The sequence below is a fragment of the Equus caballus genome, chromosome 10 (assembly GCF_041296265.1).
Source record: "Equus caballus isolate H_3958 breed thoroughbred chromosome 10, TB-T2T, whole genome shotgun sequence".
Lineage (NCBI taxonomy): Eukaryota > Metazoa > Chordata > Mammalia > Perissodactyla > Equidae > Equus > Equus caballus.
The window spans coordinates 7,694,897-7,815,955 of record NC_091693.1 but is presented as its reverse complement, the minus strand read 5'-3'; the positions used below and the strand labels follow the sequence as shown (position 1 = coordinate 7,815,955).

Below are 121,059 nucleotides of genomic sequence, written 5' to 3'. Positions count from 1 at the left end.
TTGGAACATGTTAGGAAGATTGGAGAGAACGGAGCTCAAGGAAACAAACTCATAAAGTTGTGTGAACTGGAGTCACCCCCAAGATGTGCATTTGTGGGACTAACCTCAAATAGCATATCAAAGCCTTGAGAACTGAAATATGGGGTAGACCACTGCCCAGGTTTCAGACTGGCCATCGTGTGGCACAAATATGGAACTGTTCTGAAGAGAACTGCAACGGCCTTGAAAACTGAACTGATATTGAAACCACAGAACACGGAAGGTGAGTAGGAGCTTGTGGTCTGAACTCTACTGGGTCAATTGTCTGCTAATCCAAAAAATAATTTAAACACTATCCAGAGAAATATAACAGTAAAATGTCCAAGATGCAGTCCAACATTAGCTGGATGTAGAAAGAACCAGGAAAACCATGTCATCTCTCAGGGATAGAGATAATAAAAAGACACCAATCCTGAGATGACACAGGTGTTGGAATTATCAGATAATGACTTTAAAGTAGCTATTATAACCAAGCTCCTTATAGCTATTATAAGGGCAAATACACTTGGAATAAATGGAAAAATAGAAAGTGCAGAGAAATGAAAGATATAAAAAATACACAAATGGAAATATTAGAACCAAAAAATACAACATCTCAAATAAAAAGTTCACCATAGGACTCACTATCAGAATGAAGATGATAGAGGAAACATTAAGTGAACTTGAAGATTGATTAACGGAAATATTCTAATCTGTGAGACAGAAAAAAAAAAGACTGAAAAAAATGACCACAAACTGCTGGTTTCAGCACTGACATGCAAAATGCTTGGAAGTCATCACTCCCATCCTCACAACAAGAAAAAGCTGGACAAATTAAAAATCAATAACTTTTCTTAGACACATGAGAAAACAGGTTGCAGAGCAAATCACTTCCCTGAAATCTAGAGAGACAGGCAAACCCAGACACAGTCAAGATCTGTTTACCTGGATCACAGCAGACTTCAGAATAAAGAACATTTTCAGGGATAAAGGGGGCACAGCATAATGATAAAGGAGCAATTTTCCAAGAAGATGTAATAACCGTGAAGGTGTATGCACCTGACAACAGAGCATCAAAATACATGAAGCAAAAAATAATAGAATTGAAAGGAGAAATAGACAAATCCACCAGTGTAGTTGAAGACTTCAACACTCTCCTGTCAGTAATTGATAGATCAAACAGGTAGAAAATTAATGAGGATATAGGTGACCTTAACAGCACTATTAACCCACTTGATTGAACTGACGTGTTTTTTTTGAGTTTTGAGTCATTTTTATTTTTTTCTCAGTTTTATTGAGGTATAATTGGCATACAGCACTGTGTAAGTTTAACGTGTACAACATAACGACTTGGCATACATATATTGTGAAATGATTACCACAATAAGTTTAGTTAACATCCATCACCTCATATGGTTACAGAAAAATATTTTTCCTTGTGATCAGAACTTTTAGGATTTACTCTGTTAGCAACTATATACCATACAGCAGTGTTAACTATGGTCATCATGTTGTACATTACATAGCCAGTACTTATTGATCTTACAACTGCAAATTTGCACCTTTATAGAATACTCCATCCAGCAACAACAGAACACACATTCTTATGCTCCCACTGAACATTTACCAAGTTAGACTACATTATTGGCCATTAGACACACCTTAACAAATTTCAAAGAATAAAAATCATGCAAATACATTCTCAGGCCTCAATAGAATTAAAGTAGAAATTAATAACAGAAAGATAGCTGGAAAAATGTCCAACTGTATGGAAATTAAATAACACGGTTCTTTATAATAAATGGATGAAAGAAGTATCAAGAGAAATTTTTAAAAATATTTTTAACTAAATGAAAATAAAATACAACTGTAGTAAGTTGGAAAAATGGCCCCCCAATGATTCCTAATCCCTAAATCTATGACTGTTACCTTCTTTGGAAAAAAGTGTCTTTGTAGATGTGATTAAGTTACAGATCTTGAAATGGAGAGATTATTATGGCTTATCTCATTGAGTCCTAGGAGGGAGATTTGATGCACAGAGAGGAAAAAGTGATGTGAAGACACAGGCAAAGTATATTTGAAGATGCCAGTGCTAAAGACTGAAGTGAAATGGCTCATGGACTGAAGTGAAATGGCTCAAGGACTGAAGTGAAATGGCTCAAGGACTGAAGTGAAATGGCTCAAAGACTGAAGTGAAATGGCTCAAGGAATTCCAGCAACTGCCAGAAGCTGGGAAAGTCAAGGAATGGATTCTCTCCTGGAGCCCATGGAGGAAACCTGACACATGAACCCTTGATTTCAGCCAAGTTCTACTGATTTCAGACTTCTGGCCTCCAGAACTGTGAGCAAATGATTTCCTGTCGTTTTAAGCCATTGAGTGTGTGGTAATGAGTGAAAGCAGTGGTTAAAGGGAAATGTATAGCATTGAAGAGAGAGATAAACTCAATAACCTGAGCTTTCACTGTAGGAAAGTAGAGAAAGAAGAATAATTTCAGCCTAAAAAAAAAAATTTAGAGCAGAAATCATTGAAATAAAAGACAAGAAAACGATAGAAGAAATCAATGAAAGCAAAAGCTATTGAAAAGATGACTAAGTGAAAAGATGACAAATCTCTAGGCAGAGTAACCAAGAAAAAAGAGAAAAGACACAAATGACCAATATCAGAAATGAAAGCAGGGTCATCAGTACTGATCCCACAGACATTAAAAGAATAACAAGGGAATCCTATGAACAACTCTTTGTCCACAACCTTGATAATTTAGATGAAATGGACCAATTCCCTGAAAACATAAACTACCAAAACTCACACAAGGAGAAATAGACAACTGAATAGCCCTTTATAATGAAGAAATTGAATCAATAATTAATAACACCCTGAAGAAGAAAGACCAGGCACAGATGGTTTCAACAGTGAATGCTACCAAACATGTAAGGAAGAAATGACAACCAATTTCCACAATCTCTTTCAGAAAGTAGAATCATGACAGAACACTAATAGCTCATTCTATGAGGGCAGCATTATCTTAATACCAAAAGCAGATAAAAATATTATAAGAAAACTACAGACCAATATCTCTTATCAACATAGATGAAAAAATTATCACAAAATATTAACAAGTTGAATCCAATAATATATTAAAAGAATTATACACCATGACCAAGTAGGATTTATTCCAGTTATGCAAAGCTGGTTAGCATTCAAAAATCAAATGATATAATCTATCACATCAACAGACTAAAGAATAAAGATCATATGATCGTGTCAATGACACAGAAGAAGATTTTGACAAAATCCAACATCCATTCATGATAAAAAAAAAAATTCCCAGAAAATTAGGAAAAGAGGAAAACTTCCTCAACTTGATCAAGAGTGTCTACAGAAAACCTGCAGCTAAACGTCATCCCTAGTGGGGAGAAACTGGATACTTTCCCCATCAGATCAGGAACAACACAAGAATATCCTCTTTCACCATTCCTATTCAACATCACACTAGAAGCCCTTACTGGTTTAATAAGACAAGAAAATTAAATAAAAGGTATACAGGTTGGAATAGGAACCAAAACTTTTTTTGTTCACAGATGATACAATTGCCTACGTAACCCCAAAGGATCAATAAGAAATTCCTGGAACTAAAATGCAAGTATAACAAGGTCACAGGATACCAGGTTAATATACAAAAGTCAATTGCTTTCCTTTATACCAGTAATGAACAATTGGAATTTGAACTTAAAAATGCCATTTTAAAAAGTGTTGCTTTTAAAAGTACCATTTATATTAGCGTGAAAAAAAAATTAGGTACAAATCTGTTGAGAGTTTAGCTAAGCTACCCATCGTATTGCTGCCTCAGCATCCATTTTGTTCGGCCAAGCAGCCTGCAGGGGACCTTAAACTGACACTAGCCCCCTCATGCAAGTGCACACCCTAAATAACAGCCTGCCGCGTCACAAGCAAACGTAAGCTCCTGATACGACGTCCTCAATAGCCCTTGCGATCCACACTCTCCTCTGCCTCCAGCGCCTTCTTGTGCACCCTCACGTAAGACTCCTGTGGGACCGACCAAAACGCCACTCTTTTGGTTTGAATTGACCAATCCAACCTTAGCCCAGGAAGCCCAAATCACTCCAGCATGGACCCTAATAAAGTGTGTGCCCCGCGTCCTACCTCTCTCTATCCGTGCTCTGCCTTGACCTCCCCTTGTGACCCCTGAGGCATGCCTGCTGATTCCCCCAGGACCTGTGAGTGACAAACTTCTCTATTTCAGTTTCTCTTGTGGTCTGTTGTTGAGCCATGGCTCACTCTCTGGCACCCTGTGCTGCCCTTAACAAGTGTTAATTTGACAGATTCATAACAAAATCTAAGAAAATATGTGCAGGATCTATGCGTGGAAAACTACAAAGTTCTGACGAAAGAAATCAAAGATCTAAATAAATGGAGAGAGAATCTAAGTTCATGAATCGCAATACTCCATATTATGAAGAAGTCAATTGTTCCAGACTTGATGTGTAGATTCAACACAATCTCAACCAAAATGCTAGAAAATTATTTTGTAGATATCAGCAAAGTCATTCTAAAGTTTATATGAAAAACAAAATCCCCAGAATAGCCAACACAGTACTAAAAAGGAAGAACAAATTTGTATGGCTCACATTACACATTTTCAAGACTTACTATAAAGCTACAGTAATCAAGGCCACATGGTATTTGAGAAAGAAAAACACATACATCAATTGAACAGAATAGAGAGCCCAGAAACGGACCCACACAAATGTGGTCAACAGATCTTTGACAAAGTGGCAAAGGCAATTTAACAGAGAAATGATAGTCTCTTCAACAAATGGGGCTGGAACAATTGGATGTACATATTTAAAAAAAGAACCTAGACATGACCTCCCTTATACCTTACAGAAAAATTTAAATAATCATAGATCTAAATGTGAAATTTTAAACTACAACATATCTTGAAGAAAACATAGGAGAAAATGTACATGACCTTGGGTTTGGTGATGAATTTCTAAATACAGTGCCAATAGCAAGATCCATGAAAGGAAATATTAATAAGTTGGACTTTTTATTAAAATTTAAAATGTCTGCTCCATGGAAATATGCAAAGATAATGAAAAGATAAATCACAGGCTTGGAGAAAATGTTTGCAACCACATATCTCATTAAAGATTGTATACAAAAAAGTCTTTTTTTTTTTTTTGAGGAAGATTAGCCCTGAGCTAACATCTGCTGCCAATCTTCCTCTTTTTGCTGAGGAAGACTGGCCCTGAGCTAACATCCGTGCCCATCTTCCTCTACTTTATATGTGGGACGCCTGCCACAGCATAGCTTGCCAAGCAGTGCCATGTCTGCACCTGGGATCCGAACTGGCAAACCCTGGGCCGCCAAAGCAGAATGTGCGCACTTAGCTGCTGCACCACCAGGCCGGCCCCAGAACTCTTAAAACTCAACAAGCAGAAAAATCAAAAACCTATTAAAAAATGGGCAAAAGATCTAAGTTAACATCTCGCTAAGGAAGATATACAGATGCCAAATAAGCATAAAAAGATACTTGACATTGTTTTTTGTCATTAAGGAATTGCAAAGTAAAACAAGATACTGTACACACTTGTTAGAATGGCTAATATCCCCCCAAAACTGACAATACACTAACTGCTGGCAACACTAACGTGAAGAGCAACAGGAACTCTCATTAATTATTGGTAGGAATGAAAAATGACACAGCCAGTTAGGAAGGCAGTTTGGCAATTTCTTACGAAACTAAACATCATCTTACCCTATGATCCAGCAACTGCACTCCTTAATATTTCCCCAACTGAGTTGAAAACTTATGTCCACACAAAACACTGCAGGTGAATATTCATAGCCACTTTATACATAACTTTCAAAAAGCTGGAGGCAACCAGGATGTCCTTCAATAGGTGAACGGACAAGCAAATGTGATGCATCTATGAAAATGAATATTATTTGGCAATAAAAAGAAATTAACTATCAAGCTATGAAAAGACATAGAGGAATTTTAAATGTATATTGCTAAGTCAAAGGAGGCAGTCTGAAAAGTCTACATACTACACCATTTCAATTATATTGGAAGCCAAATATATGACATTCTGGAAAATGCAAAACTGTGGAAATAGTAAATAGGTGAGTGGTTGCCAGGAGTTCAAGGATGGGAGTGGGAGAGGAGAGTTGATAAGTGAAGCAGGGAGATTTTTTTTTTTTTTTTAAAGATTTTTTCCTTTTTCTTCCCAAAGCCCCCGGTACATAGTTGTATATTCTTCGTTGTGGGTCCTTCTAGTTGTGGTATGTGGGACGCTGCCTCAGCGTGGTTTGATGAGCAGTACCATGTCCGCGCCCAGGATTCGAACCAACGAAACACTGGGCCGCCTGCAGCGGAGCGCGTGAACTTAACCACTCGGCCACGGGGCCAGCCCCAGGGAGATACTTTTTTTAAGGTAGTGAAACTGTTCCGTATGATACTGTTAACGGTGAATCAAGACATTAAGCATTTATCAAGCCCACAGAACTCTAAGGCACAAAGAATAAACCTTAATGTATACAAGTTTAAAAATATTTAGGAGATCAGAGAATCCCAAGATGGGCTGCAGAATGTGATAAAATAATCTAAATGTGTTGTTCAGGTTAGCAAGTCCATTATAACAGACGTTATAGTGAGAGTTGTAATCATCATGAAATTGTTCTCTTTGGCATTTGTATTGTTTGAACTGAGTAATTAAGGAATTTTTGTGGTTTTGTTGGCATTCATTACTCCAGTTCTCTCACATTCAAAAACATATTGGGGAGGCTGGCCCAGTGGTGCAGTGGTTAAGTGCGCACATTCTGCTTCGCGGCCTGGGGTTTGCCGGTTCGGATCCCGGGTGCAGACATGGCACCACTTGGCAAGCCATGCTGTAGCAGGCGTCCCACATATAAAGTAGAGGAAGATGAGCACGGATGTTAGCTCAGGGCCAGTCTTCCTCAGCAAAAAGAGGAGGATTGGCAGCACTTAGATCAGGGCTAATCTTAAAAAAAAAACAACATATTGGCTCTCTTTAACAGAAGCAGTTGAGAGAATCCTCAGTTTATTTGAAGCATTAAAGTCACAATTTAATTCTGAAGAAAAGGCCCTCCCAAATTTTTGTGGACTTTTTAAATAATCTACTGAGCGAAACTTACTTGTTAAATAATCTAACAATGAAGCCTACTTCTCTCTTGTTCATAGTTTTTAATATCTCTTTGTGATGGTTAATTTTATGTGTCAGCTTGGCTGGGCCATGGTGTCCAGATATTTGGTCAAACATTATTCTGGATCTGCTGGATCACATGGCCGAAGTGACAGGGCAGCTTGCATGGCAGCCTGTTGCAGAGCTTTCTCTTGTTCTGGGCCCCACTCAAAACTAGCAGCTTTCCATGTCACTCGGCCAATGGGCCAGAATAGCACATCCCAGTGAGGAATATGTTGCCTCCAAAGTCCAAAGAGGCCCACTAGGCACTGCACCCCCTTTTTGGTTCTAGGAGTCGGACGCAACAACATCCCTCACCTTAGGAGGGATATCCTGCAATGCCCCACACCACCGGACCCATGGAAATTTCACTGAGGAAGAAGGCCTCTGAGTGTTTCTCAGATTTATTTCCCACCCTCTGACACACAAATATTTTACCAATAAATCTAGAGTGGTTGCTACTTCTTGCTCACTAGATCCAACCAGCAATAACATCATTTTGTTCATTTTGCTTAGAAGGAGAAAAAGCCAGACGTATGATTATGTACCAGTTCATGGGCGTAGCCAATGGTTCAGCTGGATGGTCAGGGACCTGGAAGGAACATGATTGGAAAATTGATGACAAGGAAGTCTGGGTAAGAGATCTGTGGATAGACCTCTCTGAACAGGCGAAAAATGTGAAGATGTTTGTGTCTCATGTGAATGCTCACCAAAGCATGACCTCAGCAGAGAAGGATTCTAATAATCGAGGGGATAGGAGGACGTGTTCTGTGGATATCAGTCAGTCTCTTTCCCCAGCCAATGGGCTCATGAACAAAGAGGCCATGGTGGCAGGGCTGGAGATTATGCACGGGCTCAGCAACACTCACCAAGACCTACCCGGCTACAACCGCTGCTGGGTGCCCAATCTGCCAGCAGCAGAGACTAACGCAGGTCCTCAATGAGGCATCATTCCCCAGGTTGATCAGACAGCTATCTGGCGGCAGGTTGATTACACTGGACTGCTTCCATCACAGAAGGGGCAGCATTTTGTTCTTAGTGGAATAGATACTCTGAACACGGATTTGCCTTCCTTGCACACAACGCTTCTGTGCAAACTACCACCCATGGACTCACAGAATGTCTTATGCACCATAGTGGTGTCCCAGACAGGATTGCTTCTGATTAAGGAACTCATTTTACAGCAAATGAAGTGCAGCAATGGGCCCATGCTCACGGGATTCTCTGGTTTTATCATGTTCCCCACCATCCTGATGCAGCTGCTGTGATAGAATGGTGGAATGGCCTTTTGAAGACCGAGTTATTGCACTTGCTGGGTGGCAATGCGGGCTCTGAATCAGTGTCCACTATATAGTGCTATTTCTCCAGCAGGATCCACTGGTCCAGGATTCACTGGTCCAGGGGTGGAGAAATGGGAATGGTACCACTGCTATTACCCCTACTGTCACACTAACAAAATTTTTGCTTCCCGTTCCTGCAACCTTATTCTCTGTTGGCCTAGAGGTCTCAGTTCCAAAGGAGGAGTAGGGGGCCGGCCCTATTGCCAAGTGGTTAAAAGTTCACGAACTCCATTTTGGAGGCCTGGGGTTCCCCAGTTTGGATCCTGGGCACGGACCTACACACCACTCATCAGGCCATGCTGTGGCAGCGTCCCACATAGAAGAACTAGAATGACTTGCAACTAGGATATACAACTATGTGCTGGGGCTTTGGGGAGAAAAAAATAAAAAGAGGAAGATTGGCAACAGATGTTAGCTCAGGGCCAAGCTTCCTCACCAAAAAGCATACTTAAAAAATAAAAAATAAATAAAAGGGAGGAATGCTTCCACCGGGGGGCACAACAATTCCATTGAACTGGAAGTTAAAATTGTGATCATTTGGATGTTGAAGGTGAGAAAAAAAATGGCATTCTCACACAATGCTGATGGTAGTTATATTATATCTTCTTGGGAAATTCAGTTGCTTCATATCCCAACATTTTAGATGTACATATAATTTGAACTTCTGATTCCACCTCCTAACATTTAATAGTTTAAAATAAAAAAGTGAAAAAAAAAACGGAAAAAGCATGTGACTGTTTAAATACACTATGATTCATCTGTGCAACAGAATACCACGTGGCTGTTAAAGTAATGAGGCAAATTCATATGTGGTGACACAATGACACTGCACTGATATTTTCTGAGAGCTCTACAAACTTTTAACAGTGGCTGCCTCTGGGATGTGAGATACAGACGGTCTCACGTGCCACAGAGTTTTACATTTGATCATGGACTCTCATTTTCTTTCAAAGTTTTACCATATGCAGGTGTATTTTTTACTTTTTCAAGGAAAAATATTCCTTTTCAAAAGCATTTTTGCGTCTGTTTGAGGATCCATGCAACTAACTATATGCCTAGAGGCAGGATTTCTTTTCCCTTTTATCTCAAGGAAACCAATGCAAAACATGTTTCCTGAAGATGTTCACTTTAAAATTATTTAAATAGTAAAACATTTGAAAATCTAAAATTTTCACTTATAAAATTATGAAAAAATAAAAACTAATTGTGTCCTAGTGGCAATTATTTTGCCACAACACCAGATAAGAAAAAACTAAAATGTCATTGCATAGTGAATTCTACAATGCCTGACACTGATGAACGTGGCCCCAAATCAGAAAGTAACAAAAAGCTGTAGTAGTCAGTTGTGCTATGATTGATTTCTCCCTTTTAATATTCTTTATAACTTTTATATTCTTTTAAAGGACATTCTATTTTGTGGTTGGGAATTAAGGAATAGAAAAAAAAACCTGTTAGGTAAGAGAAACAAATTTTAATTATTTTTTGAGCATAAAGGTAAATTGGCTCATTTTATATTGGTTCTTAACAGCATATACACATATGTGCACTAAGACGAAAAGCCTTTCTCTCCCCATTTACCACTCACACAAATGCAGTGGCCCGGGACTCGACTACCAAATCACAGGGCAGTGCAGCCCTTTCCAAAGAGATGTACTAACATGATTACATCGCAGTATCCCCATCCCGCCCCCAATTCACACATTGCATCTCATTCAGTTTCTTGTTCAGCCTGAAACAACCTATTAATGGCAGAAATATCAGCAAAAGTGGGAAGTAATTAGCTGTTCCCTGTTTTCACCGATTGAACTAAAAACATTTGTTGCAGGTGATCTTAAGGCTTTGATTAAATAAGGAAATGTACAACTTCCTTAGTGTTGAACCCAACTAAGCTTCTCGTCAGTCAGTTCAAAAACTGAACCCTAAAGTTAACCTGTATATCTTTATGCTAATATTTTTCACTGAGCATACGAGTTACATGGCAAAGGAGTGTCAGCGTCCTCCAGCCAAACTCCACCAGGAACATTACTGTAGCCAAGCAAGTTTGGTTTACTGCTCATTGCAGCAAAGAACACACCATTGGGAGCCAAGGGGACCTGTCTGCAAAAAGGTGTTAGAAAAGATTTGGCTTGTGTTTACTAACTTAGAGGTTTAAGAAAGTGGGGCTTTGCTCCATATTGGGATGTTGTCAGGAATCAGGGGTAATTAATAAATCTTACCTCTAGGGAGGGCAGACTAAAGCAAGGCTAAAATTGTAATTGGTAAAGAAATCGCAGTCATTCACATTACCCAGGAGTATGTCTGGCATTCTGTGGCTTGAACGATGTTCATGTTTCATCTGTGTTTAGATATGATTACAGAGTGGTCTTGTTTTTGTCTTGATCCATCAGAGTCACAGAACTGGCTACCTGCTGATGTTCTGTGAATTCATTTACGAGCAACAAGAAGATACCAAGATGTACCAGGCCAGGTCCTGCCCATCAGGGGCTGCTTGTCTCTTTCTCACGTGCATAAAGGGCATAAATCCTAAGTGTACAGCTTGATGTCATTTTATCAACTTTATTGAGGTATAATTTATATACAACAAATTGCACCCATTTTTTCCCGTCATCACAACACAGTTACGAAACTTTGTTCTTGTGATGAGAACTTTTAAGACTTACTCTTTTAGCAACTTTCAAATATACAATACACCCATTTTAAGTGTACAGTTGAGTTTTGAAAAATGACATCCATGTAACCACCACGACAATAAGATGCAGAACATTTCCACTGCTTGAGAAAGTTCCCTCATGGTCCCTTACAGTTAACCTCTCCCTCCACACCGTGTCCCAGACAACCACTGATCTGCTCTCTGTCAATTGTATTAGTTTGAATTTTCCAGAATTTCACAAAAAGGAATCACACAGTGTTTGCTCATTTGCGTATGGCTTCTTTCGCTTAGCATGCTTTGTGCATATGGTTGTATTTCTTTTGGGTAAATTCCTAGGAGTGGAATTTCTCATTTGTTTGTTAAGTTTATTTCTTATTAGAAAATGCTAAACTGCCTTCAAAAGTGGTTGTACCACTTTTTACTCCCACAAACAGAATTTAAGAGTTCCACTTGCTCCATATCCTTGCCAACACTTTGTCAATCTTTTTAATTTTGGCTAATGTTTCAGTTGTGGTGTCTCATTGTGGTTTTAATTTGCATTTCTGTGATAACGAGTGACATTGAGCATCTTTTCACGTGTATATTGGCCATTCCTGTATCTTCTTTTTGAAGTATCTATTAAACAAGACTGAAAGTTTTTGCTGCATGTCAGTACTTTCCTCAAAAGAGCAAATAGGGCCCAGAGGTCTAGGTTCTGAGCGTGCTGGTTATAGCAGAGAAATACTGGGTAATACTCGGACACTAAAGATGTAGAGGTCTGAAGGACTGCACGCTCGAATAATGGAAAGATAGAAGAACTGACTGTTTTAAAAAATATGACCTATAAGCAAGAGTCCTAGACCAGAGAGGGGGACATTTTTCCTTCAGTTGAGATTTGACCTGAAGACTCAATTCAATAGAGAACTAGACAAAAATTTGATAAGAACCAATTAAAAAGAAACCTGAATATGGAGTACTTAATGACCCCAGAAGAGGCACTTCCACATAGTTGGTTTTCACACCCTTCAAATATCTCTTTATCAAATTCTCCTGCTCCTCCCACTTCACATGAGACAGAGGGAAAGAAGATAAACACCAAAATACCCTGGTATGTTGCAGCACAGCAAATAGATAAGTCTGGTTCAAATCACAAATGGGCGCTGAGTAATAGGATGACCAACTTTTTAGAGAGGCAACTGGGGCACAGCCCTATGGAACAAACAAAAAACCTCCCACAGCAATATGATATATAATAAATAATCATACACATATGTATTAATATGAAAAATTAGTTTATTTGAAATTGAATATCATTCTGTATTATTTACTCTCCTGTTACATACAGGCAATCATTTAAACAAAACAACAGGACTAGTTAGTAGCTAACTAGTAATAATTTTTATTACTAATAATTAGTAATAATTATTGGGGCTAATTAAATGTGTAAGAAAATATAACAGTACTTTTATAAAGCTTCTGTTCTCTGATTCAGCAACTTAATTCTACTTGATATTTAAATTTCGTATGGGGCTGGCCCTGTGGCTGAGTGGTTAAGTTCGTGCGCTCCGCTGCAGTGGCCCAGGGTTTCACTGGTTGGGATCCTGGGTGCGGCCATGGCACCACTCATCAGAGCAAGCTGAGGCGGTGTCCCACATGCCACAACTAGAAGGACCTGCAACTATGATATACAACAACGTACCGGGGGCATTTGGGGAGATAAAGCAAAAAAAAAAAAGATAGATTGGCAACAGTTGTTAGATCAGGTGCCAATCTTTAAGAAAAAAAAAGATTAAAAAAAAAACAAAAAAATAAAGAAATTTTGTAGGCCATAGTATTGTGTATTCTTAAGATACATATGTGTAAGACTTTTTAAAAAGAGGACGGAAATATAATAGGACCAATTAAACAGATACTACCTATACATAATAAAAATTAACAATGGCATGTTTCTGTCTATCCCTTGGTGTAGCAGGGTATTTTTACTCGTTTCCTTTTCCAATAACACTTCTTCTGAACTGCCTGCAGCCTTTAAGACATCATTTTATTCTCATACATTGGTAGAATGGAATACAGGCAAACAGAAAATTCACTTTGACTTGCAGCCTTGCTCTTCTCAAGCCCACATTACACTGATCCTGGGTGTCAGGCCAACGTGATGACATCACATTAAATATCCTCTCAACGAAAGCATTTGAGCACGGAACATACAGGATTTTACTTACAGGCAACATGTTTTTAGACTTGCAGGTGATGTATGGGCCCCTGGAACGTCCTGCCTGACAGGAGTGTCTTTGTTTTCTTGGAGGCTTTGAACACTAGAGGTCTGGGGACATGCCCTATCAGTTCTGACTTCTGGAAGAACTGGAGACTAAAGGTATGAGCTCCAACCTTCTGAAGGCGCTGAAGACTAAAGACCAGAATGTGACTGACCCCAATAAAAACTCTGGAGACCAAAAGTCTAAGCAACCTTTCCTGTGCATATTGTCACGTGTCATGGCCAAGAGGAGAAAACGCCATCCCTGACTCCAAAGGGAGGGGACGACTGGAAGCTTGCAGGTGGATCTCTCCCACACTTTGCCCTATGTGTCTCTTCCTTTAGCTGATTCTAATTTGTACCTTTTCACTATAATAAAACTAATCACAGGTGCACTTCTTTCCTGAGTTCTGTTGGTTGTTGTAGTGAATTAGTGAACCTAAGAATGGTCATAGGAACCCCTGAATTTGTCAAGAAGTCTGTATAATTCATCACATAAGGAAATTAAAGGAGAAAAACAAGTTTACCAATGGATGATAAAACAGCTCTGATAAAATTGAGCAGGCATTAAGTAAACTAGGACTGAATGAAACTACTTATATACAGCAAAGACTATTTACTCTAAATCAATAAGCACCACACTAAATGTTTAAATAAAAATGTGATTTCCATTAAATTGGAAAAATGAGGGAAATGTCTACTATCTCCACAAACACTCAAACTTATTCTGAAAATTCCAGCTACTGCAGTAAGAAATGTAAACAAAATAAATAATATAAATATTGAGGAAACATTTCTATTTGCAGATACCATGACCACATGGCAGAAAACATAAAACAAATAAAAAGAAAAAAAAAGAATACAAGTATTTGGTAAGGTTGAAAACAAAGACTGCATCTAAATTTTAAATGTTAGCAAGACAATAAACACCATAACACAATTACAACACAAGCCACCTTGAGAGAAAGTAAATCCAACATTTATAAATGTATAATGCCTGGAATTACCAAAACCTGGATTCAAGAATCCTGAAAAATCAATGAAATAACCAACAAGAAATGGAGAAAACGCATGAATCACAAAGCGCTGTAAGGGAAACGTGATTGGCCAACAAACACACATGAAAAAAAGATGCTCAACTCACTTGTAATCAGGGAAACTAAATATTGAAACCCGTAACCGAGGCAGGGAAATACGGACACATACTCAATAAGTGGAGGGATTCAAAATTGGTGCAATGATGGGGCAACAATCCGGCAACACGTGAAACTGGAAGTCCACACAGCCTACAGCGAACAACTTCACTTCTAGACATGCACCTGGGAGATTCTCGACTCTTTAAAGAAAATACACAAAACGGTATTCAACACTCCATTTTTATTATAACGAAAAATCATTTATGTCCTAATCCCTGTTTAATAGAACACTTAAGCATGTTATATATATCTATTAGCAAGGACCAGGCTGGAATCTTTTCCGCTCCATAGAAAAACAGGGAGCTGCTTTCAGAGCATGATGTGAGCTGCAAAGAAAGGCGCCCTTCCTCAGCCCTTCCCAACGCGCTCGCTCACCGCACTGCCCGAAACAACATCCGTGAAGACATTCATTGTGGGTACGGTAGCAGCTACCGAAGTGGTTCACATTCTAAAGATGTTAAGAGAGACTGGAGTGAGAATTCCACGATGAAGTAAGCTTGAGATACACTGTGTTAAATAAAAATTTCTTTCCTTTTTTTGACAAGCTGATAACGTGTACTTGAATTTCCCTGAAAGTAGATTTTTCATACTTTGCTTCATTTACTCTTTTTCCCAAGAAATCTTTTTTCCAAATATCATCAAGGACTAGCATTCCATGAAACAAACTTGCGCAGACTGTTGGGTTACGGCCTTATGCTGTGTTAACCACAGGTCGTGTGGAGATACCTGCTACCTGGGAAAGGCCACACACGGACCCCCATTAGCAAAGACTGATTTCGTAATACAGTCTAAATATACCTTATTTAGAAATACGAAGAATAGATTTTTCATAAATGAAGCTGGTCTACACTTTGCTTTTTAGGAGCTATCTTCATCTAGTTTTCTATCAGGATTATCTTAGCTGTGTAAAATTAACTAGTAAAATCTTAAGGATTATCTGTTTCTTAAGGCCACAACTATCAGACTTTTTCTTAAACAGGAACTTTATACCCACACACATTTGTTTGTTGGCCTATTTGGGTCATACAACAGTCAACTGCGGTAACATTCTTACAGAAAAAAATGTAATCCTTCTAAATTTTACACGTACTGGAATACCTATAGTACATACATATAGTATTAACTTATGAACAAAATAAAATTTCCTTGGTAATCTGTAGTTATGTCACTTTTATCATCATTAATGCTCTAAATGTATTATCTTTCATTTTTTTCCCCTTGACTAGATTTGCCAAAATATAGTCATTAACATTGGGTTAAGTATACCGTTATCTAGTCCCTTACTTTCTCCTTTTAATTGTACTTTGCTTCTTGTGTTGATTTTATTTTGCTGTTTCTAGTTTCTTGACATAAATGCTTATTCATTCCTTTCACACATTTATCTGTGTGAAAGGTCCAGTGCTGACTGCTGCGACTAAGTGAAGAGGAAGATGAAGATGGCCCCCAAAGTTTCCTTACTGGATTAATGCAGTAAAGGGCACTAATTTCTCACTGAACAGAACTTTGGTGACATCTGACAATTTTAGATATGCAGGCATCTCATTAACAATCATTTCATTTTGATTTTAAATACTTTATTATTGAAACTTTCAAATACATAAAAAAGTACAAATATTAGAACAATGAACCCCCACAAACAAAGCATTCCACTTTAGTAATTATCAACATTTTGCCAATCTACTTTCTGGCTCTGTTTGCCAATTCCTTTTCCTTTGCCGGAGTATGGTAATGCTAATCTGGATAGCTTATCATTTCATAAATATGTAAGTGTCTCTAACACATACGATCCTTTATTTTTTAATAACCACATCGATATTATCATCCCTAACAAAATTAATATTTCTAAATGTCACCTAACACTGAGTGCACGTCCACGTTTCCCCCACTGTCTCCAAAATGTCTTTTTAACATTTTGTTCGAACTAGGTCCGAGTAACGCCTACACGTTGAATTTAGTTGATACGTCTCTTAAGTCTCCTTTAATCTGTTAACAGTTGCCCTTTTCTTTTTCACGCCGTTCATTAGCTGAAGAAATCAGGCCGTTTGTTTTGCAGAATTTTACATATTCTGGATCTGCTCGGCTGTGGTGCAATTAACTTCATTCATCTATTCCCCAAATTCTTGGTTTTAAAGAATTTGATTTAAAGGTTTGAGTCCTTCAGTTCATCATTTTGGCAATAAGGCTTCACAGGCAGTGGCGTGTACTTCCCATTGCATTATAGCTGGAGGTGCATATTGTGGGACAGTCCCACTTTTATAGAGGTTAAAATTGACCAAAGGGTTCAGAGGTGGTCAGCTTGATAAATCCACTATAAAGTTGTCACTATAAAATCTTTCACCTAATAGTTTTAATATCCACTGAAGATCATTTTCTGGATCCATTATTCCATGAGGGAACTAGAAAGTGATGATTTTTCTAATCATATCAATCTTTTTGTATTTACTGGTTTGATTTCTTAAATTAAAAAAAAAACTACACACTTTAATTTGATAAGCTTTTGGTGGTCCTGAAATTTGGTTCACACGGGAAAAGCAAAATAAATGCTTATTTTCCCCCTTATTTATAGATTTCAGAATGATGAGTTGGCCCAAACATCTTCCATAGCTGACCAAATCGGGCAGCCATAACCAAGTAAACTATCAGACTACCACTAGGGTCACACCCGAAGACCCAACTCCCACTGGTTGAAGATGGGGCAATTTGAGCATCAAAAAGTATACTGACTGAAATGGAATGACGTTTCCTTTCTTTTATACAAGCACTTTACACATACACACACATGAACATGTACACACACAATATTAAATTTCCAAGTGGTTAGTTTCCTTTTCACCATCTCTTTGATAGCTTCTAATTAATCTTGAACAGTGGTCAGAAAATAGGGATTATAAAACATTTATATTTCGGAATTTATTATGGGAAAATAATATCCTATTTCTCTTTGATTACTTCAAAAGTCGTACTCTTTACAACCTCACATTCATGAAATTCATAATGTTTCTATTCCACATGAAATTTCTAATGCAACTTAAGTGATGAAGAACTTCTCACATTCAATATAACCTCTAGATTTTATCCAGAATAAATTATCTTAAGTTTAATAAGTGCTGAGCAGTGACAGGAGGCATTTCTACATTTATTACTTCTATAGGGTACTCCTTTCATATGAATTCACTAATACTAATGACAATAACAATTATAGATAATATTTACAGAAAACATGCTATGTGGCTGCTATTTTTCCAAGTATTAACTACTTATTCCTTACAACAATCCTATTACACAATGTGGCAGGCTGACTCTGAACTGGCCCCTAACGGTCCCTGCCTCCTGGTGTTCATACTCTTGTGCAATCCTCTTCCCTTCGGTGTAGGGCAGTTTAACTTGCTTTTAACCAGCAGAAGACAGCATAGGCGATGAAATGTTACTCCAGTGGTTAGATTACACAAGAAGGTAACTTCTATGATGCTAGCAGATCTATTGCTTTCTTGGCTTGCAAGCTTTAATAAAGTAAGCAGCCACGTTGAAGAGACCCACGTGGCAAGGAATGAGATCAGCCTTCAGCCAACAGCCAGCTAGAAACAGGATTCCAGTGCAACAGCCCTCAAGGAAATGAATTCAGCCAACATCCACTTAAGGTTGGAAGTGGACCCCTCTCCCAGTCAAGCCTTCAGATGAGACATAGCCCTGACTGAAACCTTGATTTTAGCCTTTTGAGAGACCCAGAAGCAGAGGACTCAACTAAGTTACACCCAGACTCCTGACCCACAGAAAGTGTCAGATAATAAATGTGTATAACTTTAAGCTACTAAGTTTGTGGTAATTTATTACATAGCAATAAATAATTACCATACATAGGTACTATTATCACCATTTTACAAGTGAGCAAAATGAGGCACAAAAGTTTAAGTACCTTGTCTAACAACATACTGTTAATAAAGAGGTGAAATGGAGATAATGATAGATAAGGCTAAAGATTTTCCTACATTCATTGTATTATTCTCTCACATGAATTTGCTGAAGACAAACAATGTTTGAATGTGATGGAAGGCTTTTAAAGCAACATATTTTTTTAGGTAAATTATATATTTAACTTAGGCTTAGTTGTGAGCATGAAACAAATTTTCTCAAAAATGAATTTTCTGATGTTCTGTAACATAATGTACATTTGAAGGCTTACTTCTATCAAATTCCATTATGAATTTTCTGATGTTGAGTCAGGTGTGAATGTTGTCTAAAGGCCTTCTTACATTCCTTACATTTGTAAGGTTTCTCACCAGTATGAATTCTCTGGTGTTGAGTAAGAAATGAATAAAGTCTAAAAGCCTTACCACATTCCTTACATTCATAAGGTTTCTCACCAGTATGAATACTCTGATGCTGAGTAAGTTGTGAGAGCAGTCTAAAAGGTTTTCTACATTCCTTACATTCATAAGGTTTCTCACCAGTGTGAATACTCTGATGTTGAGTAAGTTGCGAGAGCAGTCTAAAGGCCTTCCCACATTCTTCACATTCATAAGGCCTCTCACCAATATGAATGCTCTGATGTGAAATAAGTTGTGAGTAACTACTAAAGGTCTTCCAACATTCCATACATTCATAGGGTTTCTCACGAGTATGGATTCTCTGATGGCGAACAAGTTGTTGCCTTAATCTAAAAGTCTTCCCACATTCCTTACATTCATAAGGTTTCTCACCAGTGTGAATACTCTGATGGACAGTAAGTTGTTGGCATATTCTAAAAGCCTTTCCACACTCCTTACATTCATAGGGTTTCTCACCAAAATGAATTTTCTGATGTACTCTAAGGTCTGGACCACATACGAAGGCTTTCCCACATTCCTTACATTCATAGAGCTTCTCAGCAGTGTGAAGTCTCTGATGTCGAGTAAGGTGTGTACACTGCCTAAAGGTCTTCCCACATGCCTTACATTCATAGGGTTTCTCACCAGTGTGAATTCTCTGATGTCGAGCAAGTTGCTGATGTACTCTAAAGGCCTTCCCACATTCCTTACATTCATAGGGCTTTTCACCTGTATGAAGTCTCTGATGTTGAGTAAGTTCTTGGAGCACCGTAAAGGCCTTCCCACATTCCTTACATTCATAGGGTTTCTCACCAGTATGAAGTTTGTGATGTCGAATAAGGTGTGCACGCTGTCTAAAGGCCTGCCCACATTCCTTACATTTATAAGGTTTCTCACCAGTATGAATTCTCAGGTGTTGACTAAGTGTTGAGCGACGAATAAAGGTCTTCCTACATTCCTTACATTCATATAACTTTTCTCCATTATGAACTCTCTGATATTCAGCAAGGAAATTATGCTTTTTGTAAGTGGTCATTTTTTCAGAAGTAATTTTCACTTGCCCAAAATATCCCTCTTGTGGTTCCTTTTGCCCCTCAATCTTGCTTTTGCATTCCCAATCATTTCTGAAAATGGAGTCCTGAAGGCTATAGCTTTTAATTCTTTCCATTATCTCCCATTGGAATGAATATATTTCATAAATGTCCTTTTCTGGAGATAATGTATTGGTCCTGTATCTGGACTCCAAATCTGAAAAAAAAAAAAACAAGAAAGCAAACACAGGCTGTTTTCCTGTTTCAGAAGAAAACTTCTATAGAAAAATTAAAGGCACCTATAATAACGCCTGTTACAAGTGGATGGATTAGACATCTCTAGAACATAGGCATTTCTGCCACAATACCACATATGAGTACCTAAAAAACCCTTATCTTCTTCAAAATTACACACCAAAAATTAAGAGTTTATGAGGAAAATAGGGCTAGAGACGACCACTCAAATCTATGCAACTTTATTAGCAGAACACTAACAAATATAATAATTGATATTGAAAGAGATAACCCAAAACGCAGTCAGCATGGCTGAAGGCCACTTCATGAATATTAAAATACACAAAATAAAGTGGAAATGCTGGATTTCAGGTGCTGAGAAATTGCACATGAAAATAAAGTCTCGAGCCACTGAGGCTACCATTAAAGTGAGAACAGGGCGAAGTGTAACTGGTCTTTAGCTGGAGCTATGCAAGGCTGATGGTATATGTCTCTGGGGAAGGAACACTGTGTGCAGGCATTTATTATTAATTTTCTTAATATAGAGGTGAAAGGGCTCCTAAGAATAAAGCATCAAATTGAAGACTTTTGCCTTTCCTGCTGAATGTCATAAATCTACTTCTACTATTTTGTCTCCATTCAACTAGGAAAATTACCTGTGAACCAACTAGTTTCCACATTGACTGATATCATTCCCTGTTTCATATCACTCTTTAGCAAATGTGTATTATGGATTATTAATTGTATTATAGAACAGACTGTATTTTCATACGTTTCAAAGAAAGGCAAAGGAAACACAGAGAATCTAAGGAGAGACCAGGAATGGAGGTGAGGCTGGTGATTAGGGAAATGAGCGACACCACTGGAGGCCGATTCAGGTGTGGGTGAGAGTCACCTGAAGATTTGTTAAAACCATACAGGGGGATTTGTAACTGACTGAATCCAAACCTACGGGACTAGGTCCCGGGCGTGTTTTTGTTTTGTTCTTATTTACGCTCTTCAACAAATGATTCTGATGCTGACCAATGTTTGAGTCTCTCTACTCCAATGTTTTCAATGATCTCTCTTTGCAATTAGAATAAAATACCGTTACCTGAGCAAGGACAATAAGGCTTCTGCTTATCAACTCCTCTCCCATTTACTCACTCTCTTCATGCCACAAAGGCCTTTTTTCAGCTCACAAAATGCACTACAACTGTTCCCATCAAACAGGACTGTCACAGGCGGCTCCTTCTTTGAGAAATCCTCTGACTCGGCATGGTTGGCTTCTTTTCATCCTCAGGTCTCGAATCAAACATCACTTCTTCAGAAAGGCTACTCCAGCTGACCCGATTTAAATCTATGCACTTTATGGTCTCTCTCAGCAACCTGGTGCTCTTCTTTAGAACACTACTGCCAATGTGGGGATAACGTATTTATTATCTTTCTCATTTCTTATTCTGTTAGCGTCTTACCCTAAGTTTCCCCAGTGGCAGAAACAACCTCTATTCATTTACCATTAAATAACCAACCCCAAATCCACAATAGATGTTACTCACAATTAATTCCTATAATTACGTAACCACTAATAAATATGTACATCTGTCTCTAATCTTTTATACTGCCCTACAAGCCATGACTTACCTATCGGCACTAGAGTTTATTCCATTATTTATCAATGCTACATTTACTGCAACATTTGTGCCTTCATATCTTCCCTGGGTGCTCCTCTCCCACCCTACATGGCCAAAACAACTTTTGGACTTCCCAGAAAACAATCTCAAAGATTTTTCAATCATGCTAACATTGACAGGCTTATGAAATCCTGAGCAAAAAGGCATGGGTGGATAGTGAGTATAGCAGAACGACTCCCAAATGTGGAATTGGGATGGGTATCACCTGAGTGCAAGAGAGTAAAAATAAAAGTTATGTTGGATGTGGGCTCAAAGACGGTGATCCAGATGGGGGACTTGCGTGAAGAAAATCTCTATGCAGACTGAAGTAAGCAAAGAGATGGGGAACGATGGCATAGGAGAGAGAGGAAAGTTTTTTCTGTGACTACAATATAAACGTATAAAACTGTCGAAATGACTCAAACAACAGTCTGATCACTATGAAACAAAATGAGAAATAATAAAATCATAAAACCAAGAGATTTTCACTTCCAATTTTAAAAGCTCTCTACTAAATTGCAGAATTTCTAGAATATTGAAAATAACACATTTCACGAATCTATGAAATCTAGCTACAGATCTTAGAAGAAAATTAATTGACATTTAAATTCTTACAGCAATAAAAATAAAGGAAAAAATATATGAGTATCCCATTCAACACTTAGAAAAAGAACAACAAAATATACTGAGGAACCTAGGAGGGAATACATTAAAATAAAAGCAGAACTTCATTAATTAGGTAACAGAAAAAGAATTAATATACAAAAAACCCAGGTTGTTTAAAAAAAATAGTGAAATATATTAACCACTAGCTAAGATAATAAGAAAAAAAAGGAAAGTATTCAAACAAAACAAAAATAGCAACTAGGTACTCAGAGCAATTCACCATTTTTGCCCATCTTGCGAGCAGAAGCACTGACTACCTTTGTTCCGGGCTGTCTTTTCAAGAATGTTTGCAGAACAAACCACCCTGGAAGGCAGAGATAGTGTCTCTCTCTGGATAAATAGGCAGGCTTGCTAACTGCTCAGTATAATAGAGGTATTATCTCCCCCAGAGCTAAAGTCATACATGCTTATTGCCCATTCTGAACCATGTGGTTCTCTAAGCTCAGGGTTCCTCTCCAATAATGCAGCTCACGTGCAATCAGGGGTCTATGGAGACCCATCCGCACCACCCCCACGGGATGTGTAGGCAAAGAGGCACGATGCCAACATGCTGATGCTCATGCTGCTTGCTGTGCCGTGAGCAATAAAACCCTTTCTTTGGCTTAGGACTCTGTGTCTTCTGCCAGCATCCATGACACTGTGGCAGGCTAACTGCAAGTAGGGGAAAATTGCAGACCCTTCACAGTTCTTTATTAAAATTCCTAAAACTGGACACTAAAGAGTGAATTTTGATGCATGTAAACTATATTTTCACCAACAAACCAGATTTTAAAAAGTATTTAAAAAATCTACACACAAAAAAAGACACCACTACCCACTAATTTATAAAAAGAATGCAATCCTCAGGGAGCATATGGAAAATTTCCATACCTTCCACTCAATTTTGCTGTGAACCTAAAAGTGCTCTAAAAATGAAGTCTATTAAAAAAAAAAAAAGAATGTAAAGTGTCTTTTCCCCTAAGGCATTCATATTCTATTTCTTTTTTCTTGTTCTGAAGTATTTAATAATGAACTCAAAGTAGTGTTTCTGTTTGCCCATACTCTCCTCCAAAAATTAATTTGTAATGGTTTTCTTTAGTCAAAAGATTATCACCTAGAATAGAAAAAACCTGTAGGTCAGAGATTTAAGCAGCCTGATGCAATGTAATAATAATTCAATCATGACAGTATTTTGAATTAAGGATCAACACTATTTTACATGAATCTGTGTAACTGGCTTTTTTGTTTGTTTGTTAAGATTTTATTTTTCCTTTTTCTCCCCAAAGCCACCCGGTACATAGTCGTATATTTTTAGTTGTGGGTCCTCCTAGTTGTGGCATGTGGGATGACGCCTCAGCGTGGTCTGATGAGCGGTTGCCCAGGATCTGAACCAGCGAAACCCTGGGCCGCTGAAGCAGAGCCTGAGAACTTAACCAGTCGGCCACAGGGCCGGCCCCTGTAAGTGGCTTTTAAGCATACGTTTTAAAAGGAGTGGGGAGCTATTTTTGTTTGGGGTTTTCTATCACTAATATATAACTACCATTGATAAGCTCGGGTAGCTGATCCCCTAAACCCAGGTCAGCCTACACGAGATTAGACTGCCCAGCCCTTATTTACGAGGGTAACACCAGCCGTCCCCATAACACAGAAGGGCTGGAGGACATCTCAGCAGGACAGCCAAAGAGACCAGGATCCGGCGGCACAGGTGCCGTAACCCGCTGAGCCCTCCGAGAGGAAGCGCTTCCGGCTCTGGCTGAAGCAGCTTCCAGAGGAAACACCACTGAGCAGCTCCTCCCTGAGAGATCCCAAAAGCATAAGAGTGGTGGCCATAAGCTGGCCTGTATTTTTTTTTTTTTTTAAGATTTTATTTTTCCTTTTTCTCCCCAAAGTCCCCTGGTACATAGTTGTGTACTTTTAGTTGTGGGTCCTTCTAGTTGTGGCATGTGGGACGCTGCCCCAGCATGGCCTGAAGAGTGGTGCCAAGTCTGCGCCCAGGACCCCAACCAGCGAAACCCCGGGTCGCCAGAGCAGAGCGCGCGAACGTAACCACTCGGCCCCTGGGGTTGGCCTGTATTTTTAATTGATGCTCTGTGATTCTGTATCTCACTGGAACTCTACTCAACAAGAGGAGAAAGAACATAATTTATTTCTCTAGAATCAGAAAATTAGTCTGTTACCAGAATAATATGCAGGCTAAGGATTGATTTCTTTCTTTAACGCCCTTCGGAAATGCAATTTGCTGTAAGGACCAACAGAAGCCTATTATGCAAACAGAGTGGTGGGACAAAAACAATGCATTCCAAATAGAAAATACCAAAGGATTTATTTCCCCTAGAATTAGACATGTCGATTCAAAAATCCACATAGAAAAATAACCAAGAATAATTTTTAAAAACTGGAAAAGAAGAGTAATGAAAGGTAGTACCCCAAGAGTTATTAAAAGCACACTAAAAAGCTTCAATAATTAAAATAGTATGATGGTGATGACAACTGAATAAAAATACTAAAAATTTTCATAAACATACTGTTGATAACAATATTCTGTTCTTATGCTAAAACTTAAATGTGTGTATGCATGTGTACTTGAATAAAGTAAATTATCAAGCATGTAGATTTCATTAGGACCCATGAACCTTTCTTGAGGAATGCAACAAAAAATAAACTATAGAAGAGCAAGACAGAGCTCAAAAGAAAGAAAAACAAAACTAAATCATAAGGACGAGGAGGAGCACTGAATCTTTTTAACTCTATGACTAGTATTAATACACCGTTAATCATGTAAGGATCACAGTTACAGAACATAATTCACATGTTATTTGATCTAAAATATAGAAATACTCTAACAGAAGATGGGAAAGGCGACTTCTGTTTCTGGCTATCATGCAGAAGCTGCTATCAGGCTAACCTACTAAAAATAACTAAAAAGGTTAAAGTAAAAATTGTTTTATGACACTAATGAACAACCACATAAGCCAGGACTAGACAGCCAAGGTCCTGGGCGAAAGCAAACAGGCTGAATTAAGCCGACACTGCAGGGAACTTCCCCTGAGGCATGTGCTGACTCTTGAGTTGTGCATCTACCCCAGGCGAGAAATTAAACAGAAAGCAGCTTCTAAAAGGCTAAGATCCAAGGAGAGATGTTGGCGGTCTCACAGCGCTAGTGAGAATAACCCTCCTCCTCATTCTAATCGCCCTGGCTGTTCTTCAGGAATCTTCCTGCTGTTCCTCAAACACACGAAGCTCCCGTCCCCCGATCCGAGGCCTCTGCATCTGCTGTTCTATCAGGACTGCTCCTGCTTTTGATATTCCTACGGCTTGAGCTCTTTTCCCATGTCTCCACTCAAATTTCACTCCTCAAAGAGCCCTGACCACCCTAAAACCAACCTGTCTACACCCGCGAATTTCTATTCCCTTACTCTCCTCACTTTTCTTAAAAATACCTGTCACTACCTATACTGTTTATTTATTTGGTTACTTACTGTCCTTACTCCTATTATAATGTAAACAACATGACTGCTGGGACCCCTCACTCTCGCTTACAATTGTTCCACTGGGGTCTAGCACAGTGCTCGGTTCAGACTGAGCACTCAATATAGCTACCACTGGGGGCCGGGCGAGTGGCCGAGTGGTTAAGTTCACACGCTTCCACTTCAGTGGCCCAGGGTTCACCAGTTCGGATCCTGGGCATGGACCTACACACCGCTCATCAAGCCATGCTGTGGCAGCATCTCACATAGAAGAACTAAACCAACTTACACCTAGGATATACAACTATGTACTGGGGCTTTGGGGAGAAGAAAAAAAAACCAGGAGATTGGCAACAGATGTTAGCTCAGGGCCAATCTTCCTCATTAAAATAAATAAATAAACAAATATATATAGCTACCATTGATAGGCTTGGGGAGCTGCCCCCTAAATCCAGGTCAGCCTACATGAGATTAGACTGCCCAGCTGTTAATAAATGAATGCATTTATTTTTAGGCAATGAAAGAAATACATAAACTAATCAAAATAGAAGCTGGAAAGAACCTGGATCCTATATGCTATGGATTGAACTGTGTCCGTCCGAAATTGCACATTGAAGCCCTAAGTGCCAGTGTGACCGTATTTGGAGACAGTGCTTTTAGGAGGTAAAGTTAAATGAAGTCATAAGGGTGGAGTCCTAACCTGATAGGATTGGTGGCCTTGTAAGAGGAAGAGAGAAAGATCTCTCTCCTTCCCCTCTGCCACGTGAGGACAGTGTGAGAAAGGGGCCATCTGCAAGTCAGCAAGAGAGCCCCCACCAGAGCCCCAAAATGCTAATCTCCATTTCCAGCCTTCAGAACTGTGAGAAAACAAATTACTGTTGTTTAAGTCACCCACTCTATGGTATTTTGCTACCGCAGCTCAAGCTAATCCAGATTTGGATATAGACAAATTGTAGTCACTGATCAAGAAAAAGAATACCTGGCCCTTTGTTCAAATATTTCACCCATCAACCCCAACGGGACACTTTTGTTTACTTTTCATTTTGAAATAATTATAGATTCACAGGATGTTGAAATGTAAAATGTAAAAGGAAAGTCTCTTACATAACTACAGTACAATATTCAAATCAAGAAATTAATGTTATTTAGCTTATTTAGACTTCACCCGCTATCCATGCCCTCCTGTGTGTATGTATATACTTTTATACAATTCTATATCACACATCTAGTCTGGCATGACCCCACCACAATCAAGACACTCAACCGTACCACAACCACAAGACTCCCTTGTGCTACTCCTTTACAGCCCTAACCATCCCCTCTCCCCTACACCCCTATCCCCTGGCAACCAGTAATCCATTTTCCATCACCATAATTTTGTTATTTCATTAATATTACATAATTGGAGTCATGCGGTACATAACCTTTTGTTATTGGTTTTTCTTACTCAGCATAACTTCCTTGAGGTTCTCTCAAGACATTGCGTAAATCAATAGTTTATTCCCTTTTGCTGCTGAGTATTATTTCATGGTATGGATGTACCTTTTATCCCTTTTTTTTGAGGGGAGGGCAGGTAAGATTTGCCCTGAGCTAACATCTGTGCCCATCTTCCTCTGTTTTGTATGTGAGACAGCACCACTGCACGGCTTGACGAGCAGTGTGTAGGTCTGTGCCCAGGATCCAAACCCGTGAACCCCAGGCTGCTGGAGCGGAATGTGCAAACTTAACCACTACACTACCAGGCCAGCTCCCCTTTAACCCATTTTTAATTGGGTTGTTTATCATTACAGTCATGTGTCCCATAATGACATTTTGGTCAACAACGGACTGCATTTACGACAGTTCTTTTGCTAGTCCAGGCTTAAAAGCTTTTAATTTGCTTCCCAGGTCTCAGGTCTTTCCTCCACAGGACACGGGTTTTTGAAGAGAGATCCCAATGCCATCTCAAGGCTGTATCTCTACCCTAACAGGCTTGCTATGACCTGTAGTAATGACTTCCCCATGCCTGCTCAGCCCTCACTCACCAGGGCAGTGTCTTCTTGTCCCTTCCCTCACAACCATCCAGGGCTCCTTCCCTTCATCCAATAAGGTAACTGTGTCTGGTTTAGAAATGGAAGGTCCTGCTTAAAAGATAATGTGATATGAAATTATAAGCTCAAAAGTCCTTAGGTTCAGATTTGGTTAAATTTATAATTAACCATGGATCAAAATGGTACTTTATAAAGCCTAAGAGCAAAGCAACATGAGGGAGCTGAAGAACACTCATATTAGGGTAACCTCAGGACCATAAGAATTGGACACCAGATGGTTAAGAACAGGACTTAATACAATTTAAATTCATACAAGCTCCAGTGAGAAGAAGTTTTGTGTAGCGGTTGAGACACAGAACCTGGATCCAGATTGCCTGGGTTCAAATCGTGCCTCTGATGCTGCGTTATCTCAGCAAATTATTAACCACTCGTGCCTAAGTCTTCCCATCTGAACTGAGGATAATAATAGTATGTTTCTCACAGAGTTGTCGTGAGGATTAATTAATAATGTACAATGCTCAGAATAATACCTAAGCACATATACAATTATATGTGTATATATATATATATATACACATATATATATACATAATATGTGTATTAGCTATTAATTTTTATTGTTATCAATTTGCTGAGAGGAGAATAAGAGGCTTCCTGAGACATCCTCAGATCCTTTCTGAGATATTCATTCAATATTAAATGCAGCGGTCTCATATTTTAACTTTCAACCACAAAGCAGGTGGAACTGAATATGTCTGTGACAGGAAACAGAAGGTGTTTACCTGCGTTTTAAATAAACTTTGTGGTTCTATCTCATACTATACAAGTTCTCCAGGCTGCTTCAATTTTTAGAGAGACTCGGAACCCCTGTGTCTAAGTAGTCTCCTTGCAGGCGGATCAGAAAGGCGTGGTAAGCACCTACATCAATTCTGAGCTCAAATACAATGTGAAATCTAGCTTCTCGATTTCTGTTGTAAGCAACCCAGAATTTAAACCCAGCCCCTTGAATACTAAGGAAACAAGGAAATTACAGAGCCTGAAAGGACAAGGCAGATGGGAGGGAAGAAGTGTTAAGTGGAGGGGCCTATTTCTAACCTAACAAAGTGTAAACCATGCCTTTGGAACAGGAAGAAAAAATGTATCCAGTTTCTCAAAACATCGTCCTGAAATTGACAGTAGAGAAAGTGAACATGGTTTGAGACAAGAGCCTTACCCAGCGAGACGAAGTTGCTGTAATTCTCCCACATCACATCCCGATACAGGTCCCTCTGAGCCGAGTCCAGGCACTCCCATTCTTCCTGTGAGAAGTCTATGGCCACGTCCCTGAACGTCACCGAACCCTGCAAAAATAAAACGCATGTACTACTTGTGAAAACAAATGAAATACTTTTAAAATAGAAAGAGAGGAGATTGAGGACTGCATTGCAGACAGGGGGTCACACATCAAGCAAACAGGGTAGGGCTGAAAACTTATGACATCCATAGCAGACAGTAAGAAAATTAGTGTCACTGAAGCAGAGTGCTACATGTCTTCAATAGTCCTGTGGCTACATGTAAGATTAAATTTTTACCTAAAACTATCTGGAAATAAATAATCAAAAAAAGTCCCAATGAAACGCAACAGTGCACACAAGCCTTCTGCAAGCTGTGTCTCCACCACAAACTCTTAAGAAATATGAGGTCTTCCACGTTTTTTTCCATTTAAGGATCATGAAAAAAAAATTGGTAAAAATTTCTCCTGGATGTATTACAAAATCTCTAAGGAAATAGACTCCAGTCCATAAAGTCAGATTTTACTATAAATATTTTCCCTTTTATGACCAATTCTTTTTTTTTTTATTGGGCCATTTTCCAGGATTTATTTTCCAAAGGTAAAGTTTTAATTTAAAACACAATATTACACACTGTCGTCTCTTTCATATTTCAGGAAAGCATGATCTTGTTAAAACAGTTATTAAAGTTGAAGAATACTGCATTGCACTAATTATTTTGAAGCAACAGCAATTTCCAATTTACTTCAATGAAATTTAACTTCCTCATAACATGTTAACATACGTCTATTAAGATATTACAATGTATGACCAATTCTTTAGTAAACATTTAAAAATTTCGACATGGTAATCCACATCTTGAATATTTTAGATTTAATCTTTCTCTGTTTTTTCTATTTAGAGATTTCAAGTCAATATAAACTCAAAAATCTTCCTCAACTACGTGGTCTACACTACCTATTACTTATGCATCTGGGTGACCTTCTTCTCTTTGTCACCCATCATCTCTCACTGAACACCTCTCCTCATTCTCAAGTGAGAGGACACTGAATCGTGAAGACATCCGTCTGGACCAGAGCTTTCCAATGAGGACTGATTTTACTCCCTAGAAGACAAGGGGCCATGTCTCGGGACAATTTTAGTTGCCACAACTGCAGGGAAGGGGTGTGAGTGTTACAGGCACGTGACGGATAGAGGCTGGGATACTGTTAGACACCCTACAATGCAAAGGACACACAAAATAAAAGATTTCTTGGCTCAAAATATTAATAGTTCCAAGGTTGAGAAGCCCTTCTCTAGACCAGCATATCCTGTAAAACGACACAATGGACTCTGCTCCTGGTTTTCTTCTCTCAGGGTTCCCCAGAGATGATTCTTGATCTCTCCATTTGCAGTCCTGTTCTGATCGCCTCCTCTTCACACCATTGGTGGGGAGGGGGGGGTCCCTCGCCCTAAGCTGTATGAGATGGCTGAACACCCGACACCAGAGAGATGAGCCTGACGGCAGTTTATCAGTCAGATACACTTACAGCCGGGGGGAGAAGGACACCACACGTCATGCAGGGCCACACAGGGGTTGCACTCAGGAATACAGTGAACAAGCAGGGTGTGTGGGAGGCAGGCTTTGTCGTAAATAGAGGGTGAGGTGTTCCCTGGTTCCCGCAGGAGGACATGACTGGCTTGTGTGAGTAATTCTGCGGGCTGGCAGGGAGGTGAAACCCATTAGGTTGAGGACCAGGACGAGTTTAGCTGGTGTGGCTGATGGGGGAACTGGCCAGGTAGGGAGTCTTCTCCACTGGCTGAGGGACATATCTGGTGAGAGCAGGGGAACTCATGGGTAGGCCTTTGAGGTCTCGACACAGACATCAAGGCAGCACATGAAATTTTAGGTCTTCAGAGGCCCCAACCACATCCCTACCTAATCCACCCGAACCTAAAAGCATTACAACCATAAGATCTCAACACGTACAGAGACTGAGAGCAGCCTACACTGAACCCCATCTTACGCACTTGGAAAGCTCAGGGCTGTGGAGAAGTTTCGAGTTTTCCCTGTGAGCAGTCAAATAGGGCCAAATTCTCTTTCACCAAATCACAGGTCTTCAAGGAAAAGTCAAAACAGGGATCTCCCACTTAACATCAATAATCCATTCCTGCAAATCAGGCGCTGTCACACTACATTATGAACCAGCTGCCTATTTTCCCACCATATTAAAGCAAAGAATTATAAGGCATTATACATCAATTCTAACCCTCCAACTAGCTTCACATTTCCCCCCGATAAAGAATGACAGTACTGGTGCCAGCCTCATAGCATAGTGAAGTTTGGCACGCTTCACTGTGGTGGCCTTGGTTCATGGATTTGGATCCTACACCACGTGTCAGCCATGTTGTGGTGGCGACCTACACAAAAAGTGGAGGAACGGGGCCAGCCCCATGGCCGAGTGGTTAAGTTCCTGCGCTCCACTTCGGCAGCCCACGGTTTCACTGGTTCAGATCCTGGGCACCGACATGGCACCGCTCATCAGGCCATGCTGAGGCGGCGTCCCACACAGCAGAACCAGAAGGACCTACAACTAGAATATACAACTATGTACTGGGGGGCTTTGGGGAGAAGAGGAAAAAAAAAAAAGAAGATGACTGGCAACAGATGTAAGCTCAGGTGCCAATAAAAAAAAAAGTGGAGGAAGACTGGCACAGATGTTAGCTCAGGGTTAATCTTCCTCAGCAAAAAAAAAAAAGAAGAAGCTAATACACATGGGTCAGTGCACACATTATATCTTTGGCTTTGTATTTTCATTGTCTCTTTTACTGAACTCATTTTTCTCATCTGTTTTGTTTCTTTCTCCACAATTTTCTTCAACACTTTTCCAACTGTTTAGGAACTCATTTTATACTAGACAAAAACAATGGCCATATGTGAGGTGCACTATGAAAATGCACAAAGGCAGGGATGGCTCACACTCACTATCATGCTCGGATGCCTCTTTTATCACCAGCAGCCCCAGATGCACACATCCCCTTTCAAGATACTTGTGTGCATTTCAAAACATCTGCCAATGCTTCTGACAGTCTAGCAATTAAACTTGGAATATGACAAGACTCTTTCTGCACATTGTTTTTTGTTAAAAAATGTTGCATTGAACTATATGATTTCACTTACATAAAGTTCTAAAAATAGGCAAAATTAATATATGGTATTTGAAGTGAGGGCAGAGGTTACATTTGGACTGGGTGGGGAGGGGGTGGCTCAAAGCACAGCATCACAAGTGCGAGTAATATTCTCTTTCTTGACTCGAGTGCTGGCAGCATAGATGCACTCAATTTATGAAAACGCATTCAGCTGTACACTTACAATTTGTGCACTTTTCTCCATGTACATTATATGTCAACGAAAAGTTCAAAAAACTTTAAAAAAAAGGTCAAATTGTGTATTGGGGACATAAATTTTCCTACACACAACTAAACTAAAAATCACTGTACTCAGAGAAATACGCTTTCTCTGAAGTTGAAGTATTAAAAACAAAAGCTATTCTGTTGGAAAATGTTAACAGAGGGGACATCCTGCAGAGAATGCCTACATTTTTCGCAAGCATTTCACTTTTGCTCCCTCATGGCTCTTGACAGATGATTTTGTAGAGAGCAGATGCTCCACATTAGTGGAGAAAAGGGAAGGATGCACGGAGAGGATACTGAGCTATTTGTCCCCAACCCTCACAGGAATGAGAGGAACTAGAACAGGTTCTTAGATGGAGTTCTGCTAAATAGGAAATTTCAAGATAACAAATGAGTATGTAGACACGACCTAGAAATTGACAATATCTCAAAACAGAGAAAGAGGGGCCAGCCCCCTGGCCAACTGGTTAAGTTCACACTTTGGCGACCCAGAGTTTCGCCAGTACGGATCCAGGGCGCGGACCTAGCACCGCTCATCAGGCCATGCTGAGGTGGCGTCCCACATAGCACAACCAGAAGAACCTACAGCTGGAATATACAACTACTTACAGGGGGGCCTTGGGAAGAAGAAGAAGAAGAAGGAAAAAAAGAAGATTGGCAACAGATGTTACCGCAGGTGCCAATTTTTAAAAAAAAAAAAAAAGGAGAAAGAAACATCAGCTTACATGGGCCATGGTTTCGAACTGCAAGAACTGGTCAGTCCTTCTCCAGACTTCTCTGTTGGAGAACAGCAGTGTCCAGAAAAGCCAGATCTGGAGGAAGAAAAGGAATCCATGAAACCAGATGTGCCTCAGAGCTCCCCAAGTGACTTACGTTAACACAGCTTTTTTTCCTCTTCCATTCCTGCTTCTAAACTATTCCCACCACTATACCCACACCAACCCCAGACCCACACAAACTGGGGGAGAGTATAGGGAGTCTGAAGCAATCCAGAGCCTGAAGAAATCCAGATGGACAACGACAGACTTGGGGTAGAAGCCGATACTTCTACAAGAGGATTCTCACCAGTTCTGTTTGGCAATGCGGATCTGGTCCTGACACTAGAGGACTCCAACTTGTCCTGAGCAGCTCTTCCTCCCTCTAGTACAACTTTTCAGGGCTCAGAAAGGGCCACAGCATCCAAATAGAGCCTCCTTTGAGCCCCCAGGATCCTGCCTGAGCTTCCTGAACACAAAGACTGAAAAGCACACGGATTGAGCCTGGCAGCTACAGCCCCTGCAAGGCCGCACTGGCCTTTTCCCCACCAGGACAGCTCACTACTGTTTCCCAAGCAGGACCTCACAGACCATGACATCCTCTGCCAACCCCTCTCTTTCAGGATCCAAGCTGGGTAGGGGGGGATCCATGATGCTGTGGTTAGTCCCCAACGAACAGTCACGGAGAACTTGTGCGTGATGGGCGTTGCTCCTCAGCACTGTTCTGCAACGTAGTGCTTCTCTCCTTCCAACAGCTCAGGAAACTGATGCTCAGGAGCCCGATCATTTGCCCAGATTCAGATAGTAAGTGGCAGAGCTCTGTTCTGCATCCACGTTTCTCTAACTGAAAAGCCACCTTTCAACTTTGGTTTTTGCCTCTGAAGGCTAGCATTTCTACTGCAAGGGCAATTCACCAAAAAACAGAAATCACCTTTCAAAAGATACTGAACCTCATCACTAATTAAGGAGATGTGTGATAAACAATCAAAAAAATATCTTTTCCAGTGACTAGATGGGGAGATCTAAAAGACTAATGATGCCCCGTATCAGCAGGGTCACAGGGAAACGCACACTAGGTTGGTCCAAACTTAGAATGGTGAGAAGCACCATTTAGACCCTGTAGCCCTGAAAACCCTGTGAAGCAGAAACTCCACTTCCGGGACCAAAGGAACTATTTGTACATGTACCTAAAAATGTCTGCAGAGGGATGCTGAAGATGCTGAAAAGAATCTAGTCAGAGAAATGATTAAATAAACTGTAATGCATTTATACCACTGAAAACCATGTAAATATTAAAAAGTGACAATGTTGCCACAATTTTGATGAAATGAGTGAAGCCAGTGTGTTTAAAAAGAAAAAAACAGGAGCCGGCCGGTAGTCTAGTGGTTAAGTTCGTGAGCTCCATTCTGCCGCCCAGCATTCACAGGTTCGGATTCTGGGCACGGATCTAGCACTGCTCGTCAAGCCACACTGTGGTGGCATCCTACATAAAATAGAGGAAGATTGACACAGATGTTAGCTCAGTGACAATCTTCCTCAAGCAAACAGAGGAAGACTGACGACAGATGTTAACTCAGGGACAATTTTCCTCAAAGAAAAAAAACAACCTCAACATATGTGACATTAAACTATTTTGGCAGGAAAAAAAAATCACACATATGCCTAGAAGGACCAGTCAAATGTTTACAGTGACAGCCAGTGACGCTCACCACCATATTAAACATAGCGTGAACCTCAAGTACACAAATACTCCAAAGAAGGAGACTTTCCCAGTTCAAGGGTTTCTTTCGGTCTTCTGCTGAACTGAGAAAAAAGCTGAGGATACTCTAAAAACAGCTGTCGTTTTTCCTGAGTGACTTTTCTACTTCAGCTTCTAATTCACGAACCAACTCTATGATTTAATTTGCCCCTGGATGTTGGAGTACCACCCAGAAGAGAACGGCAAAAAGCCCGTGACGGACGTCCTCAGCAATGATGGCCATCTCACGGCTGCTGCCTTTCACGTCCTTCTGACAAATGACTTTATTTTGCTTCTTAGTCAATCCTTTGGGCTAAGATGCCTATGAAGCCCTCCCCTGGCTGCTGGATCTTCCTGTCCTACTAGTCTCACTTGGCATTGAACATCATTAAAATAAACATTGTAAGGCATAAATCCTACTGTATGAAATCCATTTACCTCCAGACCCCACAGCTTCAGTATGACCGGGACATAACTTGACAGTGCTTGCTGTCATCAGATTAACATCTTCTCTCTCCATCATGATGGATTACTGAGTAAGGTAGGAAGGATTCTTTTTAAAGTATACATAATGAGACTTGGTATACTGTTGTAATTATTAACACAGGCTTTGCTGTCAAACTTCCAGGATACAAATCTCAGCTCTGATAGTTAATAGCTGTGTCATCTTGGACCTGTTACTTAACTTTTCAGCCTTAGTTTCCTTCTATAAAAAATGCTGATAATTATAGATTCCATCTCAAAGGGTTGCTATGAGGATTGAATAAGACAGTATATATAATAAAGCACTAAAGTAGCAAATAAACCTTTACCTGAAGTCAGCTACATCACTGAAGGTGAAGAATATTACCTACTCTTCTTCCCAGAATTAAAGAAAATTCTCTTCTGCTCTTCCTTTTTTCTTCCATAAAAAGTGTGAGTTCTCAGCCCTGCTTTTTCTTATAACACTAACTACTAAATTTCAAAGTTTCATGTTAATAGGTACTTCCTCTTGATTAGCAACAATTTACGAAACGGGGCTACATGGATGGTATGAAGTAAATGGGACAAAATTCTCATAATTTTTGGATCCGAGTGATAAGGAAAAACATGGAATTACAACATAAGCACACCAATTAAATCTGTGGAGCACTTATCACATGGCAAGCATTATCTGAGAACTTTACATATATTAATTCATCTACTCAAAGCAACCCCACACAGAGGTTCTATCATCACCCTCCTTTCACTGATGAAGAAACTGTGACACAAAGAAATAAAATAAATTGCCCCAAATTCACCTAACTCTAAGTGGCAGGTGTAGGATTAGAATCCTGGTAATTCAGCTCCATACCCCATACTACTGCCACTACACTAAACTGCTTCTCATAAGACCACATAAATATGTGGCCTGAAACAAACTCGCTGTTAGAAACTTCAAACCACTTCTCAAATTTCTACTAAGGTCTTCCCTTCCCACCCCTGTCAACACAGATCTCTCTGTTAGAAACCCTACCACATTTTCACTTCTTAAAAGCCTCAAAAGCAGAAGACTCTGTCACCAACCAAACCACCTCCTTAATCTTCTCAACAAATCACGGCCTAAAATAAAGCTCTGCAGGCGGCCTCCCTTCAGGAGGTTTAGGCGGAGACCACCCAAATGATGAGACAGCAGCGGCCCCCAGGAGGGATTCAATGATCAGGCGAACACCCACTGGAGGGGGGCTACCCTCAGCGCCCCCACCGCTCACCGGGAAGGAAGGGCAAAGCACCAGGTCAAGGATAGGGTATTTCCGAGGTTAAAGCCTAACCAGCTCAAGGGCACCTGGAACAAGCCTGCATAGTCCGACAAAGTCAGATTTATTGACTCGAGAGAGAGAGGAAATTCCACAGGAGCGTTTGGAATGCGATGGAGGAGAGGGAGAAGAAAAGCTCTTTTGTAAAAGGCTAAGTTCCAAGAGAAGGATTTTGAGGAGGAGCTCAAAAGGGAAGCGGGGAACAATTCTGGAATAGTTCCTGTTTCTGAGGAGAAACTGGGATTAACTGGAGACAGTGCTATCATGAAGCGAGGATGGTTTAGCAATTGGGTATCCCCAGCACCAAAAACAGCAAAGTGGGTTGGAGCATCACTGGTAAGACAGCTGCTACTCTCAAAGAAGGAGTCGCTATGGCATCTTACAACTGCTGCATGACCTGGGGAGACATAATATTTTCTATTAACTTTGCAGCTGGCTTTGTCTCTTCTCGCCCAGCCTGATTAATAGCAGGGATGCTTTTTAACTGTTCAGTCCTAGCTGATTTTCACGCTTTCACAGGGAAAGCAAATGTTCTCATGCCCCGAAAAATAAAAATTGTATCTCACGGGCCAAAGAGGAAACACAATCTTCCTAAAGACCAGCGAGATTGGGGACGCAGACCGAAATCTCCAGACATGGAGCCTCCCGGGAGCCCAGCTGGCCCGGCTGACTCAGGACACGCCCCCGCTCCCACCGTCCACACACAGAACCCGAAAGGAGCAAGAGGGGGCCTGGGGGGAAGCTGGCCCTTCCCGGGATGAGAGAGAAAGGCCAGAGGACAAAGGCCAGCTCCGGCATCTATCCCCAGGTCCACGGCAGCTCCCTCGCGAGGGCGCTCTGGTGAGGCCGTGCTCCCGAGATCTGCAGCGGTTCTTTCCCACACTGCGTCTTTTTGTTGGGGGCCTTCACAGACATCTAACTCGGAGCCATTCCGGGCCGCGGGGTTTGTGCGGCCCTGAAGCGCGGGGTCAGAGGACGCCTCGGGGCACCCAGTGCCCAGTCACCGTCACAAGCTCCACAGTGCCTGCAAACCGGTTCACTCGGAGGCCCGCACCACCCCCGCGCCGCCCCCGCGCCCATTTCCTCAATGCACGCGACCAACTCACCTCTCGGAGCCGACACCAGCAAGGAAGCCGGAAGGAAACTGGTCCCAGAGGCCTGTGGGAAATGTAGTCTGCAGTAGAGAGGGCCTAGTCAATGCCCCAACGGGCTGCGCGGAGTGCGCAAGCGCGGGAGCTAGGGCTCTGGGCTTGAAGATGATCTGGCGAGGGAGGGGCTCCCGGGACCTGAACAAAGGGCGGTCTGCGAGCGCTGGTATGTGATTGTCGCTGAGGAAGCCCTACCAGAGCTTAGAAAGAACTCTTGGCATCAACAGGCGCCCAATATACGTACTAGGCACACAGCAGGTGTTCAGTATATATATCCAAGTAGAATGTGGGTACTCAATAAACATATGCTCCAAACCCTACGGCACCTGGAGCTGCACTTTAGGCGGCTGGCGCTCTGGCTCTCTCCCTCCCTCCCTCCTTGCGGATTTTTCCTCTTTCCGTCATGCAGTTATGAACGTATTGTTTTATAAAAGTCTATTAGGTTAAGGTGGTTGATAGTGTTACTCAGATGTTCTTTATCCCTACTGATTTTTAAAAATCTAGTTCTGGTAATTACTGAGAGGTGTGTCTATTTCTGTTCTCCGTTTAGTTCTATCAGGTTTTTGCTTCAAGTATTTTCAAGCTCCGTTAAGCACGTGCATTTATAATTGTTTGCCTTCCTAATGAGGAGGATTGGAGAGTGAATATTAGGAAGAATATCTTCAGAAGCCTTTCTCAGAGGAGTGATAATGGGTTTGTCCTGTCCTGGGTTTGTTCAGGAAGGAAACGGGATAAGCCCACTGGGGACTACAGTGCGGCATCTTCTCCATCTCACATTCTATGATATATTATTTAATAGATGGAAGAATTTGTTCTTCTAAGAATATAAAACTTTAGAAGTCATTTGAAAATGGCTGGGCCAATCTTAAGTCTCGTTTTGCAAACAGTAGAATATATGTGAAGTAGGAGTTAGGTGGAAACTACGATTATGGGTTTGTCTATTTCTCCGTTTAGTTTGCTGACTTTTTGCTTCCTGTTTCATATATATATATATGTTGTATACACATTTATGATTGTGTGTCCCCCATGAGTTGACTGTTCTATTATGAAACATTTCTCTATGTCTCTTGTCTTAACATCTGTTTTGTCTAAAATTATAGTCAGTCTAGTTTTCTTATCCTTTCTGTTTGGATGGTTTATTTTTCCATATTTTTTCCTTGAACCTATCTGATTTTATATTTAATATACATTTCTAGTCGATATCTTGTAGTTTGGGTTTCATATTTTTTATCCAATATGACAGTTTTTGGCTTTTCATTAAAATATAAAGTTTGTTTATATTTATGCAATTATTAGTTTGGTTGGATTTATGTTTACTATATTGTTAGTTTCTATTTGCCGCATTTTTTATTAACTATTTCTCCTTTCCTGCTTTTTTTGGGCAGGTTGATCAATTTTTTCTGATGTATTTGAATTCTTCTGTTGGCTCTTCAGCTGTACCTTTATGCATCTTGTTAGAGGTTGCTCTAAGGATTAAAATATGCATCCTTTTTTTTCTTTAAGATTTTATTTTTCCTTTTTCTCCCCAAAGGCCCCCTGGCACATAGTTGTATATTTCTAGTTGTGGGTGCTTCTAGTTGTGGGTGCTTCTAGTTGTGGCATGCAGGACACCGCCCCATCGTGGCCTGACTAGCAGCGCCATGTCCGCACCTGGGATTCGAACCTGCGAAACCCTGAGCCCCCGAAACGAAGTGCGCAAACTCAACCACTCGGCCACAAGGCTGGCCCCTAAAATGTGCATCCTAATTTAACATGGTTCTACTTAGAATTAACACTGTACCGCTCCATGTAAAACATAAGAACTTTGTAACAATATCCTTTCACTTACACTCCTTATTCGTTTTCCTACTGTTGTCATACATTCAGCTACATATATTATAAATCCCACCACACAGTGTTGCATTATTTTGCTTTAAAGTCATATATTTTAATAACATTTATAGAAAACATATTTTATATATACCCACATATTTACCATTTCTGATGCTCTTCCTTTCTTCCTGTTTGTCTGTATTTTCATGTAATGTCAACTCCCTCCAACTGAAGAACGTCCATTAGCACTTTTTATACTGCAATTCTGCTAGTTATGATCTAACTTTTCATTTACCTGAAAATATCTTTATTTCATCTTCAATTTAAAAGGATATTTCTTCTGGAGATAGAATTCTTAGTTGACATTTTTTTATTTAGTGCTTTGAAGATATTATTCCATTGTCTTTTGGCTTCTGTTGTTTCTGAGTAGGAATCATTCATATTTTTGTTTCCCAATATGTTATATGTTGTTTTTCTCTGTCTGATTACAAGATTTTCTTTTTATCAAATTTGAGAGATTTTGGTAGTTTTGGTCATAGTTTTTGTTCTACCACATTCTGTCAATCCTCTCATTCTAGGACTCTATTTAGAAGTACAGGGGCTGGACCCATGGGCAAGTGGTTAAGTTCAGGGGCTCCACTTCGGCGGCCCAGGGTTTTCCAGGTTTGGATCTTGGGCACAGACATGGCACTGCTCATCAAGCCATGCTGAGGTGGCGTCCCACATGCCACAACTAGAAGGACCCACAACTAAAAATATACAACTATGTACCAGGGGGTTTTGGGGAGAAAAAGGGAAAAAACAAAAAAAATTAAAAATATTAGAAGTACAATATGTCACTTAATAGTATTGTTCCTTAAGTACCTTTGCTCTTTTTTTCAATCTTTTTCCTTTTTGTACTTCAGATTGGATAATTATTAGTGATCTATCATGGAGATCACTGACCCTTTCTTTTGATTCCTCTCATCTGCTCTTATGCTCATTCTGTCAAATTTTCATTTCAGTTTTTTAAGTTATAAAACTCTCATTCCCAGTTCTCTTTTATACTTTGCATTTTTCTTCTGAGGTTCCTGTCCACTTATTCATTACGACCATACTTTCCATTAATGTAATAAACATATTTATGTTACCTTCTAATTCCAGTATCTGGGTAATCTCAAGTTCTATTTCCATTGGTTGCTTTTTTCCTGCTTATGGATCACATTTTCCCTCTTTTTAAAATCAATATGAACTCATGTTTAGCTAATATAGTTGCTAACTCATGTTTAGTGTAAAATATATATACACACATATAGATATGTGTGTATATACTTGCGTTAGTATATGCAAATATATTTTCTAGCTGCGTCTGCTGAGAGCTGGGCAGGGAATATACAAGATGAGCTGGGAATATCAGAAAGTAAAGGAAGTGCTCAAGATACAAAATGATAGAGCTATGTCAAAGAGACACAGGAGCCAAATGAAAGAGCTCACAATGGCCAAAGTTGGAAAAGTTTGAGCAAAAGAAAAAAAGGTAACATAGTATTGTGTTATAACCCAAAGTATAAAATAAATATCCATGAGTCTATCCTGACATGAACAAATAAACAAATGGAGGAAAATGAACAAATCTCCCATGTAGGAGAATTCTGGATACTTTGTTTGGATTACCCCTCCTCAAGTAGTTGGAGCTTTACTCCCCACCCTTTAAGTGTGAGCTGTGCGTAGTGACTTCCTTCCCAAGAGTGCAGTATGGGAAGGCAGATAAAGTAAGATTACAGTGGAGAAATCTGGCAAGCACTACCCCAGCTAAGCGTTCGAGGCTAACATCATCAGTGACACTTTATGTTGCTAGCGTGTACCTTTGATATGATGTTGTGAGAGTGGCAATTAATGTGGTCTTCCTCCCCCCATATCCAACCCCCCTGTCTAACTAGGAGAAAAATATTAGTCAATTCCAACTTACGGGACATTCTATAAAATAACTGACCAGTGCTCCTCAAACTGTCAAAGACATCAAACACAAGGAAACTCTGAGAACCTGTCACAGTCTTGATGAACATAAGGAGACAGGATGACTCAATGTAATGTGGTATCCTGGATGGGATTCTGGAACAGAAGAAGGACATTAGATAAAAACAAAGGAAATTTGACTGGAGTATGGGCTTTAGTTAATAATAATGTATCAATATTGGTTTATTATTGTGACAAATCTACTGTAGTAATGTACGATCTTAAAAGGGGAAACTGGGTGCTCATTATTTGGGAACTCAACTATTTTTGCAACTTTTCCGTAAATCTAAAGCCATTCTAAAATAAAAAGTTTATTTAAAACAAAGTATGAGGCTATAGGACAAGATAACAGACACAGGAAACTTTCATTAAACCTTTTTAATTAAGAAGTAACAAGTGAAAAGTGAAATTTATTCTGATGATATTAGAGTGTTTCAAGGATCCCAATGGCAGAAAAGTGGCTCAGAAATATGGAACACAACCCTTAAAACCCAATTAAGCTTCCACATCTCCCACCCTACCTCAATTCCCACCCCCTGAAATATTAGGAAAGAAAGAGTGTGCATAAAACCAGATTAGACTTAAAAAACAAAATAATCTGCTCTCTTGGAGATTAAACACATGAATTAAATAACTCAATTGCTTGGCTGAATAGCAGACTGGAGATAGTGGAGGAGTGACTAAAAGAATAGAAAAATCGATCTTAGAGTTTCTCCCCAAACTCTGCACAAAAGAATAAAGATGGAAAACATGAGAGAAAATGACATGTAAAGGCAGTGCCTGAAATTCTAATGTCTGTCTAATAGGACTTCTAGAAGGAGAAACCAATAATAAGGAAGGAGAGGGAATAGGAAAGGAAAAGAAGACAAAAGAAGAAAATTTCTTGGAGGCAAAAAAAAGACGCAAATTTTCAAAAAATTTAAAAAGCTAAAATTTATAGTGCTCTTTCTATTTGGCAGGCCTAATTTTAAGAATGTTACATGTATTCCTTATATCAACCCCCTTATGTGGGTGCCATTTTGATCCTCATGTGATGGACACAGAGGCACAGTGAGGTGACATAATTTGCCCAACATCACAGAGCAATTAATGGAGGAGGCAGAACGCAAACCTGCTCTTTGTTAATAAAACTTATTATTTTGAAATAATTTCGAACTTACAGAAAAGTTGCAAGTATAGTACAAAGAATTCCTTATAACTTTCATATAGATTCTGCAATTGCTAACATTGATTGCACTTGCTGTATGACTATTTTTTTCTGAACAATTGGAATTTCATTCAGAAAGGTCAGTTGCACCTTTTCCTCTGAATGCTTCAGTGTTATTCATCCTAAAAACAAAGACATTCTCTTCCATAATCACAGTACAATGATGAAAATGAGAAAATTTACACTGATAACAATACTTTTATTTGATCTACAAACCTTATTCAAATTTCACGATTGTTTCAATAAAGCTTTAGAGGAAAAAAAAATTTTCTGGTCCAGGATCATACATTAAATTGTCATGTTTCTTTAGTCTCCTGTATTCTGAAATCATTCCTCAAGCTTTGTATTTCTTGACCTTGACATATTTGCAGGCCAGTTATTTTGTAGAACATTGCTCAATCTGCAGTTTTCTGTGATTTCCTTATGATTAGGTTCTGGTTATGCCCTTTGGCAGGAATATCACAGGAGTTGCTCTGTTCTTCTCAGTGCATTATAACAGGAGGTACAGCATGTCATTTTGTCTCATGCTGGTTATGTTAACTTTGATTACTTGGTTAAGGTGGTGCCTCCAGATTTCTTCACTGCAATGTTACTATTTTTCCCTTTGTGGAGAAACACTTTGATATCAGCATGGGGCTGGCCCTGTGGCCGAGTGGTTAAGTTTGCGCGCTCTGTTTCAGCAGCCCAGGGTTTCCCCGGTTCGAATCCTGGGCGCGGACATAGCACCACACATCAGGTGACACTGAGGTGGCATCCCACATACCACACCTAGAAGGACTCACAACTAAAAATACACAACTATGTACCGGGAGGCTTTGGGGAGAAAAAGGAAAAATAAAATCTTTTAAAAACAAAAATGAACTATAAATCAACACAATAATGATTAAAAAAAGAAGATATCAACATCTGTTTCTTATCAAACTTTTACCCACTAGTTTTAACATCCATTGATGATTCTTACCAGAATCAATTATTACTGTGATGGTTTATCGATGCCGATTTTCTAATTCCACCATTCTTTCTATGTCAATACGTTGGCCTTCTACTATAAAGCATGTTTCATGGATTCTTATTTCAGTCACTGGGTTACTCAATGGTTTTACTCAGTCTGTTACTATCATGACATATTTTGATGCTCAGATTGTCCCAGGTTTGGCAAGTGGGAACTCCTTCAGACTGAAACTGTGACCTTTTGACATATTTCAATCCTTTTTTGAGCACTTCCCTACTTTCTGCCCCCACAAAATGTTCCAACCCCATTTGTGTTTTCTCTACTCAGTGCTGGCATATGCTGTTTTTCCAGGGAGCCCTGTTTCCTTGGATCTGGGTGCTGGAGATTCTCATTGCTACTGAGATGTCATTGCTTCTATGTCCTCTCCACTAGGAAATATATATATGTATTCATATACATATAAATATATATGTATTTGTATATAAGACAAAAATATATATGTATTTGTATATAAGACAAATATATGTATATATGTATACACAGACCTATGCAGTTCTATATTTATATATTTTTTAAAACCATGACTTTTTAGTGATACCTCCAATTGCTATCCAGCACCACACGGTTCATTCTAGCCTCCTCCTTTGCATATTGCAACTTCCTTCTCCAGCAATGATAAACCTGGTTCCCATTATATTTACTCACTCCTACAATGTATTTACTTTTTTGCTTGATTCTAGTAGTTTCAGAATTGTTAATCTATATAACTGTGTAAATCAATCCTACTAACTGGGAGTTTATTTATATACAACTTTTTTTCTTAGACTGAGGGAATATGGTCAAATTGTCTTCAACAGTTGCCTGGGATAGTTCTTTTTTCCCCTTTAGTGTGGGGGAAATATTTGTTTTTGCTTATATTCCAATTTACAGCCTCTCCACTCTTTGTTGATATTTTTAAAATATGTAAAACATTAACATAGTCCCCGTAGTAAAAAATATACAAAAAGGTATTTTCAGAGAACAGTCACTTCCTCTATTCCTTCATGTACTAAATTCTCTGTATATTTGGGTCGATTTATGGACTTTCTGTTCCATTCTACTGGCCTGTTCATGCATGTTCTGTTCATTACATTATTTTGATTATACAGGTTTTTTAGTATTTTTAAATATCTGGGAGGACTAGTATCCCTTTGTAGCTTTTCTTTTTCAGTGTTAGCCTGGCTATTCTTGCAAAAAACCTGTACTGCTACCACTATGGATACCGTACATACTTCAGACGAAACAACCAACTGAATTGTCCCCCTCCAGTAATTCTCCTTCCCGGTACCTTTTCTCTTCACGGCCCTTATCAGTATGAAGTTAGGTACTCACTTGTCTGCTCCCAGAGTTTCTTGGTGATCAGGGATGTTGTCTTTAGCATTCCCAAGTGTACTGTCAAAGGCTAGAGTGCTCTGGGGCACACTGAAGGTACGCATGATGCACAAGCACTTTGTGCACATTTTTTTCATTAGCTATTCTGGTGGGTGTATAGTCCTATCACATTGTGGTTTTAATTTCTCCATTTTCTTGATAATTAATGAACTTGAGCACCTTTTGATATCTTTATTGGCCATTTGGATATCCATTTTATTGAGGTGCTTATTTTTTTCCCCATTTTCTATTTGGTTGTCATTTATTGATCTGTAGTTCTTTATATATTCTGGATGAGTCTTCATGCAAAAATATATATTGTGGATATCCATTTTATTGAAGTGCTTATTTTTTTTCCCCATTTTCTATTTGGTTGTCATTTATGGATCTGTAGGAGTTCTTTACATATTCTGGATGAGTCTTCAGTCAAAAATATATATTGTGGATATATTCTCCCACTCTGTGGCTTGCCCTTTCACTTTTTTTTTTTTTAAGATTTTATTTTTCCTTTCTCTCCCCAAAGCCCCCCAGTACATAGTTGTATATTCTAGTTGTGGCATGTGGGACGCCGTCTCAGCACGGCCTGATGAGCGGTGCCACGTCTGTGCCCAGGGTCCAAAGCGGCGAAACCCTGGGCCGCTGAAGCAGAGCGCGTGAACTTAACCACTTGGCCATGGGTTTCACTCGGCCCCAACCTTTCACTGTCTTAATGGTGTCTTTTGATGAAAATAGATTCTTACACTCAATATAGTAAAATTTACCATGTTTTCTCCATATGGTTAGTGCTTTTTGTGTTCCGTTTAAGAAATCTTTGCTACCTCAAGGCTAGAAAGATATTCTATGTTTTCTTTTAAAGCCTTTATCTTTTACCATTAGATCACTAATGCATCTGGAATTGATTAGTGTGTAGTGTGAGGTAAGAGCCGAGATTAATTTATCAATATGGATATGCAACTGACCCAGAGCTATTTATTGAAAAGACCACCATTTCCCAACCACACTGCAGAGAGGACCCTTTGTCATAAATCAAATGGCCACATATAAGTGTAGGTCTATTTCAGGGCTCCTTATTTTGCTTTATTGGTCTACTTGTTCCTTCTTGCACCGATACCATACTGCCTTAATGACCAAAGTACAACTTATCACAGTAACAAATTCAAGAAGAAAAATATTATATCGATGTGCCCAAATAGCATTTCAGCAGGCATTTCTATTAAAAAAGTTAAACAGAGACTGAAGGAAACAGCTGAGCCACACAAAGTCTGTTTACCTCAAACCCAGAGCAAACATTGCACCAAGGGTTTCCACTGAAGTGGGGAAAACAATTAGATGCCTGCTATCATCACTAATCTTAAACTGTTCTGGAAATTCTTTCTATTACAATAAGAATAATTAATAATCACTATAAATATTCAGAAAAAACCAAAATTATATCTATTTGCAGTTGACATAACTAACTGCCTAGAAAACCAAGGGTCTAGTAAAAAATAAATTAAAAAGATTATTGGGTAATAATGAAAGCTATGATTGCATCCATATTTAAAATTTTAATATGACAATATCACCATAAATACAGACATAAGCCACAATCTGGGAGAAGGTAAGTCCATCATTTACAATACTAAGTAAAGGATTACTATCTAGAAAATTATTTTTAAGAATCGCACAATTCTTACATGAACGTTGTTAAAAAAAGGAATATGGGCAAAAGACATGAATTGGCAAATTACAGTGTTTAGCAATAAACAGATGTGGAAAGACGCTCAACTCACTAATAACCAGAAAAATATTAAAGCACATACCAGAATTGGAGATACAATGAAATACTATTTCACTGGTTGGAGGGATTGTAAATTGGCACAATGGTGTCCTCCACTTTTATGGTAATATCTAGTGAGGTTGAAAGTGAATATAACCTATGACTGAGCAATTCCACTTTTCGATGAATACTTCAGAGAGACTCTTGCTTATGTATAGCAAGAAACACACATATCTATAAGATATTTTTCAGTGAGAAATTGTATATAATCTAAATAGTGACCAATAAAAGGTCTAAATACATATAGTATATTTATATAAAGAATAGGGCTGGGGTTTTCTCTTCTATTGAAAAGCACCATTTTAAATTTTAAAGACAGCCGGTAGCTAACAGTTGGACAGCATGACGTGAGTTGCTTTCCTTGCCACACAACCACACACCTGCCATAATGCAGACATTTCCATCCTTGAAGCCACTCCTTTTGGTTACAGCAAAACTGCCAAAGTGGAATCACATCTGCAGTAGGCATTGGGAATGGGAATTCTAGAGCGAAGTCTGAGAGACACTGGGTTAGATAAAAGGAAATCTTTTTTTTGATCGTCTTTTGATAGGCACTTAATGTGAATAATTTTTTTCCCAAGAAATACAGTATACAGAGCTCCCATGCTTGTTTGACCAGAAAATCATTTTCTTCAAGTACCATTAAGTACTATTGTTTTGTGGAACACAGTTTCAGAAATTTGGAGTTAGGGGCCGGTCGTGGCGTCCCACATATAAAGTAGAGGAAGATGGGCACAGATGTTAGCTCAGGGCCAGGCTTCCTTAGCAAAAAAAAGAGGGGGACTGGCTGTAGTTAGCTCAGGGCTAATCTTCCTCAAAAAAAGAAAAGAAAAGAAAAGAAAAAGAATACTTAAAATCTGAATACCTAATTAAACCACAACAGGTCAGGCCCCCAGATATTCCTGGCAGATCATTTTACATTTTATAATTGTTTTAATAGACTGAGTTCAATTTATAGAACTTTTTTTGGAGTGTTTGCATGTATCTTAAGTAATACTGGTCCAGATTTTCCTTTTTAGGGGCTATCCTCATCTAATTTTATTATTGGGATATTGCCTTATAGAATGATCTGGCAAAAATTTTTAGAGGTTATCTCCTCTTTAAAGCTTTTTATTGCCAGCAAAACTATTGATTCTAGTTTTTAAAAATCAAGATCATAACTACATTTACATTTTTCCTTTGTTTATAGATCTATTCAGGTTTCCTATAGTATGTTGTTTTTTTTTTTAGAGATTGTTACCTGAGCTAACATCTGTTGCCAATCTTTTTTTCTTCTTCTTCTCCCCAAAGCCCCCCAGTACATAGTTGTATATTCTAGTGGTAGGTCCTTCTGGTTGTGCTATGTGGGATGCCGCCTCAGCGTGGCTTGATGGGCGGTGTCATGTCCGCGCCCAGGAACCCAATGGGGGAAACCCTGGGCCACCAAAACGGAGTGGGTGAAGTTGAGCACTTGGCCCTGGGGTCAGCCCCTCTGTAGTATCTTGAGTCAATTTTGATCATTTAGGTTTCTCTAGATAATTCATTCTCTATATTTTTATACATATTGAAATATATGTATATAGTAATACACATATAACTTAAAAAAATGTTTAATCTCCTTAATATATGTAGTGATTTCACCTTTCCCCTACATACAGCTGTAACTGAGGCATCTCTTTTTTCCTCAATAATAACTGCCAATTCTATATTCATGGTCTTTTCAAAGAGAACATCTTTGGATAAAGTCTACTGTTTTATTAACTATTCCATTAATTTCTACTTTTAGCGTATGAATTACTTCCTTCTACTTATTTTTTTTTCTAGCTTAACTTAATGCTTACGTTTTTCAACACATTTATCAATTGCCTGTTATGTGACAGGCACTGTAGGTGTGGGGACTGAGTGGTAAACAAGAGAAACACTAGTTCCTCAATCTAGGTTTTCTAAATGCATTAAGGTGATTAATTTTCTACCAAGTAGAGCTTTGGTGATTTCCTACAAATTTTTATTTGTAGGCATCACTTTATCATTTATCACTAAGTAATCTAAAATTTCCTATTTGATTTTCTACTTAAAAAAACTTTACTATGGAAATTTTAAAATATACGCAAAGGTAGTAAGAATAACACAATGAACCCTGTGTACTCATCATCAACCTTCAACACTTAGCAACATTTTGCCAATCTTTTTTCATCTATCACCCCCACCCTTTGTTTTTCTGAAGTATTATAAAGCAAATCATAGACACGCCATAATTTCACCCTTGAATACTTCAGTATAAGGACTTACACACACATACACACTCCCACACCCATGCCAGCATTGTGCCTAATCAAATGAACAATAATTGCTTTACATAATTTAACTCACTCTAGGTTTACATTTTCACAATAGTCTAAATTTTTTTCATGTATTTGTCCAAATCAGGATTGCATTGACTGTATTTTCTTATTTTCTGTATTCTTGATGGTCTGGCATTTGATGACTTGATCCTGGAAAGATTACCCCTCCGAGGGCTAGCAAATTCCTAGAGATGGCAAATGATACCCGCCTCCCCTGACCATCTCCTTTATCAAACTCATATACCAAGCCAATATTCCTCCTGCCCTAAATCACCCCAGGTACCGGACAACTAGGGCCTATCCCTATGGCTCAAAGCCCACCAAAATTATTCAAACTATCCAATCCTAAACTCACTTAGTGTACCTCCCAGTGTGGCCCATTCCTTCATAGGAAAACTCCAGTAAAGGCTCTGAACGATGCTCTGTCTTCTCCCCTCTTCTGCCTCCCCAAAAAACTAGGTGCTTCCCCATGTGGACCTGTGTGGCATGCGGTGCCTCCTATTTCTAGTGATCTCTGAGTATAAATGTCTTCCTTTATGACAACCATTCGTGTGTCTACGTGTCTAACCATATGTGATTAAAATAAAATCTCACTACATTTTAATGCAAGGATCCCAGTACATTCCATATATTGTGTTTAATTGATATGTCTTAAGTGCCTTTTAATTTGCAAGATTATCTTTTTATTTTATCTTGACATATATTGGTTAGGAAACTAGATCATTTATTATGTGGAATTTCCCACATTCTGGATTTGGTTGGTTGCTTCTTTGTGTCATTAATTTCTTTAATCCCCAAGTTTCTTGTAAACTAATTAGATTTAGAGATTAAATTATACTTCTGGATCAATATTTTGGGCAAGAATACTTCACAGGTGGTGCTGTGTACATCTTTTGCATCATATCAAGAAGCACACAGCCTGGTTGATCCAATTTTAAGATGTTTATAAATATAGATTAGGGTTCATTCTGCTCCATCTATTAAAACCTTCCTATCAATCTTTCACCCAAAGGTCTTCACATCCATTGATATCACCACCAAGATTCATTATTTAATAAATTTAAAACGTGATTTTTCAAATGCTATCATTCCTTTGACCTTTATTAGCTAGAATTCTCTAATAATAAAGAACTGTCCTTCACCAACTTTTGGTTGTCTTGAAATATAGTTCATAAAGGAACAGCAAGATAAATGCTCCATTTTCCCCCTTTATTGATCAATAAATGCCCAAATATGCTCCAGAGCTGACTAATGCATTTGGTCAGAAAAATAAGAAGCTATCAAATGCTACAGCAGTCATGACAAAAAGACACAGGAACCAACTTGAGGAAATTCCCATTGGCCAAGATAGGACAATTTGAGTATAAAAAAAGGCTACAATGGATTTAAAAAAAATTATTGCAGGAATTATAATACAGGTGATTTTAAATTTCCAAATAGTTTCTTTTTGTTACTTTTAAATTAAATTTAGACTGGGGTCAGAGAATGCAGATTGTAGAATACCTACTTTTTTATGAACAATTTTAGAAAGAATTTCTCTCTTTCATTATTTTAACACGAATAAGTTACTGAAATTCAATAAGGATAAGCATTGGTGGAGGGCATTTCTATATTCACTGTGCCCATCGTCTTTAATACGAATTTTCAAAACAGTAATTTTAAAGATGATATAATAAAACAAAATTTAGTGGCTTAAAACAAGAACCATTTTATTATATCTCATGATTTTGTAGGTCAGGAATTTAGGCAGCGGCTCAGTTAGTCGATTCTTCTGTTCTATGTGGTGTCAACTGAGGTCACTCAGTGGCATCCAGCTGGTGGCCAGTGAAACTATTTCACTCAAATGTCTGGTGTATTGGTGGGCATGTCTGGAAGACTGAGCTCAGCAGAGTGCCTCTCCCTCTCTATGTAGTCTCAGGGCCTCTCCATGTGGTCTCTTCAGCAGAGTTGCCAGACTTTTTAACATAAAGTTCAAGGTCTGAACTTGAGAGAGTATTCCAGGAGATGAAGTAAAATCTATCAGTAAAACCTGGGTCTAAAAACCGGCACGGCAGTACTTCTACTATATTCTACTGGTCAAGTCAGTCTGGCCAGATTCAAGGGGAAAGGATGTGGATGCCACCTCTTAATGGGAGGAGTCTCAATGAATGTGCAGCAATTTTTACTCTGCCACAGTATTATAGCACCATTTTATAAATGAATAAATTACAGCACAGAGCAGAGAAGCATCTTCTTCAATATAACACAAGCAGGAAAGTGATGGGATAGAGATGATGATGTGTCTTTCCCACATTCATTATATTAATAGGATTAGTTTTTAGAATGAATGTGAAGTTTACCAGGTTTGAGTGATGGTTTATCAGGTTTGAGTGATGGTGGAAGACATTAAATTAACATATTCTTTTAAGATATAAAATGTCTTATGCCAAGTCAATTACATGTATAAAGCAAAAGGGATTAATTACTATATTCACAGAGTGTTCTACAACACAGAACAGAAGGATATTCTTATATTTTAACATTATGAATTTTCAGATGATGGGTAAGGTGTGAATGTTGTCTAAAGGCCTTCTTACATTCCTTACATTCATAGGGTTTCTCACCAGAATGAATTCTCAGATGTTGAATAAGGGATGAATTAAGTCTAAAGGCCTTCCTACATTCTTTACATTCAAAGGGTTTTTCACCAGTATGAATGCTCTGATGTAGAGTAAGTTTTTGGCGCAATCTAAAGGCTTTCCCGCATTCCTTACATTTATAGGGTTTCTCACCGATATGAATACTCTGATGTTGTGTAAGTTGGGAGAGTAGTCTAAAGGCCTTCCCGCATTCCTTACAGTCATAGGGTTTAACACCAATATGAATACTCTGATGTGAAATAAGTTGTGAGTAACGACTAAAGGCCTTCCAGCATTCCTTACATTCATAAGGTTTCTCACCAGTATGAATTCTGTGATGAAGAATAAGATGATAACCACGACTAAAGGTCTTTCCACATTCCTTACATTCATAGGGTTTCTCACCAGTATGAATTCTCTGGTGGAGTGTTAGTTGTTGCCGAACTCTAAAGGCCTTCCCACATTCCTTACATTCATAGGGTTTCTCACCAGTATGAAGCTTGTGATGTACTCTAAGGCCAGAGCCACACAAAAAGGCCTTCCCACATTCTTTACATTCATAGAGTTTGTCAGCAATATTAAGCTTCTGATGTCGAGTAAGGTGTGCATACTGTCTAAAGGCCTTTCCACATTCTGTACATACATAGGGTTTCTCACCAGTATGAATCCTCTGATGGAGAGTAAGCTGTCCACGCACTCTGAAGGCCTTCCCACATTCTTTACATTCATAGGGCTTCTCACCAATATGAATTTTCTGATGTACTCTGAGGTCTGGGCCACATATGAATGATTCTCTACATTCCTTACATTCATATAGTTTTTCACCAGAATGAAGTCTCTGATGTCGAGTAAGGTGTGCAGTTTGTCTGAAGGCCATCCCACATTCCTTACATTCATAGGGTTTCTCACCAGTATGAATTCTGTGATGAAAAGTAAGTTGTTGGCGTACTCTAAATGCCTTCCCACATTCCTTACATTCATAGGGTTTCTCAACAAAATGAATTCTCTGATGTGGAGTAAGAGATGTGCGTTTCTGGTAAGAGGACACTTTTTGAGATGGAATTTTCATCTGACTGACATATCCTTCTTGTCGTTCAAATTTTCTTTTGGACTCCCAATCATTTTTTAAAATAAGGTCCTTAAGGCCATGGCTTTTAATTCTTTCCATTATCTTCCACTGGGATAAGTTTATTTCATAAATGTCATTTTCTGAAGATAACTTCTTGCTCTCATACCGGGTCTCCAAATCTGAAAGAAAATAAGAAAGCTAACATGTAGTTCCTTTTCCTAAAAGAAACAAAATTTCTACAGTAAAAATAAAAGATAACCAAAGTAACGCCCAATGAAATTCTAAAAGTATTGTTATACAATTTGAAAACAAAAAAACAAACATAAGGGAACACTAGGGAAAATGAAAGTTCACGTAAGAAAGTGAGATTGGTGATTAAGTAAACACTTTATGTCAGTGGTTCTCAAATTGAGATGTGGATCAGAATCACCAGGGAGCTTGTTACAAATACTGAGGTTTAAATATCACCAAAATCATTTGGATCAGATTCTAAAGTCCTGGGCACTCCTATATTTAATATTCTCCACACAATTCTGATGGAGATAAAAAGTGGAGAATTCATGCTTAACTTTTTTCAACAATTTCTCTTTATTCTTAGAATAAAATCAAACTGCCTGTGGTTAAAAGGCCTCTGCTTACCTATAACACGTCTCAAACCACTGTCCTCTTTACTGCTACCTGGAGACCTCTTTTCGGATCTGAGAACACATCCCAACTTACTTCCACCTCTTAGGACTTTTCACAGTCTGCTCTAGCTCCCACAGATCTTCTCACTGAGCTCCTTGCATGGTTGGCTCCTTCTCATCCTGAGGTTAAAGTCACTTCCTTTAAGGCTGACTCTACTGACAGTATCTAAATCTGTGTTGTTATTTATTGTGTTGTTATTATGTATCATCAACATACACTTATGTGGAAATTATATATTTATTAATTTTTCAAATTGCTATTCTGCTTATTTTCTTACCCCTAAACCTCTTCAAGGGCAGAAACAATCTCTACTTTACTTTCTATTAAACAATAAATCCATAGCACACAATACGTTCCACTCCTTTAATTCCCATAGTTATATACTTATTCTGAATATATTTCTCTGCCTCTAATCTCTCACACCTTACTACAATGATTAAATACTGCCTTTATTCATCTAAGTTAGCCCAGCTAAATACATAAACAGAAAAGGGTGGTTGTCTATTACTATATAACCTTCCATTGCTTACACCCTTATCTATGCAGTGTTCTCTGCACTGCCCATTCCCTCCTTCAAATAGCTATGGGTTACTTTTTATTTGTCTCCACATCACAACAAGGTACTGAGGAGTTCTACTTATTTAATCTCCCTTTCAACCTATTCTATTACTCATCCACTTTATGAATGCTCAGCTGGTTTTGTTCCTTCATCCCCTTGCTCAGGTCTTCTCCCTTCCACTCTCTCAGGGGCAAGGCCATTCCTATGTTTCCTAGAAATGTGTACCAGTGACTTTTAGATAGGGAAACTCCTTTATACCTTACTGAAGTTCTTATGAAATCCTTAGTTTAAAAAAAAAAAAAAGGTGTGAAATGTGAAGAACTCACTAATAGGGACAAAGGGACTTGCAGTCATTTGAGTGTGAAGAACTTTGCTAACAAAGGTCATATAGACCAGAGGATGGTAAGCCAGTAGGAGAAATAGCCAGAGGAAAATTTATGTGCTGATGAGTTGTGTCTAAGAGAAAAAAAGGATGATGTTTTCAATTATTATAATATGGTCTGTATAAAAAAGTTAAAATCATATAGACATTTTCTACTAAAACTAGAAATTAATAACAAAGTAAAAAACAAGTAAATCCACTTGAAATTTTAGGAATCTATATAAAATACCTCTTAGATCAACAGGGAAATAAGATCCAAAATAGTCTTTTTGTTTTTTAGAAAACAATGGTAAGAAAAATTTAAAACCCTACAATAATTTAGTATCTATAAAATATAACCATAGTGCTTAGAAGAAAATTCAAAAACTTAAATACTTATAGAATAAAAATGAAAGAAAAAATTAATTAAAAATCTCGCTCAAAAAATTAGAAAAAAAGAACAAAGTAAACTGAAGAAGAGGGAAGAAATTAACTGGTATAAAAGCTTTGGTTTGTTAGAAAACAGAAAAAAAAAACTAATTCATAAAGCAAAAACAGATTCTTTTAAAAAAAAATCAGTAAGATAAACAACTAGTAAATATAATGAAAACGGCCAAGAAAGCAGACATAAAAATAAGAAATGGCAAGGTGAAAATAATCATGAATACAGAAAGATAGCTGAAATAAAGATTACTTTGCCAATAAATTTTAAAACATAGCTAAAATGAATAATTTTCTAGGAAAACATAATTTATCAAAACTGATGACACAAGAGATATACTGTTTCAATAGATTAATTTCCACAGAGCAAATAGAGAATGTGGTCAGATTTACCACCTCTTTCTCCCAGGAAAAAAGCTCTAAAAAGGTTACTAAAATTTTAAAGAACAGGCCATCCAAATTCTATTTAGACTGAGAACTAAGAAAAAGGACTTCCAAACTATTTTCATGAAGTAATATCATGCTAAATAAAGATTGTTCATAAAAAGAAAACTACATACTAGTTTCCTGAAAATTGATGTAAAAACTCTAAACATCTAACAAAATAGCACACTAAAAGACTCAGTGTAGGGGCTGGCCCCGTGGCTGAGTGGTTAAGTTCGCACGCTCCGCTGCAGGCGGCCCAGTGTTTTGTTGGTTCGAATCCTGGGTGCGGACATGGCACTGCTCATCACACCACGCTGAGGCGGCATCCCACATGCCACAACTAGAAGGACCCACAACAAAGAAAATACAACTAGGTCCCGGGGGGCTTTGGGGAGAAAAAGGAAAAAAATGAAATCTTTAAAAAAAAAAAAAAAGATTCAGTGTTGTTTATTTGAAGAATGTTAGAGTGGTCCAATGTGGGAAAATCTATTAAGATAATTTAACATATTAATAGAGCAGAGGAAGGGGAAAAATCACATGAGCAACTCCAAAGATGCTGAAAAGACAAATAAAAAAAGAACCATTATTGATTTTAAAAAAACAGCTCCATAAAACAGGAATGATTCCTTCCCTAAAATGATAAACTATATAATCTTAACATAAAAAGGCAGCTTTGGAGTTATTAGTCAACACACTTAAATAGAAAAAAATTAGAGGTAGAATAATTTAAAAGAAGGAGGTAAAACTATTTCCAGATGATATCAGTGCATAAATGGAAAACTGAAGAGGTTTAAATAATATAAATGGTAACAGAACTAAGTAAGGCAACACGATATAAATTCAAAATACAAAGACTAATAGCCTTTATATATATATATCTTTAACAATAAAATATGATGGACAAAAAAGATACCAGTCTAGATAGTAACAAAAAGAGCAAACTTAAAATAAATATGTAGGGGCCGGCCCCATGGCTGAGTGGTTGGGTTTGCGTGCTCCACTTTGGTGGCCTGGCGTTTCGCTGGTTCGGATCCTGGGCATGGACATGGCACCGCTCATCGGGCCATGGTGAGGCGGCATCCCACATGCCACAGCTGGAGGGACCCACAACTAAAAATATACAACTATGTACGGGGGTCTTTGGGAAACAAAGGGAAAAATTCAAAAAATCTTAAAAAAAAAATATATATATATATATAATATGTATGAGGAAAACTCTAAAACACTCATGAAGCATTTGGCATTAGATTTTCTACAGAAATCATACACCGAATCACAAAAAGGAGAACTCTGCATAAAGTGAAAGTGGCCTACCAGGGGTGTTCATGAAGAGAAATTGAGCAGGTATGGAGACAATAGCTAAGAACAGAGTAAATACCGTGTTCAACATGGCCAGGCATATGGTCCCCATGATGGGCGCTCAGTGAGCCAAGAAGTTGAAAGAAAGATTTCTCGGACTCTGAAGGCCTGGCAGTAGTGCTCTTTTATTCAGAGAATAGCATGGAGTAGCATGGGGACAGGACCCATGGGCAGTGAAGAGCTGCAAACATGGGTTGAGGGTAGGGCTAAATTTAAGGCATAGGTATGTGAGTTATATCTTTACAAGACAAAGGAAAGATTATGTAAAAAAGTCATTAAAATGGTATCAGTGTACGTGGGGTCTGGTTATCAGGTGGTCCTATAACTTTAGATAAGAATCAGATCAGATCAGGTCAGGTCGTCCTATGGTTCCAGGAGGATGCTACAGCTCGGTATGTAGGGCAGGTCATCTTGGGCTTCTCTCCCTGGGGCAGCCTTGATCCTCATCACCCCTGCTGCAGCTCTTCACTGCCCATGGGTCCTGTCCTCAGGCCACGGCTCTTCACTGACCATGGGTCCTGTCCCCATGGTATTCTCTGAATAAAGGAGCACTACTACCAGACCTTGAGAGTCCAGGAAATCTTGCAACTCCTCAGCTCGCCAGGCCCACATCATTAAAAGTGAGACACAATAGAAAGAAAGGCTTGGACACATATCAGAAGTGTTGGCAAACAGACATACATTTTAATTTTGAGAGTTAAAATAATACTTTTATGGTATATACATAAAATATCTAACCCATGTGGGGGACTGGAATTGGCCACCCCAAGATCCGTCTATTTGGCATGAGGATTATTTTGGACTGGTTACTTTTAAAAACTGCAGACATGAGAGAAACTCTGAAAAGTAGAAGCTACCCTTTGTTAAGAGACATTTACTTTTGTAAAGGAAATCTCCATCTGTAAAGGTGTTTCCCTCTCTGTACCAGGAAGAAGGGGGATGACCTGATCTCTAGAAACTCTTACCAATGCAGAGGCAAGGACTTAAACCTGCATAATGACCTTACTCTTGCTTACCGTGCTTTTCTGGTAATCTCCCATAACTCCCAACATCCTCCTTTGCCTTGAGCTGAGGAGTGTATTTAAGACGACAGCCTCTGCTATTTTGGTGAGTTGCTCAGTTTGCCTGAGTCTCTCCCATGTATACATGTTATAAAGCTTTGTTTAATTTTCTCCTGTTATTCTGTCTCATGTCAATTTAATTCCTAGTCCGGCCAGAAGGACCTAGACTGAGCAGAGGAAATGTCTTCCTCCTCTACACCCATTTTTACGAATTAATAGAACAAATACCAAAGGATTCTAGTCTATTAAAGACTGCTGATGAGAATACAGAAAAACATACGCTCTTTCTTTAATCAGCTAAAAATATGTAAACATAAAAACATAAATGTAATTCCCCCTTTACAGAGAACCACTTTAACTGAACGGAAAATGTCACACAAATCACCTAGACTTATTAGTATGTTTGGGCATTTTATTTTTAACCACCTTGCTTTGTTGATACAAGGTCTGGGATACAGAAGATTTGGTTCCAAGGAAGTCCTATTTGCATTTCAACACTGGGGACAGTGTACAAAGATCTGAAAATAATAAAATCTGACATCCAAGGAACTGTACTTCTGAGAACCAATTTTAATCACATCCTGACAAGCCCATACTGAATGCTGATATTGAACAATCTTCACAGTCTATTCATGATCATCTTTCTTATTTCACTGAGAAAATAGCAACAATAGAAGAATATGCTATCCTCTCCACCATGCTGACCAACCTACGTGCATTCATAACTACACTGCTTTCCCTTTTACTCCCTCTTGTTCCCTGGATCCTATCCTCTTCCTCCATCCCCACCTCAAAGGCACTGCTCCCACATTTATGCTCTCTCTCTATTGCATCAATTTCCCCCACCTATAGAATCATTCCCATGAGCACACAAACATGCTCTAATATTTCATATCATAAAATACACTGCTTATAACCCATATCCCCAGGGTTGCTATGAACTCTACTTCCCAGCTTCCCTCCATATATAATTCCTCCAAAGAGTTGTCTTACACTCATTCTCATCACCGTCTCATCTACCCTTTTCTCATTAAGTCGTTCCAATTATGTTTTCACCCTGACTCTACTAAAATCACTCGTGACAAGGTCACCATCTTGCCAGAACCTGGGGTCAATTCTCAGTCCTCGTTCTCTATTCTTCCCATTTGAAACACTTTCTTTTGTTTCTATTTTATATCAGTGGCTGCTCCTTCTCCACCTCCTTTGCTGCTCCCTCTTTCAAAGGTCTAAATGGAGGAGTGCCCCAGAAATCGATCCTCAGGCCACTTCTCCTATCTGCTTTCTTCTATCTGCATGCCTTCCTTAGATGATCACATTCAGACCCATGGATTTAAACTTCAAGTAAAGACACCCAGGTGGACATCAGGCCATAATCTCTCCCTGACTCCAGGGGTACATATTCAGCTGCCTTCTCAACATCTCAAACTGGAAGAATAACAGACATCTCAAACTTAAAATATTCAAAACAGAAACTCTTAATGTCTACTTTCCAACCTGCTCTTCTTATCTTTCCCCCCTCAGTAAACTGTGCTTCCATTCACCCAGCTATTCAAGCTAAAATCCTTATCTCCTCCTTTGATATCACTCTTTCCCACTTACTCCACTTATACTTCCATCAGCATGTTCTTTTTGGCACTACCTTCATACGTATCACAAGTCTAACAGCTTCTTACCATCTCCTACCCTTGCCTTTCTTATCCAAACCACTGTTATTTCTAGTCTGAACGGCTGAAATTGCCTCCGTATCAGTCCTTCCTGCTTTTGTGCTCAACCAGAGGGATCATTTTAGAACACAGAGCAGACTATAGCTTCCAACTTCTCTTAATGATTATATTATCGGGGCCTTGCCTGACTCTGATCTCATCTCTTGTTACTTTCCCCTCCCCTTCCCTGTTCTAGCCATAATGGTCTCCTAGTTATTCCTCAAATATGCAAAGGTAGCTTTTTTCTATCTGCTCATTAAGTCATTCCAATCACGTTTTCTATCTGCTCAGATTGCTCTTCCCCTAGAGAGTTACATGGCTTGAGCCCTTCATGTCTCTCCTTAAATATCACCTCCTCGAAAGTCTTCCCTCATTGGTCTACTTCTCTGTATGCATGCTATACTTCAGTAAAATTTACTTAAAGGAAGAAAGAAACAAAGGAAGAAAAGAAAAAAGACTAATGAATGATCTTGTTTAAGATGTCTAACTTTGGGGCCAGCCCTGTGGCGCAGTGGTTAAGTTCGCATGTTCTGCTTCAGTGGCCCGGGGTTCGCCAGTTTGGATCCCGGGTGCAGACCTAGCACCACTTATCAAGCCACGCTGTGGCAGGCATCCGACATATAAAGTAGAGGAAGATGGGCACGGATGTTAGCTCAGGGCCAGTCTTCCTCAGCAAAAAGAGGAGGATTGGTGGCAGATGTTAGCTCAGGGCTAATGTTCCTCAAAAAAAATAATAAAATTAAATTAAAAAAAGATGTCTAACTTTGAGTCAACAATTATTATGGCCAAATGTTTACTGACTAAACTGATATTATCTTATTCACTTGGAACCTCTGCATTTCATTGTGTTTTTTAGTATTAATGACATTTAGTTGTAAATGTCATTTAATTACCTAAATGTAAATAAGAAAATAAGTTAAGAGAAGAAGGGCATGTTTTTCTTTCCTTTGGTAGAAAATGAGTCAGGAGATAGAACACTATAAACAGTGGGGGCACTAAAATAGCTTATTGTTACAAAATAAGAACTTCTAGCCTAAAATGAGTCTCCTCAGCCAGACCTGAATATACAAAGAGTAAAATACAAAATGATAATGTACGTCTCTATGTAAAGAATTTCAAGGATCTTTTTTCAACAAGAGGTTCAAAGACAGATGAAAATAGCAGAGGGGCAGAAGCTAAACCAAGGGATCATTCTCCCTACAGGTTCTCACAATTCAATACATACATACACACATGGAAAAAAGCAAATAAGAATCCAAGGATCTAAGGATCTATCTTCTAGAGTAAGTCATATGAAACTTTAGTTGTTGATAAAACATATTATTACGTCAAGTATATTTTTTGTAGCCTTTTATTTCCCATTTAAAAATTTATGAGGAAGTTAAAAAAAGATTTCTCTGACCATAACTGAAACAGCATTCCCATCCCACCCCATTCTCTATTCCCTTCCTCTGCTTACTTTTCTTCAGAGCACTCTCTTATTACCTGACATTCTATTTTCCATTGATCTACAGTTACTATGTTTCTCTTATTACAAGGTAAATTCCATGGGGACCAGGACTCTCTTAGTTTTGTTTACCACTCTATCAATAGTGTCTAGCACAGTGCCCAGCTCAGAGGTCAGTCTATCTGTTTGATCTATAAATGCAAAAGAAGAAAGCAACTGAATCAAAATATAGATAGAATGGCTGTCAGGAAGGAACAAAGGGAGAACCTCTCCACCCCATGCCCCCTTCAAAGGGAGAGAAAAGCGGAGAGAACAACAACAAAAAAGAAGAGTGGTAAATGAGATAAAGTAGTTCTGTTAGCATCGCCAACTAAGACCTTAATTGCTCCCCAGGTCTCAGACCTTTTCTCCTTAAACCAGGGACCTTCATAGAGGGCTTTCTAAACAACATCACAAGGGTGCGACTCATGAATAATCAGTCGCATGGTTTCCTCTGTGCCGGGAGCCGCCCACCAGTCCGCTAAGCCTCTACCCAAGGACACGGTCCGGGAGAGAGATGAGGGAACGCACGGCGGACCCTCAGAAGATGGCGGTCGGCCGCTCCTGATCCTACTCATGCTACTAATCTTAGCAATATTGCTCTTGCTGTTCTTTTTCTGTACATGGGGATATGTGGGGAAGATCTCTCCAAGCAAGGGAAAGGAGCTGATGTAACCTGGCCTTCTAGGGAAGGTTCAGGGGAACAACAGCCTGAAGGGAAAAAACCTTCTGACCCCCTCCTGGAAAGGTGGAAAAGGAGCTTGGACAGCCCTCAAGGAGGAAGGCTTCTAATAATCAGCCTCAAAGGAGAACATTCCCTCCTCAGGTCCTTCTAGGAGGTAGATATTATCCTAGGCCTGTTAGGACAGGAGGTAAATGGTGGCACCCACCCAGGAGCAAAGATATGCAAAAGGTACACTCTCCTAAAACAACTCATGATCCTGATAAAGTTGCAGAAAAATATCATAATATATTGACACAGAGGAACTGGGATTATGATGAGGATTGGGAACCCTATAAAATAGTTAACGGTAAAAGAGAAACCCCAAGCACTGTGCCTGCGTGGCTTTCGATCAGACAGAGCTGGGGGCCTATGTGTACTTGGTCCCCTTATACTGTGCGATACTTCTGCTTTCGTTATTACAGGAATAAAGATAGAGGCTTAGGGCCATTCGACCCATAGGGAACTGAATCTAGACGTTACACCCCGTTTTGCAATCAGTCTTAGACATCTAGACGCCTAGTAGATATACAGAAAAGGTCAATACCTATAATTAACAAGGGTTGCTTGCTTCTCATACACATACTGTGCTAATATTATAACAAGATATGCTTATGTACCCATTTTGTTTGTCAAAATTATGTACTGGGATAATTCCATGAAATCATAAATGCGTGATCTGGACCCTATATAAGTGCTTGAATGCTTTGAATAAATGAGACTTGGAAACCTCACTTCCAGTCTCACTGCCTCTCATTCGCCAACACCGTCCATCCCTCAGGAAACCTGGACTCTGCTGGAGCTGGACTCCAGCACCTCTGGTGATGGCTTCCCCCTGCCCAATTGGCCCTCACTCACCTGGATATCGTCTTTTTCCTTTCCTCACAACTTTCCAGGGCTCTTTTCCTTGCTCCAATAAAGAAATTACATCTGGTTTAGAAATGAAGCAACCTGGTTAGAAAAAAGGAAATGTAAGGTGATAAGGAAATAAAAAATAAATTCAAAAGCACTTTGATTCAGTGTTGGTTAAACTTTTAATAAACTATAGGTCAAACGGTAATTGATAAAACCTTTAGAACACAAAACAGAAAGATGGTTAAAAAACATTCACATTAAGGTTACAGAATAAATGGAGAATAGAGAGGGAGGGAAAAAGTCTTATTTTAATTTATATTCATAAAAGTACTCCTTCTTGAGAGGCAATAGTGGCTGAGAACACAGACTGCCTGGCTTCAAGTCCTGCCTCTGCCACATCCCAGTTGTGTGACCTTGGACAAGTTACCTCTATGCTTTATTTTCCTCATCTATAAAATACGGATAATAATTATACATATTTTACATGATTGTTGTGAAGGTTATATTAATATATATCTATACCTCAACATTGCCTAAAATATATACTAAGCACTATATATATTTTATTAGCTATTATTTATTGTTATTGTTATTTTGCTGAGAGGAAAACAAGAAGCTTCCTGAGGCATTTATTGTTATTTCTTAGGATATTCAGACAATGTTAAATGCAAAGTTCTTGGATTTTTTCTTTTTTTCTGCTGAGGAAGATTCACCCTGAGCTAACATCTGCTGCCAATCTTCTTCTTTTTTTTTTTTTGCCTGAGGAAAATTAGCCTTGAGCTAACATCTGTTCCAATTCTCTATTTTTTTGTATGTGGGACACCTCCACAGCCTGGTTGGTGAGTGGAGTAGGTCCACACCCAGGATCCAAACCCAGGCTGCCAAAGTGGAATGCACAGAACTTTAACCACTCGGCCAAAAGGCCAGGCCCAGTTCTTGGATTTTTAACTTTCAATCATAAAAGTAGATAAAAGTGAATCTGCTTGTTTATTAACAAAAGGAATGAGTTCTTTTGAATTGTAAATAAATCCTGTTGATCCAACTTACCACTACAATAATTATGTGTTCTTTTGATAGTCAGAGAAAAACCAAGACACAGAGTGTAGCTATTTTCCCTACAGGTATATAAAAAAACAGCAAAACACCTAGAGCAATTCTGAGTTCAAACACAAAATGAAACCTGGTTTCTTTGACGTTGGTAAGGCTGTAAATCCCCCAGGTTTCAAATTCAGCCTTTTCATCATTAAGGAAGGCCTGAAGGCCACTTAAGGATGAAGATGAATATGCTTACTGGAGGTGCTCAATTCCAAAGAAACAAAGTTCAAATCATTCCCTTGAGAACAGGGAGCAGAAATCTACATAATTTCTTGACAGATATTCCTGAAATTTCCAGAGAAGAAAGCTGGTATTCCAGAAAACAGAGTCTAAATTACTAGAGGCAGATAACTTTACCCAATGAGACCAAGTTGCTGTAGTTCTCCAACATTACATCTCTGTACAAGGCCCTCTGTTCCAAGTCCAGGTACTCCCACTCCTCCTGAGAGAAGTCTATGGACAAGTCACTGAACATCACTGATCCCTGAAATGACATATACTATGTATAATACAATTAAAATTCAGGAAAATTTGCTTTAAGATAGAAGGAGAAAAGATAGAAGAGATACTGCAGGAAACAGACCACATAGCAAGCAAACAGGCTTGGGCCAGAAGCCTGTAACATAGTGAGTTAGGAAAAGAGTGTGCCCCAAGCAGCATGCCTATATGTTCTCGAAGGATCCTGCTGCTACAGACATAACCTCTTGTGTCCTCTGGCATATCTTAATTATCCAAACGTGTGGGAAAGAAAAAAAGACAATGAGTTTTCCAATTAAATGCAATACTGTATATAAACCTCCTGGCTACTAAGTATCTCCCTCATAAATTCTCAAGAAATGTGAGTTTTTCTACCCTTTCCCCTTATAGAACAGATTTTTAAAAAAATTTTCCCTACAATTTTTATGTTAGAAAAGGATCTAAATACAATTAAAGAATTTCTCCCAAGTTCATCATTGAAACAGATCATATCATAAGCATTTTCCCATTTATGACAGATTCTTTAATTAACTTAAAAAAACCCAGGTTGTATAATAGTCTATGCAATGGATATATGAGATGATCATTCTTCTATACTTAAATATTTTTGGTATATATAAAACATTTAAGGTCCTCCTCAATTCTGAGAGTCTACAACTACTTATATATCTGCATGATCTTCTTACTGGCTATCATTTTCTATCCCTCATTGCATGCATTCCTCGTTTCCTGAGGCAGAGGATACTGATGTAGGTTCTGGATACTGGTGATCAAGAATCACAAAGATGTCATTTTAGACCAGCACATCCAATTCACCTACAAATGGAACCCTGCTCCTGGTGGATAACTCTTAGGGATTCCCAGAAAAGATCCCTGATCTCTCTGGAGGCAACATCCAACCACGTCCCTACCCAGTCTTAAAAGCCTCACAAAGTATGAGATCTCATCATATACGGAGGCTGAGGCCAACCAAGAGCAAATCTTATCTTATATACTTGGAAAACTCAAATCCAGAAAAGTACAGAGTTTTCCCATGAGTAGTCAAATGAGGCCATCCTCTCTCATCAACTCACAGGAGATGGTCAAACATCTCCCTCAAGGGATTTCACTTCTGTTTCACTGCAGCTGTTAGCAAAAGATCAAGGACATACGAAAGAACTGAATGATTTGTTCCATGGATACATGAACAATGACTGAAAAAAAGAGGACTCATAGGATAGACACTGTGCTATTTAGCCTCATCCCTCATTGGATTTGAACGAACTGGGAGAAGAGTATTAGATGCGGCTCTGATAGGTAGAAAGTTTCAGGATAAAGAAATGTTCATAGGACCTTAACGATGACTATTTCCAGGAGAAAGAAAGAGTGACTTACATGGGCCATGGTTTAGAAATTCAAGAACTGGTCAGTCCTCCTTGGGGTTTACTTGCATGGAGAAGCAGAGTCCATAGAGGCCAAAGCTAGGGGGAGAAAAAGGAGGCCATGAGATCAGACAGGCCTCATAACTCCCAAAATGACTTGAGCTAGTATGTCCTTTCCCCTCCCTTGACCTTCCCACCACACACACCCACACACATCAACACACATACACACATACACACATACACACTGAGGGAGATTTGAGGGAGTCTGGACAAATCTAATCCCTACTCATAAATTTCAGGGCTGATAAAGGTCCATATCATCTAAACTAGAATTTCTTTAAAAGAAAGGCCTGCTTGGATTCATCACATACAAAGAGAGAAGTTCATAAGAACCAACCCTGGCATCCATTACCATTGCAAAACCGCTGCACTGGCAGCCGTGCCTGCCTGCAGCCAGAACAGTAACTCCCAATATTTTGTGCGCTCATCAACCATTTTCAATGAGAATCATCCACATCGCTTTCCAAAATGACTATCATTTGCCGTTCTCTTTCTCACAACCTAGTCTAAAGAGGTGTGGATTCACGCTCTCAGCAGGCAGACAATAACACATATCTACTTAGCAAGAACTTTCACATGATGCCTATTTTATATACAGTAACTGTAGCCTCAGGATTGCCATGTAGTATAGTAATTATCCCCTCCATGCAATGGATCAGAAAATTCACACTAAAAGAAGTAAAATCACTTGCAGAAATTTAGTTAATAACTGGTATACCTTACAGGTATACCAAAAAACTGGTAAAGCTGCATCTAGAATCCTTATTTTTCTAACCACAAAGTCAACTGTCATTCACCTCTAGCGCTTGGCTCTGCAACCAAGAATCTCTTGTCCCAATGAGAGAACCATGAGCACGCATGACTCCCTAAAAAATAGAAATTAACACATCAAATCGCCAAAAGATATTAAACCTCACTTTGAGTACTGATGCCCCTATTAGCAAGTTTGTGAGGAAATGAGCATTCTGACTTGCATACTTTGTAAATTTAAAAGTACGTGCAAGCAGCATTTAAACCATGCAAACCCTCTGACTCAGAAATTCTAATTTCAGGATTAGAGAAAATAATTACTCAGGTAGACAAAGATGTAAGATTGTGCTGACATTATTATTCATAATGGAAAAAAGCTGGAAAGAACCTAAATGTCCTTCAGTAGGAAATAGATTAAATAAATTATAAAGCATCCACAGAGTGAAAAAACTTGTCATTTAAAAATAAGGACGTGGGGCCCTGCCGGTGGCGCAGCAATTAAGTTCGCACGTTTTGCTTCTCAGTGGCCCGCGGTTCGTGGGTTCGGATCCCGGGTGCAGACATGGCACCACTTGGCAAAAGCCATGCTGTGGTAGGCATCCTACGTATAAAGCAGAGGAAGATGGGCATGGATGTTAGCTCAGGGCCAGTCTTCCTCAGCAAAAAGAGGCGGATTGGCAGTAGTTAGCTCAGGGCTAATCTTCCTCAAAAAAAAAAAAAAGAGGACATAGATCTTTAATTGGAAAGATGGAAATATGTTACTACATGTTGTTGAGTGAAGAATGCAGGGAACAACGGTTGTGAGTAGTGTGATGCTGCTATGGCAGGGCAAAGATAACTGTATGTATATACGTATTTGTCTACGTGCAAAGTAATCACTAAATGCTAAACATCAGAAAATATACAAGGACATGCAAAATATTCAAGATATGTTGTCTTTAGAAAAATAAAATAAAATGGACGTTATGATTACATTTGTAACGTATACACATATATCAGCATACAGAGGCACTAATAGGCATCAACAGATAGAAAAAAATCTGCAAAGGTTGCTTATTTCTACATGGTGATCTTTTAGTTTTTTTTAAAGATTGGCACCTGAGCTAACAACTGTTGCCAAGCTTTTTTTTTATTTAAAAAAAAAATTTCTTTTTTAAAGATTTTATTTTTTTCCTTTTTCTCCCCAAAGCCCCCCAGTACATAGTTGTATATTCTTTATTGTGGGTCCTTCTAGTTGTGGCTTGTGGGATGCTGCCTCAGCGTGGTCTGATGAGCAGTGCCATGTCTCCACCCAGGATTCGAACCAACAAAACACTGGGCCACCTGCAGCGGAGCGCACGAACTTAACCACTCAGCCACAGGGCCAGCCCCAAATCTTTTTTTTTTTTCTTTAATTGCCCTTTCTCTTCAAATCCCTCCCCCCACCGGCATATAGTTGTATAGTTTAGTTGTGGGCCTTTCTAGTTGTGGCATGTGGGACGCCGCCTCAACATGGCTTGATGAGCGGTGCCATGTCCACGCCCAGGATCTGAGCCAGTGAAACCCTGGGCTGCCGAACCGGAGTGCACGAACTTAACCACTTGGCCATGGGGCCGGCCCACCACATCGTGATCTTAATTTTCTTCTTTTTGCTTATATTTACTTCATAATTTTATATGGTCATATATATTCTTGAAATATATTTTTAAAATTTTGTAAACAAAATACTTTTCTTCAAATAGGCAAAAGAGACTCACTTTTCAAAGCAGTCATCCCTTGAACTTGGAGAAAAAAGCTGCTCTGCTTTTATTTATTTCAGCTCCCAATAACTGAACCAACTCTAGGATTTGCAAGTTTGTTCATGTATGTTGGAATTTTGCCTAGAAAAGAATGGTTAAACCTCTCCAACTAATGCCTTGTTTCATCCCTGCTGCCTCTCATAACTTCTTGAATGATGCATTTATTTTGTTTCTTTTTTTTTTAAAGATTGGCACCTGAGCTAACATCTGTTGCCAATCTTTTTTTTTCTTCTTCTTCTTTTTCTCCCCAAAGCCCCTCAGTACGTAGTTGTATATTCTAGTTGTAGGTCCTTCTGGTTGTGTTATGTGGGATGCCACCTCAGCATGGCTTGATGAGTGGTGCTCAGTCTGCGTCCAGGATCCAAACCAGCGAAACCCTGGGCTGCCAAAGTGGAGTGCGTGACCTTAACCACTAGGCCACAGGGAGGCCCCTATTTTGCTTCTGAACCAGTCACTTTAGACACATGTCCTCCAAAGAGCTACTGAATCTTCTTGTCCTATTTGGTCTCACTTTGCATCAACATCATGAGAATGAAAACTGTGAGGCATAAAGCTTATTTCGTAAAATCCATTTACCTCTAAGGAAATCCCATGGGTGCAGGCATTTGGTCACAACCTGACAGTGCTTGCTGTAATCAGAGAGGTCTCCTTCCCAGAACTCCCAAGCCATGCCATCTGACTTCTTCGATGACCTTTATCACACTTGTCTTTGTGTTATTCCTGAGAGGTGTATCTAACTCAAAAGATAATATCTATCTTGAAAGATAATAAGCAACTTAAGGATAGCAACCATGTCATTTTACTCACTAGCACAGTACTAGTACTAACACAGGATCTGGCATATTGTGAGTACTTTATAAGTGTCTGATAATTCAACCTAGAAATTCCATTCCTAGGAATTTATCTTTCTGAAATATTTGTAAAAGTACACAAAGAGATATCTGCAAGGAAGTTCATCAAACAATAATTTTTATAACCAAAAGTCAGAATACCTAACAGTAAGCAACAAGCTAAATAAACTATGTTTCACTATATGAAGGCATATTATGCAATTATTAATAATGATGATATTGGTTCATATTAATTAATGAAGGAAGAGATCTACAACAAATTGCCAAGAATGGCAGGTAGACTAAAAAGAATATGCACAATGTTGGAAGGCAGCTGTCTCTCATATATGAAGAATACAGGCTTTGTTGTCAGGATCCAGGACATGAATCTAAGCTCTGACAGTTATCAGCTAGGAGACTTTGGACATGTCACTTCATTTTCAGTGCCTCTGTTTCCTCATAGATAAACTGGAGAATAATAACAGTATCTATCTTACAGGGCTGTTATGAAGGCTAAATAATATAACACATCTAAAGCACTTAAAATGGCTTACTATAAGCACTGAATAAAATACATTTGCCTTATTCCATTAAAGAAAATTATTTTTAATAATTTTTAATTAAAAACTTTTTGATAAATTATATTTAATAATTTTCTTCAATAATTTTAATACTAGGATGCTGTTTTTCTTTTTCCTTATAGGAAATTTTTTGAGATTTTTCTGGACTGCTCTTTCTTACAACATTAATAAATTTTAGAACTAGGCTTGAGAATGTAACTTTTCTTAATAATATTAGCAAAACAGATTCACAAAAATCCAGAAGTTATAAGTAGAGCAAGGCCTCTCTTGCTCTCTATCCCTAGCAGCTGCGAGAAGACACCATTCAGCATCACAAAACTCAAGAAATTTGATTTGATAAGGTGTCATATTGAACACATTAAAACGTTTCAAGGTCTTCTGTATAATGTCTAAATATTTATCACTACTACTACTCTTTTTCCCCTGTTATTATAAATCTGTACTTGGAAGTAAATTTGAACCACTAAAAAAAGTTTCTAACTCTGAAGAGATATAAGAACTAATAATTATTTGTTAATTAACAGTAATTTGTTGCTCTGCTAATTGTTTTAATCAATGTCTCCATAATCCTAAAATGTATAAATTCTTGAAAAGTTTTTCAAACTAGAGGGGCACCACTGCACTCTGTACAGGCATAGCAATATAATAAATCTTACGACTGCACTGGATTTCTTTTTCAAAGTGTTGGAGACTCTTTACTTCCTTAAATAATCAATTTTTCTGATTCTATTTTGCAAAGCAAACATATGTACACAAGTGCACAGAAAAATATTTGGAAAGACAATCATCTAAATAGTAATATTCAGGAGGCTGGCCCCGTGGCCGAGTGGTTAAGTTCCCGCGCTCCGCTGCAGGCGGCCCAGTGTTTCGTTGGTTCGAATCCTGGGCGCGGACATGGCACTGCTCATCAAACCACAGTGAGGCAGCGTCTCACATGCCACAACTAGAAGGACCCACGACGAGAATATACAACTATGTACCGGGGGCCTTTGGGGAGAAAAAGAAAAAAAATAAAATCTTTAAAAAAAAAATAGTAATATTCATTAACTCTGGATGGGAGGAGGATGGGCAATTTAAATTTTCTTCTTTATAAGTTCCTTAGTTCTCTGTATGATTTTTTTCTTTTTACAATAAACTTGCATTAATTCTATCATCAGAAACAAAAGTTAAACTATTTCCATACAAATCAAACAAAAAAGAGTTGAGGAGAGGGAATATCTTCCAGTTGTTAAGAGAAATGTGAGACTATAGGCCTGTGACATGAGTAGGTTCTGCCAAAAAAAAAAGAGAAAAAATTTGCATGGCAGAAATAAATAAACACTCATCAATTCTTGTACTGTTCTTCATCAAAACAATGAGCTTCCTTCACTATCTTCTGTGCCTGAACACAACCAAAGTAAGCAGCATTCCCAAATTATACCAAACTATACAGAACACTATTTGGTACAAATAGATGTTTTATCTCTGCCTTTCTCCACTGAATAGTTAAAGTTCCATATTAGATATAATCCTTGTAAAATGTCTTAAAAATCCTGAGTTTATTAAAAGGGATTCATACATAACTAAAAATTTCTTGAGTCATCTTGTTCAAAACTATGATTATTGCTTAAAATTGATCACCTACCTTTTTTCTTTCTCATGATTCACATAATGGCATAAAACTGCATCACATGGATTTATTGTGATTTATTTAATAATTTCCTATTATTAGACACAAATTTTATATAAGGTTATCTCAAAGAACACTCTGAGATATTACAGTCTTTGATTCTAGGCCAGTGAATCTGAATCTTTTTGGGTCATGTTTGATAATCTCATTAAATTATGGACTTTCTCTCCAGAAAAATGGCATATTAACAAATATCTACAACAATTTTACATATAACTTCAAGGGGTTTCTGGATCTCTGAAAGCCCCAAATGGATTTAAATTACCTTTGGTTAAGAATTCCTCTATATCCAAAACATATAAAGAACACATACAACTCAACAACAAAAAGCCAAACAATCCAAGTAAATAATGGGTAGAGGATCTGAACAGACATTGTTCCAAAGAAGACTGACAGATGGCCAATACGCATATGAAAAGATGTTCAACATCACCAATTATTAGAGAAATACAAATCAAAACCACAACAAGCTATCACCTCACTCCTGTCAGAATGGCTATTATTAAAAAGACAAGAAATAAGAAGTGCTGGAGAGGATGTGGAGAACAGGGAACCCATGCACACTACTGGTGGGAATGGAAATTGGTGCAGTCACTATGGAAAACAATATGGAGATTCCTCAAAAAATTAGAAATAGAAATACCATATGATCCAGCTATTCCACTTCTGGGTATTTATTCAAAGAACACAAAAACACTAATTTGAAAAGATATATGCACTGCTATGTTCATTGCAACTTTATTCACAACAGCCAAGACTTGGAAACAACCTAAGTGCCCAACAACAGATGAATGGATAAAGAAGATGTGGTGTGCATATATATGATGGAATACTATTCAGCCATAAAAAAGATGAAATCTCGCCATTTGTGACAACATGGATGGACCTTGAGAGTATTATGTTAAGCGAAATAAGTCATGATTTCACTCATATGTAGAAGATCAAAACAACAAACAAGCACATAGATGCAGAGAAGAGACTGGTGGTTACCAGAGGGGAAGGAGGGGGAGGGAGGGCAAAAGGGGTAAAGGGGCACATAAGTATGGTGAGAGATGGCAACCAAACTTTTGGTGGTAAACACAACATAGTCTATACAGAAGCTGAAATATAAGGATGTACACTGAAATTTATCTAACGTTATAAACCACTTACTTCAGTAAAAACTAAAAAAAAACTGTTCTATACCATTTGAGCATGTCTTTTTTTTTAAACTAAGAAGTGCCCATCACATGTGTGTGGTGATGGATTGTAATTAGTCTTTGAGTGGTGAACATGATGTAATCTACACAAATATCAAAATATAATGATATATACCTGAAATTTATATAACGTTCTAAACCAACGTTACCGCAATAAAAAAAAAGAAGTGCCCATCGCAACTAGCTTGGTATTTTCATTTCTCTTGCTCTACTGGAAGCGGATGGGCAATTTCCCAAAATCACCACAAACAGTTAATGCTTATTAAGTACTTAGGAAATAGCAGACACTGTTCTAAGAACTTTACACATAGTTGTAAAAAGAAAGCTCATAAAAGTAATGGGAAGTATCTGCCAAATGGATATGTGCATATAGGCATTAGGGAGAAGGCGTAGGTATTCACTCACTGGACAGGTCATTTAAGGAGGAGGAAGCAAATGTTCCCATGTCCCCAAAAATAATGCATTTCACAGAACAAGAGGAAATACCCACGCGCCTTGATATTGACTTTCAAGTGGGCAATAGCAACTCATTCCTTCTCTCTCCCTCCTCAGAGCCCTTCTCTTAGGGGATCTGAAGACAACAGGCCCTTCTTGGAGCCCAGTCCAGCCTGGCTAATTAGGGCACGCCCCGACCACACCTCTCCATGCCCCCCACCACCACCACACACACACACACACACACACACACACACACACACACACACACCCAGAGTAAGGGAAGAGGGAGAGAGTACTGTTGACCCTTCCCAGCATTAGATAAAGGCCAGTCTCACGGAGGTGCAGCTCTGGAGTCGGATTTGACAGCACTTCCTGGAGGGAACTGGGTGGTTCCGAAACCTGCAGGTGGACCCTCAGCGCTGTAAGGGTGTGAGCGAGGCCGCGCGCGTCCGCGCGCCCGAGGATGCGGGGCGGCGGGAGTACTCCCAGGAGCCCGCCTGGGGCACGCTCAGCTCCCACACTCGCATCCCAAGATGCGGGCTGAGCCTTTCTGCTGGGAGTCTTTTCTCTGGCGCCCAGACATCTGACGGGGGCCCCTTCTCTGCGGCTGGGCCCGCGTGGCTAGAGGGCAGAGGATGCCGCGTGACGCTAAGAGTCAGAGTCACACACTTCACGGCCACGGCCACCTTCCGTCACACAAGAGGCTCTGCACCCAACTGAGTCACAAACACGCCATCACCCACTAGTCCCGGCCTCACAAGCGCGCAGAGTCCCGATGCCACGCCCCAGCCCCGTCACGCCCCCAGACACACACACACACACGCACACACACACACAGAGTTACACCACCGCCCTTCTCACGCACACTCGGGCCTGAGGTGCGGGTCTCCCGAGGCTCTACGGTGCTGCAGCGCCTCCCTTCCTTCTCGTCATCCCCGGGCCGCAACACTTTTCCAAGAGATGGCCGGAACCAACTCTCCGAGCCAGCACTCCTCACCTGGGGCGCCGACCCGGTCTCACAGGGATGCCCAGCGGAAGCGACGGCGCAACTGCCCAGTCGAGTCCACAGTCTCCCGGCCCTAACGGGCCGCGCGCGGGGGTTGCTGGGAACTCCGGCCGCACGCACGGAGTGCGCAGGCGCGGCCAGCTCCAGGGGGCGGGACTTCAGTCCGGCCGGTTAGCGGGAGGTCCAGTCCGGCCCAAGCGAGGGCCGCTTTCCTGGCCCTTTGTCCCCAGAAAGTGGCGGCGGGACCTGGAAGGGGGTGGGGCAGGAGCATTAAAGGGGGATGTGGGTAAATGTGACTCTCCGTCGGCCAAGGCGGGAGTGCTGTGCCCAAGGACGGCGCTGTGTGTCTTTGAAGCGATTCTGGGTGCGATTTTTTCGTTGGGTGTGTCTGGTTTGTGTTTGAGACGGTGGACTGCAGGGACCAGGATGCGGTTTGTGAAGGAGCTTTTACGAGTGGAGTTGTGTGTCGGGCTGTGTAGGACTGAGAATGTTGAGGGGGCCTTTGAGATAATGGGGTGACTGTGAGTGCATGAGATCGTTTCTGTGAACGTGTCTGTAATTGACTCAAATTTTGCAGCGCGGTTCTGGCAGATTTGTTTTCCTTGGGCCTTCCCTGTAGACCGTGGGTGTGAGTCACTCAGTGTGTGTCTGAGGAACGGCGGGCGTGATTGTGTGGCGAGTGTGTGCGCTTCTGGTGTTTCTGCGGGACTGTGACGAGGTGGCTATCTGGATGATTGGATGTGACCAAGAGCCTCACTCACCTCAGTTCCGAAATAGGTAAAGGAATGTTGCATCTTCAAGCAGCATCAGCTTTATTGAAGGATTTGGTTAAAAAAAAGACCCGAATTTTTCTAGAAAATTATATATTTATTTTACATTCAATCACAGCTTTATTATGGAGAAGAACGTCAATAAGCATAACTTTGAAAATAAGATTTCCAAGGAAATTCCTGTTGTGAAGTAGTTGATTTGCTTCTGCCCCAGATTCCCATGAGGGAACTTTCCCTGTTTCTTGGTGTTAAGAGGATTTTGTTGGGAAGATTTAAGAAGCCCTAAACTAAGAAAAAACGTCTTTGCATAAAAAAAAAAAAGGCAGTATAACCAGAGCAGACAACCCAGGATTAGGGAGTCAAATATCTTGGGTTCTAGATCAGGCACTCTTTTATCTTTGTTAAAGGAAGGCAAGAAACTTGTTTAAGATTCAAAGCGTGAGTTCATGCTGACATTACTAATTCGAATATAATGTTACAAGGGTTTTATTCTTACCTTTTATATTTCTGCTTTTCTTTAACAATCTTTTTTCTAGAAATTCTGGTTCTTAGTAATATTATTTATATATTTACATTAGCTTAGAATCACCATAAAAGTATTTAGAATTGCAATGCCAATATTATTACTAACAATAAAGCTGGTAAATAAAATTTTTAGATTATAGATCTTCTAAAGCGGGGGTTCGCAAACTAAAGCTTGCAGGCCAAATCTGGTGGGCCACCTGTTGTATAGCTAGTGGGTAAAGAATGGTGTCTATATTTTTAAATGGTTAAGAAAAATCAAAAGAATAATATTTTGAGGTGTGAAAATCATACATTTCAAATTTCAGTGTCCATAAATAAAGCTTTATTGGAACATAGCCATGCTCATTTATGTATTGTCTGATGTGGGCTTGGTGAGTCAAGGAGTCAAAAGAAAGATTTCTTGGACTCTCAAGGTCTGGAAGTAGTGCTCTTTTATTCAGAGAATAGTATGGAATAGCATGGGGACAGGACCCATGGGCAGTAAGAGCTGCCCACATGGGCTAAGGGTAGGGCTAAATTTAAGGCATAGGTATGTGAGTTATCTCTTTACAAGACAAAGGAAAGAATATGTAAAAAAAGTCATTAAAATGGTATCAGTGCAGGTGGAGTCTGGTTATTGGGTGGTCCTATAAGTTTAAATAAGAATCAGATCAGATTAAGTAAATTGCTGAAGCCACCACCTTAAATATCATCTTCAGCTAAAGACAAAGGAGGATGTTGGTGGTGAGGGGGTTCAGTTACATGAGGTTACCAGACAAGTACAGCAAACAAGAGCAAGATTTTTATACAGCCTTAAGTCCTTGCCTTCCCCAGTAAGAGTTTCTAGAGATAAGGTCATCCCCCCTTCCTCCTGGTGCAGAGAGGGAGACACCCCCACAGATGGAGACTTCCTTCACAAATGCAAATGTCTCTCATCAAACGGCAAGCAAATTCCACCCTTCAGAGTTTCCTTCCTGTCTGCAGCTTTCAAAAGTAACCAGCCCAAAATAATCCTCATCATTGTCTATGGCTGCATTTGAGCTACAAGGGCAGAATTGAGTGATTATGCAGACAGAATGGCCTACAGAGCCTAAAATACAGTTGATTCTCATTATTCATGGTAGTTATATTCTATAAAGTTGTTGCAAAGACTAATTATGGAACTATTGCTAGTAGGGTAAATACAGGGTTAGCTTCCTGCAAGCATCTGGTCACAACATTTTCATCAAGCAATCAATACATATCCTTGTTTTATGTGTTTCTATTTAAGGACACTTTTTATATATTGTTGATTCATTAACATTGAACTCATGGCCAACAGCACTATAACTCATGCCTGTGAATGAAGCTTATCTAACATATATTTCCTCTGTAAGGCACATCACAGCCTTCTTGCACTTGGGAATACTAGATAGCACTTTAGCATATGCTTGGGGGCCTTTTTAAACAACAAAATCACCAATAAAAAGCAAGAAAATGAGAAAAAAAGTGGTACTAACTTGACTGAAAAGGACACTTGTTTACGGTATAAGAGCTAAAACAAGAAGGCAGAAGGTCGCTTTGTTTGACTTCAGCTGAGAACATATGTGTTGGGGGACTCGTTTTTCATTGTTCTTCACATGTCCATGAATGACCACGAAATTGCTGAGTATTGACTTTTAGCAAGTAGGCAAGTTTGCAAATACAGACTCCACACAAAAATGAGGATCAACTGTGTTTACTGTCTGGCCCTTCACAGAAAAAGTTTGTCAGTCCCTGTTTTAGAGTATATCCCCCTTAACTATACAGAGTTTTTAAAAAGTACTTGAAATAATTCTTTTCCCTGTGCTATCAATATTTTCTATAACTGATTGTAACTCATTAAATAAAAATCCATAAACAAGAGAAAATGGAGTAAAATAGAAAAGCTCTTCTTTATAGAATGCCAGCTAATAAGTTTGATTTTACATGGCTTGTGAACTCTGCTTCAAATGTATTTATGATATTTGGTTTTGATGAGGATTTTGTACAGTATGATGTTTTCCTTTAAGTTCAATTTCATTTCTGTTGTCTCCTCTCATGCCAGCTATCACCTGCAGTTAGGTAAGACAGTGACATCGTTAGAAGGGATACATCTTCATGGCATTAAGGCTAGCCATTGGTGGGGTAATGTATCAAGATTTACCCAGCAATACTGAGTTTTCTTTGAAATCAGTCACTGATTCCTTCAGTGCTTGATGTTTGCCTTGTCTGCTAGTGACCAACTTCTCTGCTTCTTTATAGACCCTTGACACTCATGGTGCCACTCGCATTGGGGGAAACAAGGTGCCCAGGGAATAGCTTTTCCAAAGTTGGGCAATGACTGGGTGAATGAGTTTTAATTATGGAAGCAGTACTGGTAGCTTGTGTGCATCCACAAGTGCATTAGCCCTAGGGTGCTGGCTTAAGCCTATGTGGTTGCTGGGTCCCTGTCCAGGGAGGGAGGGTGCTGCTGCATTGGTCACTCCTTAGGTGTACATTGCCTGGAACAAACCTCATATTTGCTTACTAAAGAGTTCTGCACTCAATTCTAATGTGTGTGTGTGTGTGTGTGTGAGGGAGGGAGTTTCCCCACACCGCCAAGCAATTCTCAGACACCACCTGTGTGTCCTACAATTCAACTCAATTCTGACACTTATCTACCTGGAGATAGCATTAGATCCCACAGGTTAGGGACTAAGCCTACAAGACTGCCCCCTCCCCCACTTCAGATGGCAGTCGCAAGTCCAGGTTATAACCTATGCTTCTCACCAAGGGGCTATAGATTGGAGGTTCCAATGACCTTCTCCTTGGGTTTGATTAATTTTGCAAGAATTGCTCACAGGAACCTTTTACTTACTGGATTACTGGTTTATTATAAAAGGATATAACTCAGGAACAGCCAGACGGAAGAGATGCATTGGGCAAGGCATGGGGAAGGGGCATGGAGGTTCCCTGCCCTCTCCAAGTACACCACTCTCCCCAAATCTCCACATGTTCACCTACCCAGAAGCTCTCCAAACCCCATCCTTTTGGGTTTTTATGGAGGTTTCATTACATGGGCACAACTGATTAAATCATTGGCCATTGGCGACTGATCCAACCTCCAGCCCCTCTCCCCTCCCTGGAGGTAAGGGGACTGGGACTGAAAGTTCCAAACCTCTAATCACATGGTTGGTTTTCCTAGCAACCAGAAACGTTAGGTGTTTCAAAAGTCACATCGTTAACAAATCAAGAGACACCTTGATGGCTCTCATCACAGGAAATTCCAAGGGTTTTAGGAGCCCTGGGCCAGAAACAGAAGGAAGGCCAAATATATATTTCTTATTCTAAATCACAATATCACACTTACTCTCCATCATCACTGCTGCCATGAGCAGGTAGGCTTGAGTGTGAAGTGCTCCTCAGGACTCTCAGGCTAAGGCATTCTCTTAGCGGCTACAAAGCCTTAGAGAAATTGCAAATGTATTTGTATCTTTACAACAATGTATTCATATATTATGTATTTAATGCAATGAAAGAAAGCAATACAAAAGTTGAACTTAGTAATGGAAAAGGATATGAATAAGCAGTTAATAAAAAAATACAGCTAATACACACAAATTTAATCAAGTTAGTAAGAAGAAACATCTCAAAAGAAGTGTCAGTTAAAATGAATTCTTTCAAATTAGGCAAAGAAAATTTTAAAAGGTGAAGAACACCAAGGGTAGTCATAGAAGTGGAAAACAGTCATTCTCCTGAGGGCTTTTTAGTAATATGTATCAAAAACTACTGACTGAACTTGTAGAAGTTATCTTAAGAAAATAATGAGACAAATGCACAAAAATATACTTGTTTACCGAGTATTGTTTATAATACTGGAAGTAGTACATGATCAGGGAAGTAGTTAAATTTGGGGGTTCCATATGTAAACTATTAATCTAGACAACATATACTATGTACAGACTTGTCTGCAGAATATATATATAAGTATATATTATTTCCAGATTAAATTAGATTGTGAAAATCACCTAGACCAGTATGACCTTTAGTATGTTCTCAAGGAAAAAGTTACTTCCTAGATGTCCAAAATAAAGGGAAAAAAATAATTTCTTTATTTGATATGTATTATTTGATATGCATTACAAAATCTATTCAAGTAATCGGTATTTAAATGTCACTTCACTTTTTCTTATGTATTATGAACAACACACTTAAAATTATATTGTGAACATTTAATTTATTGCATATGCTTAATAAATATTTTAATGGGTGCATAATATTCTTTTCTACTAGATGGAGCTATGTTTATTTCATACCTACATACATTTTCCCTTGAGAGGAAGTAGTCTCACTCTTTGTAATATAAGGAAAAGTCATGAGTTAGATATTTGAGATTGTTCATAGTCCCTGGAAAGAAAATGTGACTCCATCACCTGCTTGAGTTTTTTGGGGTTCTGAATCCTATCCTGGCCTGCAGTTCATTTCTCAAATACAGCAACCAACTGCAAAGTTTCATTTTCCAAAAAGATATGTCTGCAGTGCATTCTTTCTCTAGCCTATGGGCTGGAAAGGGGCCAAAGAGGAGTTTGCCAAAGCATAATTAAGGCTTAGGGAGGGTGAGCTTCCTGGCATTTTAGACAAACTTGGGCTACAGACAGAATTTTTGGTTTATCCTTCTTATAAGTAGAGAATAGATTTGTGTTCTTTTGTGAGCATAGACGATGAGTCCAACTCTCTTGTTAGAGAGTCTTCCCATTTCCATGCTCAGGAAACCAGCTCCTTTCTTGCCTATATTTCTCCTCTAATGGAGCTAGGCCAATATGAAGAAAAAGAAAAATGACTTGACTTGATGCCTCTGCTCCTACAAGGACCAGCTATTTTTTGTGTGATACAACTGCTTTCTCAGCCTAAATACCATTCTAGACCAATTGATTCATAAACAAACACATAATCTCAAACTCCTCAGGAATCTAAGTGCAGAGTACAGTTCTACATATGCATAATTAGGCCTGGGTGGTGAGATACCACAGACGGAGATAGACAGAAAGCTCTTCAGTTTGGGACTAGGGATTTCAGGGGGGTGGTGGTGGGAGATTTCAGCAATTGACTTCCGAGCTAACATACATAGTGTCTATTTACAGCTATTTAAGGCATCCTTCACTCCTTGGATAGTCGCTGGAGATGGGTAACAACTGGCCGTTGTTCGTGTTCAATCACAAATAATTGTTACCACTCTGCTTCCTTTAGATTTTAATACTTAGAAAAACAAACCACATCTCTTATCTTGTAGAGGAGGTCTGTGACCAAAATTCCCATGCCCCTCCCTGACACCTTATGATGCTGTTGAATAACTCTCCAGGCTGGAGTTTCTCAACTATGGCACTATTGACATTCTGGGTCAGATAATTCTTTGTTGTGGGGGTGCTTTTCTGTGTATTGTAGGATATTTATCAGCATTCCTGGCCTCTTCCCATGAGATTTCAATAGCACCACTTCCTCCACCCCAATGTAACAACCAAAAATGTCTCAGGCCATTGCCAAATGTCTCCTGAGGGGTGGCGTGAGGAGGAGAGGGGGCGTTGCTCAAGTTGAGAATCACTGCTCTTAGGCTTAATTTTTAGGTTACTATGGGGATCTGTGTCTCTCTTAACCAGAAGACCAGTAGTTGAGTATTATTAATTGGGTTATTACCCTCAATTCCTAGCTCTAATTTTCATTAGGAACAGATAACTTGCTATTAGCTAGAAGGACATATCCTGTGAAAACAACTCTGTAATTCTGTCATTTTACCAGAGACCCAAGAGGTGCAGGTACCCAACCAAGACTGAGAAAGCCAAATTTAGGAAAATAATGGAGTTTGCTGGGGTTGCAGTTTCTGTCTTCTGTTATAATTTAATTATTGATATATTTTGCTTGAAAAATACATTGAAAAAAATTTGGCTTAGTAAGCCCTAAAGCAAGTCTTAAAATTAATTGGTTTTTGTTTGTTTTGTTTTCTTAGAATATTTCTGCACACATTCTGTCTATCCTTTGTATTTTATTCTATGTGGGATGCCTCCTTTGCTAAAATGATAGCTTTGAAGATGTGCTTATGCATTGTACCTTGGTGGGACACAAAACCCCAAAGACACTCAAAAGAAACTCTACAGGGATGACATGTAGGGGAATTTCAGCAATGTGCTACCGCTAAATATATTCCATTTTTCTCCTGTTACTGTTCTAGGATAATAATTTTGGTTTCTCCTTGGCACAGTCTATACAAATTCAGAAATTCTGAACTGGGCATTGAAAGAAGAGAAGAGAGAAATTTTTTAAAATGTTGTAATCGACATGAGGGAAGAGGACTGAGAGCAGCCCTTTGTCATTTATCTCCCATTGGTTAGCATTCGTTCTCAAACACATAATGTTTATGAAAGATCTATCCCTGTGTGCAAAGGTGTTTGTTTTGTTATTACTTTGGAAACACTGAGCTTGTGTATATTAGTCTAATATTAATTCTTTTTTTACCAACCGACACAAAATTAAAGGACAATTATGTACATACCTTATAATGTTCAGTAAAGTTTTGTACAGCTATGTGGTTAATTAAACACACTTCTCTCTTCACCACATCTTGTTGTTTGTTTCACTTTATTTGGAAAGTGGAACTCTCTAGGATTAATGAGGCACAGGATTCTAAGATATGTACTCTGTGGGAGTGTAGTACATATTTTTTCAAGTTAAAAAAAAATCAGTAAGCCAGAAAGTTCTAAACAAAGGATCATACATGTAAATCAAGCTTCCCATAGATACAGGTGAAGAAAAGCTGTTTAGTCATGGCTTCTACCTCGTGGGGCAATTCCCACAAAATGTGAAGTAGTCACCCAGAAGAGGCTATAGAGGAGATAGCCAAGGGATATAACAACACTACAATTGGAAATTAAAAGACATGCGCATTCTACATGTTGGAAATATTTTTGTCAATGTCATGTTAGATATGAGAGTGTCCACATCAGTCTGAAACCTAATACATGCTTATGCATGATAAGAAATTTAGACACAGCTTAGATCTTATCCACTGAAGATGGGAGAAAAGCCATATTAATGTGATGAATGTCTAGAGGTGTTTGGCTTTCAATCAATGCATTGTAATGCTCCGAAAGGCTTCACAGGGAATAAACCTAATAAATAAATGCAGAGTATGGAAGAATGAAGCCATACAAATATTATAATGTGGTAAATGTTTCCACTGAAGGTCAAATCTTTACACTTACCCAAGTGTATTCATAAGTGAAAAGCTGGGGGCTGGCACATGGCATAGTGGTTAAGTTCGTGCGCTCTGCTTCAGCGGCCTGGGGTTCACAAGTTTGGATCCAGGGCATGGTCCTACACATTGCCTATCAAGCCATGTTGTGGCAGCATCCCACATACAAAATAGAAGAAGACTGGCACAGACGTTAGCTCAATGGCAATCTTCCTCAAGCAAAAAGAAGAATTTAAGCCCTGAACATGGTTTAAGGTAGTTTCCACAGGTGCCCCCATTAGCCTGACAGAAGTTATATCAATTGTTTCTTGATCTCAGAGAATCTTAATAAATAATTGTTTTCAAGGGCTATCAGAAGCATGTGATAAAAGGAACTAAGCTGAAGCCGATAATGAAACAAATTACAATCAGAGAGAACCAGCAAAAACACAAGACAGCAACAATAGGCCTTCATTTGAATCATAGACATAAGTCACCAGAGAATTTACTTATATTTAAAGCTTGATTTTATTTCCTTAAAATATGTGTAGGGGGGCTGGCCCAGTGGTGCAGCAGTTAAGTGCACATGTTCCACTTCGGTGGCCGGGGGTTCACTGGTTCAGATCCCAGGTTTGGACATGGCACTGCTTGGCAAACCATGCTGTGGTAGGCATCCCACATATAAAATACAGGAAGATGGGCACGGATGTTAGCTTGGGGCCAGTCTTCTTCAGGAAAAAGAGGAGGATGGGTGGCAGATGTTAGCTCAGGGCTAATCTTCCTCAAAAAAAAAAAAACAAACTGTGTAGGGAATTATAAAAATTACAGAGATTTGAAAAAGAACCAAATAAAACTTATATATGTGAAAAGTACAATAACCAAAATTAGATACTTAGTGCACATGTTGGGCACAAAATTGGACAAAGCAGAAAAGAGAACTACTTACCTGAAAGATCAAAAAAATTACCCAAAATCTATCACAGATAGACAAAATGAGGAAATATATAAAAGAGAGCTTGAAAGATATGAATAAGATAAGTAAGATAGAGTGAGAAGGTGAGGAGGTCCAACATAACTTGAGTTGGAGTTGCAATTAAACTTCAACGTTAGAAAAACCAATAAATGAATAATTTCCAAAGATGATGAAAATCTCTAAATCATTGACTCAAGTCCCCCAACCTAGACCCATCATGGAGAAACTGCATAAAATCGAAGACAATGAGAAAATCTTAAAGCAGCAAAAGAAAAAAGGACACATTCCCTTCAAAGTAGTCATTAGACTGACAGCCAACTTTTCACATCAACAGTGAAAGTCAAGAGAGTGAAATGGTTGAAATGGTTGAGTGAGGAATGGATATATTATTTTAGGTGAGGTTTTCATTTTCAGTTATGAGAAGAATTATATATATTGATGGAATGCCATCTTGTGAACACTGTTCATTTGTTTGGCTGCCCAATATTTGTGTACTCTTCCTATGATGAGAAACACCCATCTTTAAGAAGCAGAGGCGCTGGCCCGGTGGCGCAGCGGTTAAGTTTGCATGTTCTGCTTCTTGGTGGCCTGGGGTTCGCTGGTTCGGATCCTGGGTGTGGACATGGCACTGCTTGGCATGCCATGCTGTAGCAGGCATCCCACATATAAAGTAGAGGAAGATGGGCATGATGTTAGCTCAGGGCCAGGCTTCCTCAGCAAAAAGAGGAGGACTGGCAGTAGTTAGCTCAGGGCTAATCTTCCTCAAAAAAAAAAAAAAAAAAAAAAAGAAGCAGAGGCTGATTCTCACTAAATTGAAAATGTATCTCAGCCTCCCCAGCCACATAGGAATGGAACCCAGGCTTCGGCACTCAAACACACCCATCTCAGAACAGCAAGGTGATGATGATACAAAGGACCAAGGTCTGTGGAGATTCCATCTAGGTGATAGGTAACCCCAGGTACACATGTAGCAGTAGCAGGAACATCCAGAGTCCAGCGCCCATCTGTCAGTAGGGTAAGCTGGGGATTCTGTGTCCAGCAGCAGCAGTGACCTCACCACACAAGTTCTGGGTCATCATTTTGAGCATAGTTCCTGGTTCTTTATCTTTGTTCCCCAGCACTCTAAGATTCTCTATGAGCAAACTCAATATTCTATGAATGAATTTCTTATCTACTCAAATTAACAAAAGGTAGAACATATTGACTATAACCAATATGTATTTCCATTAAAATTAGAAATAAAACGGGGCCAGCCTGGTGGCATAGTGGTTAAGTTCACATGCTCCGCTTCAGGAGGCCAGGGTTCACAGGTTCGGATCCCAAGCACAGACCTACACACCACTCATCAAACCATGTTGTGGCAGTGTCCCACATACAAAATAGAGGAAGACTGGCACAGATGTTAGCTCAGTGACAATGTTCCTCAAGCAAAAAGAGGAACATTGGCAAGAGATGTTATCTCAGGGCCAATCTTTCTCACCAAAAAAACCCCTACAAAAACTAGAAATAAAACAAAGATGACTATAGTAGAAATTTCTGTGGGTGATAATCATAACTCTCTGGACTAATTAAGAATAGAGCATTTTTGTTGAAAGAGGCAGCTAGAATCTGGAGTTAAAATGCACATCCTGATACTTCATTGAAACTTTAGATATTGGGACATATGCAAGCAGAGGACTGGGCCTCAGAGTAGGCATAGAGAATCACAGCCTGCCCCAGGGAACATAAGAAATTCATGTGAGATAAAGGGAGATAATTTATGTGTTTTAACACATTTTATCAAGGCAATAAATCATTTCCCTCATGACACACAAACAGGAGTAGGGATGAAAACAGGAAGCAGAAATTATCTTGAAAAACTGACCTGTCAGTCTGTAAAAATGGGGAAAATACGGTAAAAAGTCTTGCCCAACACCCACTGTCATCAGGTCTACAACGTGAGATAAAACAAGAAAGTAAAATAGGTATAAATACTGTGAGATAGGTATATCACTTCATCTGCAGATTACAAAAGATCAAAAGAATCTATTTTATAACCAATACTCTAATAAAAGATATTAAACTTTCAGATATTACTAGCATATTTTAAGTATGATGAATCATTACATTCTAAAGATATTAGAGAGTAAGGAGGATGAAGAATTGTCAAAGAAAATTCAAGACATACATGTATTAATGAATATCCACTCAATGTCAATTGTGAATTAATTTTTGGATACTCTGTATTTAAATTGAATAAAATTCAAAATATAATCTCAATGAGTTTTTTCTTAGAACTGGATAATTTAACAATTATCATGAACAAATATTTGTCTTTATTTCCAAATAAAAACTATATATTGATAATATACATATCTTTATTTTCAAGTAATAAGTTACTGAAAAGTATAAGTCAGAAACTGCTGGAAAATAGAGTACAGAAATAGATCTGAAGATAGGAGCATGTAATACATGATAAATAGTATTTTATTTTACTCTTTTCTTGAGGAAGATTATCCCTGAGCTAACATCTGCCACCAATCCTCCTCTTTTTGCTGAGGAAGACTGGCCCTGAGCTAACATCAGTACCCATCTTCCTCAACTTTATATGTGGGATGCCTGCCACAGCATGGCTTGACAAGCAGTGCCATGTCCATACCTGGGATCTGAACCAGTGAACCCCGGGCCGCCAAAGCGGAACATGCGAACTTATCTGCTGCACCACCAGGCCGACCCCAATAAATAGTATTTTAATTCAGTAGGAAGAAGGTTAATAATAATTTGTTCTAGCATGATTGGCTTTATTTCTGGATGGAAACAAAGCTGACAATCTGTATCACACCATATACAACAATGAATTCCAGATGGATTAAAACATTAAATCTCCATGTGTATACACACATCCACATAAACACATATATAAAAATTGCACACTCTGTTCCTTTGTCCTCTTGCCCTCTATAACTGTCTATAAGCAATACCTTTCTAAGAAACATAGGAAACACTGGAAATGGTTTGCAAAACCTATTTTACAAAAATAAAATAAGTAGACAAGAATATAATAGAATGTTTATTGCAGCACTACTATTAAACGGCAAAGAGCAAACAATCTGAAATACCACAGTTGGGAAATAGTTGACTAGGTATTGGTACAAGCATACTGCAGAATATACTGTAACCATTAAAAAAACTAAGTTGAATCATCATTTAGTGACTTGAAAGGAAGTCCAAAATGTACCGTTGAGTGTAAAAAAGCAAATTACAGAGGATGTATAAAGTATCACCCATTTTTATAAGAATATACTAAAATTAATAATTTATTTGTGTTAACATTTAAGCACAAAGAAATATATGGGGAATATACCCAAATTTTAAACATTACTCAGAAGGAAATGCACAGAGGGGAAGGGAGTGAGGAATGGAGAGGGGCAGAGATTATTTATTTATTTATTTATTGGCATTGTTTCATTGGTTCAGTTGCAAATGCATCACCTCTGTAATTTTATTTTTTATTTTTTATTTGTGCAGGGAAAGATTCACCCTGAGCTAACAAATGTTGCCAATTTTCCTCTTTTTTTCCCTCTCCAATGCTCCAGTATATGGTGTATATCTTAGTCCTTCTATGTGAGCCACTGCCTCAGCGTGGCAACTGACAGATGGGTGGTGTGTTTCTGTGTCTGGGAAGTGAACCCAGGCCGCCCATGCAGTGAGAGCCAAACTTTAACCACTAGGCCATCAGGGCTGGTTTGGGTTTGTAATTTTAGATGAACTCAAGAAATGATTAAAAATATGCTCAAAAAAAAATCATTTAGCAGTTCTCATTTTGATAGTAAAGCAAAACAGAAATAGCGTGTCTTTACTAATTCTCTCATTTGCAGAGATTTTGTTCACTCTACTTTTCTCAAATTGATTATGAAATAATTTATAGGCATGAGCCTATAAAAAATAAAGCCTATAAAAAATTTTAACTCAATGTTAAAAAAACCCAAAAACCTCTATCATGGGATCTAAGAAAAAAGGGGAGTGGGGCATGGAAGGACAGACCTCTACTAACTCTGGATGTGTGGATTTTTCTGCCACAGGGTGGTATCCACGCAGTGTAGGAAGCTGCTTGCTGAGCAAATTGAGGCACAGGAAAGGTCCATGTAAAAACACTAACAACATAAACAAAGCTAAGCTGTGGGGTATTTTTTTTTTTAACTTCAGGATTTCTTAATCCAAGACTTTTAGCAGGCTTCCACAGTATAATGGCAGAGCTGAGTAACTGCAACAGAAATAAAATAGCCCACAAAGGCCAAAATATTTACTATCTGGCCCTTTATGGAAGATTTGCTGACCCTTCGTCTAGAACACAATATGTAACTCCAGTGACATATTTTCTCCTCACGTGAAATTGTGGTCTGGCTATTTTTTCTCTTGATAGATTATTTTTTAATTTTCAGTTGTGTGTGTATATATACAGCTCATGAATGGGATATACGACACATAAAATACATCCTGTTTTTAAACTGACGTCATGCTTAGAATAAATTAAAAAACTGCATGTAGAAAATATTGGGGCTGGAGCAAGTCCTTTCTTTTTTTTTAAAAAAACTTTATACCTGGAGTTTAGCTACTTATCTCTGGAAGTACTTTTAATCTAAAACTGTTCATATCTAAGAAATTCTGAATAAACTATCTTGTGTTGTACTATTCCTTCCCCCACCTTAAATTTCCTTGAGGCCAAGGGATTTGCACCATTGAGAACTCCTGCAAGCCTTTTGCACTCACTGCTCTGGTGTCCAGAACAAAAGTAACCCACAGGCCACTTGCTACTTGCAGAGTCAATATATCTTTGGCCCTCATTGCTTTTTTTTCAAAAAAATGTGAGCTGCCATTTAAAAACCAAGAGCTGTCACACACTAAAAAACAACAACAACAAAACAACAACTCTGGATTCTCTCAAAAAGTCAGAAGAGTTGGCAAAATGGGGCCTGCATTTCCTCGCAGCATCAGTTGGCTGTAACTGGGCACTGGGCATCCTCTTTAGCTACTGTCCCAATCAGGGTCATTTCTATTCTTTTATTAGATACGCAGTTTGTTAACTTCTTTTTTATGCTTGCATGTATCTTCCTGGATGCTACTGAAAAATAGCTTCCTTTTTATAGTGCCCTCCTAATCCATTTCTAACATCAAGATTATGTTAGAGTACGTTATGAGATGTCTACTTCTATTTAATAGCTCCTTCAACACTTGATAATGTTCTGCCTGAAAGGAAATTGGGTTTGGTGCTTCATTAGTGATGGCTACTAAATCCCATGCTAAACTTCTCCTTTTCCTTGTGTTTATAAGAGTCTTCCAAGAGTTCTAATTCTCTTTAATACTGGTAATTTTTATTTTCCAAAAAAATAATTTTCTTTAGGTTTTCAAATGTACTGGAAAGAAGTGTTGTATTCAATATAACATTTAAAGTGGTTAACCATAAAGTTTCTCTCTCTCTCCCTATATGTATATATATATATCCATTTTTCAAACAATGCTATTTGTGTTTTCACACTTTTTCTTCATCAGTGTCCCCAATGTTTTGTCTATATTCTTGTCTGTTTTTACATTAAGTATTATATGATGTAGTAAAAAGGATGCAAGTCTGAATAAAGTCCTTCCCACACACTACATACATCACTTTCCCCACCAACACCCAGGATTATTTCATGTTTCATAGGAAATAAATGATGATGGAAAATTTCCTTAATTCATTACCCTCCATGGGTTTCTTCAATTAGACATCCTGCCTAATGTTGAGGAAGGTCAGCAAAAACAGCTGTCTTTCAACAAATAATACTAAAGGCAACGATGAATATAATGACAAAGACCAACATTCAGGGAGTATCTATTTATTATATGACAGGCACAATTCTAAGCACTTATGTGTCTTAATTTATTTGATACTCACACCAAATTATGAGGTAGGTATTATAATTATCCCCACTTTATAATTTCTACCAAGACATATATATATAAAAACATAGAAAAATGCTCAAAAAGGATAAATATTAAACAAATAATCACTCCTTCAGGAGAATGGGTACAAGGATGGTGGTCAAAGGGTATGTCTGCCTTATTTGTAATGTTTAAATCTTTTATAAGGAAAACATATTCATGCATTATTTCTGCAATTAAAAGAGAAGACATGATACAGAGATATGCCTAGGGCGAATGCCCACCAGGGCACTGTGTATAATGGCAAAAATTCTGAAGGAAACTACAATGTCTATCAATAGGGATTTGTTAAATGATATTACAGCAACACAAGGAAACACCATGAAGCTACTAAAGGGTCTCTATTTACTCAAAGTTGTTCATGAAAGTTTTTACAATAAGAAAGCCTAAATTTTGTAAAGAGCAAAAATACGCCATTTTCAAAAATAAAGAGGTCACTTCTCTCAGGTATTAAAGGTATTTTAAAAATAAAGACATTTTGCAAACCATGATGTAAACAGATGGATTTTACAGTCATAAAAATCTAAGACGGATTAAAAATATAACAACTATAGACAAGTTAGGGGAAAAAATAAAATGAAAATGACAGGATTATATTTCAGCATGGACTCTCTGATGTTTAAGATAAGGTTAGAAAGGTGTCAAAAGTGCTGTCATTTTAGTATTTGCTAGATCGAATTATCTCATGTCAAGAGAAAAATGAGCTTTTATTAAAGGGCTTCCAAAATGTATCCTACTCATAGGGTGATTCTTCTACATGATTTTCCTCGGGCTGAATAAGCTGTAGTCAACAAATAAGATGTTTCTACATTATTCTATTTAGAGGGATTATTATCAAGATAAATTTCTTTGATGTTGAATAGTTTTGAGCTGTAATTAAAAGCCTTCCCACACATTTCATACATTCTATGGTTTATCACCAATACAAATTCTGATGTTGAATAAGTTGTGAGCTATAATTAAAGGTCTTCCCACATTCCCTGTATTCATAGGGTTTCTCACCAGTATGAATTCTGTGATGACTAATAAGTTGTGAACTCTGAGAATAGGCTTTCCCACATATCTTACATTCATAGGGCTTCTCACCAGTATGAATTCTCTGATGTCGGGTAAGGTCTGAACCAGAACGAAAAGCCTTTTCACATTCCTTACATTCATAGGGTTTCTCCCCCGTATGGATTCTCTGATGTTTAATAAGTTGTGAGCTCTGACTAAAGGCATTGCCACATTCCTTACATTCATAGGGTTTCTCTCCTGTATGGATTCTCTGATGTTGAGTAAAGTTTGAGCCACTACTAAAGGCCTTCCCACATTCTTTACATTCATAGGGCTTCTCACCAGTGTGAATTCTCTGATGTCGAGTGAAGTTTGAGCCACTACTAAAGGCCTTCCCACATTCCTTACATTCATAGGGTTTCTCACCAGTGTGAATTCTGTGATGTCGAGTAAGGTCTGAGCCACAAATAAAGGTTTTCCCACATTCCTTACATTCAAAGGGCTTCTTGCCGGTATGAATTTTTTGATGATGACTGAGTCTTGAGGGATGTCTAAAGGCCTTTCCACATTCCTTACATTCATAGGGTTTCTCAACGGTATGAATTATCTGATCTGTAGTAAGTTGTGAGTCATGTCTAAAGGTTTTCCTATATTCCTTAGTTGCACAGTATTTCTCTTTATTATTAATGATTTGCTGTAATGTAAACGATGGATGCTGACTGAAAGTGGGCGTGCCTTCATGGGTGAATATCAGTTGACTGAAATGTCCCTTCTGAGAACGATGTTGCTTCTCAAACTGGCCATTACATTCCCAATCATCTCTGAAACTAGAGCACTGAAGGTCACATCTTGTAAGTCTTTCCATTATCTCCCACTGGGCTGACTCTACTTCATTAATTTCCTTCTTCAGAAATAATTTCTTGGTCTCACATCTTGATTGGAGGACTGAAAGAAAAAACAAAAGCAATCATTCATATTTTTTCTTGTTTGGGAAAAGTAAAAGTTCAATAAAAATGGGAGAATTAAACAGAATTTTTAAAAAATAGATGAGAAAAGAAGAGTGAAAAGAGATCACACAGTAGGATGAGGGCAGTAAGCCAGCCACTGGTTTCCAAACATTGCTATAGGCTAAATATACAGACACCTTAGTCTTATCTCCCTTGTTATAAGAGGACTCTAATCATAAATACACACACGCACACAAAATCTCACAGCATATGCACACATATATAAGAGTATCCCATAGCATGAACTGTAAAATAAGGGAAATGATCATACCTACTTAACAGGGTTGTTGTCAGGATTAAATGAATATGTCTAAGAGAAAATTCCCAGTGGTTGACAAACTATGGCCTGCAGCCCTGCAACACTTTTTATAAGTAAAGTTTTACTGGAACACAGCCACACTTATTCATTTATATATTATCTATAGCTGCTTTTGAGCTACAATGGGAGAAATGAGTAGTTGAAAAAGAGACCACACTGACTGCAAACTTAATATAATTACTATCTGGCCCTTTAAGAAAAAGATTGCCAGCCCCTGCTTAAATCTGTGTTGTCCATTACAGTAGCCACTAAGCATATATATCTATTTAAATTTAACATAATTAAAATTAAGTAAAAATTCAAATTCAGTTCCTCAGTGGCACTATCTAGGTTTCTAGTGTTCAACAGGCAAATGTGGCTAGTGGCTCCCATACTGGAAATCATAAACATAGGATATTTCCATCATTGATGAAAGTTCTATGGGACAGCATTGGTCTGGATTCAGTAACTGGAGCCCCAGAGTCTCTTTAACAAAGGATAAGGAAACAGGGTGGCAATCCAGATGAGAGAAAAGCTTAAGAAAAGTCAAGTGTTCAATGAATCTAGCATGGCAGATAGGGAGGATTCTTTTGTGGCTAGATATGGTACATGTTTGGGGTTGGATGAAAATACAATTGGCCTTGGAATTCTGTGATGGTGACCTTAGAAGAAAAGAGAAGAGGACTTACTAAGCGCACAAGTACTATATTAGCGATGACCAACCGACAGGGAGGGCATTTGTGGTTCAAAGAGGAGGGGAGAGAATATAATGGGAGGCAGTATATCACTATTGCAAGAGCAGAGGTACAAGATTCAGTTATATGCGTTTTGAACTCTAAATCAGTTAACTACAAGCTTTGTTTTCTTGGGCAAATTAGTTCATCTTTCTGAGCCCCCAATTCTCAGTCTATACAACAGGAATAATAAGTAACTCTTATGATCATTGTGAGGATTGAGAATAATATATGAAAAGTATTTGGTAGAAGTATTTAGTATTTGGGAGATAATATTATTGAACAATGTCTACACAGAAATGGGGACAGTAGGCAAGTGAAGTGCTTTGAAGACCCCACAATGGACACAGAGGGAAAACCTCAAGCCAAATGAGTGAAAATGATTTAGTATCATCTTCCTCCTCTTGTATAATCAGTCAGCAAATACTGCCTAATCTTGCTGCTAAATATATTTTGAGACTCTTTCCTCTAAGTTCAACATCTAATATAAAACATATCTCCTTTGAACTATTGGAATAGTCTCCTACTGTTTCTCTACTTGAGGTTTGCAATCTTGAATCCATGTCACTGCAATCACATTAGCTTGCCACTGCTCTGCTTAAAATCCTTCAGGGCTTTCCCATACAATTGGCTCTTACAATAAAAGCCAAACTCCTGAACATGGTCTACAAAACTCTGAATGATCTGGTTCCTGTCTGCCTCCTCAACCAAATTGCACACTATGCTCCCTTTTGGTTTCTAAGCTGCATCCACACTGGCCTATTTTGTGGTTCTTCAAATGCTCCCAGCTCTTGGCCCCTTCTAAGGCCTTTGCAGGTACTTTCCCTTATGTCTAGAAGGTGTTTTCTTTCATTCTTGGGCCTGATAACCATTGCCTATTTTCCAAATCTCTACTTAAAGGTCACACTTTTTGAGGCCTTCTCTCATCCCATGACCAAATTATACTCTGTTTATAATTACTCTTTTAGCACTCTGTTCTCTTCCTTAAGAGGATTTTCACAATTTGTAATTACATATTTATGTAGGTTCATTTAATATCTTTTCCCCTCAATAGGTCTTAAGTTCTATGAAGGCAAGGAGAATGTCATTGTCTTCATCGACACATATCCAACTTTGAGAACAGTATCTGGTACATATTGGAAGATCAACTAATATTTATCAACTGATTCAATTAGCAAGTGTTTAAATGTATACTCCTTAATAAAAAATGTCTAAAAAATTCCTTTAGAAAAAAAGGACATACTCTTTTCAAACATGGCACGTTGAATATATGCATTTATTACTGCTCCTTCATGAAGTCCCACTAAAGTGATAGTAATAAGATTAAAGGTAAGAAGAAACTCCATGAGGACAAAGAGAATGGGAGAGGAAAGAGTAGCAACACAATTTTGGAAGCTAGAGAGTAGATGGAACAGTAATAAATGATGTATCAACGATAAAAAAACTGAAACTGAAGTCTCAGATTGGTTCTACTGTGGAATCTCAGATATTTTCAAGAACTGCAATCATCAGGTACCTTTGAAAGCAGGGTGCATGAGGGGCTGCAAAAAGGAAGATTAATTGAAAATCTGTAGGAAACAGACGGACCTCAGATTCTCAAACCTACCTATACAGCAGGCTGATTCCCTAGCCCACTACACCCAGCAAACTCCCAGAATCTGGTAGCCAAGCGTATTTTATTAATTCCCAGAAAGAAAGTAGAGGATTCCATTCTGCAGAAAACCAGCCCAAGAGAAGAGACCTGATAGGTGGTGTCAGCCAATGAACCATTCTAGGCAGATCGTTACAATGACTACCACCAATAAATCTACACATCCTCAGACACAAACAAGCTCAAATCAGTTTTTTAATGCCACAGTTTTATATGACCAGAGAGCCTTGAGTCACTAGCTATTTCAAGAAAATCTTAAACACAAATGATTAAAATAAAGAGGAGAAAAGAACTCAGGAAAAAGAGACAATGGACAAAATTAAAAAAAAAAATTCAAAAGAAGAATGCTTCTAAAAAGAACATATAACAATCCCACAAGAGAATGATGTCAGAAAAATAAACGTCAAAAAAAAAAAGTTTTAATAAAAATTAATACAAAAATTAGAACTTAAAAAAATCTCACAGAAGGTACAACGTAAAAAAAGAACTGGAAAATAGAAATTAAAAAAAAGAAATTCTAGGGCTAGGACAAGAAATCTAAGATCTGAATTATGAGTGTTTGATCATTCAAAAAGTTTAACGAGTCCTTAATACGTGTCAGATGTGGTTCCGGGCCCTGGATATAAAAGTGAATAATCGAAGTTTGACACATAGAGAATAGAGAAAACGATGGGGAACAAATGATCCAGAAAATTACACAAGACAATTTCAGAGATTTTAAGTTTCCAGAATCAAATGTGTCAGTACACACCCAGCCAAATGAAAGAAGAAAATCAACACCATGATACCTCAACATGAAATATTAGAACATCATAAATAAAGAATGCATTTTAAAAGCTGTCATAAATAAAGAATAAATTTTAAAAGCTTCCAAAGAGATTAAATAGGTCACATAAAAGAATTAAGAACCCTAATGGGCCTTGGACCTCTCAACAACACTGGACACTTCGATTTTACAAATCCATGGAGCAATGCCTTCAAAATTTTGAAGGTAAGTTTTTCAACCTAAAATTACATCTCCTGTCAAATTATCAATCAAATAAGAGGGTGAAATGAAAACATTTTCAGACATAGAAAGATTCACAAAATATACTTTCTAATTACTTCTCTTGCATTACTTCTCTTTCCTTGGTTGCTTTTGGAAGACGTGCTTCAAAATAATGAGGGAATAAAGCCAAGAAAGAGGAAGGCAAGAAATCCAGCAGTCAGGGTATACAAAGGCATCCAAGGCATCCAAATACAGATGAAATCAAAAGGAATTCAAAGGCGAGAGGTAAAGGGAACCCATGGGATGATCCTAAGGGAATCCATGGGACCATAACGAATGGAAATTCTAAAATGACAGCTGTGTAACAGTCTCAATTGGGGCAGAAGAACAAAGGGTTAGAGGGATGTCTCAGTGGAAAAACAAACAAACCACAGCTACCTGATGTGTCTGAAGAGTTAGATTAGTGACAGATGCACAGAAAACTAAACAACTCTTAATTAAGGCAAGGATTAACTGTATGGAAAAGAAAAAGGAGTATAAGTGAAATGTGACTACAAGGTGCAGTACTGAAAACTATTTACACAGTGATTAACTGAACTGAATAACGACAACTTAAAAATTATGATTATTCTATTTGGAGGATGAGGAAAGAGGGTATAAAGTAAGTCAAATCTTCAAATTCCACAGTGAAAAGTCAATCATCACTAAAACTAGAATTAACTCTTGAAAATCAATTCTCAGAGGAGAAAGGATGGAAATGGTCACTCCGCGCCCCCCAACCCCCCAAAAATGGTGCCAGAGTCATGGAGAAGGAAAATTATATAGGAAATAGATATCAGGAGATTTAATGCTTTAATTTAAATTTCTGGCTTTCCTTGAAAGAGTGGATCATCTGGCAGCACTGGGCTTGTGATCACATATGACAGCTGTCTCCTGGACTTACCAAGTGCTTACCCCTTTGAGACAGATACAGACTCTCTCATTAGCCATTGTCCCCAATACTGCCTAGAGTCACAAGGACTCCCAGGCCAGTCTGAATTGCCACGCACACTTGCAATGTTGCTTTTCTTAATTATGCCTTCATCCCTGATAGGTTTTTGCTGGATATATAGAATTTCACGTTGACAGTTCTTTAGCACAATAAAATATTGTTCCACTTTTTTCTAGCCTCCATGGTTTATGAAGAGAAAGCCAGCCATTCAAAATGTTCTTTTCCTACAAGTAATGCATTATTTTTCTATGGTTCTGTCTACTTCTTTTTGTCATCCATTTTCAGCAATTTGATGATGATGTGTCTGGGTATGGATTTCTTTGGGTTTATCCTCTTTGAGGTGGCTGCATTTCTTGAATTGGTATGTTCTGTCTTTCACCAACTTTGGTAAACCATTATTTCTTCAAATATTTTTTCCAGTCCTGAACTTTCTCCTCTCCTTCAGGGTCTTCAGTGACACAAATGTTAAAGGTTTGTCCCACATGTACTTGAGTCTGTATTCTTCTTAAGTGTTCAATATTTTTTCTGTTATTCATATTGGCTAATTTCCTTTGATCTACCTTCAAGTTCACCAATTTTCCTCTGCTAACTCCATTTTTCAACTGAGCCTATCCAATAAGTTTTAAAAATTTTGGCCATTGTATTTTTTAGTTCTAAAATTTCCATGTTCCTTTTTATATCTTTTATTTTTAAATTGGGTTGTTTGGGGTTTTTTTTTGCTATTGAGTTACATGGCTTCTGCATATGTATTTTGGATATTAATCCCTAATACGATATATGATTTGCAAATATTTCCTATTCCATAGGTTGCCTTTTCATTGCGTTGATGGTTTCCTTTTCTGTGTAAAAGCTTTTTAGTTTGATGTAGTCTCACTTGTTTGTTTTTGTTTGTGTTGCCTTTGCTTTTGGTGTCAAATCCGAAAAATCACTGCCAAGACCTATGTCAAGGAGCTTACCACCTATGTTTTCTTCTTCAGATTTTTATGGTTTCAGGACTTACATTCAAGATTTTAATCCATTTTGAGTTGATTTTTGTCTATGGTGTAAGATAGTGGTCCAGTTTCATTATTTTGTATGGTGTCACTTTTCCAATACCATTTATGGAAGAGACTGTCCTTTTCCATTGTATATTCTTGGCCCCTTTGTTGTAAATTAATCGATCACAGACGTTTATTTCTGGGCTCTCTATTCTGTTCTGTTGATCTATGTGTCTGTTTTTATGCCAATACCATACTGTTTTGATTACTGTAGCTTTGTTATATGGATTGAAACCAGGAAGCATGATGCCTCCAGCTTTGTTCTTCTTTCTCAAGATTGCTTTGGCTATTCGGAGTCTTTTGTGGTTCCATACAAATTCTAGGATTGTTCGTTCTATTTCTCTGAAAGATGCCACTGGAATTTTGATATAGATTGCACTGTATCTAGATTGCTTTGGGTAGTATGGACATTTCAACAATATTAATTCTTCCAATCTATGAGCACGGAGTATCTTTCTGGTTATTTGTGTCTTCATTTTCTTTCATCAATGTCTTATAGTTTTCAGTGTACAGGTCTCTCATCTCCTTGGTTAAATTTATTACTAATTACTTTATTCTTTTTGATACAACTGTAAATGGCATTGTTTTGTTAATTTCTGAGTGTTCATTATTAGTGTACAGAAACATAACTGACTTTTGTATATTGACTTTGTATCCCGCAACTTTACTGAATTCATTTATTAATTCTAACAGTTTTTTTGGCGGAGTCTTTAGGGTTTTCTATATATAATATCATGTCATCTGCAAATACAGACAGTTTTACCTCTTCCTTTCCAATTTATATGTCTTCTATTTCTTTTTCTTGTCTATCTGTTCAGGTTAAGACGCCCAGTACTATGTTGAATAAAAATGGTGAGAGTGGGCATCCTTGTCTTGTTCCTGATCTTAGAGGAAAAGCTTTCAATTTCTCAGAATTGAGTATATTAACTGTAGGTTTGTTATATATGGTCTTTATTATGTTGAGGTACGTTCCCTCTATATCCATTTGTTGAGAGTTTTTATCATGAATAGATGTTGGAAAAAACAACATTTTCAATGAAAGTTTACTTAATGTAATTTTTAAACTTATATGGAAGACCAACAAGACAAGTATAACCAAACACTTCTGAAGAAAAAGTTGGAGGGATCTGTCCCACCAGAGATCCAGACTTCTTATAAAAGCAAGGGTAATTAGGACAAGAGTAGATAAAAAGGCCAATGGGACAAGAGAGACCCATGTATACATGGAATTTTAATATATGACAGAAGAACATTGTGGATCTGTGGAAAACAGATGGACTTTTCATTGAGTGGGGCAAAGATAACTTGTTTTCTATATGGGAAAAAATTACAATTGATCTCTATTTCATACCATTTATGAAAATCATTTCCAGTTACGTTAATAGGACTTTAAAATAAGAAAGTCAAAACAGAAAAATGCTTGGAAGAAAACAGAGGAGAAAGGTGGGCTAGCGAAAGGTTTCTTAAGACTCCAAAGGTGTAAAGAATACAAGGGAAAAGTATAATTTTTTATAAACTATATATACTTTAACCATTAAATATATAATTTAACCACACTAACACAAACAATTACTGTTCATCGAAAGATATCATAAAGAAAGTGAATAAAGAAGCTACACCTGGAGAAGATGTCTATAAAATATTTCTGACCAAAAATTAGTACCTAGAACATATATAAGGAATTCCTACAAATCGTAGGAAACAGACAAATAGCCTGATGTAACAACAATCAATACAGCATTCAAGAGAAGAGACAATCTAATGGCCAAATAACATATAGAAAGGTAATCATCTCCAACAATAACCAGAAAAATTTAATTTAAAACAATGAAACAAGATTTTATACTCATCAATCTGACTGTTAAAAAACGAAAAAAATCTGGGGCCAGCCTGGTGGCGCAAATGGTTAAGTTCACACATTCTGCTTTGGCAGCCCGGGGTTTGCCAGTTTTGATCTGGCTGCTGACCTACGCACTGCTTGTCAAGCCATGCTGTGACAGGTGTCCCACATATAAACCAGAGGAAGATGGGCACAGATCTTAGCTCAGGGCCAGTCTTCCTCAGCAAAAAGAAGAGGATTGGTGGCAGATGATAGCTCAGGGCTAATCTCCCTCAAAAAAAAAAAAAAAGAAAGAAAGAAAGAAAAACATCTTATGATATCAATTATAGGAAAAATGGTGATACAAACACTTGGAAAAGTTTGGCATTACCTAGTAAAGCTGAATAAGTATGTATGCCAAGACCCAGCAATTATATTCCTTGGTTTATTTCCTAGCAAGTCTCCTGTGTATGCAAATCTAGAGATTTATATTTATTGTCTTATAATTTTACTAAGTTAATTGCTATATACATCCTATTACATAAACATTCTATTTTATAAATAACTATACTACTTTTTTAAAATAAAAAACTTAATGGATAGGTTGAACAGTGCAATATAAATGAAGCCAAGGAATTCTAAGCAAAGGCAGTATAAGTGGAAAAGCAGAGGAAGAGTAAGAGACTTTGGAGATGATCCAGACGTTCTAATGTCTGTTTAATAGGAGCTTAAGAGAGAAAACGGGAAATGGTAGCAAAGTAATATTTGAAGAGATGACTGCCAATGATTTCCTAACACCAAAAAAAGATACGAGTCCTCAGATTGAAAAATACTACCAGAAGCAAAATATGGGGGGAATAAAGGTAACCACACCTGAATACATCACAGTAAAAATTTAGCCCATTAGAAGAAAGGATTATAAAGGAACGAAATCATTCATCAAGAAGAAAACAGGAGAATATCTTCACGGTCGTATAGCAGGCAAAGACTTCTTAAACAGGACAAAAAAGAACAGATAGTATGATTCTGTTTATATAAGATTCAAAAATAAGCCAAGGAAGAATTTCTTACGTAAGACCCAACAAGCGTGAAGCACAAAAGACAAGACTGATGAATTTGACTGAAATTAAGAACTTCTGTTCACAAAAAGAAACCATAAAGATAGCTAAAAGACAATTCAGAGTGGGGAGAAGACATTTACAATTTTTAAAACATGGAATGTACTCATAAGCAAAATATATAAAGAACTCTCACACATCATTAAGAAAAATACAGACAATCCAATGAAAAACAGGGAGAAAAGCCTTGAACAGGCAGTTCACTAAAGAAGAATTTCAAAAGACCAATAATGATTTGAAAATGTGTTCCAACTCATCAGTAAGAAGGAAAATGCAACTTAAAACCACACTGAAGTATCATTGTACACTCACCTATTGCTAAAAATCAAAGTTTGACAACACCACACATTAGGAAGCACGCGCATGAATGGGAGCTCTCATATACCGCTGGTGGGATTGTAAACTAGTATAGTCATTAAAGAATAAAAGTTGAAAATTAGGCAGCTGGAGATATGATATCTTCTGATTCATCCATTTCTCTCCTAGTCCTAAAACAAAGAAATGTTCATAGCAGCTGTTTGTAACTGTCAAAAACTGGAAAAAATCCAACTGTCTGTGAACAGTACAACTGATAAACAAACTGTGATATACTCATACATTAGAATGAATCAGCTCTGACTACAAGCACCAGTAGGTATGAATCTTAAAAGCAAAATGCTCAATAAAAAAGCAAAACATAAAATAATATATATAGAATGATTCCATACATATAAAACTCAAACTCAAGGAAAACTAAACTATATTGTTGTGTGTGCCACTCTTAGGTGGCAAAACTATGAAGGGACACACAGATATTGTGGACACAAAGATCTGTGCTGGTAGTGTTGTAGTTGTTGATCTGAGTGATGGCTCCATGAGAGTTCATTTCTTTCTTTCTTTTTTTTGGGGGGGTAAGGAAGATTGGCCCTGAGCCAACATTCATTGCCAATCTTCCTCCTTTTGCTTAAGGAAGATTGTCATTGAGCTAACATCTATGCCGATCTTCCTCTATTTTGTATGTGGGATGCTGCCTCACCTTGGCTCGATGAGTGGTATGTAGGTCCATGCCTGGGATCTGAACCTGCAAACCCCAGGCTGCCGAAGCAGAGCATATGAATTTAACCACTATGGCATCGGGCTGGCGCTGAGAGTTCATTTCTTAATTGTTTGAATATCTACCTATAGCTTGTTATTTTTCTGTATATGTGACAATTTCCAATAGGAAGAATTTAACTGCCTGCTAGGCATATCTATCTCTGATGGCACAGGAGGATAGATGGATCAAAGAAACAGAAAAAGAGGCCCTGAAATACAAACTAACATAAATCAGAACTTATTACTGAATAGGCAGATAAAACAACGATGAAATAAGCAGGTGCTGAGTAAATGGTGCTAAAATAAGATGTGTGTGTAGGGGATTGATTTGGAATCTCAATTTATACACTGCAAAAGAAATTTAAAATGGATTTAAATTCTATAAAACAAATTGCAGAAAATTGAAAAACATAATAAAATATCTATAAACTTTGTAGAGGCCAGTTAATTTTCTAAAATCAGCAATAAAAATAACCAAAAAGAAGATGACTACAAACACATTAAAACATACATATTAAAGATGCTAATCAAAATTAAAATTATAAAATAAAAACACCATCTGGAAATGGATAAATGTTTTTATTTCACAAAGTCCATAAAAACTGACTGAAAAAATAAGGATAGTAATAGATAAAAAGTGTAAAATATAATAGGGAACAAATTAAAGACAATAGTACCATTAAGGTGAAAATGTCCACTCTCACTAGGACTTGATATAGTGACACTAACACAATTCAGTGTGCCAAGAAATCATCGTAAAATTTATTAGGGACAGTAACGGCATTCAAATTATGTAAGGGAGAAAATGTCCATATTTTTTAGAACTACATATTGAGGTTGTACAAAGGTGAAATGACACAAGGCCTTGGATTTATCTGAAAATATCTGAACAATAACCACCGGGATATAAGAAGCACTGGCCTCCTGGCTGCTCCTCCAACACAGCCAACACACACCTGCCCCAGGGAGCCTTGAATGTTTGGTTTTCTCTCTCTGGAATGTTATTCCTCCCAGTAACCACATACAATGATTTACTACAGTATTTCTTCAGGTCTCAGCCCAATGCCAACTTACCGGAAAAAGTTTCTCTTACTATGCCACATAAAATAGCACCCACAACCCCCTTTCTTCCGTTTTTCTTTTTAGCACTTACTATTACCTGATATCATATATTCCTTTATTTGTGTATCTCTCCCCGCACTGGAGGGTAAGCTCTGGGAACAGAGATACGCACGTTCTAGTCACTGATGTAACCTCAGTGTTGAGAGCAGGGCTGGGTACTATTGAGTACACAATAGGTACTAATAGTACACAAATATATACTGAAGGAATGATTGTGTGTGCTGTCCTGTTTTCCCTCCTTCATATCAAATCTCTCTATCCTTGCCAGCTCTAAGTTCTCAGGGAAGGCATAGACTCTATTTCCAACATTCTATCTAAAGTCAATGACATGCAGGCTCAAATCTCATCCTATGACTTCTACATGGATCTTTAGCCCTCACTTTCTGCTGAGCTCTCTATTTTATCCTCCCTTATGGTGGTTCTACTTTATAGAAGCTAAAGACAGACATGTTCTGGTACTCGTATTAAGCTATAAATTCTGAAACTGCTTATTCCTTTTTTAATCTCTGCAGCACCTTGCAGAGTACCTCACATACATGAGAAAATCAGTAAATGCTCATTATAAGTATGAATGAACCAATGAGTGTATCAACTACAGTATCTAAAAGAACTCTAGGGGCCGGCCGGTGGCACAGCGGTTAAATTTGCACATTCCACTTCTCGGCGGCCCGGGGTTTGCCAGTTCAGATGCTGGGTGCGGACATGACACTGCTTGGCAAAAGCCATGCTGTGGTAGGTGTCCCACGTATAAAGTAGAGGAAGGTGGGCATGGATGTTAGCTCAGGGCCAGTCTTCCTCAGCAAAAAGAGGTGGACTGGCAGTAGTTAGCTCAGGGCTCCCTCAAAATAAATAAATAAAAAAAAATTAAAAAAACTCTAAAGAAAATAAGTCTTGGGCAATGTAGAAAAGAAAGTTTCAGGAGACAGTGATACTTTTTAAAGACTAAATACAAAAAAAGATGAGAAGCTGATAAAGACCTAGATCCAAAATATGGATAGAAAGGAATATCATTAGAGAGGGTGAAAGAGGGCACCAGCTGGTTAGAGTTGGGAGAGAAGTATAAGAGGAGAACAGGCAGAGTATGTTAAGTAAGGGGAAACAGTCCGGTCATTTGAAAGCGCGTGCTGAAAAGCTTACTTTTGCACAGCAGACCTAATGATTTTAAGAGGAGCTTTACAGACAGCATCTCAAAGGAGCAGTGTCTCCACCGACAAACTCGGTTGTTACCTGCTGGGCCTCACTTACCTGGCCATTGGCCTCTTGTAAGTTCTCTGTGAACCAACCAGGGCTCCCTGCCCTGCTCCAAGAAGGAGATCACATCTGGTTTAGAAATAGAATGTCCTGCTTGCAAAAGAAGTAATGAGACAAGTTTACGATGAGAACGTCCCAGAATTCAAATGCAGTCCCTTCATTAAGAAAGAGTCAAAGGTATAACAGATTTATGAAACAATAGAGGATTGGAAACTTCACACATAACTCAATGCAGCTTCCTCTTTCTAATCTGCAATATTAAAAACATTCCTCTGGGAACAGGATGTAGAAATCCAGCTTGTTATTTGCAAGGTAGGTGAGCATTTCACAATGAAGGAAGTAGACCTTCTGGGGGCAGAATCTGAATGATTATGGACAGATGTCCTTACCCATTGAAACCAGGTTGCTGTAATTCTCCAACATCACATCTCTGTATAACTGTCTCTGATCATCATTCAGGCATTCCCACTCCTCCTGAGAGAAGTCTATGGACACATCACTGAACATCACTGACTCCTGGAACAACAACCACGTATACGACTTGATTAATAAAAAGAAGTGCTTTTGTGAAGGAAAGAGAGAAGAGAAAAATAAAGATAGAGGAAGTGAAAAACAGCAAGCATACAGAGTGGGACTGAATGTCTGGAATGCAAGTGGAGGACCGTAAACAAATACGCATGACTGAATCACCATGCGTCCACGTCACTGTTTCCTCCAGACAAAACTGCCTGTGTAAGGTGGGACATGTCCATTATGCAAAGAAGTCTGGGAAGGTACAAAATTCAGCTAATAGGAGTTTCTCAATTAAATGAAATAGCATATACAAATGCCTAGCACGATACTTGTCACACAATACATCATCAACATGTGAGCTTCTTCTCTCTCCTCTTTTCCCAAATAGCTAAAAGTAAACTTTCAGAATAAGGGATAAAGAGAAGACATTAAAAAGCAGCCAGAGGAGAGTAGGTCACATAAAAGACATCAAGAATCAGAGAGGCAATGGGGTTCCCAACACTAGCACTAAAAACGAGAAATAAGAACAATTCTTTAATATTCTGATGGAAAAAAGAAATTCTGATCTAGAATTTTATAACCAAACTATCATTCTGTTGTGAGGATTGAAAAAAGACATTCCTAGACACAGAAGGACATAAGCGCAATTTTCTTAGGAAACTACTAGTGATGTGCCCCACCAAAATGGAGGAATAAACCAGAAAAGACGAAGACAATGGAATTCAAGAAAGAGGTGAATTAAAACAGGAGAACAGTGGAGGAAAATCCCAGGAAAACGAAAAAAGGAAAGTCTTGGGAAAACTGCGGCAGGCCTAGAGAGTAACCAGATCAGATGGGAGCAGGGCGAAAAAAGCAATGGGGACGGAAATCTCCAAGCTCAAAAGGAACTCATGTGTTTGACCAGATGGAAAACATCTTGACTGGCACATGGCAGTGATTCTGGAGATTTTGGATAGAAATACATGGACAACTAAGCAAAGGGGGGCAGTGTGTGGAAGCAATTAACCCCAGGAAAAAATGAAAGGTTGTGATAGAATAAAGCCACGAGCTGGCACAGCAGTGAGTGATATTTGTAGTCATAATATTATGTACACTATTGATTTAACCCAAAATTGTGATATAATTATTCATAGAATCAGAGGAAATAAAGGGTACAATACAGGAGTACAATGTCCCTTCTACTATGCAGTAAGTCAAGAGATAATGAGTAAAACTGATTCATCAAAAGATAGCAATTAAACCATATTCAACAGGTGAGGGCAGCCACCTTTTGGGAGCAGGGCTGGTGATGGGACAAGACTGGAACTGTACTACTTCACTTGTAAACATGTGTAAAATGACTTAAAAAATATTTTATCTTAGAAAATTAAATTTGCATATCATTCAAGATTTGATCCATTCTCATATCACACACACTATTATATGATAACAGTTACTCCTTGTTACAACAAATTCTTTTCATAAGCATATTTTTTTCACTGAATAATATTCTATTATATGGATATCAATCGTAACTTTTCTTTTGCTTTCAGACATTGAGGCTGCAGGTGATCTTTAAAAACCTCTCCAATACCGGCCCAATATTACCTATAACCACCTATTGCTTAAATGTAAATCCCCTTTGTTCCTGAGTTACAGGAAATTGATGGATGATCCAGATTTGCACAATGGCATTATGATGACTATGCATCATGAATGATCTGGTGGGGCGTCAGAGTTCTGTACTGATTACTAGTCATACTCGCAAACCTGAAAGGTTCATACATCAGGAGATCTTCCCATGTATTAAAACTAAAATCAAACAGAAACATTCCACATATTTTCTTATTGGAAAATCTAAGTCTGTAGAGATGATTAGGGCTTCTCCCTACGAGGTGTCCCTAATTACTCATCTCCATCTTATCAAACCACTGTCCAAGCAAATTAGATTCATCAACAAATGGGAAATACATGTCTGTTCTATCAAGATTTCTGGCAGAAGTCTGAGATAGAAGATGCTGCTTGGGGCCGGCCCAGTGGTGCAGCAGTAAAGTGCGCATGTTCCACTTCGGCAGTCCGGGGTTCGCTGGTTCGGATCCCAGGTGCGGACATGGCACTGCTTGGCACACCATGCTGTGGTAGGCGTCCCACATATAAAGTAGAGGAAGATGGGCATGGATGTTAGCTCAGGGCCAGTCTTCTTCAGTGAAAAGAGGAGGACTGGCAGCAGTTAGCTCAGGGCTAATCTTCCTCCAAAAAAAAGAGAAGATGCTGCTGAAGGACTTACTAAATGAGTTTGTAAACATTATTTAAAAGAAGAGGGAACTGGAGAGGGCACTGGGTTGCTTAGGAGGAAAGAGAGGTTAGGTTCCTGAAGGGGAACCATGTTAACTAGTATAAAAATATTTTTTCCAGGAGTGGCGCAGTGGCGTAGTGGTTAAGTTTGGCGTGCTCCACTTCAGAGGTCCAGGTTCGTGAGTTTGGATCCCAGGCACAGACCTACACTACTCATCAAGCCAAACTGTGGCAGCAACCCACATATAAAATAGAAGATGGGCACAGATGTTAGCTCAGGGCCACTCTTCCTCAAGCAAAAAGAGGAGGATTGGCAACAGGTGTTAACTTGGGGCCAATCTTCCTCACCAAAATATACATATATATATATATATATATATTTTTTTTTTTTTCCCCCAAACCTGGTCTCAATCAGGCCTTCTTTTTACATTATATAATTCATAATCTTTTTGTGGGAACAAGTAAGGATTCTTGATGAAATCCATAAGCAATTTTCTGATGGATTTTAATCTGCTTAAGACCGCTTCAGAGAAACTTGTTATCCAACCACTTGGCCCTCTAACAGTTATCTGTAAGTTAAGATTGTAAAGATCTTTAACCAGACATTCTTTACTTTTTCCAACAATGATTATCTAAGCACTTCTTTTTTCCATAAATATCTCCAGCAAGACAGCAATTCTGAATTGGCTTAAGAAACTTTTTTCTTTAGAGTAAGGGTAAGCGAACTTTGACACTGCTTATAACCAAACTGTCTGAAAGCTTTTGTTTTGCTTTCTTTAAACACCAGAAAGCATCATGACGAGGAAAGCAAATGTTTACATGTACTAAAGGTACAAATGACTCTATATGAGCAAAAGTAAACAGCATCTCACCTGAGCCATGGCTTTGATACTTGCAGAAAAGTACCAGTCCTCCTCTGGGTCCTCTTTTAGAAAACGGCAGAGCTGGGGGAGCAAAAGAACTACATAAGATCCCACTTGCCTCACAACTCCCAGAATGATCATTTCTCCTCGGTTCACTTCACACAAACACCTGAGGGGGATTAGTGAGAAGAATGGGCAAATCTCTCGTTATCCTCAACTCCAAAAACCTCAAGTTTTGACTGGAGCAGGACAGATTTGGACAACCCGAGATGGTTTGGAAAACATAGCTTATATGTATACATGAATACACACAAAGATAAAATTTTTTAATACAAATTTTAGCATATTATACACACTGTTACACATACTGTTGTTTTTATTTAATATATCTTGGCTCGGATCCCAACTAGTACATACAGAGCTATATAATTCTCTTAGCTATGTTGTATTCCGTTAAAAGATAGACTTTATTGAACTAATTTGCTGCCAATGATCATTTGGGTTGTTTCCAGTCTCTCACTATAACAAACAATGCTGTAATAAATATTCTTGTACATATACCATTTTACCTGTACATGAATTCTGAATAATTTCTAAAACTTGACCATATGCATTTTAGTTTGGATGTACATTGGTTAAATCAGTTTTCAATGATCTTGGATTGTACAATCAGGGTCCCAAGTCCTGACCAAGAAACAACTGATTGATAAACCAGGTCCTCTAATTTTGCCTAGTTGAGAAGACTCAACTCAAATCCAGAAAAGTAAACAAAGCCATATTACTGAAACTTTAGGAAGATATTAAAATTAGCATAACAATAGGAAGGAATTAAAAAGTACAGGAAAAAACGTAGAAATGGATTAAACCCACATCACTGATGCTTTAGAATAGATTTTGACTCTAAGTGTAGTAATAAAAATTGTAATAATTGTGTATATTCTGTGTGCTTAAGACATTTAAAATGTGCAAAAGAGTAAGTTATACTAAAAGACTATTATTAGTCTAAATTGTTTAAAGGGAGTAACTAAATCTGTGATTGATGTTTAAATGTTTAAGAAAATTTGGGTTTGTTTATTAGATATAGAATATAATAAAATGAGCATTATAAAACTACAAAAGGCAGTGAGCATTCCTCTCTAAGTACAAAGCTCCTTGATCATTAAACAATTTATCAACAATTTCATGCAAAACTGACCACCGAGGAAGCAGCACCATGTTGTTAATTATTTGATGGCTTCTACCCTTAGGCACTCACTACATCCCCCCAGGAGTATACATATTCCAGGAAATGAAAACCAAAGTAATCCACAAATTTCTCTTCCTTAAAACCTGAAAGTACTCCTTTAATATTATTATTGCTATTTATTAAGCTTTCAGTATTCTTTTATTACTCACACAGCCTCTTCTGTGCCAGGAATTGTACTAGATACTAAACAATCAAGAGTAATCCAGAAGACTTGGAAAGAGAGTTCCTTCTCCCATAGTCCTCACTTTAAGTCCCCTTTTCTGGTCCCTACTCCTGGACTCTCCCTGGTTAAAGGGATGTCCTCATGTGCTGCATCGTCCAAGCGGAATGGGCAGGAAACACGCTTACTTCAATAGCTCCATATTGTGTTTGTCACATTCCCAACCCTCTTCATCGTTGCCCCTAGGGAGTGTCCTCTCAGGCTGAATTCTTGCATCTGGGGGATCTGCTCCTCCCTTTTAAAACCACCCATCTCTGTGGCTAAGACTGTAGTATGCTTGCAAAATGACCATGCCTGGAGTATGGAGCACTGCCAAAAGATACCACTACAGAGAAGCGGGTCCTTTGACAAGTAGTAAATAACTTAAAATTGGGGGGAATTTTGCACTCTTCTAAATAATAAACTTATCTTTTAATAAAAAATGTTTTAAATTCCTTCCAGCATTATCCTGATAATCTCCTGTATGCTAGTAATTGTATTTGTGTGTTAGTAACAGAGACCTGAAAAGCAGTTTAATTTTTCTTATATAATGAGAAGGACAGAGGTAGGTTATCGGCTGGCCTTAGCCCCCACGGTTGTTTTAGACACCATATCTATCATACAATTAAAAATTACTAGACATGCAAGGAGATAAAAACAGAAAATAGGAGCAGAACCACAGATAATTCAGATATTGGAGTCAGCAAACAAATAATTTAAAATCTCTATAATTAAAATGTTGAAGACAACCCAGGAAAAGATAGGCAAATGGATAAGAGGAAGAAATCAAACAAAATTGAAATCTATAAAAAAGAATCAAGAAGACAATCTAGATCAACAGATTAAGAAATTAAGAAGTCATTGCATGGTTTTAACATGAGGCAGACAAGCAGAAGACAGAATTGCTGAACTCAAAGACAAGTAAAAAAAAAAAAAATCCATGTGAAGTAGAGAGGAAAAAAGAACAGAATTGACTATAAAAGACACATGGCACACAGGTAAAAGATCTGCCATACATGTAAGTTGAGTCTCAGAAGGAGAAAATAGATTGGAGAGGAACGAATATTCGATAGACTAACTGATCAAAAGCCTCAAGAAGAGTCTCAAGAAACTCAGCAAACCTGAATAAAAATAAAAAAAAAAAGGAAAAGAAAACAAACACATAAAACAAAAAGCAAAACCACAACCAAGCACATCATAGTCTAACTGTTGAAAACCAAAGAGAAAGGAAAAAAGTCTTGAAAGTACCCAGAGGAGAAAAAGACATTACCAAGAGCACTGATGAAAATAAGAAACAGTGAATAAAAAAGGGAATAAAAAAGGGAACATAATTACAGATGCCAGAGGCATTAAAAAGATGATAAGAAAATACTAATACCTTTATGTTCTTAAGTCTGGAAGCTTAGATGAAATAGACAAATTCCTTAAAAGACATGCTAAAGCTGACAAAACAAACAAAAACAACAGAACATTTGAAGAGTTAAATTGATTCCATAATTTAAAATCTTCCTATCAAGAAAATTTCAGGCCCGGATAGCTTCACCAGTGAATTCTTCCAAATTTAAGGAATAAGTTTAGTCTTACATATAGTGAATAGAGAAACACAGTGAATTCTTCCCAACTCATTTTATGAGGCTACCTATAAGCCTGATACCAAAACTTAACAAAGACATTAGAAGAAAAGAAAATTATGGGCCAATATTTCTCATGAACATACATGCAGAAATTTTACACAAAATATTAGGAAATCTAACCCAGTGAAGTTAAAAAAAAAAAAACCGTCTAATACATCATGGTCCACTAGGATTTATTTCAGGAACACAAGTTTGGTTCAACACTTGAAAATCGACGTAATTTACCACATTAATATATAAAAAAAGAAAACCATAGGATCCTCTCCATGCACAGAAAATGCGTTTGTCTAAATTCAGCCCTCATTAATGTGAAAAAGTCTTAGTAAATGAGAAAGAGCACTTCCTCAACTTGACAAACAGCACCTACAGAAGGTGTTTTGCAGGCGTTAGCTATAAGGACAATATACAAAAAGCAATTGTGCTTCTGGCGACAAACAATTGGAAAATAAAAAAAATGAAATACCATTTACAGTTTCAACAATAAACATCAAATACGAGGTATAAATTTAACAAAAGATGTGCAATGAAAACTACAACAAATTGTTGAAATTAAAGACCTTAACAAATGTATATATTTACTATATTTATTAGTTGGAAGATTCACTATTGATAAGATGTCAATTCTCCCCAAATCAACATCCAGATTCACAAACAAAATCCCAACAAGGATTCTTTGTTTTTGGTGACAATTAACAAGTTGATTCGAACATCAATAGGAAACCGAAAGGACTTAAAATAGCCAAGTCAGTCTTGAAAAAGAAGGAAAAAAGTTGGAGGACTAATACCACAGATTTTAAGACAGTGGTACTGACAAAGAGACAAAACAGAATACAGTCCAGACAGAGAGTCACATATATAATATCACTTGATTCATGATAAAAGCTCTTTGCAATTCAGATGGGCAAGGACGGTGTTTTCAGTAAGTAGTGCTGGAATAACTGAGCACTTGAAGGGAAAACAATTAACCCTTAGCCCTGTCTTTCACCGTACACAAAAAATTAATTCAAGATGCATCACAGATTCCAATGTGAATGCTACATCTATAAAGCTTCTAAAAGGAAACGTAAGAGAATATCTTCAAGATCTTGCAAATAAGCAAAGATTTCTTTTCAAGATATAAAAAAGCACTAATCATAAAAGAGAAAGGGCTAAAAACCTGCTGGAAAAATGGGGAAAGATCTAAATAGGCAATAACATACATAAAAAAGGTAAAAAAATGTTCAAGCACACTCATAATTAAAGAAATAAGAAAACACTGAGACACTATTTCTCATTAAAAACTAAAAAGCACGACCTACATCCTGTTGGCTAGGCTGTGGGGAAAACAGGCCCTCTTACACATTGTAAGTGGAAATGAAAACTGGTACCACAGTTCTAGAGGGCAATTTAGTAATACCTGACACAACTGCAAACACACTTACCTTTTGACCCAGCAATTTCACTTCAAGGAATCTACCCGAAGATATGCCTCCAGCAATACAAAAATACACATACAAAGTTATTTATTGCAGCACTGTTTCTAGTAGCAAAATACTGTACATGACCTAAATGCCCACAATAGGAGAGTGGTTGAATAAACTTTAATAAATCCATATACTGGAATATTATGCAGCTGTAAAAAAAAAAAAAAAGAATTGAGTATCTCTTTGAATTGTGGTGGAGTAATGTCCAAGAGATATCATTAAGTGAAAAAAGCAATGTTCAAGAGAGCACCTACAGTATGTTATCTTTAACGCAATAAAAACAGAAGGTCAGGGGCTGGACATGGCACTGCTCATCAGGCCATGTTGAGGCAGCATCCCACATGTCACAACTAGAAGGACCCACAACTAAAAAATATACAGCTACGTACTGGGGGGATTTGGGGAGAAAAAGCAAAAAGAAAAAAAGATTGGCAACAGTTGTTAGCTCAGGTGCCAATCTTTAAAACAAACAAAAAAAAGAAAGTCATTCAAAAGAATACATGTATCTGCTCATTTGTGTAAAAAAAATACCAGATGAATAAGGCAGAAAGTAAAGAGACTGATTATGTTCAGGGAGTGGGTAGGAACCACATTAATGTCTTCATACTCAAAATATTCTGACATGCTACCATCAACTAGGATGTGGGGGAACCCAAAGAGTAACACACAAAGATAAATGCATGAAAAATGAGTAACAAAACTACACTGAAGAGGGTGGCTAAGAAAAGAACTAAATGGAATAACTTTGGAAACATTTTTGACGACACACTGAAAGGTGAAAAAAAAAAGCTGCACACAAATAAAAGCTGCACACAAATACTTTACTGTCGTTAGTAAAATTGTTTTTTACACAAGTATGGGTTAGCAATTCTGAAACTACTTTACATGTATTCCAGGATATGTGTAAAAAATTATTGATATTAAGAAGCAGGTTTTTCACTGTTGGAGAAAGGAGTTACAAATAAAGAAACGGCCAAACCTGTTCGGAGACAGCTCCCCGGATCTTCAGTGTTTCTGGACATCTTGTGATCAGAAGCACTAAGTGCTACTATTTTGAACTATTTCTCCAAGATGTTTATATAATGAACAGCCTTGGAAGACAGACAGTTTCCTTCTAGAGCAAAGGGCAGGCATACTTACTGCCTATTATAAAGATTCAGGTTACCTAAATTCAAGGGAGAACACAAGTACCCATGTATTTTGCATCACTCTAGGGGTGCAAGTGAGTCAGTGCAAGAAAATGTTCATACTCTGACTATTGTTCTGAGCAATAAACTGTCTTTCATCTCTGACTCAGGAGTCTCATGTCTTCTGCCAGCATTGTGAAACTGTGGCAAGCTAACTTGTTAACTTACAAGTAGGGTAAAAATCTCAGTTTTTGACAGAAATTCAAAGTTCTTGACAGGATCCTGTGGTATTGGATTGGAATTGAAAGTATCAGTATGAATCGGTGTTTTTTAATATATAAAAATAAACAGATAAATATATAAAGATGTGTGTATATACATTTGTATATTTTCAGGCTCTGTCCACTGACAGGAACTAGAGCAATTACACCTAGATAGCAATGAGCACATGCAGGGCCCAGAGCTTGGTTTATAAATTCATTCTCCAATAAAAGAAACCAGCGCTCCTAGGAGAAACTGTTGATTCCAGGGCTGGAAAAGGAAAATACAAGATGGACCCTGGAACATCTTGGTGCCAGAAAGTAAGAAAGCACTCAAAAATTGATGTCATGTTGAAAGGACCCTGGAGCCAACTTGAAGGAGTTCCTAATGGCCAAATCTGGGACAATCTGAGCAACAAACTATATAACAATAAACTCAGAGAATAATACAAATATCCATGAGTTCATAAATAAACAACTGAATAACACATGAGGAATAAGGGACAGCTCTTCTTTACAGAAGAACTTGAATTAATAAATGTAGAAGGGGGCCAGCCCAGCGGCGCAGTGGTTAAGCACAGATGTTCTGCTTTGGCAGCCCAGGGTTTGCTGATTTGGATCCCCGGTGTGGACAAGGCACCACTCAGCAAGCCATGCTGTGGTAGGCGTCCCACATATAAAGTAGAGGAAGATGGGCACCGATGTTAGCTCAGGGCCAGTCTTCCTCAGCAAAAAGAGGAGGACTGGCAGCAGATGTTAGCTCTGGGCTAATCTTCCTCAAAAAATTTTAAAAAATAAATGTAGAAGGAATGATGGAAAGAGAAAATCACCACTAGGCAAACATCACAGTAATAACTGTTACAGACAAGAATTATCAATGGATGTTAAAATTAATGAGGGACTATGATGAGAAACAGTATTTTTGCATAGTCTCAAAGCATCTCCCCACAAGATACTTACTAATTAAAAAGGGAAAAATAGTAATTTTACAAAGGAGAAACCTGGCAGACAGCACCTTAACCAAGTGAGCAAAGTTAACATTACCAATAATGAGATATATTGATATCAAATAACTCCTGATACGACACACTGAGGAGAACAGAACATCATTTCTGCGATCTTTTTACCAAAAATGCACAGTCTAAATTTAACCATGAGGCAACAGTAGACAAATGTTCAAAAAGGTCAAGGTCATGAAAGATAAAAAGGATTAAAGAACCATGTCAAGACTGGAGAAGACTAATAAGACAAGACAATCAAATCCATGTGGGATCTTACATTGGATCCTGGAACAGAACAGGGCACTGATAACACAATTAGCAAAATTTACAGGAGGTCTGTGAAGTGGTCCAAAGTCTTGTATTAGTGTAAATTTCCTGGTTTTCATAACTGTGCTGTATGCACCTGAGTGAGAGTATGTAGGAATTCTTTACGCTATGTTTAAAACATGAAAATAGTTTTTTAAACTGAAAAAATTAAAAAGGGGCAAGTGGGTTAAAAGACTTGAACAGACACTTTAAAAACAGGATGTTGGGGCCGGCCCGTGGCTGAGTGGTTAAGTTCGCCTGCTCAGCTTTGGTGGCCCAGGGTTTTACGGTTTCGGATCCTGGGTGTGGGCATGGCCCCGCTCATCAGGTCATGCCAGGGCAGCATCCCACATGCCACAACTAGAAGGACCCACAATTAAAATATGCGACTATGTACTGGCGGGATTTGGGGAGAAAAAGCAGAAAAAAAAAAAAAGAAGAAGATTGGCAACAGTTGTTAGCTCAGGTGCCAATGTTTAAAAAACAAAAACAAAAATAGGACGTCTAAATGACCAATAAATGTACGAAAAGGCGCTGAACATCATTACACATCAAGGAAACGCAAAGCACAACTGCGATGAAACTCCACTACACAACGACCAGAACAGTTAAAATAAAAGACCGACAATATCAAATAATGGAGATGACGTGGAGCAAATGAAACTCTCATACATTGCTAGATGGAGTACAAATTGGTACAAGCACATGAGAAATTGGTACTATCTCTTAAACATATGCCCACCCTATGATCTAGAATTCTACTCCTAAATATCTACCCAAGGGAAAAGCATTTATGTGTTTACCAAAACCATAGTAGAATGTTCAGAGCAGCAACACAATTTGTAATAGCCCAAAACTGGAAATTATCAAATGTATCAACAGTGTAATCAATTAATAAATTGCAATATATCCCCAAATGTAATGAGAACTAAGTGCAATTACATTCAACATAAGTACAATTGCACTCAACAACATGGATGAATCTCACAGACATAATGTGGAACAAAAGAAGCCAGGCATAAAAGCACAGGCTATATAATTCCATTTATATATGAAATTCAAGAATGGGTAAAACTAATGGTGATAGAATTCTAAATAGTGATTCTGGGAGAGAAATAACTGGAATGCTGGCAAAGCTCTTTATATTGATTTAGGAAAATGTTACTTAGCTGTATACTTCAGATTTGTGCACTTTACTGTATATATGCTGTATCACAAAAATTAAAAAAAAAACTATCAGAACCGTGTTTTGGTAGGGATATGGAGGAATGAGATATTTCAAACATTACTGTGCAGGTATAAATTTGTGCATCCACTTTGGTAATATTTTGGCACTATTTAGTAAAGTGGAAGATACCATATGACCCAGCAATTCGACTGGTAGGGAGATAAACTCGTGCACGTGTACCCTGTGTAAAAGAATGCTCGTGGCAGCAATGTTTATAAAGTAAAATACTAGAAATAATTCAAATGTCCATCATTACTAGAAGGGATGACTAAATCGTAGTATACTTCAAAAGATGGAATACAACAGAGCAAATAAAATGAATGAACAGCTATTATATCTAAGATGGATAATTCTCAAAAACATAGTTGTACAAATAAGCAAAATAAAAGATAAAAAAGTATGGCAGAATGCATATAAAGTTTACAAACGGGGGGAAACTACAGTATAACGCTTAGAGAGATATACAGAAGTGAAAAAAACTCATACATTTATCCAATTACACAAACATCATCACAAAACCACCATGGGGACATATAGCTAGACGCAACCACAGCCAAAGCAACAGGGTCGCAAACCCAGAGCCTCAAACTGTCACGTACGCACAATCACACATTTACTAAGAGGACACTCAGTCACCGTCACACTAACCATAGATAAAACCACACCATATTTGCAAGGCCCCCCACCTATACTCTGCAGCACACGGTCATAGAATCAAACACCCAACGGGGACAAACGCTATCACATCCACCGAGTCACAAGCTCCCCACAGCCGCACACACAATGCCGCACGTGGTCCCAATCACGCACACACCATAGGGTCGCATCTGGTCACATCAGCACAGTCACAGCCTCCCAGACTGTGCTGCACACGGTTATCATCGGAACCACACACTCACCACAGGAACAGCCAGTCACAACCACACGGGCATTCACCACATACCATCACACAGACACAGTCACACAACTTCAACCTCACCTCCTCCGCCATACAAAGCCGAGGCTCGGGCTCCGGCTCCGGCCCCGCCCTCTCCTCAGGTCCTCACCGCGGGCCTTCCAGGCTTCCAAAGCAGCAGACCGCAACAGTTGCCGGTGCAGACCTGAGGGTCCCGCCAGCGCGTGACTTTGAGGCTGAATTCACGCGAGGATAACGCACATGCCGAGGGGTCTTCTGGGAAATGTAGTCAGAGACGTACCTGTGCCGGACAAAATGGCTCCCGAGAGTCGGGATTCCTCTTAGAGTTTGGCGCGCCCCCTCGTCAAACCCCGCGCCGGGGGCGTCAGGGAACCTGGCTCAGTCTCGGGCCGTAGCTCCCGAAGAAGTCCACCCCTATGCGTTTGAAATGGGCTTCCTTCTCAGACTCGTCCTACTATTCCCGAGTTGAAGAGGCTCAGGAAGAGGAGGGTTAGTTTGCAAGGGAAGATAATTCGCACCGCCGAGCCTTCTGGGAAATGTAGTTCGGAGCAGGAAAAGCGGTGGATGGACCGCTTAATTCTCTTGATTCTTCACAGCCTTCGCCTGGCCACACTCGGGAGACTTCTGAAAGTGCCCCTGCCCCCAAGGAATCCACAGGCTTCCTGGGTCGCCGTTTTGGCCTTTGGGCGTAAGTTTGGCTTGGGGTTCCTCAGTGAATTAGAGTTGTGGGACCTCAGCTTCTGAGACCCAAAGCTCGTTAGGGAGCCGGAAGGGGAGGAGACCGGGAACCTGCAAAGGGATTGGAGAGGTGAAGAGGAGGAATCGCTAAAAGTGAAACGGGGTTGGGGAGGCCAAAAGGGAGAAGTTTCCGAAATTGCTAAGGGGGCTAGTGTTCTGTGCTCTGACTGCTGTGTGAGAGGCTGGGTCTGAAGAGAATGAGGGAGTCGTGAGGCAGACTATTCAGGAAGCGAGTAATGAGAATCCGGGTGCTGGGGGTAGTAGAGAGAGGGAGAACTTGGATTCAGGATTTTATTGGTGGGCGTGTGTGTAATTGGTAATTTAAATGAGTATCACTGTATATATGGCTGGGATTGTATTTTGGAGAGTAATCTCTGAGCCTCATCCGTAAGACGATAACAAGGATAGATCTTCTTGGAGCATCAATTTTTTTTTTTTTTTTTTTTTTTAAGATTTGATGGGAGAAATGTCAAAAGTTCAGAAATAGCCAGAGTAAAACCAGTGAATCTCCGAAGTGATAATTAGTAAAAGTTTGTTGTGCACACACCGAAAGACAGTTGGCCAACCGAGAGCACTCAAAAACCAAAACAAGGCTTGGGGGTATATTGTTAGAAGGTAGCTTATATCACAGTGATTGGTTATCATATTAGAATTTTCTTAAATGATAGAGAATTGGTCAGTGTTTACCTCCTATGGAACTTGGGAAGCAGTTTAAGGTTTGCTTTTGATTTCCAGAGACATAAGCAAGAAATGACCCAGGTCAAGTGAGTTTTGCAAACTAAGCTAAATTAAATTTTATTTGTGACTAAACTGATTTTATCTGCTCAGGAAATTTTCCAGGCTTGTCTCTATTTGTTTTTAGTAAAGGTTACTTAATTGAGCTGATAAATAACTTAAAGCTAGACTTTTATGTAAAACCAGAAGCATCTATTATGGAGTAGAAATGAGAACAGCGTTGTTTTCTTAAGAAAGAAAGTCCATTTGAAAGGAACTTTTTTCTTTTTGTGAGGAAGATTGGCCCTGACCTAACATCTGTTGCCAATCTTCCTCTTTTTGCTTGAGGAAGTTTGTGCCTGAGCTAATAAGCGTGCCAATCTTCCTCTATTTTTTTTGTGTGGGATGCAGCCACAGCCGTGGCTAGATGAGCCTGATCTGGACCTGTGAACCCTGGGGGGAAGCTGAGCACCTGAACCTAACCATTATGGCACCAGCCAGCCAGAAAGGAACTTTTCAAAATAATTAATTAATTAATTAAATTCTTTTTGAGGGAGATTAGCCCTGAGCTAACGTCTGCTGCCAGTCCTCCTCTTTTTGCTGAGGAAGACTGGCCCTGAGCTAACAACCGTGCCCATCGTCCTCTGCTTTATATGTGGGTCGCCTACCACAGCATGGCTTGTTAAGTGGTGCGTAGTTCTGCACCTGGGATCCCAACCAGCGAACCCCAGGCTGCCAAAGCGGAAGATGTGAGCGTAACTGCAGTGCCGCGGGTGGACCCCAAAAGGAACTTTTTTTATGGAGTGCTTGCTCTTACTTAGAGCCCAGACCCTGGAGACATAGCCATTCAATCTTCTGTGTAGTTTTTAGAGTCCTGGGGGAAGGGTGTAGATGTAAGGAAGCTGATTTGTGAAGTCCTGGACTACGAAATAAAGTTTGAAGTGTAGTGTTGACAGTTGTAAATAGCCCAGAAATGAAGTAAGCAGTATTATTCCCATTTTCTGTAGAAAAAGCCATAGCTCAGAGAGAGCAAGGAATGTAAGCTTGAAGTTCTTCAAGGAGCCTATTGAGATCAACTGACTTACTAATTGCTTCTGGTTACCCCCAAGCCAGGTGGATTTTGTTAAGTATAAAAATAAATTGCTTCTAGCTGCAAAGATGCTTTCTCCAAGTACAGTTACTTTTAAAGTAATTTTAAATAAAAGGAGAAAGTAAGATAGGTGGGTATAAAATTCATGTAAACAAACTTCATATATACAAACAAAACCTTGGAATAGTATAAAATGCTTCAGAATAATCCTAGCAAGAAATAAATAGAATATATATAAGAAAAAGTTTAAAACACTATGAAGGACACAAAAAAAGACTTAAATGAAAATTTTACCCTATTGACTTGAAATCCTTACCATCATAAACAGCTCATTTTAAATTAATTTATGAATTTAACATGAAATCGTGAAAATATGCTTTTATAAATAGGGGTTATTCTGAAGTTCAAGTGGAAAGATAAAGGTAAGAATAGAAAATATCTGGAAAAGAAAGCGGGGCCGGGGAGTGGACATTTGGGGCTAGTCTTACTAGATAAAACATACTCTAAAACTTCAAAAATTGGATTAATATGAGATTGTCATCTGACTATACAGACCAATAGAACAGAATAGAGAATCCAAAAATAGAACCAAATAAAGGACTTTAGTGTGTGGTGAATAGAGCCTTTCAAATCAGTTGGGTAAAGATGGACTTTTCAATAAAGATAATAGGGACAATTTCCTAGCTTTTCTGGAAAAAAGAGAATGGATTATGCCATGTACTGAATTCAGAGTTAACTCCAAATGTGTCGAAATTTAAAATAAAAATATTAAATTACAAAGACTGAAAACTTTGAGTGAATTTCTTTATAACCATGAAATGAGGAAGGCCTAACTTCAGAATCCGAAAACCAACACATAAAAGATTGGTCATCCCTACTACATCAAAGAAAAGGTTAATGTGACAGACTGGAAAAATATTTGCATTTTATGTTACAAACAAATGGCTAATCTCCCTAATATATAAGGAAGCACCAAAAAAAATTGCTTAATAAAAAGGTTAACAATCCAATAAAAATGGAGAAAGAGATTAACAAATAATACACAGAACAGAATCTACATATGCGTAAATATATATATATATATGAAATACACTCAACTTCATTCATAATTAGATAAATGCTATTGAAACTGTATAGAGAGGGGCCGGCCTGGTGGTACAGCGGTTAAGTTCACCTGTTCTGCTTTGGCAGCCCAGGGTTCACCGGTTCTGGATCCCAGGTGTGGACATGGCACTGCTTGGCATGCCATGCTGTGGTAGGCGTCCCACATATAAAGTAGAGGAAGATGGGCACAGATGTTAGCTCAGGGCCAGTCTTCCTCAGCAAAATGAGGAGGACTGGCAGCAGATGTTAGCTCAGGGCTAATCTTCCTCAAAAAAAACCCCACAAAACTGTATAGAGACACTGTTTCTTATGCACTAGATTGGCAAAAATTACCCAAATTGGAAAATTTATATTGGGGGAGAGGGACTGCAGATAGGTACAAACTTTCTGAGGGCAATTTGGGAGCTTCTTTCAAAATTCCAATTCCATTTAACCTTTGAGCAATCCCATCTCTGGAATTTCATCTAAGGATCTAGTTACACAATGATGCATATCCAAGGTTATTCATGTAGCAGCCTTCACAATACAAAAATATTGGAAATAGCCATAAATAAGCTGCTGAAAATAGTGCAACACTATGCACTTGGAGAAAAAAATGAGAGCGCTGTCTATGGCCTGATATGAAAAGCCTTCAAGGTGCATTAAGTAAAGGAAAAACAAGATGCAGAACCTTATGGT

At 38.6% G+C, this 121,059-nt stretch overlaps 1 protein-coding gene across 33 annotated transcripts; it reads right to left on the bottom strand.

Moving 5' to 3' along the window:
- Positions 1-16,221: 16,221 nt before the first annotated feature.
- Positions 16,222-117,524, bottom strand: LOC100629880 (zinc finger protein 14 homolog). 33 transcript variants are annotated; one of them, XM_070224248.1, is made up of 7 exons: positions 116,799-116,910; positions 111,856-111,902; positions 110,179-110,242; positions 107,365-107,436; positions 104,095-104,221; positions 103,700-103,798; positions 89,498-91,560 (listed from the first exon to the last, which is right to left on the bottom strand). In XM_070224248.1, the coding sequence occupies exons 4-7, from the start codon at positions 107,371-107,373 to the stop codon at positions 90,536-90,538; spliced, it is 1,260 nt and encodes a 419-aa protein (XP_070080349.1). In that variant the 5' UTR covers positions 107,374-107,436; positions 110,179-110,242; positions 111,856-111,902; positions 116,799-116,910; the 3' UTR covers positions 89,498-90,535. The 33 variants fall into 33 exon arrangements, with proteins under 33 accessions (XP_070080357.1, XP_023507105.1, XP_070080341.1 ...); XM_070224252.1 differs by having other exon boundaries at positions 103,700-103,795; positions 116,799-116,909; XM_070224256.1 differs by lacking the exons at positions 89,498-91,560; positions 103,700-103,798; positions 104,095-104,221; ... (2 more) ...; positions 111,856-111,902; positions 116,799-116,910 and adding exons at positions 16,222-20,216; positions 21,327-21,625; positions 28,022-28,120; ... (1 more) ...; positions 33,417-33,503; positions 38,066-38,119.
- Positions 117,525-121,059: the final 3,535 nt, after the last annotated feature.

Coding starts and splice junctions, on each gene's coding strand:
- LOC100629880 (XM_070224261.1), bottom strand. Junction 104,222..107,364: donor GTATCAAAGCCATGGCTCAG/GTGAGATGCTGT, acceptor TTGTTGTTCCAG/GAGTCAGTGATGTTCAGTGA. Junction 91,561..103,699: donor TACAAGAGGCCAATGGCCAG/GTAAGTGAGGCC, acceptor TTTTTCTTTCAG/TCCTCCAATCAAGATGTGAG.